The sequence below is a fragment of the Aulonocara stuartgranti genome (assembly GCF_965226115.1).
Source record: "Aulonocara stuartgranti genome assembly, chromosome: 22".
NCBI classification, from domain to species: domain Eukaryota; kingdom Metazoa; phylum Chordata; class Actinopteri; order Cichliformes; family Cichlidae; genus Aulonocara; species Aulonocara stuartgranti.
In genome coordinates, this window is record NC_138957.1 from 38293285 (window position 1) to 38433523 (window position 140239).

General features: G+C 46.1%; 9 protein-coding genes, 2 long non-coding RNA genes and 1 pseudogene across 29 annotated transcripts; 5 read left to right on the forward strand and 7 right to left on the reverse strand.

Moving 5' to 3' along the window:
- Positions 1–4524: 4524 nt before the first annotated feature.
- On the forward strand, positions 4525–4782 carry LOC309698319 (uncharacterized protein; the record flags this gene model as incomplete). Its single annotated transcript, XM_082520647.1, has 1 exon — positions 4525–4782. One exon carries the CDS (start codon positions 4525–4527, stop codon positions 4780–4782), a length of 258 nt encoding a protein of 85 aa, XP_082376773.1.
- A 25663-nt stretch (positions 4783–30445) lies between these two features.
- LOC309698197 (uncharacterized protein) lies at positions 30446–35054 on the forward strand. The gene is made up of 6 exons (XM_082520497.1): positions 30446–30677; positions 33563–33708; positions 33970–34034; positions 34519–34680; positions 34763–34867; positions 34954–35054. Exons 1-6 carry the CDS (start codon positions 30531–30533, stop codon positions 34992–34994), a joined length of 666 nt encoding a protein of 221 aa, XP_082376623.1. The 5' UTR covers positions 30446–30530; the 3' UTR covers positions 34995–35054.
- Positions 35055–39127: 4073 nt separating this feature from the next.
- On the forward strand, positions 39128–50116 carry mindy1 (MINDY lysine 48 deubiquitinase 1). 6 transcript variants are annotated; one of them, XM_082522749.1, is made up of 12 exons: positions 39128–39208; positions 40510–41114; positions 41192–41437; positions 41586–41758; positions 43369–43426; positions 43718–43782; positions 43882–44040; positions 46566–46668; positions 46746–46888; positions 46963–47157; positions 47240–47380; positions 48125–50116. In XM_082522749.1, the coding sequence occupies exons 2-12, from the start codon at positions 40799–40801 to the stop codon at positions 48188–48190; spliced, it is 1665 nt and encodes a 554-aa protein (XP_082378875.1). In that variant the 5' UTR covers positions 39128–39208; positions 40510–40798; the 3' UTR covers positions 48191–50116. The 6 variants fall into 6 exon arrangements, with proteins under 6 accessions (XP_082378875.1, XP_082378873.1, XP_082378874.1 ...); XM_082522747.1 differs by having other exon boundaries at positions 39169–39270; XM_082522748.1 differs by having other exon boundaries at positions 39202–39284.
- A 605-nt stretch (positions 50117–50721) lies between these two features.
- Positions 50722–72384, reverse strand: LOC309699635 (phosphatidylinositol 4-kinase beta-like). 2 transcript variants are annotated; one of them, XM_082522744.1, is made up of 14 exons: positions 71267–72382; positions 67036–67498; positions 66443–66897; positions 65942–66334; positions 64890–65117; positions 64560–64808; positions 64369–64475; positions 63475–63579; positions 63281–63404; positions 63055–63168; positions 62825–62976; positions 57185–57317; positions 56521–56641; positions 50722–55923 (listed from the first exon to the last, which is right to left on the reverse strand). In XM_082522744.1, exons 2-14 carry the CDS (start codon positions 67481–67483, stop codon positions 55742–55744), a joined length of 2811 nt encoding a protein of 936 aa, XP_082378870.1. In that variant the 5' UTR covers positions 67484–67498; positions 71267–72382; the 3' UTR covers positions 50722–55741. The 2 variants fall into 2 exon arrangements, with proteins under 2 accessions (XP_082378870.1, XP_082378871.1); XM_082522745.1 differs by lacking the exons at positions 62825–62976; positions 63055–63168; positions 63281–63404; positions 63475–63579 and having other exon boundaries at positions 71267–72384.
- On the reverse strand, positions 57324–62780 carry LOC309698172 (annotated as a pseudogene). The gene is made up of 4 exons: positions 62776–62780; positions 62120–62516; positions 58513–58810; positions 57324–58398 (listed from the first exon to the last, which is right to left on the reverse strand). The product of its transcript is annotated as an uncharacterized misc_RNA (transcript).
- Positions 72385–77444: 5060 nt separating the features above from the next.
- rfx5 (regulatory factor X, 5) lies at positions 77445–86940 on the reverse strand. 5 transcript variants are annotated; one of them, XM_082521879.1, is made up of 11 exons: positions 86359–86940; positions 84782–84936; positions 84616–84649; positions 84450–84532; positions 84215–84337; positions 83987–84103; positions 83814–83892; positions 83519–83717; positions 82322–82404; positions 82109–82240; positions 77445–81965 (listed from the first exon to the last, which is right to left on the reverse strand). In XM_082521879.1, exons 2-11 carry the CDS (start codon positions 84901–84903, stop codon positions 80904–80906), a joined length of 2034 nt encoding a protein of 677 aa, XP_082378005.1. In that variant the 5' UTR covers positions 84904–84936; positions 86359–86940; the 3' UTR covers positions 77445–80903. The 5 variants fall into 5 exon arrangements, with proteins under 5 accessions (XP_082378005.1, XP_082378007.1, XP_082378008.1 ...); XM_082521881.1 differs by lacking the exon at positions 86359–86940 and adding an exon at positions 86298–86316; XM_082521882.1 differs by lacking the exon at positions 86359–86940 and adding an exon at positions 85851–86291.
- A 5856-nt stretch (positions 86941–92796) lies between these two features.
- psmb4 (proteasome 20S subunit beta 4) lies at positions 92797–95967 on the reverse strand. Its single transcript, XM_082521908.1, has 8 exons — positions 95803–95967; positions 94360–94486; positions 94204–94283; positions 93965–94111; positions 93620–93701; positions 93320–93436; positions 93150–93238; positions 92797–92938 (listed from the first exon to the last, which is right to left on the reverse strand). The coding sequence occupies exons 1-8, from the start codon at positions 95925–95927 to the stop codon at positions 92926–92928; spliced, it is 780 nt and encodes a 259-aa protein (XP_082378034.1). The 5' UTR covers positions 95928–95967; the 3' UTR covers positions 92797–92925.
- A 1405-nt stretch (positions 95968–97372) lies between these two features.
- LOC309699052 (DNA-binding protein RFX5-like) lies at positions 97373–101631 on the reverse strand. Of its 4 annotated transcripts, none has more exons than XM_082521914.1 (7): positions 99499–99541; positions 98840–98994; positions 98674–98707; positions 98508–98590; positions 98273–98395; positions 98045–98161; positions 97373–97950 (listed from the first exon to the last, which is right to left on the reverse strand). In XM_082521914.1, the coding sequence occupies exons 2-7, from the start codon at positions 98959–98961 to the stop codon at positions 97866–97868; spliced, it is 564 nt and encodes a 187-aa protein (XP_082378040.1). In that variant the 5' UTR covers positions 98962–98994; positions 99499–99541; the 3' UTR covers positions 97373–97865. The 4 variants fall into 4 exon arrangements, with proteins under 4 accessions (XP_082378040.1, XP_082378039.1, XP_082378038.1 ...); XM_082521913.1 differs by lacking the exon at positions 99499–99541 and adding an exon at positions 99320–99428; XM_082521912.1 differs by lacking the exon at positions 99499–99541 and adding an exon at positions 101244–101631 and having other exon boundaries at positions 97374–97950.
- A 1606-nt stretch (positions 101632–103237) lies between these two features.
- On the reverse strand, positions 103238–103905 carry LOC309699056. Its single transcript, XR_014274236.1, has 3 exons — positions 103761–103905; positions 103591–103679; positions 103238–103379 (listed from the first exon to the last, which is right to left on the reverse strand). It is a non-coding gene; the product is annotated as an uncharacterized lncRNA (long non-coding RNA).
- A 5579-nt stretch (positions 103906–109484) lies between these two features.
- On the forward strand, positions 109485–118613 carry LOC309699057. 2 transcript variants are annotated; one of them, XR_014274237.1, is made up of 2 exons: positions 109485–111892; positions 113256–118613. It is a non-coding gene; the product is annotated as an uncharacterized lncRNA (long non-coding RNA). The 2 variants fall into 2 exon arrangements; XR_014274238.1 differs by lacking the exon at positions 109485–111892 and adding an exon at positions 112711–112813.
- A 2982-nt stretch (positions 118614–121595) lies between these two features.
- LOC309699041 (uncharacterized protein) lies at positions 121596–128503 on the reverse strand. Its single transcript, XM_082521891.1, has 7 exons — positions 126830–128503; positions 126158–126502; positions 125186–125524; positions 125005–125106; positions 124584–124910; positions 122668–122997; positions 121596–122587 (listed from the first exon to the last, which is right to left on the reverse strand). Exons 1-7 carry the CDS (start codon positions 126855–126857, stop codon positions 122508–122510), a joined length of 1551 nt encoding a protein of 516 aa, XP_082378017.1. The 5' UTR covers positions 126858–128503; the 3' UTR covers positions 121596–122507.
- A 176-nt stretch (positions 128504–128679) lies between these two features.
- On the forward strand, positions 128680–139808 carry LOC309699043 (BCL2/adenovirus E1B 19 kDa protein-interacting protein 2-like). 4 transcript variants are annotated; one of them, XM_082521897.1, is made up of 15 exons: positions 128684–128799; positions 129125–129178; positions 129845–129966; positions 130189–130248; positions 130325–130420; positions 130494–130529; positions 130613–130663; positions 134584–134667; positions 134753–134914; positions 134991–135230; positions 137099–137201; positions 137513–137644; positions 138687–138773; positions 138931–139029; positions 139171–139808. In XM_082521897.1, exons 2-15 carry the CDS (start codon positions 129138–129140, stop codon positions 139193–139195), a joined length of 1338 nt encoding a protein of 445 aa, XP_082378023.1. In that variant the 5' UTR covers positions 128684–128799; positions 129125–129137; the 3' UTR covers positions 139196–139808. The 4 variants fall into 4 exon arrangements, with proteins under 4 accessions (XP_082378026.1, XP_082378023.1, XP_082378025.1 ...); XM_082521899.1 differs by having other exon boundaries at positions 130497–130529; XM_082521898.1 differs by having other exon boundaries at positions 128689–128799; positions 129128–129178.
- Positions 139809–140239: the final 431 nt, after the last annotated feature.

Consider the following 140239-nt stretch of genomic DNA (forward strand, 5'->3'; position numbering starts at 1 on the left):
AGTAAGGACATCTCCTGGTTTCATCTTCATGTTTCCCTCTCACCACATATCCAAACCCACATCATGACCAGCAGCTTTACAGCTGTGGCTCCAGCAAACATCAGCTGATACTAGAAATTAATATTAAATAAATTCTAACAACAGTTGATCAAGCTTAAACGTGCTGCTGTTGTTTAGCGCGACATCCGCTGGTTTCCTCTTTCTGGCGCAAAGTGGGCGATAAAAAAACAAGAGAGCCGATCAGCTGATCATTGATCAGTTTCATGATTGAAGTAGCAACAGGAGAGAGAGAGAATGAGAGAAGAGGCAGCTGTGCAGCAAAGACACAGAGTAACTCCAGCTTTGTGTCTTTTTCATTGTAGCTGAAGTCCGGGACAAACTGTTCCTTTTCACCTCAACACGAAACGCGTAATATTTTCTCTGAATGCGAGACAATTCCGTTTTTTACGGGACGGTTGGCAACTCTACTAACGAACCTTATGAACAAAATAAAGTTCAACATCAGTAACATCATAGCACCACCCAGCTGTATAGAAACTCCGTCATGCTAGCTAGTAGCAGTACGGAAAAGTCAGCATAACGAAAATAAACTCCACCTAAACTTGGTTCATATCTGACCCAGAGAGACTGCAGGTCATAACTTCTTACCTGAAGTTCAGTTCACCTGACACTCTCGGACCGGGCGGCCGCCTCGGGGCTCTGCTCCTCCTGCCTCCCCTTCCCTCATCCACCTGCTGGCCTCTGTGGCAGCTCCACCACAGCCACCACCAAACAGCTGAGTTATTTTTACACATCAGCCAGCATCTGGCCAATCCACCACCTCTCATTGTTCGTGCCATTACAAAAATAAATAAATAAATAAGTCATCAGCCCACTGGGCAAATCACCGGTGGGCTGATGGCCAGTCCAGCTATGTTAACCTGTTAATCAAGGGTCCCCGATCCCAGTCCATGAGGGCCAGTGTCCCTGCAGGTTTTAGATCTCACCCTGGGTTAACGCACCTGAATCACATGATTAGTTCATTCCCAGGCCTCTGGAGAACTTCAAGTCGAGAAAGTAATTTATCCATTTAAATCAGCTGTGATGGATCAAGGACACATCTAAAACCTGCCGGGACACCGGCCCTCGTGGACTGGGACCCCTGGTGTTAATCTTTCGCCGACAAATAGTTTTCTGCGGTGCCTCTTTCGTGCTTGGCTCTCCTTCCTTTGCTAACATGATGCTCATAGTGCAGAAGCCGATGCTGCATTCACTTACACTCGGATATCTGAGCTTCACTGTGAAAACATAATCATACATTTGATATTTCATTGAATGTTATTGTTTTAGCTTCGGGGTGGCACCTGGGGTGGCCAGTCTGGTTGGGGGGGTGGCCTGTGCCCCCCCCCCCCCAGGCCACCCCGCTGGACACGCCACTGCTGTGAACACATCACTGCAGACACTGTTGGGTTTTCAGATTCCCTTCAGACTAATAACAAGAAACAGCTTTCCATCAATCAAGTTCATCAGTTGATCAGCAAAGGAGGAGCTGCAGCTGATAGGACATGACACTGGCTTCGTTTCAGCCATCCAGGGTGTTTGCACCAGTGAAAAACAACTAAATATATGTCAAAATAAAGGAAACAGGGTCATAAACAGTTTAGCTACCTGTTGAATTACTGTGCTGTCATTTCCTGCTCTCCTCTGAATCACCGTCTGGTTTCAGAGCGTCCACAAACAGCTCATCCTTAGAAGGCTCCTCTCTCTTTCTCCCACTCAGATCAGCATCCTCCTCTCTCGCCCACTCCCACTCCTCCACTCTCTCCACGCCAACACATTGCTTCACTCGAGCGGCTGCAAACATGTTACGCAACAGACGACACAGCAGAGAGGTTTGATCTGCAGGAAGTAACCCGACCTCAGCGTTCACAGCTGGACCGCCGTGTGTGTGTGCGTGTGTGTGCGTGTGTGTGTCACACACTCTTTAAAATCAAAGTGTTCGGGCTGCTCAACAAAAATTAAACTCTGTGATTCAAACGTTTGCTGTTTCTGACGACGTTTTCTGATCAATAATACGTCCAATTCGATCGGATGTTGGCTCCGGGTTCATGTTCAGACTGTATGAGCCACATTTACTGCGTGTACAGAAAAACACAGACTGAAACGAAACACTGTTTCTCACCAGTGTCTATAATAATCAATAATCAGTATAACAAATACCTAAAATAAGGATAAAAAGAGCAAACTCAGGTGTAAGCAGTCACACTCATTCAGCTACAGCAGTCCTCACACAGAGGCTGAGTGTGTGAGGAGTGTGTTGTTTCTCTGTGGTATATGGGGGGGGGGGGGGGGGGGGGGTCACAGTCTGTTTGTGGGTCTTACAGTGTGGCTGCATGGATTGGGGGGGGGGGGGGGTATCACAGTCCTGTATCAGCCTCACAGCTTGTGTGAAGAACCCCTCCAGCATCCTGATGCTCCTGCAGCTGCTCTACTTGTCACCAGATGGCAGGAGGGAGAACAGGCCATGGTGGTGGTGGTGGTGGGGGGGGGGGGGGGTCTCTGATGATGGAGACTGCTTCCAGGGATGGGAGAGGGACTCCAGCTATCCTACTGGCAGTCCTAACAAGCCTGTTGTTCCAGCTGCCAAACCAGCTGTGAAGCTTAGCGTCAGGATGTTTTCTGTGGGGCGAGGTGTCGGGGGTCCTGAGTCTCCTGAGGGGCTGGAGATGCTTTGTGCCTTTTTGATGCTGGTGTGCTGGTGGAGAAGGATGGGCCGTCAGCTAGGTGCCCACCCAGGAACACTGCTGACCCTCTCCACAGCAGCACCATCTACGGTGAGGTCAGTGTCATGATGTTCGCCTGGCCTCCTGAAATCGGTCACCATCTCTGTCAAGCTGCATCAGCACGACTGCCTGATGTGCTTCAAAAGCAGCCGCTCAAAGCATTAGCTCACAACTGGTGTGAGGGCCATGGGCCGAACTGGGTTTGCTTTCTTTGACACTGGAGTTTTGATGGTGCTCTTGAGTCGTGGCACGGCTGCCTGATGTGCTGAAGTGTCTTTAAAGCTCAGGAATCTTATCTGGTCCTGCCGCCGTGTCTGGGTTGATGCTGGCCTTTCTCCTCTCAGGTGTCCCGGTGGCAGTGGAAGCGTGTGTGCCCGGGTGGTGTTGTTAATCTCAAATCACGCATAGAAGTTCTTCAGTTTATCTGGTAGAGAGCGGCAGGGGAGGGGCTTGTAGTCAGTGAGGCGTTGAAAGCCCTGCCAGAGCCCTGACCCCGTGACAGCTTCTTCCTCGCTTGGACTATGAGCTGCAGCATCTCCCAAGCTTTGTTCTGAGCTCTCAGCAGAGAATAAGCGTCTCTGGTTAGTCTGTGGTTAACGGGACCGTATCTGATGTATACTTATTGATCCCTGCAGGGAAATCAGTCCTCTGCGTTTAACCCATTCACTCTGTGAAGCAGTGGGCAGCCACCAATCCCAGGGAGCAGTGTGTTGGGACAGTACCTGCCTCGGGGTAGCCGTTCAGTGGATTCAAACCCCGACCATCCGATCCCCCGACTCAGCTGTGGAGTGGCACTGTGACACATGAACTTCATGTGTAGGAAACACGCGGGCTGCTCGCCGTTACGTTATGAACCAGCACAGTGAGCTCTGACCTCCACCCAGTTCAAACTTGTCCAGAACTTTCCGACATTCCTTTGATCTTTACGGTGACGGCTGTTCAAAGGCTTCACGCTGATGGTGCTCTGAGTGAGAGTGGCACTCAGGTCAGCATGATTTGCTCCATCAAATCTAATTACTTATTTTAGGTTTTCACGCATTTTCAGAGCCACAGCTGCAGCCTGCAGGGACTCTGAGACTCCTGCATTATAAAGCAGAGCATGCTGCTGTGTGTGCTTTCACCTCCACAGTGATGAATCAGCTCAACGTGGCCTCTAATAAAACTGTAAATAGCATCCACATGATGGAAATCAGCTTTAAAGGACTGATTCCATGTTCTCAAAAAGTCCACACCTCGCTTTCTTTTCCTGCAGAAGTTCAGAAAGTGAAGCTGAACTGAATGAGAATGAAGGAGGAGACGGGCAGCGGTGAAATATTAAAGAGGGAAGGAGGAGAAAGTTTAGCTGTGCACCATCAGCAAACCCTCCACTGTCCATCGCAGGTTACAAAGCATCACAACGCACATGCTCCCAGAAAGCACCAATGAATGTTACTGACCCTTTCTGTGTACGCGGCGAGCTGCAGGGTTCATTCTTGCTCCTGTTTTAGGATTTCAGGTCATTTCTGCAGCTATGCAGATGATGCTGTGTTTCAGTGCACAGCCCGGTGTCGTCGACGTCGTTGGTTATTGTCGTTGTAACTTAACCTTCTCTCTGAAGCTGCAGGGTAGAATAATAAGAGGTTAGTGTTCTTCACATTCCTGTTTCTGCTGTTTGTCTCTGCAGGCATTTCAGACGCTGACCTCGTGACTCAAAGATGATCATCTCCTCTGGACCGAGAAGGAGAATCAGCTTCTGAAGCCACCAAACATTTCTCACCCCAACATGGCAGACGACCTCTACAGCAGCACCTTCTCTGCTTCGGAATCAGACTTCTCCTCATCGTCTTCGTCCTCAGCTTCAGCCGCCTTCCTCACACTCGAGCAAAGGGCGGCCTTCATTTTCGTCCTCATCCTCTTCATCTTCTTGGGCCTCCTGATCGTCCGTTGTTTCCGTATCCTCCTGGACCCGTATCGGAGCATGCCCTCCTCCACCTGGACCGACTACATGGAGAAGGACACCTTTGATTATCGGATTTCCTGACAGGCAGCCTGAGAGGCAGCAACCCTGACAAACGACAGTTAAACTGAGGCGACAATCACGCTAAGAAGGTGAAGCACAAACACAGGTGCACATTTTCCCACAAGGCGGAGAGAAACCAGACGACAGGCCACAGGGTTAAATATGCCTCTGTGACACTTTGTTGGTGTATAAAGTTTATTTATTCTACAGAAAGTTGGTGAAAAGTTCGAGCAGAAAAGGCGAGCTCCAAGTTTAATAAAAACACGACTTTCCAAATCGCTGAATAACTTTGATGATGTGAGCAGCTGTGGTTTGCTTCCACAGCCACTTTAGTCTGATGTTAGGCCTCTTACCTGGTACTGCTGAGGCGTTGTTGTTATATATGAAGTGTGGCAGGTGGGAAAAGGAAACGTGCGCTCTGTGTTTCTATAGCTTCCGGTCTGATTGTCGCCTCAGTCTGCCCGGCAGGCAGCACATCTGGGTAAAAATCTGCATTTGTCTCAAATCAATCAGTGTAATTGGAAATGTGTGAAAGTATTGAAGAAATGCAAAGTCCTCAGATATGAACAAACAGCTCATGCAGATCAATTTGCACGTTTGGAGTTCTGATTGGTTTGAGATGTGCAGGTGCCATTTTTGCTCAGAAGCCACCAACGTTTAGAAATCCCTGCGCTCCGAGTGTTACAGGTGACGGATTTCTACAAGCAGCGAGCTGCCTGCCGGGCAGCGTGTCAGGGCTGCCGTCTCTCATGGAGAAGACAGTCTTTTTGGTTTTTCTTTTACTTTTTGTTCTCTTTCTGAACTTTTATTGACTCAAAGAACTTACTCTGACAGCTGCTGAAGCTCACTGAGGACGCGCAGCCTTATTTGGAGGAGGAGGCTCTGCTGATGAGTCTGCAGAGCCGAGATGTTTCCAACATCTCTCCATCGTCCTCCTGCCGGGCTGTTGCTTAGTAACCAGTGATGTCTGCAGCCAAAACACAGAAAACAAACGACCCTCAGCTGCTGTTTCACCAGTCTGGCCCGAAGCCGACTGTCCGCCACAGCCGGCGCTGAGATCACATCCACAGGTGGGTCTGACCTCAATCTCTGCATCCAATCACAGGAAAGAAGAACCGGAATGATGAAGACTGCTCTCACACCATCAGCCATCCCAGAGGAGCGCAGAAAATGTGCTTCATTGCGACGTTTCTGGAAGTGCTGACACGGACTCATTTTTATGGACTTTAACAGGTTCAGTTAGCGATCACACTGAACGATGACCGTGCTCCCCTCTGCCAGAGCACACCACAGCTTAACCTGTGAACATCTGAACAGTCAGCAGGTCATCGTGACCCATCCAGGGCCGTGACGGCAGTTTGGGTTCAGCCAGTCTCATAAAAAGTTTGTATATTTGAGACACTTTACTGCCAGAACACCTGGGTCAAATGTTCCCGTGTGGAAGGTGTGGTGATTACATTCAGTTCCAAATATGATGAATGGGTTTAATCCAACATGTTAGATCACCTGGTCACATGAATATTTCAGTAAATATAGCAGGTTTAGGTTCTTGTGCTGGAAGCATGAATGTTCTGTCTGCCTTCCAATCGCAGCAGATCATGGTTCACTGTTAAATCTCAGTTCAGACACTCTGCCAAACACTTTACCACACTGCCAAGTGGGATGAAGAAAAGTCTCCCATCTAAAACACAGGATGAGAAATAACTGCTGTAAATTCTTCTATATGATCAGTTTAGTGTGCTAATGAACCTGAATCCATCAAACTCTGCGTCTGTTTGGAGATGCAGACTTTCCATAAAGTGGCTGAAACCATCGAGGCAAGAAGGAAGTCATGTTAGGGGAAGCCCACTGTCCTCGAAGGTTAACCCTTTAAAGACTTTGAGTTTTTGTCTGTTGTGCTTTTTGTTTTTGTTTCTGGAAGCACGACCGTGTCTCCATTTCCTCTCCATAAACGTGTTCCAGCCTGTTTTCAGGCAGAGAATCAAAGTTCTGCTACACGACAGTCTGCTAATCTCAAAACTGGAGGACTTAATGGATTTAATGGTTTCTTATCAGAAGCAGACCTGGTGACACACTTATGGACGACCTTGTCGTGCGTCGCAGCGCTGCTCTCCTGACCTGCTGCTTTGGAGCAGCTTTAGTACCTGAGCGACTTCGAGGCTCATCCTGCTGTAATGAGAGAAAATAAGCGTTTCTTTAATTTCCGTTGCTGCACTAAATGTTCGGTGCAGCTTTTCCTGAAGTTTGATGGGAGCAGAGAGAACAGCTGTGGAGGAGACCTCTTCCCACAGCAGCAGCTCTGCACTGATGTGTTTTTGCTTTTTCCTCGGGCCGCCTGCAGAAGCTCTGCTGTAAAGGGCTTCCTCGTGGTTGGAGGTCTCCTGTCAAACCTGTGAGCTGAAAAATCCCCTCGAGCAGACAAACAGTTTGAAGCCGGTGAAAATGAAAGGCCTCCCCTCTCCGGGTTTTCATCATGCAGGTCAGCTGAGGTGTGGATGGCAACGCGAAACAGACGGCATCGACTGCCAACTCCAACACAGTGAGCAGTCCGGCGTCCCTGAAGATGTTTGTGATCCTCAGACTGGGACTTACGGGGTTTCCCGACCCGTTTCCTGTGCCTCCGTGGATCTGCCTCCCAGTTTTCCTCCCTCTTTCTTTCTGTGAAACTCTAAAAGTCTCTGAGGCACTTTGGGGGGGCGCTGCTGCCGGGGATACCCTGAAGGAGAAGCCATCGGCAGAAAGCGAAACGGGTGATTGTTGTCCCTGTGCAGCAGAGGGAGGCCTCTTCTCATCAAAGCACAGCGGGGTCGTGGATCTGAGATCTTTGGATTTTCTTTTTCGTTCATTTTTAAAGTTTTGGGGCTCGCTCCAGTCCCAGCAAAGCCCTCCGTCACATCACAGACAGCAGTTTTGATTTCTTCAGCACATGAGTGAGCATCACTGAAGAGTTCGTTCGCTCTGCTGCTCCAGTCACGCTGACTGTCATGGACACGTCCGTGTCCAACAGCTCCAAACGGGCTTCAGACTCCATTTAAAATAAATAAAAATTCAATATGGGCTTCAGCACTCTGGTCCTGAAATGTTCGATTTTTATAGTTAAAAATAAAAGAATGACTTCAGTCCTACATTTCAGCAGATTTTCATAATTTGATCAACTTAAAATTCCCAGATTGTTTTTAAATTTAGCATAAACATGTATTATCTGAAGAAAATCTGATCTGATAGGTTAAACTTGGGCTTTTTTACTATGTAACATTAATATTATTGTTATAATTCAAATATGAATTATGACTCAGGTCATGTATTCATCTGTATCGCGACTCAAACAGCGAAACACCAACGTGACGACAAACAAACCCGTTTCCTGTTTGAGGCTTCAAACGTTTTCCTCACAGGGACGCTGGAGACTTTCCTGCTGTCGTTTGTTTAACAGGAAGTCCTTCTTTTACCGTGACCTCCATGAGTCCTTTTCTTTCACACTACTTTCAATAATAATAATCATACTCTCTGTGTCTCCGTAGAGTTTACAGGTCACTGTATGTCACACTCAACACATGTAAGAACACACACTCAGCAGTAAACGAGTGCATTACTGAGTATATTACTCCAAATAGTTCACAAACACTTTTCTAATCTCTGCTTTTCTTCGCACAGTCTCACAAAATGTCCCGGCTGCCTGTCACGAGGCACACCTGTGACAATATATCATATACAGTCTGTGCACGTGCACTTCCTGTAACACACACAGCGACTCACTGCCAAACTAAGCTCCACCCCTCCGGTCTGTCCCCCTCCTGCCTCCATCTGTCAGTTTGCAGGTGAAGCACATGTTGCTAAAGCTTATAAAGAAGAAAAACTGCGATAACGGAGTAAAAGAAGTGTGAGTAAGTGGCTCTGTCTCAGACTCTCATGACGCTACTGTCAGCTGCTGCACACCTGTGCAGATGTGCTTTAAAGCTGTGGACAGGTGTGCACGCACGCAGTCTCATACACCTGCACTGTGGGGACAAAGACGTGGACACACTTTGTTTTTGTTCTGTCCGTGGGGATTTGTGTGCTCTCTGAGTGGCTCCACATTATTATGCAGTGATGTGTGGAGTACCAGAGGCTCCAAACACGAGTGATATGCAGTCTGAGGGGGGGCTGTCCTACTCAGGCTCGTTTCCTCACAAATGTGGAGCCATTTGCACAGCCGAGGTAATCCTGTGCAGTTTATGTCTTATTTGCTAAATGGGAGTGAAGCCAGCTCGTTTTCCCTGCAGCTCTCCGTCCGCAGGTGGAGCTCAAACAGCAGCTAAACTCCCAGGATTACACTGATGGCTTCAGTTATTACCCTTATTCCCTCCTTTCGTTTTAATGTAGACACGACAAAGACCCTGTGGCTGAGTCCAGGGAGAGCAGCGAGAGTCAGAGACGAGGGAGGCAGTGAGACGTTCATTAAGCCTCCGTGGATAAACACAGCAGGCAGGAAGTGTCGTCATTCGTGCAGCCGAACCTGAGAGCCAAATACAGGAAGAGTGATGAGCTGACGGTGGGCCAAAGTATCCAGTTCACTATGGTCGTGTCCAAATTCATGGGCTGCATCCCCCTGAGTCTACGTGGGCCGGGTCCTCAGAAGGTCGGGTAGGCCGGAAGTAAACGGCTGTGGAATGTGACGGTCTCGCCTTCAGATTAGCGTCGCCGCTGTCTCGGTGGAGTTCAATAAACTCAGCCGTCTGCTCCTTGCTATCTAAAATATAACAGGACACTGGAGTAAACTCTCGACCGTCTCACACTTCTGTTTAATCAGTTTTCTGTTTGACGTTTAGTCAGCTGTGTGAAAATCCCAGAGGAACCCACCCGGGGGATTAATAAAGTTTTATCTAATCTAATCTAAGAACTTTAATCTCAGCCAAACCGATTTACTCACGAACAAACAAAACACTGAAAAAAGCCCAACAATAACATTTTTAGGTTGTCTAAGTGAGTTATATATTACGTTTAACCCGAGCAGCGAAAGTCCGCGGTGATCTGAAAATGATGTGCCGGGAGTTGTGCCGTTCTCGGCCGCATCAGTGACCCTCGAGCTCCCGGCTAGCTGTCGAGCTGGTGGGTAGCAGACGTCTCCGAAAACGTCGAAGCACTTTTGCAAATATGCGATATCTTGATAAACCGAGCAGATATTTGAAGTTTACACAGCTACTTTCTCGCCTGAAAATATGTTAAAAGTTTATTTTGTGACCCAGAAAGATTAATAAGAGTGATTTTAAAACTTAGTAGCGGCCGCCATTATTGGAAACTAGAGTTTGGCTGGGCCACGCTATGAATTCTGGGATATGGTAGGTCACGAAGGATACACCCGACCCATCCTTCAAATTCGGGGAAAAGGAGGACGCATTTGTCGGCTGCATTCGGAGGAGTCTACGAATTTGGACAGCCTTCGGCACGTCGCTGTGACGGCCTACAAATGCGGCCTCAGGAGGATGCAGCCCATGAATTTGGACACGACCTATTTATCCACAATCTGATAAACCTTCAAAATAAATGACTGAAACGTGACATCCTGTTACAGGAAGGAAGCTTTTATTTTTGTAACCCTGACAAACAAAATGATCCAGATGTAGTTTGTTCTTCCTTTTTATGAAAACCTTCAAAGTAAAATCTCAGTGTGCGTGGCTTCGCTCTGAAACTGATCAAACTTACAGCTGATGAACAGCTAATCTGTTTTGTGCCGTTGTCTTTACAGTGTGTCGTTGTGTTAATAAATGTTCCAGCATAACATTAAAGCACGTTTCCTCAAAACTGTATTTTTATATCAGAAAGTCTCATATTTCTTAATCATAGACGAAACTTTGCTTTATAAATAAGATTTATGTTTCATATAGAATCACAGCTTCAGTCATAAACTGAGTGAGCCAGTTTTTTCTTTTTTAATGTTTTAATAAAAAATTCAACAGCTTTCAAATGAAACATGCATTTTGCATTTTTGTAACGTAAAGTCACAAAAACCTTGAATTATTGATCTAAACATTGTGTGTTGATTTTACACAATAAAAACATGTTAAACTTTGTGATGATCCACTTCTAGGAAATAATTATTCAAAGCAGGATTTTCCTGTGTAACAAAGGAAAATAAATTCCAGTTTAAAAACACTGATGATGGACTGCAAATGGCGCCCCTGAGCCTCCGTACTTTAGCAGAGCCGTTGGTTTTCTTTATTTGGTCGAAACGAACTCGTCTGACTGTCTGAGCCCTTTAATCGTTTTCAACCATCTGCTCTTCCTCCTCCTCTCCCTCGTCTCTCTCTAACTGTATCCTCCTCTTCCTCCTTGCCTTACACCAAGTCTGTTTACATAGGATTAGAAACTCCAGCAGCTCTGTCGCTGCTGTTTTTTACCCTTTAAGGGAGTCGGGACGTCTGTTCTACTGTCGTGTCTTTCTTTCTGTGTTTCAGACTTTGGGAAAGCAGCAACGTCTGAGCTCATCTTTGCCCTCGAGCTGCTGCTTCACCCAAACTCTTAGTTTGTTCATGCTGTATTTAAAGGGAAAATCCACCCAGAGTCCTGGGTGGGTGCACTGAGCACTGGGAGGGGGGCAAAAAGAAGTCCACTGACTGTGGGAGTGACGTGAAATGACCAGAAACAGACAAAAAAGCTGCAAAGAGACAGAAAACCACTCAGATATTGTGAAAATACACATTTCTAGTCGTACATTTGCAAAGCGTGTCGGTTCAGCTTTGCAGCATCAGAACGATGATCAACCTGAATTTCAGATTCTTAGTTCTGCTGGATTAAGTCGAGTAATATTCACAGTATTACTGCGCGTCCGATCAGAACATGTATGCTGCAGTCATACGAATGTCTTACAGGTTATATGTAGGATGCACCAATCCAGCGATGAAGCGATGACACAAGAACTCGCTCGACTCCTTAACCTGAGTGAGAGAAGTGAAAGCATCGTTGCTCACTCACATTAGAGCCGTGTAGCGACAGAAAAACGTCTGCAAATGCACAAATAGAACCTGCTCGTGTTACTTAGTTGGGTTAGCTTTGTTAGGTTCCTCCAGGAGGACAGCCCATGAACAGCCGCCCAGCACCTGGCTCGCCTTTCCCGCCCACTGGACGCTTAATTACAACAATCAGAGATGTTTGTTGTTGCGGCCACCTGGCGGACTCTCGGTAGCAGACCGCCATTATGTTCAAACCATCCCCAAAACTCGGTGTGTGGATCGTGGTGCTCCTGTGAGCAGCTCCTTGCTGCGTTTCAGAGGAAACTGTTGAGGACTTCAACCTCATACTGGTGGAAGCTGACGGGGCTGCTGAACTATATAAGTGATGCATACATATAGTTCATTTTAACCAGTTAGAGCCGGTGAATTTCTGCAGCACCTTCTCGTAACGTGAAGAACGTGACGAGGTCCAGAGGTGGTGAATGGTTGTCACTGTGAGAGTTTGAGTGAAACAACCACAGAGAGGAAAAAACACGACTTGTGCCAAAGAGGCAGGAGCGTTAAACAGAAACACAAACCACTGAACCACCACAGTGGGACGGACCCACTGTAGAGTGGCCTAAGGACCCACACGGAAGCACTGGTGGATTTTCCCTTTATGCAGCTCCTGTGGAAATGCCCTGAAACTGTGAAGTCTCTCCTTTTAAATGCAGTTTTTAAATCTTTCACAAAAAATGATGTTTTCTATGCTCTGTGTCGTGGCTTTGACAACGTGTCACAGAAACAGCTGAGCGATCGCTGGCGTGTAGATGTACGAATCACGTGTCCTTCTCTCTGCAGTGTTCCTTCACCTGGTGACAGCGTGAACCTTTTAAAGTCCAACAAACAGGTGATTGTTTCTCAGTCTGGACATGAATGTTGTGTTTTATTAATGCAAAGTTCTTAGTTTTGATAAAAACTTGGCGCTTCATGGACACGTGAGCTGCTTTTGTTCTCTCTGCACTCGGAAACAAACGAGTCTGAAAATCATTTCTGCTGTTTTTACATGTTGGGACATGAAAACTGGGAAAAGGAACAATTTACCAGAGTTAAAAACACACACACACACGTGCAGACACCGTTCGCTCGCCTGAGGTTCGCTGATTTCAAACAAAGCTCCATCACATTTTGGCAGCTGTGAACATGAGCTCGGTGTTTCGTTGGATCTGTGGGTGCTTCCCTCCATCCACACAGCAACAAAACATCAGAGATTTGGGGGAAAGGTTTACTTTGTCACTGTGACGTGACACTGGGTGACCGGACCATCGGTTTGACAGGCGTGTGGAGGACTGTGGTACGGAGGGAGCGTTTCTTTGGTGACGGCTGCTTCTGGATACGGGTCCAAAACTAAATCACGTATCAGTGACTGTTGGTGGTTATGGTGAGGGGAAGTGGTTCCTGACAATGGGGGAAAAAGACCTCTACTCATAATGGTCAGCAACCCTAACCATCTCCACAACACAACACCATAAACACATGAGAAGCAGCGAGGGCGGGTAAGAGGGTGAGAGGTGAGCGGTAGTAGCCGCGGATAAGCGTTCGAAGGCGTTTGAATCCAGGATGGGGGGTACGTAGGATGGGAAGGAACAGCCTGAACACGTCTGTTATCAGGGTGAGAATTTGTTATGTTCAGCTCCAGCCTTGAGACCACAGCTGGCGCCGATATGGTAGCCGCATGAAATGATGGTGGTTTCCTTTAGTGTGAACAACTGCGTGTCAATTTCACAGTTGATCTAAATGTCCGCCACTGGCCTCTCAATCTCCCGTTGGAGAGCCGTGAGCTTCTCCAAGATGTTATCCAATTTTCGCTCAGAGAGCGTAGTCTGATGGGGTTATAGCAGTCAGGCGACGAGGCCTCTGAAGACCCGCCTTCTTAAAGTCTTCCTGCCTGAGTTAAATGACTCCGTCTGAGGTTGGCAGTCAGTTTCTGGGGTGAGGCTCCTGAAACGCTCTTTGGTGACGGCGGTCGTGTTGATGTTGATGGTCTTTAGGGTGCAAGGGGTTGTGAGTACGATGCAGATGGGTGGGGGTTGTGTCACCGTACGGTGGGAGGAGCTGAAACACAACCGACACAAATTTCTGATCAAAACTGTTTGCATTTTCGTGAAGATAACTCTTTATTGTCTTTGCACAGTCATACCTACTACAAACACGAAGTTAGAAACTGTCACTGCTCACAGTAACTTAATAAATAAAAAGAATGAGCGCATGTTTCTTTAACCGTTCTTTTGTTCATTTTGTGAGAAAAATGAATATTTTGGGTCATTTTGACCTCAGCGTTACTGAATCTGGTGATGTCAATGAAAACAGCAGAAATCTGATTACTTAATGCAGGGCGGTGTGATTGAATGCTTCGCTATGTAGTTTTCATTTAATGGTACATGATTTTCAAAATAAAACATTTCCCGTTTCAGTGTAAGGAAAACACAAATGACACAAAGACGTTTCTGCGTCTTTGACCGCGCAGCACAGTGAAGCTTAAACTTTTGTCTCTCAGCTGTGTTTTTATCTGCTCTTATTTTTTTACGGTGCAGGTGACGTGCCGATGGTGTGTTTCAGTGCGTGAACAGAGCTCCTCTATATTTTCTACGTGGCTGAAAGTTGTTGTGACTAAAGTGAAGTGTAGACTAATCTTTCTGCCTTCTGTCTGAGCTCTTCACGAGTCTGCGCTCTCGTTTTGTAAAGAAATAAAACTATTGGACCTAAACTGATTTCCTTCTCTTTCTTTGGCTTGATTTTGCTTAAATGTTGCAGCTGGGATCCAGATGCAGGAGCCCTCGCTCTCAGGGTGTAAGTACTTCCCTCTCATCCAACAGGCTTCTCTGGGTCTAAGGGCTGATGGCGGACTCTTTGTCGAGTCATTGGCCCGGTCTGTTGTCATGTGAGTCGTTAAGGTCAAGGTACGAGCGGCAGCTGAATCACCTGCCCAGGGACCTCAAAAATGATAGGTGACTTATATTTGGTGTCACCGGTTCTGTTGAGTGATGGTGGTTTACTGTGGACGTAGGTCCCCATGAGCTTTTAAGACTGAAGGAGCCTCTTGGAGTTAAAAAGCATAAACATCGTGCTACCTTCAAATGAAGCACGTCACAAAGTCAGAGGGAGAACCGTCCTCCTACAGACGAGCTCCCTTCATCATCAGCAGCAGTGAAACTATTCAACATGTTCCCTAAAAGCAACCACACGTTCCCATTATACCCACAACGTCTGCAGATATAAATGAGATGAAAGGTGTTCCTGATTAAAATGAAGGGTGGACTTTGACATGTGGCCATAAATAAATAAAAACCCAATCGAGGACAGCAGATTAATATTAAACTAACACTGCACCGGATCGGTTGTTGGTGTTGCTGTTAGCAGCTGGCGGCGCTTTAATGATGAGCTCCTGTTCAGTTCTTCAGCTTTCACTCGCTGTGTCGACACGGTCGATCGTTTCCTTCTTTATAACTGTCAAAGTAAAGAGCGCCACACAGACTCATTCGATAATCAATGGAGACGGCTTCGTGTGTTTTCAGAACACAAACGTGACGCGTTGTTCAGATGTTTTGTGTTTGTGATGCCTCCTCACCGACTGCTTGGGTTTCACTGACACGTCTCAGTTTAAAACCTGCAGGACAAACAGAGCGACTGGAGGAAGAAGATGCTGCTTCATCATCGCCCTGTGGACGCTCATATGGAGAGCTAATATTAGCCTGTATTTCCATAATCTGCATGTGTGTGTGTGAGTCATCATGCATGGAGGCTGACAGATGGTCGACGGGTGGATGACAGAGTACAGCACGCTACAGCGTGCCCAACAAACCAGTGAACTACACCCAGTATCCACTGATAAAGAAACAAACGCGCTGAATTCCTCCTTCTCTCTGACACGACCTCTGTGATGTCATCGTCTGCCCGCCGCACCGCCATCGTGTTGAAGCAGTGAGATGACATCAGGCCCATAATGTAGGAGTGTGTGTTTGCCGTCCACACGCACGCACACATGCAAAATCACCACAACCTGGTGACTTTTATATCAATCCTGTTCCCATGACAACCAGTCCTGAAAATAGTCGAGAGGATGCCAGCGGTTTCTGACCACAAATTCACACACAGTGAACAGTGACATTCAGTGTGTGTCTGTGTATAGGCGCTAGTTAAAACCACAGGTTTCCAGCTGCACCACTCATCTTCCTCCCAGCATCTCGTCATCAGCGGTTGACACTGTGTGATCTCCACAGAGAGCTACTGAGACATCTTTGTGTTGGGATTTTGTGACAAGATTATCCTTTTCCTTTTATCATCCATCCATGCATCTTCTTCTGATCCGGGGCCGCCTCGTGGGGGCAGCAGCCCAAGCAGAGAAGCCCAGACCTCCCTCTCCCCAGCCATCTCCTCCAGCTTATCCGGGGGAACACCAAGGCGTTCCCAGGCCCAGATATAATCTCTCCAGCGTGTCCTGGGTCTGCCCCGGGGCCTCCTCCCGGTAGGACATGCCCGGAACACCTCACCCAGGATGCATCCTTATGAGATGCCTGAACCACCTCAACTTCGTCTCTGGCTCTTGACGAGGGCGGTCGCACTTTCTCCCTCTCCCTTCCCTTATCTTTCCTGCTTGGCTTTCTCATGTCTTTGGCTCCATCCACACCAGCCCGGATAGATTTGAAAGCTGTGTTTTCATCTGAAAACGCTCTGTGTCCACGCTAGTGTTTTCAGTTGTTCTCACGGAGTTGTGCATCCACATTGAAACAGCTGAAAACGCTTACGTTCCAGTCCTGCACAAAAGGAGCATGGAGCATGTACAAACTGATGTTAATCTTTTTCAGGGCTCTCAAAATTGAGCAAACAAAACAGCTGCTGTATAACGCCCTCCGCTGTCTTTGTTTAATTGGTCACATGACTGCATCACATGACTAAAATGCGTCATCATTTTAGAAAGTCTGCGTTTTCGAGTGTCCACACTGTGACGGGGCAGCTCCGTTTTGAAATGTATGCGTTTTCGAGAGCGTTTTCAAATCACTGCATTTTCCTTGGGAAAAACACCGTCTCAGTGTGGACGGGAGGCCAAAACGGAGAGAAAACGATGCGCGTTCAAACGAAAACGCATCAGTGTGGACGTAGCCTCTGTCTAGTCTTGTCTACTTCTCTCCCTCTACCCTGGAAGAATCTCACAGTCTGTTCTCTAAAACCTAAAAGAGGAATTATGGATTTGATCAACTGGTTCCTGACTGCCATTGACATCCAGGTGAAGCTTAGGCTTTTCTGGCGGCGGACTGGAAAGCGATGTCGAGCGTGCTTTGTTATATTTGCTCAGAACAGCTCCGTGGAGGGGAATTTGTTTTCCACGTCCCTGCTTGGATACGCAGGGCCCGGCTCTCTGAGACCGTGCTGCCTCAGGACGGTTCATCCAGACTCTCCTGCTGACTGGTTTTTCATCCCCTCGGTGAGTGGAATCTACGAGCGTGAAGGCTCAAACCCCGAGTATTTACGTCCTTTGACTCGAGCCTCTGCTAAAAATGATGCTTCCACCCCGCTGAACATGGCGCTTTTTAATGCCCGCTCATTGACTAATAAATCATTCGTGCTTAACGATTTTATATCTTCTAAAAAACTGGACTTCTTATTTCTGCCTGAGACCTGGCAGCGGGACTTGGACTAGTCGTCCCTCATTGAACTGTCCCCGAACAGCTATTCCTTCATCAGCTAGCCTCGGGGATCTGGTTGTGGAGGAGGTCTCGCTGTGGCATTTCAGGGCCGTTTCTCCTGCCGCTCAGTGAAAGAACAAAATGAACAAAAATAAAGTTCAACATCAGTAACATCATAGCACCCACCCAGCAGTATAGAAACTCCGTCATGCTAGCTAGTACACAGTATGAAAAAAGTCAGCACAACGAAAATAAACTCCACCTAAACTTGGTTCATATCTGACCCAGATGGACTGCAGGTCATAACTTCTTACCTGAAGTTCAGTTCACCTGATACTTGGACCGGCGGCCGCCTCGGGTCTCTGCTCCTCCTGCCTCCCCTTCCTTCATCCACCTGCTGGCCTCCACCACTTGCTAATGTTACTGAATCTGTGGAAGCTCTGCGATGCCACCACACGAAGTAACGAGTAAGGAGCCTATCTAAATCCCAGTAATGAGTAACGAGCCTATCTAAATCCCAGTAACGAGTAACGCGTTATAATAACTAGTTACCGTGCTCGTTACCACAATAATAACGTAGTTACTGTAACGCGTTACTTAATAACGCGCTGGTCCCTACTCTGTTCTTGCGACTGCACTGAGCTCTCAATGCATCTACATGTCCCAGACATCCTGGTGATCCTAGACTAGACAGAGCTGATGTGTCGAACAACATCCTCACCACTCCTCCAAAGTGAGATGCTGTAGTACACAGGTGTATGTGGAGGATACCTGTCATGGTCCTGTCACATCAACACTAGGGATGGGTATCGTTTAGGTTTTATCCGATACCGGTGCCAAATCGGTACTTTTGAAACGGTGCCGGTGCTTAAACGGTGCTCAAACCGGTGCTTAAAGAATGGAGAACACAAACTTTGTCCAAAAACCTCTCATGTTCAGCTGGTTTTTTGTAAAAAGATAACAACGTTAGCCTTTTCTGCAGCTATGGGGCATATATGGCATCACTCTTGGCTGGAAGCAGTGCTTAAACAATGGAAAAAACACAAACTTTGTCCAAAAACCTCTCATGTTTAGCTGTTTTCCACTTTTTCTTTGGTCATTTTAGCCTTTTTGTCCAGGGTGAAGGGAGCATCTGCCATCAAACAAGAAGACAGCCGCATGTAGCTATGATGATGTTTGCTAGTTCACCTTACATGCATTAATGTAATAACGTGGTTAGCCTACTCAACGTAAATTACACACGAACAACATTAAGCTACTCACGCAGAGAAGAACGGCTGCTGCTGCATCATCATCCTCATCATTTCTGCTACACTGGCAGGGCTAGGGGCCAGGACTCTCCTCTTCAGGTTTTTGGGGGATGTTGCTCCGGGTCCGATAACTGGCAACCCACCCGACGTGCACAGTGTGAGGTCTCGCAGCAAGCTATCAAATACGGCGCATTTCTGGGCTTTAAAAAAAACCGCTATGCGTCGCCAGCTGTTTCATCGGATTCGAGGTGTTACCTCCTTTGACAGTATCACAGTATCAGCTTAAAGCACTTGTTGCTGCTGAGTTTGCATCTTTTGCTGTGAAGTACAGCCAGACTTTGACCGCTTCGCCTTGGGCATTTTAAACCTGTAGCTCTGCTCTAAAAGAACGTACATACCTGGACCCGCCTACTATCCTCGGAAACGTAAAATGATTGGCTAGAAGTGTATCACAGCTCAGGAAAAAAAAGCACCGAAATAAAGCACCGAAATGTGCGCTGCTTTTCGGTCTGGTTACTACCGTTTATGTCAGAACCGGTGCCATTATGGCACCGGACACCGGTACCCATCCCTAATCAACACCGTGGTGAAAAAGGCCCGTCAGCGTCTCTACCACCTCAGACGCTTGAGAGACTTCCAACTGCCCTCCAAGGTGCTCAGGAACTTTTACTCGTGCACCATAGAGAGCATCCTGACGGGAAACATCTTAACCTGGTTCGGGAACAGCACCATGCAGGACAGACGAGCTCTACAGAGGGTTGTGCGGTCAGCTGAGCGCACCATCCGCTCCGAGCTCCCTGACCTGCACTCAATCTACAGCAGGCGGTGCTGGACCAAGGCCAGGAAGATGGTGAAGGACCTCAGCCATCCCAACAACAGACTGTTCTCTCTGCTGAGGTCAGGAAAGCGATTCCGCTCCCTGAAGACCAACACAGAGAGACTGAGGAGGAGCTTCTTCCCGCAGGCGATACGGTCTCTCAATCACACCACCACACAGTACTGACCCACACATATGGTTCTTACACACACACTGGACTTTCTGGACTTTGGTTTTGCACAACACTGGTCACTATATTCTTCATTTCCAGTTAATACTTGTACAGCTGCTGTTATTGTGTATATATTTATTTATATTTCTTCATACATTCTTATATAGTTCTATATTGTGTATTTTGTTGTACAGTTATTTTATTTTCAACTTTAATTTATATATTTTATCTTATTCTTTCCCAGTTAAATTTACCCTTCATTCTAATTTGTGTTGTACAGTTATTTCATTTTTAACCTTAATTTATATTTTATTCCTTCCTAGTTAAATTTACCCTTTTTAATTTTTCATATTTATTTCCTATCTTATTCATAGCCTTTTCCTTTTTTGTTCTCTTTAGGTCACGAGCAGTTGTCCAAGCATTTCACTACATATCGTACTGTGTATGACTGTGTACGTGACAAATAAAATTTGAATTTGAATTTGAATTTGATACTACGTCTACTACCATGTATGTCTACACACATCCAGTGACACTGCAGCACTAGCTGTAAGTACCAACAAAGCCCCAAGCCTACTGCTGATAAATGTGCGGTTCTCAAGACCCGCACCATTTCATAAACACACCACTCAATCCAAAACCTAACTTATATGTACCTGGTATAGAATCAGGTGTCAAACTCACGTTCCTTCCTCAACCTTGTTGGACAGGTCTTCTGCAGCTGATGCAGGCATGTGGGGATGGTTCAGGGACCGAGCAGCATCATGATCATGTGAGACTCTGCTCTTCTTGCTCTTTGGGAGCGACTGGTCCACTCAACTCACTCTGGGGCTTTACATTGTCAGGTCAAGACACTACAATAATCCAGCGTGTGTGTCTCACAGAAGGCTTCAGCAGCATCTCGGGGTCGACTGGTCCACAGTCCAGGACCATACGTGGGTGTGAGGAACTCTGTGAGGCCGCCGGGTTAACATCCGAACATCACAACAAGCAGTCAGAGGAAGCAATCTGTTCTTATCATCTTCATCACTTTCATGCACATCAATTACATCCATCACAAACACCTACTATGTCACTATGGTAACCGCTGTGACCATGACCCCCACCTTTTGGACTGTGGGAAGAAGCTCGCCCAGGCATGAGGGCAACATGCAGCTCCAGCTCAGCAGGAAGGTCGAAGCTTCCTGCGGTGAGCTCATGGCAGAGGACATTACCCCTTGGTCGGGAGGGGGGGTTTGAGGGTATGATTACGCTTTAATTATTCCATTAAATGCACTTTAATTTGCCATCAGCACAGCGGGGGAGCCACAGTCACACATTCAGCCTTTCCTCGCTGATAATAATGATGGAATTGCTCCTTCCTGTCACACTGTGCACGCTCTCACTGATTATTTACTGGAGGATTTAAAGCTTTAATTAGGATTAATTCAGGCTGAATAAGAAATTTAAATGGAGGGGAGGGGGTGTTGCTTTATTCTGAGTCAGAATAACTAATAATGAAAGTCCAGTTTCCTGAACACGTCTGTCCAAGCTGCTGGTACGTGACCCTTCAGCCTGCATGTCAACCACTAAACTGCTACAGTCACCCTGCTGCTCGTCTCAATGGCACCGGGGGGGTTCTTGGATAGATGTTAAAGATCTGCACACTTGAAGCTGTTATCACATACTTGTATATTTATACAAGAGTACAAACATCTTCTGTCCTCTCAGTGTTTGCACTCAGCAAACAAACAGCACGTTACTCTGAACCAGAGAAGCCGCTCGCCCTGCAGGGCGCTTTTATTACGGAGCTTTAAACAGCTTCCATCAGGAATGAATGAATTGTATGTAATTATTCAATCAACATGTTTGTACCAAGTTAGTCTAATTAAATTCATTTAAATTCAGGTTATATTGTTTAAACACTTTGGCCAGGGGTGCTCAATACGTCGATCGCGATCGACCAGTCGATCGCAAAGGTAGTATTGGTAGATCGCATGGCATTAAAAAAATAGATGCCAGCCTATCATCCATCCCGTCACTTGATTGATACAGGGAAGCCAGTCAGATGACAGCAGATTTTTTCTGACGCTTAGGTCGCTGCGCATGCGCAAACAGCGGCGCGAAGTGTAGTAAAACTGACAAGCTAGTCAGCGAGTTAACTCCAATTTTTAGCTCTCGGTTTTTTCTCTTAAACCTGGCCGTCAGCAGCTACTGTCCGGACTATGCATCCCTGGCTGATTCAATTCAGTGCAAGTCATCAGAGTAAACTCAGGTAATGACAAAAAATTTACATAGTTAATTGTGTTGTGAAATATTGGATATTGCGGTTATGCATGTATATACATTGTAGATATAAAGAATCCTCAATATATTTATAAATAAGTATATGTTTTGGATTTTTGTAGTGGGTAGATCATTTTGACTTGGTCATTTTATAAGTAGCTCACATGCGGAAAAAGTGTGAGCACCCCTGACTTTGGCACATCAAACGTCAGTCTTGTTACATGAACTAGTAAAATATTTGTTTGTCCAATGATAATCTTGTTGAATGAACAAATGTAACTTATGTGTGTAGTACATGTTGTGTTCATATTACATAACGTCCAACAAAAACAGATTTACAACAACTTCCAATACATCCAGTCCTGGGGGGCATAACCCAGAAGAGACAGGTACACTCAAAAAAAAGGAAATAGGGTGGTTGTTACATTACAAAAGTCTAACTTGAGCAAAATAGTTTCATGTTTCTATGGTGAATCCAATTAAATCATGATGGATGAGATTCAACCACTTAGTTTGTTCTTCTTCAGATGACCTGATACAGTCTAGGAAGAGCAGTTAGTTGCCTGCACTCACGAAATTCACAAGATCACACGAGATTTCAAACCACAGGACAATCACTGGGGTTATAAGAGGCAGAAAACCACACACACACCACATGTATGCTGTGGCTGTCGATTGTGGTTTAACCTGGAAAGAAACATGAAGAAAATTCTGCATCAAGCATAGCGTTCCTGCTTTTGTTAAGTTTGGCAGCTCAGTGGCTGAGTGGAACCTGAGGGAACAGTGCGAACCACCACCACGCCACCAAAATTAAAATAAAGGGTAAATTTAACGAGGAAAGAATAAAATAAAATATCAAAATTAAAGTTAAAAATAAAATAACTGTAGAACAAAATACACAATATAGAAATATATGAAGAATATATGAAGAAATACAGAACAAGAGCAGCTGTACGAGTAATACACGTTTAAATGTAGTTTAGTGGATTTCTCCCTGTGCAGTAGCGCTGCTGCTTTAGATAAATGCACCACAGCTAATGAACAGACTTTGTCCCTGTTAGACTTTTAAGAGACAACCTGCCCACACAATATGCCAGGACACTGTGACTAACACGCAGGGACACACGGATACTTGACCTGCGATCGCCGACGCTGATGTTCTTCTTTCTGGCAGGTGTGGTGGAAGGAAAACTGAAAAGCTGCGATGACATCCAAGGATGGTGCGTGAGTTACAGATCAGGTATTCTGAAGGCAGCATGCCATTCATTTATCAGCTTACTTTCAAAATCAGGATGTGATGACACAAACGGATCCGTGTGTCCGACTGAAACCTACATTTACAGAAATACTTTTCCTTAACTTTAAAAATCTTTGGTAGCCATTAGCAGAGGTGTGGACTCGAGTCACATGACTTGGACTCGAGTCAGACTCGAGTCATTAATTTTATGACTTTAGACTTGACTTGAAAAAATGTTCTAAGACTTGTGACTTGACTTGGACTTTTACACCAATGACCTGGGACTTGAATTGGACTTGAACCGGTTTACTTGAAAAGACTTGATATTTCACCCCAAATATAAAATTTAACATGCATATTATATAGAAAGTGTGCATCATTAATTCAAACCACACTCCGTACGTATGTGTGCGTGAGCTGTAGCACAGCCAATCAAATTAACCCGATTTTTTTTTTGTGTCCAGTTTGGATCTTTAGCATCAGAATTGTTGTCTTAAGGCCAAGAAAGATGCCAGATTTATTTTACCAAGTGGATCATCATGGCCTTGCCATATTGGTCCATTTGATTGACCTTTATTATAATTATGAATTTATTTTATTTTCAGTTGCTACAAACGGGACAGACATGACTGGGGGATAGGACAGGGAGAAAGAATGAAAGAAAGAGAGGGAGAGAAAGAAAACCAAAGGGGAGAAGAGACGGTGAGAAGGAGGGGAAGAAAGAAAAACAAACAAAACACCTGGATCACCTGTATGGAGAAAAAAAACAGGAGAAAGCAAACAACAAAGAGCAACATAATAAAAAAAAACAGCACCATCACAATAAACTAGCTAGCAGTAGATATCAGTAGATACTGAATAATAAACGATATTGTGCAGCACGCAAGATAGACAGCGCACAATGTGCTTTGAGGCAGCAGCCAAGAAAGCTGTAGTCCGCGTCTGTGAATACACCTGTGTGCATACCTGTGTGGATCAGCATGCTTGCATTCCAAAGGTTTCTCCATGTAACGATCTGCTAGAGGGAGTGGGGGGGCCACAGCCCCGTCCTCCAGGGTATGAAGCAGGTATGGAGGAGATCCAGGCCCCAGACATCCAGAGGCCCCAGAGTACAAGGACCCGAGGAGGACCACCAAAGGGGGGGAACCGTGCCTGGTTATTTCTAACATTTTGAGTTATTTTCCAGTGTTAGAAAACCAGCACTGCTCGGTGTTAGCCATTGTTTATCTTCAAAACTGACTAGGTTACTTTTAAACATATAACACTGTCAAAAGTGTTAATTTAACACTCAGAGGTGTGGACCCATATAGACACTCTCCAGTGTTAATTTAACACTGGAGATTTTGCTGTGCACTAGCTTCCTCTCAGAGAGCAGCGCGACTCTTCCCGAAAACCCTCAGTGTCTAAATGCATTTAAAATTGAGGGCAGGGCACCAGCGCCAGAGGTGGGTTGGAATACACCGACCATCCACTGGATGCTGTAAAACATGCCCACCCCCAAGGCCCTATATGTATGTGTTAGGTGAGAGTGTGAGTAATGTGGATGTCTAGGTTGCAGAATAAAATTGAGGCACAGGCGGCCAGAAGGGGACAGAGGGGGAGTGCCTCCCCTGCACCCTGGTGACATACCTGCGCCCCAAGCCCTGCGTGTGTGGGTGTGTGTGGTAGAGCGGGAATAGGGAGGCAGCTGAAGATGGGGAGGGAAGAAAGGGAGGGGCAAGTGGCCGACGCCACCGACGCCGATTCTTTTTTTAAAAAGAAAAGAAAAAAACCCTCAAAAATGCTACAAGGAGTTATTTTTGGTATTTACATACATGCAATACACACAGCAGCAGACGTATCACTGCTGTTACAGCAGTGATACGTCTGCTGCTGTCAGGCCTGCAGGTATCAGGCTGTTGTTCTCCTTCATCTCATAGTGGACAGAAATTATTTTTTGGAGCGGCACAAATAATTTGTGTGGCATCAGATTTGATGCAGAACAGCTGATCGTTCTGTAAATAGTTTGAAATGTTTATTTAAAAACACCTTGGCTGCATTTTTAGATAAACAGCTGCAAAAAACTTTGTTTGCAAAACTCAGTAACTTTTTTGAAGAAGTAACTATATAATTAATTGCCCAGCATTGGTCATTATTTACTGTATTTGCAGACAGAGTTACAGACTCTCTCCCAGACCACAGACTCATAATACAGTCAGAGCTTTATGAAAAATAAAGAAAGTTGTGTTTTCAAAATTGGAGTTGAAGTTATTTTTCCTTCCAGTAGTGTTAACATGCTGCAGGTCATGAACAAGACTTTTTTACATTTTCATTGTCAGTGGGCTGAAGCAGTTAATTAAAAGTCGTCTAACAGAAATGTAAATGCTGTGATTTGATTATTTTAATAAACCATGTAACTTGGATGGATTCGATGCTGGCGTGACCACAGTGCACACGTCTGCTGTTGCTCACAGCGGTCCGAGGGATGCTCAGGGAGTTTGTGTGTTCGCTCACACACATGAAACATTAGAGGGAACATTGGTCACAGGTCACTGACTGATGATTTGGTGCTATAGATTAACTAGAATTTATTATCATGACAATTGTTAGGCTGCTGATGTAAATTGATTCATTAGTGTATATTTGACAAAGAATCTTAAGTGACATGTCTCACTTTTTATATGTGTTATTTTATCAGGTGGCAGTATGTCCTAGTGCAGTCAGAGGGGAGGAGCCAGGGCCAAAGGTGAGGCACATCAAGCTCAGAATAATAATTGTAATCTGAGGATAAAACACAGGTACTGAGGATGAAAGAAGCTTCAGTGCTCTCAGAAGAGTAAAAACAGGGCTAAGGTCCACCAGGAGAGACTGGACAGTATAGATGGAAAACCAATATGCCAGCAGTTTATCTCAGTTAACGAGAGGAGCAGGCATGTGTTTGGCTCCTAAACATAGTGGACGTTGAGTTGTTGTGTGGGACACCAGTAGCTGTAACAGTAGTTCATGTTTAGAATAAAAGATCCCAGCTTAAATGGCTTAAAAGCATGTAGAATAGCATATGTAGGGTAGTATATTTCTCCTTTTTTTTAAAGAAGCAAAGACAAAAGAGGGGAAAACAGAAACAGGGCAGGTTCGGTGGTTGAATCATCCGTCCCCACCAACGCCAAAACCAAATCTACGCCCTTGCGCTCACTACATGCTTTATACAGTTTCCTCAGATATGCATGAACATTTTCACACTTTTCTCTTTTGTTTAAACTCTCGTAAAGTTCAACCCATCGTAGAAACATAAGTCCAGTATTATAAAACGAAACCGTGCAGAACGTTTCGTGGGCAGATTTATATAAATTCGACAAGCTAAACTCATTCTGTGCTGTACAGCAGCAGTCCGTAACCTTTTTTGCACCACGGACCAGTTTAATGTCAGACAATATTTTCACAGACCGGCCTTTAAGGTGTCGCAGATAAATACGACAAAATAAAATTATACAAACAAAGACAAAAACGGTGGTATTTTGTAAATATAATAATAAACGCGAATTCACTGTGTAATTGTGTAACTTTATGAGCAGCGTCCTCCTGAAATGTGCCAACAACGTCCTCCTATGTGCTGCTCTCTGGTCGCTATGGTAACGCGTGAATAGTTCTTTCAAAATAAGACACACGACCACGACACGGGAAAAGACACAGGGAAACCGACTCAGCGGACCGGCACTGGTCCATGGCCCTGTTGGGGGCCGCTGCTGTACAGGAGACACTGTACTAGGTTGATGGACAATGGTCTACAACAATCACAATGCACAACACAATGTACTGAAAAAAATTATTTGTATTGGGACAGCCTTCGTCACATTGCTGTGACGTAATCGACCCTGAATTGGGACACAGCCATTAAATACAAAAGGTGGACGGAGCTAAGAGGAAACAGCTGGGAGACACGGCTGACGAGCCAGGGAGAGCACAAAGCTGAACGCACAGACATAAGGCACAGACCTACAAAGTAAAACATGAAGTACACGACAGACAGAGAGATCCAGACGAGACACAGAACTTAACAGACGCAGACTCATGAGCAGACAAAATAACATCATGGACAGACAGAGGGAACACAGAGAAGAGGGAGCACAGAATAAACACCAGGAGACCAAATAACAAAACCTAAAAACTAGAACTCAGGAAGTACTGCCAAACCAGGAAGCTGAAATACTAGGACAGAACCAAAACAGACAGTCATACTTTGTATTAAAATCAAAAGAAAAAGTACAAAACCAAAAACACTGGCTCACCGACGCAGGACCCTGAGGTCCCACAGGACGATAATCACACGACATAAATCGATAAAACCTGTAAGCCAATCAAACGCGCATGTAACGTTTGCAGTTTGACACAAAGTGATATGTTTCTCCTGTTTGTCACATTTTCACTGCACTCTCGCTTCGTTGGGATGAATTAAGCTTAATTTAGAAAACCAGATTAAACATTTTTCTCAAAATGAGTTCAAAAACATGTTTGTGTAACTCACTGTGGGCTCTTCTGGTTTTCAAATGTACGCTGTTTAAAAAGAAATGTGTGAGTGTGTCAGCAGACATGGTGGTCCACGGTGATGATGATGGGGAGGAGGAGGATAACCTCTGAGCCTGTGTCATTAGAGGAAGCAGCTCTGAGCTCAAGGGTTCACCTCGTGTCTGGAGCTGGAGCTCTGGCGCCCTCTAGTGCTCACCAGCTGTTACAAGAACCTTCGTCTGTGGGCAGCAGGCTGTGAGGGTGGAGAAAACAAACACGCCTACGGATGCTAGTAAAATGTTAGATATTATAAACGCTTCATAACATGCTTAACAGCATAATAAATAATACTGAAAAACTGTTCTGATTAAACTGGATGCAAAGCATACAGAAATACTCGTGTATCTCTGGGGCAGTGACCCCTGACCTCTGTCTTTTTTTTACTGAAGCCATGCAGAGTGTTACTTTCATGTTGTGCAGGGAATGGGAGGAAATTCTGTGCTTTTTAATTGCTTTTCCAGAACTTTAATCCCTCAAACCTGTAAACGTAACGCACTTTTCTCTGTTTCTCATATATATGACCCTTGGTTATGTTGGAGTACATATTTTTAAAAGTTTATTCTTCAGCCACCACCCTGCCATGAACCTCGGGATAGGCTAGACCTCAAAGTATACAGCTAACCTGCAGAGCTGCCAAGTAACAAAGTACAAATACTTCTGGACTGTACTAAAGTACAATTTTCAGGTATCTGTGATTCAGTGCTTTTTTTCTGACCACTTTTTACTTTTACTCCCTACATGTTTACACAAACACATTTCTATGAGCTGAACAAACATCAGCAAACACACAAACTGTGTGTGTGCAGTTTGTCTCACAGTGTGCTGCAGCTAAAGTCCGGCTGCTGATCTGACAGGGAGAGAAAAGACAGAGATGGAGACAGATGATAAAGAAGGAGAGAGCTTAGTGTTAAAGGACGGACTGAAACGAACTGAGACAGACTGACTGTGTTATCTAAAGACTGCATGAGAATCCTCTGCAGGTCAGCGCAGGATATACAGGTGAGTTTGCTGCACTCTGATTGGTTTACAGTAAAGACCAGTGTGTGACTGGTGCACAGTGGCTGTGGATTCATGGTCACAGTTAGCTGATATAAAGACAGCATCAACAGTGTCAGTGTAGAGGATGGAATCAGCCAGGACAGCTCAGGGGACATCTGCTCACATCTGGATGAATCCAGGTGTGTACATGCACAGAGAGCAGCAGGTCAGCTGATCACAGCCTGCACACCAAGAACATCTACTGGTCTAGCTGTACCTGAATTGGGACACACCCTTTGTTGGCTGGATTTACGTACTGCAGGGACACAAACATGTCCTTAAAATGTCTTTTTGAGCTCAGACTCCACTTTATAATATTCTGTGTGCAGCTGGAAAACACCACTTGCACTGTGCCCCACAATCTTTATTTGTCACTGGCATTTAGCTAATGAGTAATCCCAAGATTGCCTTTCACCTAACTGCTGACACGGGTTGCAACATAGCTGGCATCAGTGCTGCCAGACTTAAGCATTCCCAACCCCCGCCCGCTTCCTCTGACACATGTAGGGTCTTGGGTGGGGTGCCACACAGGCCACAGTTGGAAGGCCTTTGGCTTTGCTCGCTGTGCTGTGCAGCCACCCGTCCCTCCTTTTTAATTATAAAGTAGTATTTACAGACCACCACATACAGGACCCTGGGGGACAGGTGCGTTACCCAGAGGTTGGTGGCTGGGGCTCAATTTTACATGCACCTTATACATTGGGGGGGGCAGACTGTTGACAAGCTGTCAAGTGCTTATGTTGCAACTGTCCCCTAATTTGTAATAGCACTCTAGGTTTCATGCAATCATACTCATTATTCACACCTCATACGCTCACGTCCACCAACGCATGCACCCTGTAGGGCATGTTTAACACAGACAAGCAGGGCGGGGAGCAGGCAGGTCTTTCTACACCCGTTTCCTGCACCCTACCTGAGCCCGGGCTGTGTGTGTCTGTATGGTCAGCACTTCCTGTTCCTGTTCCAACACACAGTGGTGGTTTTATGAACCTAATCGGTGTAGTCAGTTTAATTAAAAAAACAACAACATCAACAACATCTTATTTCATAGCGTGATCTTGACGTGCATCATTCAAAGCACATTTTCTGTTGATTAACTCACTGATTCTATTCACTTTATTCACTCACTGTCTTTACTGTTTTGCTAGCTTAGCTTAGCTTGTAGCCGACTCGCTAGCAGCATGGCTACTTCACCTGTCCCTCCTGCACTTTCCTGCTCATTGTGTCAAATGTTTAGCTACTCCTCGGCCTCCTTTAGCAGTAATGATACCTGTAATAATAGATTAATAGATTAGATCATAGAATAATAATAATATAGAATAATAACAGATTAGATCATAGAATTGAATCATATCTGTTATTAACCTCTGTCTCTCTTCCACAGCATGTCTGCAGTTTAACTCATTGCTGTGTGTTATCTGGCTTCATGGACAGAGCATTTAATGGGATCTAAAGCTGTTCATTGCACCTTCAACCAAGTGTTATGCATTAGGTAAAACCCGGACCATAAGTCATCTGGAGCAGTTTTACAAAATTCGGTAAATGTGATGCAGTCCTTCCTCATCATCATCATCATCACTGTCTCTGCTGTAGTCGCTGTGACTGACGATGGCAGCAGTGGTGGCAGAGTTCAGGCTGTGTTTAGTGTTATCCCGAGTACCAGTCTGAATGTCCTTGATGGCTGCTTAAACAAACCCGAGCGAGATCGATACACAAACACAGAGGTTGTGAAATCACAGAAAGCCCAGAAACATCTGAACTGTGCGCAGGAAAACCTTTGTGTCCAAACAGTGTAAACCTGCAGGTTTGTCTCTCCTGCAGCTCGTATAAAAACTGAGTGGCTCAGACTTGGTGACATGTCTGCCACCATCAGCACTATGAATCTGTGGCTCAACTGTCGCTTCCATTTCCTGTTTGCAGCGCTGGTTCTCAGCAGCTCGGCTTTGACACCTGAGGAATGCAAACCGCTGGTGACGCCGCTGTCTATGGAAGACCCCTCTGTGGTAAGACTCCTCTGATTGCTGCCTAGGTCTGTGGGGTGGGCTGTGGAGTTAACAGGTGAACGTGGTGCTGAAGTCATTGTTTGCTGTGGAGGTTCAGACTGATTTACAGCTTCATCATTAAATAACTGCATCTTAGTTTCCACTGCAGGATGGATAAAATACTTTGGTTATTAAACTGCCTACAAATGTAGACTACACACTTTTATTTGCACTTTGAAGTGGCTGAGTGAAGCTGTTGGAGAATATTTGGTTTTCACTAACAATGTTTTTTCACCTGTCCCATTTGGTTCTTTTGCCATCAGAATTATTGTCTAAAGGCAAAGAAAGATGCCCAACGGATTTACTTTACCAAATGGACCGTGCTGTATTGGTCTGTTTGATTCACCTTTGCTTTTACTGTTTATTTTATTTTCACTTGCTACACACGGGACAGACTTGACTGGAGAAAGAAAAACAGCGGGGAAGAGGGACGGGGATAAAAAAACTAAAGCCAACAAAATAAGCAGACAAAAAATACAAATATCAATCACCTGGGTCACCTGTTGACAAAGAAAAAAGGGGAAACAAGCAAAGAAAAAGAGCAACATAATAAACAACATCATCGTGATTATCTATGTGAATATAACAGTAAATATGTCTGTGAAGGTTCTCAGTCATCCAGGTCATCGTAGTCTAAGGAGCTTCAAAGAAAAGCGTCTGGACTTCTTTAAGTTGCTTGAAGACGTTTCACCTCTCATCCGAGAAGCTTCTTCAGTTCTAAGGTCAAATGGTGGAGAGTCCCAGATATAAACCCAGTGGGAGTTTCCCCCCACAGAGGGACAAAAGGACCCCTGATGATCCTCTAATCACCTGATTAGTGGCTCAGGTGATTATCTGGGACTCTCCGCCATTTGACCTTAGAACTGAAGATTATTATTATTATTATTATTATTATTATTATTGTGCAGCACGTAGGATTGACAGCGCACAGTGTGCTTTGAGGTAGGAGCCAAAAAGGGTGTAGTTTGTGTGTGTGAGCACCCGTGTGTACACCTGTGAGCATGGACGCGCTTGTTTTTAAAAGGTTCCTTCATGTAATGATCTGCTAGAGGGTGTGGGGGGGCCACAGCCCCGTCCTCCAGGGCATGAAGCAGGTATGGAGGAGATCAAGACTCCAGACATCCAGAGGCCCCCAGAACACAAGAGACCAAGGAAGACCAACAGAGGGGCAGCCGCGCCACTGTCCCAGAAAGAGCTGAGGAGAGTCCCAGATGAGGGCTCACTCAGCAGCCGCGGAGCAGAAGCCAGGGGGGGTTGCAGTGACGCGCCCGTGAGCTGCGCCAGAGTGACCGAGCCCCAGGCCGAGAGGCCGAGGGCACCCCACCCCCGAAGTGGCCCGAGCGAGCCCCAGGCTCCAGGCGCTGATAAGCAGCCACCAGGAGTGAGCCGGTGTGTACCTGGACGCCCACCCCCAGACACAGAACCACCAACGCACCGATGTCTGAGGGCGTCTGTCACTGGCAGGGGAAGTGGTGGTGGGTGGAGATAGGCCTCCAAACCTTGGAGGGCCTAAGATGTCCCCAGAGAGGTGGCGCCTGACACCCAACCTGACATATAGACACAGACATACAGGCACACACAGATACAAACATCCATTCCCACCCTCATGCTCTCATATGCACTTACTCCACACTCAACCAACGTGGAGACAGACATAAAGAGACGCTGTACACACGATCACACTCCCCAAGCGTACTCTACAAACCGGGTCTAGGTACCCTTGCCCCTGGAGGGGGGAACTGCACCCAGACCCAGGTGGTGTTACCCTCTTCCCTGGGGTGGGGAGAAGCAGACTGCCCCGACTCCGCAGCAGCAGGGAGGCCCCACACTCCAGACCGCAGTCGGACGGCCAACTCCTCCTCCTAGCCCCCCCGCCCAAACAGGCAGCAGAGAACGGGGGTGAGAGAAGACTCCAAACCTCCCTCCACCCACTCATTTGTAGTGTTGATGCATGTGTGTTCTAAGGTGCATTTAAAACCCAGGAGGGCATGGAGCTACCTGCCAGAGAGCAGCAGGTAAGCGCATAGCCCCTCCTGCTAGCCCTCAGTGTCTACCTGTATTTAAAATTGAGAGGTGGGCACCGACGCCAGAGGTGAGGTGTACACCCTGATGGTCTTCTGGATGCCGTGTAGCGTGCCCACCCCCAAGATCGTACATGTATGTGTTATGAGAGTGTGAGTAATGTGAATGTCTAAGTTGTGGGATAAAATTGAGGCTCCACAAAAATGGAGCTCAGCATTGTTAATTTCATGTTTCCTGAGTGACTGAAGCACATTTGAAACAACAGAAGTCGAGCCTTAAAACCCCAAAAATGTGACTAGTATCAAAAGGCTAAAAGTAAAATTACATAAAATCCACCCATCCATTCTCTTCCACTTCCATTATAAGTCAGGGTCGCAGGGAGACTGACATCTATCTCCATTATCACAGGAAGCAGGCACACCTGGACAGGTGTCCAGCCTGTGGCAGGGCTAACACAGAGAAGTGTGTGGACGGAGAAAACATGAAAACAGGAAGAACCCAGCCAGATGGGAGATTCCAGATCTCCTTGCTGTGAGGACACAGTGCTAACCACTGTGTGCAGACAGCGCCCTCTCCTGTCTTATTTAGTTATTGTCAGTAATAGTGATTGTCGATTGATTATTATTATTATTGTTGATTATGATTAGTGACTTATTGACTGGTCAGTGAGATTCAAACAGGGATCTGTTTTCTTCAGGTGTGACAGCTTCCTGTTGGGTCAGGAAGAACAGGATACGAAGCGCTGTCATGTTTTTGGTTTATTTAATAAAACTCATGTAGCAGGCAGCGTGTCAGCTGACTAGGCCACTTCCTTGTCTGTGCAGATGTATGGCAGGGTGAACTTCCTGCTGGGCTACACCAGTCACGACGTCTACAAAGCTCTCCTGAACCTGACCGACAGCTCCTGGGTGAAGATCAGCGCCTCACCAGTGCGCTCTGGGGAGGTCGTCATGTTGCAGGAAAACAGGATGTGAGCTCATCACACGCATCAACATCTGTTACCATTAAGCCCATCCATCCTGCACCAGAGGGTAGCAGGGGACAGCAGAGGGCAGCAGACAGTAACAACACAACAGGGGGCAGCAGGGGGTAATAAGAGGCAACAGAGGGAAGCAAATGGTAACGGGGCATAACAGAGGTCAGCAGGGGGCAGCAGGCAACAGACAGTAACTGAGGGCAAGAGAGTTTCTGAAGTGGGCGTGAGTTTATTCTTTCTCTCTGATGTTCTCAGGAATGGAACCTGCATGACTTCAACGACGAACGTAACCTTTGAAGGAAACACTGCCACGGTGGAAAGTACGCAACCCACTCGACCTGACACACTACAGAGAAGTTCCAACATAAAAGCTGCAAAGTTTTCATGATTCTTTTTCCTGTTCTGTCTCATTTTAGATTAACTTTTTCATTTGTTTCCAGTAATATTGTTTCTTCCATCACTCATATTTTCTCTGAAATCGGTTAATTCAAACAGCTTGATATTTTTCAGTTCTTTTTTCTTCTATCTAAGGTCATTCTAGGGGATTTTTAGCTGCTTTTTTGTTTAGATGATTGTACATTCATCCCCAGGTTTTTGTGTCATTTTCCTGCATATCATCTAAGTTATTTTCAGTTAAACTCTTTGTGTCTGATTTAATTGTCTTTTAATATTAGATTGTGTATTTGTCTCTTGTAAATTGATCTCTGGCGTTTTCCTACGTGAGGTTTTCAGTCCTCGAGGTGCAGTTGGACTTCCTGTTTCAGAAGATCATGTTGTTATTACATGAAATTTTTCTGTTCCCAGTGGCCAACTCCACGTCTTCGTTCTACTTGCTGCCGAGCTGTGACGGCTGCCTCGTCTTCGTGATAAACAGCACGGCTAGAAACACCAAACGTCAGCTTAAATTACTGAAGATCGATATAGATGCCAGCGATGAGTTCGTTGCTCATTCCCTTTATCTTCTGGGTAGGACGAAAATTAGACACAGAAGTTAAAATTCTCATTTAAAATCCAAAATGTTCATCCGTTTGAGTGTTTTTGTTTGCAGGCAAAGAGTCAACCCTGAAGGAGCCGGAGCTGGAACACTTCAAGCAGCAGGCAACATGCTTGGGCTTCTCCGGAGACCCGGACTTCATCTACAACCCAGAGAAAAGTGCTTCACTTTAACTGTTTGCACTAGAATCTGAGAAATCAGTCTGAGGTGAATCAGGTGATGCGACTGTCTGTTTCTCTCTGCAGGTTTCTGTGCTGAAGGTGAAGGTATCAAGATTCCCAATTAGAGAAACCACCTACCATCAGAAACCAAGACTTCACCTGAGAAAGTAAAGAGATCAAAAACATAAAAAGTGTGTCTGCATCTTTTATTCTGGGCTTTTTAATGTAACATGGTTTAAAACCAAAGGTCTGCAGACTGCGATTACAAACACTGGTTTCTGCAGATGAGCAAACAGAAGCGATCACTGAGGAGCTGTAATCATGGCCTCAGTCTTGGCACAGAGGCTATTTTTGGTGAAGCAGCCTCTCCAGGGCTGAGTGACACGTGCTTGGGATTACAGCAATGACTCTAATATCGCTAAACAGCGCAGAATCGCTGCTTTCACAAACTGTTCAAAAGTTATAGTAATTTTAAAAAGTGTTGTAAAAACCTTTGGCCAGCAGCGTGTTAGGGGTTACAGTGTTAAGTAAGGGAATTGCCTTAGCATGGTTAAACACAGGACAGAGGAAGGTACGAACTCTAGCGAGGGTTTCATTTTAACATTATACCAACTAAGTCATTAAGTGTAACTGGATAATGAGGAAATGACTCAAGGACCGTCTTCATAAGGGAGGGACCTAAGGAGGATATCAACCCATCGCCTTGCAGTGTTGGGAAGGTTACTTTTAAAATGTATTCCACTACAGATTACAGATTACATGCCCCAAAATATATTTTGCAACGTATTCCGTTACGTTACTCAATGAGAGTAACGTATCCTGATTACTTTGGATTACTTAATATATTATCATGCTTTTTACAGCTACATGAATGTGATTTATTACTATTACTGAAGGTTACTCTCCACACCAACACCAGCTAGATGTTTAAATCATAATATAAATGAGTAACAGTAGGTGGACATTAGGTAAGGCTGCACTTTTTGCAGCGATCTCGTATAGAAAACTATTCAGCGCGTATATAAAACAGGTCAGCGGCTCCGAGCCGTAGTAAAGGGACCTCTGGCTAATACGTCGGGTTCGTGTCGGCTCGTAGCTGAAAACTAGCTTTACTTTGTTGTCTGGGTCACTTTGCTAGCAGAGACAGAGAGAGGCGTTGAAAGGCTGCTCCAACGGAGCTTATTGTTTCAGAGGAAACAGGAACACGGTGTACAGTCGAGTCTTAACAGCTTACTCACAGCTGGGCTCGTCAGGCACTCTTCTTGGCTGCAGTGGTTATTATTATATTTACATGCTTCCAGCTCCCGTTTCTGCTCAGTGACAGCTCCTACTTTTCCTTTTTCTCCCTCACTCACAGACACATCACGGGTCCATCCTCCCTGCAGCACAGACTACACTGCCCATCAGGCTTTAGGGCGATGCCTGTAACACTTCCTGTTGCCTTCATATTAAATCATTTAAAAAAATATTTCTTCACGTCATTATGAGACGCGAGATTGAAACACGGGCATTTGAGCCTCTTAATGCGTATTTTGTTTGGGTTTCCAACGGCGTGGAATTACCAAACATAGAGAGGGCATAGCCGAACATATGAAACAGGAAGTACCGCCGTGTAATCCATTTATTTCAACAAAGTAACTGTATTCTGAATACCACCTTTTTAAACGGTAACTGTAACGGATACAGTTACTCATATTTTGTATTTTAAATACGTAACGGCGGTACATGTACTCCGTTACTCCCCAACACTGTCGCCTTGTTAACAAAATGCTTAACATGACATTAACATGACTTTACAGTCAGAGGCCGTCAGTGTACGCGGAGGTCGAACTGGCGACCTTCCGGTTACAAAATGAGCTTCACAACCCCCTGAATTATGGATAATTGAAACATTGGTGTTCATCTGAACAACAAACTGGACTGGACTCATAACTCAGACGCCCTCTACAGGAAAGGGCAGAGCAGGCTGCACCTGCTGCAGAGACTCAGGTCGTTTGGAGTGGAGGGCCCACTCCTGAAGACCTTCTATGACTCTGTGGTGGCCTCAGCCATCTTCTATGGCAAGCCTATTCAAATGGCGGCCCGCGGGCCAAATGCGGCCCAGAAGCAACCTGCGAGTGGCCCTGCCTGTGGTCCTGGCAGAAACATAGAGAAAACGCAAAAAAATTAATTCATTCATTAATTTTTTTAAAAATTAAAAATTCCTACAGCGTAGTGTAGACTGTGAATGCAACACTTCTAGTAGCCTAGCAATATTTAACCCACAATGCACCGTGATGTAAACATATTAAACAATCATTGTAATATATGATGCGACAACAGCATGTCTTTCTCACTCCTAAAGCGCAAAATGAAACTGACAATGAAAACTGTCGGTTTAACCCTGCCTGGACTGACAAATACTTATTAATTTTACCGAGTTTAATAATCTTACAACATGGTAAGATTATTACCATGTTGTAATTATTACCATTATTATTACATTATGGTAAGATGTACTACCAATGTACATGGTAGTACAACAGGAGTTGTACTACCATGGTGAGGGTCCTGTACAGCCCAAGAGAGAGCTGCAGCATCTTCCCTTTCTGCTTCTTGGCGAAGAAGAAAAGGCCTTTCACAGATTCTGAAACGGTGAAATACTGCATGCTGGCCGTGGTGGATGCGGTGAAAAGTGATGAATAAATTAAAGTAAGTGTGACATCTGCTATTAAAAACGTACCCCTGTAGGACAGTTCAAATATTCGTAGAGTTGAAGTTCTGGCGTCAGACGAGTTTGAAATGCTGTTAAATGACCTGAAGAAAACTGATGTAATGTCTATAGCAGGAGATCACAGACAGAACTGATAATGCACAGTTGTGCGTATATGTCCGTTTTTTGGATGGGAAATTGCTCGGTTTACTACCGTTAGAGGGACACACAGCTGGCGAAATAATGTTTGAGAAGATTTCAGCTCTTTTTGAGGAAAATGGTCTGGATATGAAGCGTGTCTGTATACTTGTGACCGATGGGGCTCCATCCATGGCAGGAAAAGTGAGTGGTCAGCGAAATATTTATTTTAATTTGAAAGGGAATTATCAAAATGTTTTTTTGTTATTATTATTATTATTATTTCAAATGTGCAAAAAAATTTTTAGTTATGGCCCCCCTTTTTTAAATGGACCTTTTGGTGTGCATTTGTGAGGTCATCAGATTTACAGGGGAAAAGGAATAAAAAAAAATACTTTTTCAGTACAGTTGTGTGGGTTTGAAATTGATCATGAGCTGTTGCTTACTGGCTTCAAAAAAAATATCTGGCCCAGATAAATTCCTTGGTTTGAAAATCTGGCCCAACTAACTTCGTAGTTGAATAGCCATGTTCTATGGTGTGGCCTCTGGACCCAGTGGAGGTGGTGAGTGACAGGAGAATGGTGGCTAAGCTGTCATCCCTGTTGGACAACATCTCCCACCCCATGCAGGAGACTGTGACAGCACTGAGCAGCTCCTTCAGTGGGAGACTGCGGCACCCACGGTGTGGGACGGAGAGATTTCACAGGTCTTTCCTCCCCACTGCTGTCAGACTCCACAATAAAGACTTTTGCAGCTGATCAAACACACTAACCCACACATGTGCAATAAGACTGCTATATGTGCAATTCTTATGCAATTCTTCTTCTGACGAAGTTGTATTTTTGTATTTTCCTACTCAGTTGTATATAGTATTTGTATTTCTATTTTATTCTATTGTATATATTATTCTATTCTATTTTATTCTATTGTATATATTATTTTATTTTATTCTATTGTATTTTATTGCATTCCAGTGTTTTCTAATTTCTGCTACATAACTTTGCACTTTTGCTGTAACAAAACAAATTTCCCACCTGTGGGACTAATAAAGGTCATCTTATCTTATTTTATAATATATTTACCCTTTGTTGTTTGTTTCTGTTTATCTAAAAGGCAGCATTTCACTCAACTTTGCAACTTAGACATGTGTACACATCTATGTCACTGTCAACATTCATTATCTCTGTTTTATGTATGTTTTGTAACAAAAAATTATTTCCCCCAGGTATTCTGATTCTGATTTATGTGGTTATATTGTTACTGTAATCACTCCTTCTGGCAATTCGTTGTATCCATTGAATTTATGCAGCTCTAGTTGCCATTTTTCTATATGTACTTGAAATAATAAACAAATTCTAATAAAACAAAACAGAACACTTTCACGTCTGGTTGGTTGGATTGGAGGCGGAGTCAACTGGATAGACTCTCCCTGCACAGTTTTCGGTCCACCTCGGCTCGATTCGTGAAGCCTGGGTAATGGAGGCGGGGTTTGTACGAAAACAGTCAAAGGTGAGCGCACCGCCCGCCCATGTTACCGTGGTCCACAGATGTAACGCACTCTGTGGAATAAGGTGAGGGAGCGAAGGTGAGACCGGACGTGACGTATACCGAGTAGAAGTTGCTCTGTCAGGAGGGTACGACGCGAGTTGAAGCTGTGAAAACGTCACATTTTGTTTGTAACGTTTTATTTTCTTCATGTTTCTGATTGGCCGAACCCGACAGCGCGTGCCCGCGGTCTGAGAGGTGAGTGCGCCGCTGTGGCTGTGAATGCTGCCCCGCTCAGAGACCAAAAAGGACATAAAGTTAAAAAAGTCTTATCGCGTTTGGCTGTCAGTGCCAGCTAGCTCATGCTAAGCTAACGCGGTGTGTAACATCTGTACGGTTCGTGTTGAAGCGGCTTCCCGCTCCGCTCGGAGTTCCGCTTGTTTGGTTTCTCTGCGTTTCTTCCCAGGCCCTCACGAGCTGCTGCGCGTGAACATTAATGACAATTTTACGACAGAAAAAGTTCACAGCTAGCCAGTTGGCTAACAGGCAGCGTAGGCTGCTGAAGCTTAGCGGATGTGGACGGACGGTGGGCGGGACCTATGAACCTGGCGGAGAGGAATGTAAACAGGTAGCACGCGCGTTCATCTGCCAGCGTCAGCGTTCTCCGCGAATCCGCGCCGGACCCGGTAAGCTGACCGGTTTTCGGGAGGAGGGCACGGGCCCGGATGTCGGGGTTAACCGGAAGAGCAGGGTTAACCGGCCGCTCCGCAAGACCGGGGTCAGCTGAGGCTGCCACCCGTGTGTGTGCGAGCGTAAGTCACCGCTGAACCCTTCTCACCTAATTGAGGAGCGTCATGGGAAACAACTTTCCTTCACGTCGATCTTGGGAGTGAAGCAGCCGCCCCCCCAGTACAGGTCACCTGTAAGGCTCGGAGCTCAGGTGTACAGCAGCGGTCCAGGTGTCGGTCTGCGTTCTCAGCCACACCCCTGCTTCTCTCACGGTCACAGCTGTACCCCACAGCTTGGGGGGAGCTGCTTCCGTTCAAACAGCTGAGGGTGGATGTGCAGTGTTGACCGTCAAGTGGAGAGTGTGCAGATGTTTATCAGAGTTTACACCTGTGAGGCACACACAATGTTTCTGTGATGTCACAGATCTGAGAAATTAGTGGATGGAGGTGACGCTGCACCGTCACTCGGAATCCATCTTTAAATCAGCCTCATGGCTGCACACAGCTCTGAGCTAACTCCACAACTCAGACACACAGACAGAGACACACACACACACACACGTGTGTTTGCTGACTTCTTCTTCTGTGTTTCCTCAGGTGTGACTGATGTCAGAGGGCCGTGCTGCGTCTCTTCTCTGCTCAGATTTTCTGCAGCCATGGTTGCTCTCAGGTAGACCGGTGTGTCTGTTTTCCAACACCCTTGGCAGGCGGCGGGCAGGTGATCGTTCTCTCGTGACGATCTCCTGGCGGCCATGTTGGAGCGCCTCCTGCTGTCTTAAAGCCACCCGATGCTGAGGTCTAGTTTCTCTCGTGACCACGTCCGTCTAAGTCATCTCTCTCCACGTGTTGTCATACGGAGTCGTGCCTGTGAAGCCGTCAGCTGATCATGGAGGAGTCCAGGGAGCAGCCTTCCGCCATCGCTGACCTGGAGATGAAATGCGATTCAGAGGAGCCCACTGTCAGCTCACAGACTTTCTCCAAAGAATGCACCTTAAGCGTGACACCAGCGCACCTCAGAACTGACATCCCCAACACAAGTGGCGGCGCCGCTGACAGCCCTGCGCTCGCCAAGGTCCCGATGGAGGAGGAGGAAGAGGCCACACCCACGCCGCCAGAATCATCGCCAAGTCCATCATCTGAAAACATGACTCTAACAATCGCCACCACCACAGAGGAACCCACAGAGGCTGGGGCAGGACCAGGTAGAGGAGGAGACATGGGTGAAGGGCGGGGCCTAAGATGCCCAGAGGATCCCTCATGGTGCTTCTATTGTCCGCAGGTCTGGACGTGGAGGAAAGCTCCTCGGTGGTGACAGCGGGTGGCTCAGACGACCAGCTGGAGTCCACGGACTCGGCATCATTCTCCATCCCCAGCTTGGAGCTATCGGATGGGGTCGTGACAACAGGAAACTCCCTGGACGTGGATGACGGCCTGTCGTCGTCGTACTCGGCGCTGGGTGCGGAGGGCTGCTCGCCATCCACCGAAGTCCCGAGTCTGCAGGACGAGGCGGCGCTGGAAGCTGCCGGTGAGGCGTCCATGTTACTGAAACTGTGCTCAGCCTGGTGCCTGACTGCACTTCTTCTCTGGGTTTATTTTGCGATGACACCTTAGTACTCCAAATAAATGTAACTTTGTTTAGCTGAGTGTGACTGCATTTCTCCCCCTCCCCACAGGGGGTGCTGCTGCTCCTCCTACTGCGGCACCGGAGCCTGGGCCCTCCATGCCAGCGTATTACCTGGTGAAGTGGATCACCTGGAAGGAGAAGAAGACACCCATCATCACCCAGAGTGAGAACGGACCCTGCCCCCTGCTGGCCATCATGAACACGCTGTTCCTGCGCTGGAAGGTGAGAATCACCATCATTTAAAGGGCGGAGCGGCAGGTGGATGTTCATCTCCACCCAGCTGCAGCACACAAATCTAAAGACAACAAGTTGCACTACGCAGGTACGCAAACATCTGCCTGAGAACCTTCAGGAAGTCAGGGCAGGTGTTTCCTGTCTGCGTCGTCATGGTAACATAAGAACCTGGAGGTGCATGTTACGTGTTCCAGCTGTTTGGAAGGGCAGGGCTCAGAGCTCCCAGGTTCCAGTCGGTCTGAGCTCGTTGTTGTCATGCTCAGACTTGCGCCGAAGACCGGGAAAGGTTCAAGTCAGATTTCTAGCAGCTGAAAGGTGGCTTTGGTTCCCAGGGAAGCTGGCCTCGTTAGAAGGCATGGGAGAACCCTTTCCTAGTAGTTCAGGTCCTTGAAATTGTTTTTACTGCACAAAAGGACACGAACGCGATGCTAAAGTTCAAGCACAAGTTCAGCTCTGTGCCCACATCTGCACAGAGAGCATGCTAACGTTAAGCTAGTCAGACAATATGCTAACGCTAAGCCAGCCAAGAACAAGAGTGATGCTAAAGCTCAGTGTATGCAGACCAGAGCCTAGCAGCTAGCGCCTGAACTTCAACAGGTAACAAGCTGTCACATCATCCTGGTGCAACATCTGCGAGGAGCTCGTCCTGGTACTGTGACAGCAGGCGTGGGACGTAATAAGAATTTAGCAATTCTGATTCCATTATCAATAGAATCTATACTTATTGATCAGATTCGTTATCGAGTCTCAACAAACAAACATGTGGCCCACAGCATGAAATTAGTCTGCATGAAGGTCTTAGATGTGCTGCTTAGTGATGACGGTCACCCTCAAAGCGGAGAATCGATAACGAATCTGATCAGTAAGTATAGATTCTACCGATAATGGATAGTTCCCATGCGCGCTGTCACAGTACCAGGATGAGCTCCTCGAAGATGTTGGACTGGGCTGTTGTGACAGGTCGCCCCGAAGACGGCGGTGGCAGCATTAAATCACAAAGCCTTTGACTTTTCGTTGAAGGGTGTGTCTGCGGCACTGCAGTGCATGAAGCTCTTATAAGTGTTCTCCCAGACTTCCCGTGCTTGGTGGGATCTACACCTGGACGCATCTAGAATAGTCAATAACACTCACAGCGACCCCTAGTGGCAACAGGAAGTTAACTGTTAGAACCATGTGGTGTACGTGAATCCGGTGCTGTGGGTTCACCTGTGCTTCGCCTGTGGGGGCCGCTGGCCTCAGGTGGTTGAGCAGCTAATGAGACACTTTGGATGAACCGTTATGTAGACCGTGGTTTCAGATGTTCCTCTGAGAACCAATCAGAGCACTCTAAAATGATGTAACTGTGCAGACGTCTGTGTCGTCGTAAACAGCTTTGATCTTTTTTAGTGAGGGACAGAAGAGGAGACACCGGCGCTCACGCTTGATAAAGTTTATAAATGAACTGACGTGTGTGTGTGTGTGTGTGTGTGTGTGTGTGTGTGTGTGTGTGTGTGTGTGTGTGTGTGTGTGTGTGTGTGTGTGTGTGTGTGTGTGTGTGTGTGTGTGTGTGTGTGTGTGTGTGTGTGTGTGTGTGTGTGTGTGTGTGTGTCGCGCCGCAGGCCAAGCTTCCTGCTCAGACTGAGGTGGTCACCACAGAGGACCTGATGGCTCACCTGGGTAAGAGCGACTGTGGGTAATGTATCAAACGTATCGATGATGAAATTAAACGTGCCGGGTAGCACGAGCAGGAGGCTGGGCGCTCGCTCGTAAACGTGGAGGGTCCACGTTAAGTAGACGATGAGTTCGCTCCTGGCACAGCTGTCGAGAATGATACTGTCCGCGGAGGTCACATGGTACACGGTCTGCAACACGTCGGGTTAAACCAGGATTCTCACCTGTGAGTGTTTGAGCTGGTCAGGTCGTGGCGGGCTGTCCTACTGACGATGTTCCTGTGTGTGCGTTGTTCAGGAGAGTGTGTGCTGTCCGTCACTCCTAGACAGAAGGCCGACGGCATGGAGCTCAACTTCCAGCAGGTACCAAGGAAGCACACGGACATGCTGGTTCCCATACACGCTTTCAATTAGCACGCCGTTTTGGGGAGGACACCATAACGTGGGCGTGTGTGTTTGCAGAACATGAGCGACGCCATGGCGGTCCTCCCGAAGCTGTCTACGGGGCTGGACGTCAATGTGCGTTTCACTGGCGTCACGGACTTTGAATACACGCCCGAGTGCATCGTGTTCGACCTGCTGGACATCCCGCTGTACCACGGCTGGCTGGTCGACCCTCAGGTGAGTGTGTGTGAGCGTAAACGCAGGACTGTCCAGGTCCTTAACAAGGTTTTAACAATGCAAGGTCAGCGGTTTGACCCCCAACTCTTCCAGTCTGCTTGTTGAAGTACTCTTGAGCAAGGGATCAAACCCCGGAGTTTCTCCCGAACCTGTGTGAGCTCTGGATAAAATGCTCTGAATGATGAAGCAGGTGATTGGCTCGTTCAGCCAATCCCCATGGGTACCGTCAGCTGATTGGCTGATAGAGCTGCAGATGAAGCAAGAAAATTAATAAAATGTTCTGACATTAAATTATCAACACAATAGACAGAAAGATATCAGGATGTTTAGAAAACAGAATATTTATAGAATGAAAGAAAATATGAACAAATGAAGGAAAGTATTAATAAACATGAATATTAATAAACTGTCTGGAAAAAGTGTTACGGCCTCAGCTGGGCCTCCTGGAGTTGCCTGTGTGGGCGTGTCCTAGCATCTTCATGCCTTCGGTGACAGCTGACTGCTTCTATTAGTAACTGAACTAAAAGAGACGGACGAGCCGCTATCAACATTTAAAGAAGCAGAACAAAACTCAAGCGTTGGTCAGTAAACTGAAAAGTCAAAAAAGGATTGGTGACCAAACACAGTCCTCTCCACCAAGCAGGAGCAAACAATCACAAAACACAGCTCACTACCTGCAACCACTAACATGGCTCTCTGGCACCAGAGCTCACCTGAAATACTTTTAATTGCTGAAAGGAGTGAGCTGTTCAAAAGGTGGCAGCTGAGGCAGGAGAGACGGTAGGACACGCCCACACAGGCAACGCTTGGGCCGTAACAAAAGTCAAGTGTTGGTCGGTGCCAGACTTACTAGTTGTTTAACCTAGTTGTTAAAATGTTAATTGATTCCTGATGCTGGTAAAATATCATCTTAAATGTTATGCAGCTATCTGCCACCGGACGGCGCATCGTTGATGACACACCTGTTAATCTCATCTCTTTGTTAGAATAAGATCGTAGTTACAAACAGCGGTTCTCCGTCAGGAGGACGGGCTCTGTCTTAGGAGAGAGTTCAGTCGTTATGAGGGGTTCAGAGCAGAGCCACTAGTCCTCCACATCACAAGGAGGCAGCTAAGGCTGTCGCCTCCTGGGCACGGTGTTCCTGCCAGGCATGTCGTACCGGGAAGAGGCCCGGGCTTGGAGATTACATCTCGGCTGGCCTGGGAACGTCTCACGTGTCCCCGGATAAGCTGGGGGTGGCGTGGAGAGGGAGGGCCCTGCTTCCCTGCTGCTGCCCCCACGACCCAACTTAAGATGAGCGGGAAAAAAACGGATGTGTAATTTATTGTTTTCTTATTTTTAGATTTGAACTAGGGCTGGGCAATATGGCCTAAAATTCATATCGCGATATAATTTGAAGCACGTGCGGTAACGATATATATCACGATATATTCTTTTCTTCTGTATAACGTATTTTACACACTATAAGGACTTAAAATCCTTTCATTTTCTCAAAAATCGAGAGTGTGCCTTATGTATGAATTCTGGTTGTGCTTACTGACCTCAAACCGATTAAATCTGTTAAAATGTTTTAGTACAACTTTGGTAAGCCGCACTGCTTGATGGCTTGTCAGAGCATTACGGCAGTGGCGTTTGCAGGGTTACTGAAGTTGGGCTAGCTGGTATATAATGTTGTGCTACGTGATTGCTAGCGACACAGCTATGTTAGCATAACATTAGCACAGTGAAGCTGCAGGATGAACGCTAACTTTTTTTCCACTTGACAAAAGTTAACGTGAGAGATTCTGGTGGTCAGGGACAAATGCAATCGCATAGCAGGATGCTGTACACGGGCCAAACTTCAGTCAGGAGAACAACTGAGATCATTCATCCACAATACCAGGTTAGTTATTAATATACTGCAACAACATGGGAACAGAGCAGCTGTGAGAGAATTCAACATTTATGAATCAATGTTACGGAAGTGCAGTTTTTGGCTTTCCCCACATTTCAACAGTGCTTAATCTCTTTGCTGTGACTGTCGCCCGCCATAATTTGCAGATGATAATGGTTGTAGCCGCTGCGATGCTTTCGACCAAAACGGGCGCAGCTTGATGACATCATCAACATGCGCTATCGCGGTAGAACGGTATAGTCAAAATCTCTATCGTAGGCCAAATTTATATCGTTTATATCACCCACCCCTAGTTTGAACTGAAGTGGCTGTCAAGCGTGCGTCATTCATATTGCACGACACACTTTTAGTTTAGCGGACGTTAATCTGTCATATTTGAGTAACACATGAACATCTTTTGTAGTAACATGTTTTCATATCATAGTTAACATCGGTTTAAGTGTTTCTCTCCTTCATTGTCTGTCTGGAGTGTGACGTGTAATGTTGATGATGCTGCACAGTGAAGTGGCATGATTGCAGGTTTTTAATGTCCATGTGGGATTTTTATTTTTTGTGACATGGCGCGATCAGTCAGACTCTCTGTGGCCGCCCACAGGACAGAATGATGTAAAATTCCTGATTGTGTGTTCAGAGTCCAGAGATGGTGGCTGCTGTGGGCAAACTGAGCTACAACCAACTGGTGGAGAAAATCATTGACTACAAACACTCTGCAGAAAGCAGCCGAGTCAGTGAAGGTAACGTGTTTGTGCACAGTACCCAATATGTACACGATGGCCCGAACATAATAATTGTGCACGTCTGTGCCGGGCAGGCCTGGTGGCGGAGCAGTTTCTGGAGTCAACGGCGACTCAGCTGTCGTATCACGGCCTGTGTGAGCTCAACGCGACGGCCAGAGAGGGCGAGATCTCAGTGTTCTTCAGGAACAACCACTTCAGTACCATGATCAAACACAAGGTGGGGCTGTACACACTGCAGTACCATGACCAGACACAAGGTGGGGCTGGTAATGCACTTGTCTCCTCTCTCAGGGGCACCTGTACCTGCTAGTGACAGATCAAGGCTTCCTGCAGGAGGAGTCTGTGGTCTGGGAGTCGCTTCATAATGTCGAGGGTGATGGAAACTTCTGCGACTCCGATTTCCGGCTGTGTCATCCTCCTCAGAGAGCTCCACCCACCCCCCACCTGCCACCCAGCGCCCAGGAGCAGCAGCGGCAAATTGACCAGGTGAGCTCACCAGGTAATATCATTGCCACCGAGCACTTTGGCCCGTTAGCACGTCTCTGATGGGTGTTGTTGTGGGTGTCAGGACTACCTTGTGGCAGTGTCCCTGCAGCAGCAGCAGGGCGGGGCCCCGGGGCCCCTCAGTGACCTGGAGTTGGCCCGGCAGCTCCAGCAGGAGGAATATCAGCAACAGCAGCAACTCCAGCAACAGGGTTCAGTGCAGCAGGTAAGCTCACCTGGAGACAAGCCGGCAGACTGTGGGCAGCACTTGTAGGCCACTGCTATCACACCTTAATCCAAAATCAGGTCTCAAACAGGACACACTGAATCATTGGTGTGGAACCGGAACCTTAAAGGGGGCATGAAACTCTGCACGTGAAGGCTTGTTTACATCACAGAGCCCAGCTCGTCGCTCTGGTAACCACCTGTCACCTGACTCAGGCTCTCCTCCACAGTCCTCATTTATAAAGTGTTGTACAAACACAGCTAACAGCCACTTCCTGCTGCAGACACAGACAGTAAAGTGACCGTAGATCCTGGTTTAACATGAACTGACTGCTGCAGCGCTACAGTGATCCCCTCACACTGATGGTCAGCTTCACTGTCCTTTCCTCTGAGGTATCGATCCTGTCACTTGTTAGCTCAGTCTGTTAGCCAACCACGTGATGTCACGCTGCGTACTGACAGGAGAGGGCGCTGTTTTTAAAACTTTCAGCACTTATTTGTTAAACCCGGCTGAGTTACATCAGTGTCTGAGAGCAGGTGTCAGTGAGCCTTCATGCACATAGTTTCATGTCCACTTTAAAACACCTGAGTTAGCGTTCAGAAGACGAGTGTGAATTATTAGAATAAGTAGTTCTGACTGCCACGTAAATGTCACCATGAAAAGATTTTTTTTTATTGATCTCAATGTGACAATAATAACCGTGACATGAGGTGATTACACTGTGTTATTGTTACGGTGTTCCAGGTCAGAGGTCAGGGGGCACAGCAATCCAGGAGAAGAGACAAGGACTCAGACTGCGTCCTTCTGTAGACTCTTCAGCAGCGCCGCCATCATTGTCGTCTGTCACGCCGTCGGACTCCTGTGTGTCTGCGGCGGGCGGGTGAGGGGTCACGTTCGATGCCAAACCTCCCAGCTTCCCCTTTGTTTCACAGGTCAAAGGTCTTTAGGACGCGCTCTTTGCCAATGTCTTTATTAACCATTAATAAATATCGGACAGCGATGAAGTGATCAGACGGAGCTGTGGCTGAAACAATGACCTATGACTCTGCAGCTGTGTTATTTCGCAGCTCCTACTCCTCTGTGGGCTTCCTGAAGTTGACCAATCAGTAAAGTCTTAAAGGGGAGGAGCTAAAACGGTCAGAAACAAAATGTTTTAGCTCCTCCCCCTTTAACCCAGTGCTTGCTAACCCCGCCTCCTCCTGTGGCTGCGGTTAAAATTCCTGAAACGAATGGAAACATGATTCCTGCCTCTTTCAAACTCGGACAAATTTAACTTCGTACAAACCAAACGACTGAAAGCTGCTGGCTCTGTGTAAGGATATGCCCTCTGTGACATCACAAAGATCCCAGACTAGGACAAAACAAAATGTTAAGAATGGATGTTTCCTCCAAATTATTGAAAGTAAGTGTAATTAAAGATAAACACCTGAGCGCTGTTGTGCTGTGTGTATTACTGTACGCTGTAGCTGACGAGCACCTTCAGGCAACTGTTGTTGTAATTTGGCGCCGTGAAAGTTAAACCATGACATCGTGTTCCCACGACGAGGACGGAAAAATTAGGGTTTGTCTGTTTGGCCTGACTGAAGGAGCCGATGGTGATGTGACACGGCAGGCCATTATTAACCTCGAATGTGACGGCTCCGTAGCGCTGCTTTAGCTAAAAACGGGTCTTTCACTGGTGTTTCCTGGGACCAGTTTGACCAGAACCTCCCAAATATTCAGTCTGAAGTTGTGAAAGAAAAATAAGATCCTGTGATTCTCCGACTGGTTCTTTGTTTCCCTGCAGATTAAAACGAGGTCGTCACGGTTGTGACATTTGACCAAATTATGACATCAAAGTTTGGATTAAACACGTAAAAAAAGACATTTTAATATCACTGAGTTTTTGTTTTTCTGTAAACATTAACCACGACTGATTTCATCACCAATAAATTTGGCTTAAAGGAACAAATGTAAACGCGCGTTGAGTTTCATGTCCCACAGATTCATGATTGAGTCACTGGTTTATTTTGTCCTCTTCACTTGCAGTGACTCAGTTTTTAAACTTGAACTAAAGTCTTGATATAAAACTTTTACCTGTAAATGATTTTGTGGCCGTCATTCACAGTGAGTGGACAGACCAGCCGTGACGTCGTGGCTGTTTTCTATATTTTCTCTTAAATCTGCTGTGGAAACAAACCTAAAACTCAGGACGTTTGAGGTGAAAACCTGCGAACTGTTCGTCTCTGAGTTCAGACTTGGTGCAGTTTCTTCTTCAGATCAAACAAAGAATTAAGAACCTGTTTAACGCCACAACAGCGTTCCCGTCATGCCTGTCAGGGTTTTAGGCACGGACGGCAAAAAGATGGACGTACCTACTCTGACGCCACCTGCTGGTTAGTGAGATCGTCACTGCAGAACAGCAGTTCACGTAACCTCTTTGAAACCAGGCGGGTCCACATTTCGCAGATTTGTTCGTGTGTCATTAATCACCCATGCAGAGCTTACTCACCTCTATAGGGCCTGAAGTCTTTGCAGCTACAGCTATCGCCATCTGGTGGCCTTCAGATAGAACGCAGGCACTTTCTCTCTGGCTTATTTTTTTTCATACCTGGACGTCACCTCCATGTTTTTATCGTCTGTGGTATTTTATTTATTAGTTTAGTTTTCTTTGGTGTGACTGTTGGCCCGCCGCTCTGTTCAGGCTTTGTTTAATCTGCCGTCCTGTCAGATCGTCAATAAAAACTCTGAATTTGACTTCAGTTTCATGGATTTGTTCACAAACATTAACATGCGGATTTTGTTCTTGTTATTCTGGATCACCACAGACAATTTCAAACATTTGAACACCATCGCCTTTACAACTAATTAGTTGGCAAACTTTTTTAAATTTAGTTTATAGGAAACAAAGAATGCAGACCAACATTGTTATGTACGCCTGTGATCATAGAAAAATCCGAATTGTGACTTTTTTTTATTTTTGTTATTTTCTTACTTTAAAGAGAAGAGTCTTTCAGATCAGAGGCGTCCAACTCCAGGCCTCGAGGGCCGGTGTCCTGCAGGGTTTAGAGCTCACCCTGGGTCAGCACACCTGAATCACATGATTAATTCATTGCCAGGCTTCTGGAGAACTGCAGGACATTTTAAATCATCCGTGTTGGATCAAGGACACATCTAAGACCTGCAGGACACCGGCCCTCGAGGCCTGGAGTTTGACACCTCTGGTGTAGATGTTCGTAAACATAAAATATGAGATGCGAAATTTCAGATTTGACTCTCTTTAAAGTTAATTATGCACCAGTTAGAAAAGTGATTTAAAACCAGTAAGTATCTTACACACTGAGAAAGCACACAGGTGCAGGTCAGAAGCAGGTTTCAGGTTTATTGAATAAGTTGCCATGCAGTTAGTCAGGACGTGACAGATGGACTCTACATGATGAGAAACGGGGACACACCTCCAGTCGTCAGCTGGATCTTAACGATTCAACACATTAATGCACGTCGCTGCAGAGATGCAGACTTGGGCTACGTTCACACTGCAGGCGAAAGCGCATGAAATCCGACTTCTTTGACCCTGTGCGACGTGTATCCGATCGTAGTGTGGCAGTGTGAACGGCACAAATCCGATCTGGGTCACTTTCGTATGTGGTCCTGAATCTGATACGTATCTGATGTTTCAGAAAGCGACTGCTGTTTAATGGTCATGTCGCATTAAATACGTCTTTTACGTCACTGACACAAGACGGACGCCAATTATCAGCGCCAGAGAAGACATCGTGAACGCTTCCTGGCCATCCAGTGAAACTGTTGGGAACAATGTTGGAGAAACGTGAACATTTTCTTTGTACTGTATAATCTGCAGATTCTGACAGAAATCTGCAGCTATCCTTTGAAGCAGCGCTCCTCTGAAACAGCAATAAGGATCATTATTAGGCCAAATGTAGATAACACAATAACTTTATAACTTAAAGCAAAATTGGGAAACGTAAAGTCTGAAACAGTCAAACATACTGTTGCTCTGGGTCTAAACAGAGCGCGTTGTGTGTGACGTCTTCCTTTGCGCATGCGGCTGCTTTCAGGGTTCACACTAGAGCGCGTTTGCTGTCACATTTTATTTGTAGTGTGAACAAGCAGACAAAGAAATCGGATTTGATCCAAAAATCAGAATTGAGCTGTAAGACCTGCAGAGTGAACGTAGCCTAACAACAGCTGCAGGAGAGGGCCAATAGTGTTTGAGTGCCCAATCACCAGGAGTACATAAAGTCAACCTCATGATTCAGTGGCTTCATGGACCCCACCGCTCTCGTTTATTTACACTAATCTTCATATAAAAGTGCTTTTCCACATAATCCGACTTCATAAGCACGCGGTATGATTTGGGGTAAATGACTTGTTGATCTCACGCGTCCTCCTCCCGTCTCCTGAGATGATGCTGTTTGTGAATTACCTCAGAAATCACTCAAAGTGTTTTCATATAATGTTTCTTCACACAGTGAAAAGTATCGTTGACCGTGACGTTAGCGTCGTTAGCATTTCCCATAGAAATTCCTCAAAAACCAAACACTAACATGGCTGCTGTATGACTCCGTGTTTTAGTAAAATATTAACAACAAAGAATCCTCACAAACGACAGAAACGTTTCATAAATGCACTTTTTCACACTGACTGTGTTCAGAGCTGATGACAGAAAGGCAATGAGGATGTTCAGCGGCAGGGATGAGTTTCAACCATCCGTTCTCCCCACTAGCCTCCAAACTGCAACTAACCCATCATTTGGCTCGACTTTACGGGCGTCTCCAGCTTGTCAAACAGCAGTATCACTCCCCAATGATTTTACATTTTAAAGAGCCCCTCTGTAGGAGACGGGACTTGAAATGTAAATAAATGCAGATGAGCGAGGGGTACTGGAGTGTTGAAACTTGTCCCTGGAGCCGTCAAACCGAGGATATAAAAAGCACTTCTGAGGTCCCACCGTCCCTCCTGTTGCATTGATAAGTTTGTACCTTCTGTACGTCTCAAGGCATCGATTTTTCTCACGGGAAACAAACTCGGTTCGTGTACAGATTCACAAATAACGAACGACAAAGAATGCAAAGAGCGTTTGCTAATCTGGTAAACTTTAGACACAGCTGCACGTAAAATAGTGAGCTAGTTAGCAGACGGTAACGTGGCGCTGCGTTCACGACAACAGAACTGTGGTTGTCCTTTTACAGTGGTCAGAAAACTACTACAAACACTGGCTTTATTCCAGAAAGACCCAGTTCACTGTCCGCCGGCTCAGCGTCCCCCTTTTCACAGTTAAACATTCACTAATAAACAAGAATAAAAACAAAACAGAAAATAAAACTGTCATAATGTCCGAGCGTCAGGTGACCAGATTTTAGCCCCGACCTGATGTTAGCGGATTACCATTCGTGTGGAATAACTAACCAAATTGGAAAGATTTTGTGTCTTGCTACCTGCTAATAATCAAGTGCATCTGAGAGTAAAATTATATTTTAATCGTTTTAGAGGAAACTGCCACTATAACACTTCTTTCACTGAAATTAGCTCCAGCTATGTAATCAGTTAACTGCTCATCTCTACAAATGTAACGCTGCATTAGCTTACCGTTTAGCTAGCTGTAAAAATGCTTTATGTTTGATTTCAGTCATAACTGGAACTGCAGCTCAAAGCCAGCCTCCAGTGAACTGCTGCTGCCCTTAAACAGCGGGGAAAGTTGCTATTTACAGAAATGACAACTGTTAGCTAGCAAACGCTATCCGAAACGTTCTCATTTAGTGCGTCAGGTAGAGGTGCTGTGTAGAAATACACAGGAAGCCGTTTCTATGTGTAAGACGCTGAAATAAAGCCAGTGTTCCAGCATTAGAGCGACATCAGCAGCAGCTGCTAAAACCGCTAGCTTTCGCTCAACAGCGAGAACACGTCTAAAACATTCACGTGTTCAGGAAACTGATCGTCAGTCTCAAAGAACCCAAGCTCGGCGTGCACAGAACCGCCTCTTCTGACTGGCCAGCATTAACCAAGGGAATTGGGGCCAATCAGAGAGGAACACTGCTGAGCTCTTAGTACGTAAATACAGACTCACATAACAATAACGCGTTTAGTCCAAAGTGATAATAATAAGTATACTTCTCCTGATAAGAACCCTTTGGCTCAGAACGGCCACTTACTGTACACTGACACTGTCACTGTATAATTTCTAGCATGTGCACCGAGTTGACAGAAACACATGAACAACAAAACTTCAGTAACTTTTTTTCAGAAATTGAAATTGGACCTAAAAAGATGTTGTAACAAACATTAAAATAAAATAAAAAAAATTTCACCAGACACTCGTCACATTGATAAAGGTTTAGTATTTTCTTACACTAACAAGACAAAACTGTTTTATAAAAGCTCTCAAAGGCAACTTACTGTGTTTTTTGTGCTGATGCTAGTTGGTCAAAGGTTTAAACGGAAAGTGCAGTTCAGAAGAAAGTGCTGCCCCTCTACAGACTACTGCAAGTCAGCCAATCAGACGAAAGTAGGCTTATAGAGAGACAGCAACTAAAATGGCGTGTTTGTTATCTTGTTACAAAACGTACTTATTTTAGAGAGGAATAAATAAAAAAAAGTAACTTGGCGAAAAGTTTTAGCCAAGACACTGTCAGGTTAATTGCCAACAAACTGCAATGAGGGAAGAATCAACTTAAGTGTATAATAAACGTATACTCTCTGCTGCTAGTAGTTTAGTGGTTATTAGCTAGTGAGAGAGCATAAGCTGTATACTACAGCAGTGAAAGAGTAATGTTATTAGGAAATGAGGACAGGACTCATTTATTTCTTTGATTAGCCTTAGCTAGGTGACCGTAGCTCAGGGGATTGGGAATCGCACCTGTAACCGGAAGGTCGCCGGTTCGATCCCTGGGCTCTCTGTCCTGGTCGTTGTGTCCTTGGGCAAGACACTTTACCCTACTTGCCTACTGGTGTTGGCCAGAGGGGCCGATGGCGCGATATGGCAGCCTGGCTTCTGTCAGTCTGCCCCAGGGCAGCTGTGGCTACACCTGTAGCTGCCTCCACCAGTGTGTGAATGTGAGAGTGAATGAATAGTGGCATTGTAAAGCGCTTTGGGTGCCTTGAAAAGCGCTATATAAATCCAATCCATTATTAGGTATTAATTTTGTTAGCTAGTACAGGAACATTAGCTTAAAAAGACATCTCCCCTAGTAATTAAAAAATAATAATGTAGTTTATTATAGTAATGGCCATATTTCTAATAAATATTCTGGACTTTGCTCCTCCACAGTCTGTGAGTAATTCTCCATTAGCATAGCTAGCATGACAGTGACTCTGTTAAAAACCAAACAGCTAAATAGATATTTGGGAAAGAAAAATGAGCTAAAGTGGTAAAATAACAGTTTAGGAAAAAGTGAAATACAATGAAATAAAACAGAGGAAAATGAGCAGCAGTGGTCACTGGCTCAGGCTAATGGACGTTCAGGACAAAAGAATTTGAGCTTGCCCAAACCTCGACGCGCTTACAGTTGCTAAAAATGTCGGGACAAGGCTGACGATGAGCTGTGAGAAATGTCTGGTGAAAACAGGAATGCTGCTGGAAGATAAAGCGATAATCTGTAAAGGAGGGTGGATACGTCAGCCTTTCTGTGAGCGTGCCGAGAACGCTGAGTTCACGTTGTGCTTTTTCCTCGTAGCCATTCTGATTCGGAGAGCAAACTCCTTCGACCTCTGCTGGTGTTCGCGTCCACTCGGACTTCATTTAAACGTCAAGAGAAGGTTCGTGCCGACCCAGTCAGACGCGTCCTCGGGCTCACCCTCGAGTTACTGCAGATTTCTCCTCTGAGTCCACTTTAAACTACGACAAGTTGGGAGGAAAAAGAGGGCGCCTTCTGGAATCTCGGGCTTACGATTACGAGACTTTTATCTTTGGAAAAGGAGCTTCTGTAATTACAGGATGTTTGCTGGAAAGAACAAAACGCCTTTCTCAGACGTTTTCCTGTCAACAGACGTGGAATCGGAAACATTGAGCTGTTTTTAGCTGAGGGATGGGTGAAGTAGTGGTGGTTGTGTCTGTAAACGCTCTGCTGCTGGGCAGTTTAGTAGTGATTATGAGCTGGTTAATAAAGTCGACAGCAGTGACGAGTTCACGCGTTTCCGTGTGACGAGCAGCAGGAAGTCGAATCTGCCGTGCTGTCGCTTCGATTAGCTGCAGATGTAAATCCATAAACGATGTGATGAAGTGGTTTCCGTCTCTATCGAGTCTTCCAGCAGCCGCTTCGACCCCGATGACGGTGACGAGGCGGCTCCGTCGAATCCAATCAGGCGGCGGCGCAGCGAAACGTCTGCCGGCTCCGGCCACCGCCGTCGCTCAGTCCAGACGGGTCACATGATGCCGTTGGTGACATACTGGAAGGAGTCGTAGAGTTTGGTGGTGATGGAGCGCACGGACCCGTCCACGAGCTGCTCCACCAGCAGCTGCAGCTGCTCCTCTGTCAGAGACATGTGGAAACGGTCCTTCAGGCTACGGATGGTGCTCGAGCCGTGGAAGCACGGCAGGTGGGAACCTGTGGGGTTAAAATAAGAGTGCACAACAACTTTGTTAACAGCTGACTGGCAAACACGTCCTTAAACCCACACCGGTCAATTCGTGCACTCTGGACCTCCACCCGAGTCGCCGACAGCGCTACGATGTGACGCAGGAATGAGTTTGTTGTTGCAGCTTCACTGCGAGGGTTATAGGGGCCAATAAGAGAACTCCTTAACCTTTGTCTTGCCGGGCTGCTGTGACGCAGTGTTGGCAGTTTCCGTAATGACTCTAATATCACTGAATAGTGAAATTTGCAAAAACCGGCTGTAGGCTGCAGCTGCTAGCTGTCTGCTAGCTTGGCCTCTGCTGCCTGGAGTTAGGTGGAGTGTGACTCGCTGCATCATCTGCACAAACTCAAACATGAACTTTTGTTCTGGATAATAAAAAGTTTGGAGTTTTCAGCAGGGACGAACTTTGTGGCCGGACTTGTTCCCTGATGATGTGGAACACAAAGTATCCCCGTCCTACAGACTAAGACTGTCTGCGACTCGTACTTACAGCTGTAAATACGGGGTTAGGCTTAGGCCGCGCGTGTGTGCCGTTTTCAGCTGTAAGAAAGGCGCAATGGTGTTACCTTGCTGCATGATCTCCACGATCTGCAGCACCTTCTCCATGTGCTTCCTGGCTGCGATGAGACCCTGAAGCATCAGCATCTTGTAGTAGTTGAACATATCTCCGTTCAGCCCACCCATCACCTGAAACACAGCAAACACCGGGCATCAGGACAGCCACCATGCTAAACTCCACAGGAAGCTTTTCTTCCACCAAAATAAAAGCTTCTGTCATCAGGAGCCATGAAACCCCGATTTCTAGAGTCCTTCAGCGATCCACGCGTGAATCAAACAGAAATTCATCCAAATCAAAACTAAACCTCTGCAGCGCCCGGCTGAGAAACCACGACCGAGCCGGCTGTGACCGGCGGTGCTGAGGGCTCAATGCTGAACAGAACATGTGGGATCTCCTGATCCTGCTGCTGACAGCTGTCGGACACCAGAAAGGATCCTTAGCAACTTTGAAGTTCCAAAAACAAAATGAACGATTCATCTACGAGTCAGCAGAGAGTCGGCTTTGAGTGGCTAAAAATCCCATCCAGACGTGCAGGGCAGCCCTCCATCTGCGTGCTGGTCTGTTCTCAGTGACAGGTAAATATCAGGAGACTACACCTGAGCCCAAAATTGTGATCAACCTCTGCCCGGGATCATCTCCCTCCAACACATCCTCAGGCTGTTTCTACTCACGTCCACGAACTCCGAGGTCAGCTTAAAGGCAGATGTCTCGAAGCCGAGGTTGCGAGGAGAGCTGGAGAGGATGAAGCCAAAGTCGATGTGGATGATGTGGCCCTCGGAGTCCAGCAGGATGTTCCCGTTGTGCCTGTGGGGATCAGACGAGGTGTTACCGAACGATTGGCATGTAGGATTCTCTACATGCTGCAGAGCTAAGCAAGGAAATTCTTACCTTCACTACACACAAATAAATCAAATATATACAAAAGTCACACTTTTTAAAAAAAGCATAGAAAAATAGAGCAAGCACTGTATAGGAAAGAGCTGAGAGTGGTCAGAAAGTAGAGTCTGCAGGATTTCAATGTAGATGTACAGGTGACTGCAGTGTGTGCTGTGGGGGGAGGGGGTGCCTCTTTAGGACCCCGTTGTTATAAGGCGTCCCCTCCAGTGATGGGAAAGCAATCCCACACATGGACCGTGATGCTGTAATGACAGCCTGTAGAGCCTGCTGTCCCGCCCTGGTGGTGCAGTTCCCATAACACATGATGGATAGATGGATGTGTAGCTGTATAGGTGTATAGATGGATGTACAGGTGTATAGGTGGATGTATAACTGTATAGATGGATGTATAGGTGTATAGGTTTATAGGTGGATGTACAGGTGTATAGATGGATGTATAGGTGTATAGGTTTATAGGTGGATGTACAGGTGTATAGGTGGATGTATAACTGTATAGATGGATGTATAGCTGTACAGGTGTATAGATGGATGTACAGGTGTATAGATGGATGTATAACTGTATAGGTGGATGTATAACTGTATAGGTGGATGTATAACTGTACAGGTGTATAGGTGGATGTATAACTGTATAGGTGGATGTATAACTGTATAGGTGTTTAGATGGATGCATAGGTGGATGTACAGGTGTATAGGTGGATGTATAACTGTATAGATGGATGTATAGGTGTATAGGTGTATAGATGGATGTACAGGTGTACAGGTGGATGTATAACTGTATAGATGGATGTATAACTGTATAGGTGTATAGATGGATGTACAGGTGTACAGGTGGATGTATAACTGTATAGGTGTTTAGATGGATGCATAGGTGGATGTACAGGTGTACAGGTGGATGTACAGGTGTATAGGTGGATGTATAACTGTATAGATGGATGTATAGGTGTATAGGTGTATAGATGGATGTACAGGTGTACAGGTGGATGTATAACTGTATAGATGGATGTATAACTGTATAGGTGTATAGATGGATGTACAGGTGTACAGGTGGATGTATAACTGTATAGATGGATGTATAACTGTATAGGTGTATAGATGGATGTACAGGTGTATAGGTGGATGTATAACTGTATAGGTGGATGTATAACTGTATAGGTGTTTAGATGGATGCATAGGTGGATGTACAGGTGGATGTACAGGTGTATAGGTGGATGTATAACTGTATAGATGGATGTATAGGTGTATAGGTGTATAGATGGATGTACAGGTGTACAGGTGGATGTATAACTGTATAGGTGTATAGATGGATGCATAGGTGGATGTACAGGTGTACAGGTGGATGTACAGGTGTATAAGATAAGATAAGATAAGATAAGATAACCTTTATTAGTCCCACACGTGGGAAATTTGTTTTGTCACAGCAGGAAGTGGACAGTGCAAAAGTTATGACGCAAAAATTAGAATACAATAAGAATAAATACAGTACACAGCTGTACAGAATAGAATAAAATAATATACTATATACAGTAGAATAAAATAAAATAAATATACAATAAGATAAAAATAGAATACGAATGCTATATACAACTGAGTAAAAATACAACAATGCCAGAAAAGATTATTGCACTTAGTGTTATTGCACATGTGTGGATGTGTGTGTTTGTTCAGTTAAAGTCTTTGTTGTGGAGTCTGACAGCAGTGGGGAGGAAAGACCTGCGAAATCTCTCCGCCCCACACCGTGGGTGCCGCAGTCTCCCACTGAAGGAGCTGCTCAGTGCTGTCACAGTCTGCTGCATGGGGTGGGAGACGTTGTCCAACAGGGATGACAGCTTAGCCGCCATTCTCCTGTCACTCACCACCTCCACTGGGTCCAGAGGGCATCCTAGAACAGAGCTGGCCCTTCGGATCACCCTGTTCAGTCTCTTCCTGTCCCCAGCAGAGATGCTGCCGCCCCAGCAGACCACACCATAAAAGATAGCAGAAGCCACCACAGAGTCATAGAAGGTCTTCAGGAGTGGGCCCTCCACTCCAAACGACCTGAGTCTCCGCAGCAGGTACAGCCTGCTCTGCCCTTTCCTGTAGAGGGCGTCTGAGTTATGAGTCCAGTCCAGTCTGTTGTTCAGATGAACACCAAGGTACCTGTAGCTGTCCACAGCCTCAATGTCCATACCCTGGATGTTCAGTGGTTGCAGTGGAGAATGCTTGTGCCTGCGGAAGTCTACCACCAGTTCCTTGGTTTTACTGGCGTTGATCTGGAGGTAGTTCAGCTGGCACCAGTCCACAAAGTCTTGAGTCAGTCCTCTGTACTCCTTGTCGTCCCCATCAGTGATGAGGCCGACTATTGCAGAGTCATCAGAGAACTTCTGCAGGAAGCACTGGGTGGAGCTGTGGGAGAAGTCTGCAGTGTAGATGGTGAAGAGGAACGGAGCCAGAACCGTTCCCTGTGGGGCCCCCGTACTGCAGACGACCCTGTCCGACACACAGCCCTGAGTCCTCACATACTGTGGTCGGTCGGTGAGGTAGTCCAGGATCCAGGTAGTGAGGTGATGGTCCACTCCAGAGTTCTCCAGCTTGTCCTTTAGAACCGAGGGAAGAATGGTGTTGAAGGCACTGGAGAAATCAAAGAACATGATTCTCACAGTGCTTCCAGTGGTCTCCAGGTGAGCGAGGGAACGATGTAGGAGGTGAATGACGGCATCATCCGCTCCAATGCCAGGCTGGTAGGCAAACTGAAGTGGGTCCAGTGATGAGCTTATTAGGCGCCGAAGCTGAGCCAGGACCAACCGCTCCAGGGTCTTCATCAGGTGGGATGTCAGAGCCACCGGCCTGTAGCTGTTGAGGTCCTTGGGGCGTGAAGTCTTTGGCACTGGTACAACACAGGAGGTTTTCCAGAGCTGTGGGATTCTTCCCAACCTCAGGCTCAGGTTGAAGAGGTGCTCCATCACCCCACACAGTTGGTCCGCGCAGGACCTGACGACCCTCGAGCTGATGCCATCTGGACCCGCTGCCTTCTTGCCATTAATCCTCCTCAGTTCCCTCCTAACCTGGGTGGTTGAGAGAGACAGGCTGGAGCCTTGTGTTGAGTGTGTATTGGATGCTGTTGTTGGGGGTGGGGGGGAGTGAGCAGGGTGAATAGAGGAGGTGTGAAGTGTCTGAGGTGGAACAGCAGCAGTGGGGGTGGGTGAGTCTGCAGCCGATGTTGCAGACTGCCTCATGGCTGAGTCAAATCTGTTGAAGAAATGATTCAGTTCATTTGCCCATCTCACATCCCTCCCAGGCAGAGAGTTCTGCTGTTTGTGGCCCGAGATGGTTCTGAGGCCTCTCCAGACTTCACCAACGTTGTTTTGTTGAAGCTGGTTCTCCATCTTCTGCCTGTAGCTGTCCTTCCCATTCCTTATCAGTCCCCTCAGCTCTCTCTGCACCCTTTTCAACTCCTCTTTGGATTTGAAGGCCCTCCTCTTCTGCTTGAGGACGGTTTTAATTTCTGGGGTAATCCAAGGTTTGTTGTTGGAGAAACACCGTACAGTCCTGGTAGGTACGGTGTTATCCACACAGAAATTAATATAGTCAGTAATGCATGTAGTAAGGCTGTCGATGTCCTCACCGTGGTCATCACAGATCACCTCCCACACAGTCGACTCAAAACAATCCTTAAGAGCCTCCTCGCTCTCCTCTGACCATCTCTGCACTGTGCGGGTGGCTGGTGGCTCCCTGCGCACTAAGGGCTCATACACAGGGACAAGGTGCACCAGGTTGTGATCAGATCTGCCCAGTGGAGGGAGAGGTGATGAACTGTATGCCTCTTCAGCATTGGCATACAGTAAGTCCAGTGTTTTATTGACTCTGGTTGGGCAGGTCACATACTGGGTGAAGGTGGGCAGTGTGGAGTCCAGTGAGGCATGATTGAAGTCCCCTGATATTATGAGAAGGGCTCTCGGTGATTGTGTTTGCAGTCTGCTGACCACTGAGTGGAGAGAGTCACAGGCTGCATCCGCGTTGGCCGAGGGGGGGACATACGCTGTTATCGCGATAACATGCGAGAACTCCCGGGGCAGATAGTACGGACGCATGCTAACGGCTAACAGCTCAATGTCTCTGCTGCAGAGTTGTTCTTTCACAGTGATGTGCCCAGGGTTACACCATCTGTCGTTCACAAAAACTGCCAGTCCCCCTCCTTTCCTCTTACCGCTGTCTCTGGTCCTGTCCGCTCGCAGCAACTGGAATCCCGGTAGTGTCACGCTTGTGTCCGGAGTTAGCGGTGTTAGCCACGACTCCGTTAGCATCATGATGCTACATTGCTGGTACTCCCTCTGTGACCAGGTTAGCGACGTGAGCTCATCCATCTTATTGGGCAAAGATCTTACGTTTCCAATAATTACAGAAGGAAGAGATGGTCGATAATGTCTCCTTCTCGGGCGACGGCGCTCCTTCCCAGCACGACACCCCCGTCTTTTCCTCCTCAGCTCGCTGGGAATGTCGGGTCTGTCCGCCGGCAGTACCGCTGCGGGACTCAGCGCTAACAGCTGATCCTTACTGTAAACAAAGGATCTCTGCTCTGGGTCCCCAGACACGCGTGAAAAAAGTAGAAATAAACTAAGAAAAACGACCAGAACTAGCACAAAACGGTAGAACATGGTTGCAGAGTCTAATTACTAATACGTTAGTTATAAAAAATTACGAGAAGAAAAGATAAGAAAGAAAGAAACTCAGAATGAGCAGAGCTGCTGTAACAGGCTGCCGCACACGGGGGGCGCCGGAAGTATAGGTGGATGTATAACTGTATAGGTGTATAGGTGGATGTATAGGTGGATGTACAGGTGTATAGGTGGATGTACAGGTGGATGTACAGGTGTACAGGTGGATGTATAACTGTATAGGTGTATAGGTGGATGTATAGGTGGATGTACAGGTGTATAGGTGGATGTACAGGTGGATGTACAGGTGTACAGGTGGATGTATAACTGTATAGGTGTATAGGTGGATGTACAGGTGGATGTACAGGTGTACAGGTGGATGTATAGAGGGCTGCATTGACAGTCTTCAGTAGAACGGTTCTGATGATATGCAAACTGCAGGGATGTAAAGGACCTGGAAGGTTTCTTTATGTTTCTTTATTAGATGTTCAGGGCTTTCGGGGCTTAGTCCTCGTCAGGACCTTGCGGTAGAATTGCTCAATGTTGGTTGGTGTTAAGGGTGTTAAAGCAAGCGTGGAGCTCTTTCAGCTCATCTGGTAGTGCACTGTCGCTGGCTTTTTTGCAGCATTTAATGGGGCAATATTCTCAATGCATGTGCTGAGGTTGCTAGTAATCACTGATGTAAAGTCCTCCGAATCCACAGACCCGTCCTCACTCAAGGCAGCAGTCTTAACCTCATCAGCAGGGATAACGGTCACTGTTTAACTTTTATGAATGTCTCACCTGTCTTTGACCTGCAGCAGGTAGCAGATGAGGCTGTAGCCGGCGCAGCTCTGCACGAAGTTCCTCTGAGCGGTGAGGAAGGCCTCTGTGGTGAAGCTGCCGTGTTCCTGCAGGAAGTAGTCAAGCAGCGACAGCTGACTCTGCTTCCTCACCTGGAGGACACACACACGAAAACTGCGTTTCAGTCTCATAGACAAAGACAACTAACTTTCCCAGAATCCCCTGTGTACCTGGTGCAGGGAGACGGCGTTGAGGACGGGCTCGATCATCCCGCTGTCTGAAGACATGACGAGGATTTTGTAGGGTTTGATCCACAGAGGAACGCGCTCCTGCTGCCAGATGGACTGACCAAGGAAACAGACTCGGCTTCAACATGGAAGCAGTTTAACCACACGGAGACTGCGTCTGTATCTGCATCTGTACCGTTGTGTGCATGTGTCTGTACTGCGTCTGTACCTGCAGCTGTCTGAGGACCTGATAGGCCAGCAGCTCCTGCCTCAGATCGTCCCCACACTTCACGATGACCGACAGCAGCCTCCAGGTGTGCAGGTGGCCGTACGGAGACGCCTCTCGGATCCGCCTGAACACAAACGGCGTTAGCGCGAGGAAGACGTTGTGGAGCGTTCCCCTGCTCGGCTTCACAAACCCACCTGACTTTCTCCTCCCAGGGCTCTTTGAGGGCAACAGCCGACGGGTCCTCGGGGTCCCTCCTGAATGCGGTGGGAGTGTGAGCAAGGTTCTCCGATAGCCGCCGTCTGAAAAACAAACCAGGTCGGAGCGTCACGGCAGAACGCACAGCTGAAGATCGAAGCTTCACGGGACTGCTCAGGCCATTTCATCCTCAGAAAGAAGAGTTCCTGAACGTGCTGCTCTTCAGAGATCTACACTCCTGGACAGTGACAACAACTCATCATAATTACATCTGCACACCAGGTGATGTTGGTGTCCTATCAATATGGCAACTACAAAGAAAGCTTCTATGGGGAAACTAATAACTAACAAAAAGGTCCAGTCTATGTAGGTGCAGTTCCTTTATTGTTTTAATTACTTTAAAAACAACTTCAGATCACATTTTGTTGCTGGTAGTTATTTTTGAACGCAGCTCAATATTCCTGTGGAGCTCCTTTATAGCTTGAATTTACTGAAACTACAAACACATAATTGTAGTGTGGAGGGGTGTGGTCTGTGGCTCAGCTTCTAGGGAGGGGTGGTGTTCAGTGGGCGAGGCTGCTCAGAGGCTCCTGTTTGAGCAGCACGCCAAGGCCTAAAGGGGGGAGGAGCTGAGAGCAGAAAGCTGCAAGTGAGCGGGCATCAGCAACAGTGAGACCGCGGCCGCCAACAGCCTGGAAACGCTAAATTGTAAACATGAAGCGCCGACATGCACGTTGGCGTCGTGCTGGGCAGAACCAACACTAGCTTGTGTTACACGTAGCTTACCACGGGTAACACGGCGTAATATTTCGTTTGAACTGCCCTGAAACAGCACTGGTGTTCCCACGTTTCTGCTTCTAACCTCCGCCTGTGGAGGGTAACCCGCTGTTTACCTGATGTCTCCGGCGGCGATGAACACCGGCTCTTTGCTCTCCAGACTCGTGATGCTGTCGACTGAAAACTGACTGATGTTGTCGCTGCTGCTGGTCTGAGCCTCCATCTGCAAACACATGCTTGTTACTGTGCTTCGGGAGGACAGAGTACACAGGGTTACTGCAGGCAGTATGCCGACGCTTTCACATACCTCCACCTGCAGCTGCCCGATATCATCGGTGGCCCACGCCTCGTCGTCGTTGTCGTAGTTTGGGACGGTGGAGAAACTTCCCGTTCTGTGTTCCGATGTCATACCACTGTTGCCATTAGCTGCGGTGCTGCAGTCCAGGTTCTCCGCGGAGCGGGCCGAGCGTATCCGCGTCTCTGGGATGCGAACGGGAACGGGAGACGTCTCGAAGCTGTCGCAGTCCAACACCTCCACGTAGATGATGTATGGAGCCTAAAGGAGGAGAAGGAGCAGCAGTCAGAGGACATTGGACAGATGTTCTCTGGCACATGTGGCGGGTACACCGGAGGTCACCTTGTCCTTGGAGTTTAGGACCACGGCCTGCGTGTGGGGGACCCTGCAGACGTGGTGCTGGTGCTCGGCGGTGGGCAGCCACACTCGGGCCGGCAGCTTGTGGTTGAGCAGCGACAGCTCGGAGATCAGACGCTGGGTCTTCTGCTCCTTGGTGGGCAGCGTGGCGAGACGCTTCCCGATGCACAGCAGAGACTTGATGAACTCCCTCTGAGGACGGAGACGCTCGGGCTGCAGACGCACGAAATACCCACAGAGAGTCATAGTTTCTAACCACACACACACGTTCCCTGATGCTCCGCCCACAGAGGCATGTGAGTGACTCATCGATAGCTCGAATGGGCCGTTTAACCCTTTAAAGCCAGTAGGAGCGGGCACGCGCCGTTTTGCGCAACTATTTTTAAATCCCTGTAGAATCTGAACCGTGTAAGCTAGCGCAATAATTTGTTTTGCATATGAAACCGGAGGAGTTGTTCTTACATCTGATGCCATCAGCTTGTCCTCGGTCACGGTTGCCTTCCACATATAGCTTTGCAAAAATTGCATAAAAAGCTCTTGCAGGAACAAAAACGTAATATTCCAGAAACACGCTTTGCCGATCCGATCAGCTGTTCGTAACACTTCCCACATTGAAACAGTCGTCAGCGCGAACGATCGCATGTCCGCCATTACCTGCACGAAACCGGAAGTGACGTCATTTTTGCGGAAAATGTAGTTTTTAACTTGTAGGCCTTGAAAGCCTATACTGGTGTTTTTAAAAGTCATGTTTGATTTTATGCTTTTCTGAATAGCCTTTGACTCTAGAGCAGCAGTGTCCAACTCCAGGGCTCGGGGGCCGGTGTCCTGCAGGTTTTAGATGTGTCCTTGATCCAACACCGCTGTCGACCTCCTCAACAGGAGGTTCTCCAGAGGCCTGGTAATAAACTAATCATGTGATTCAGGTGTGTTGACCCAGGGTGAGATCTAAAACCTGCACGACACCAGCCCCTGGAGGCCTGGAGCTGCCCACCCCTGCTCTAGAGGAACGGCACCACCCGAGAGAATCTCTGGCTCACCTCTTCGTGGACCGCCTCCACTTTTGGGTTACTGCCAGTCCGTCGGAGACCAGCACCAGGTCCATTGCTCGCCATGGTGGCATCCGACTTGGATCTCTGGTGGGTCCTCCTGGACGGGGAAACAAACACCTCGGCTTGTCCCTGTCCAGGGCCAAACATGGAAGAGGCCTCGGCGTTGCTGCCATCGTGTCTGTGATGGCGATGGCGACGGTGAGACGGCGAGGATGCGGGGCTGTCAGATGGGGCGGGGTTGAGCTCGTCGGACAAGATGAGCTTTCGGAGTTTGGTTCCTCTGGAGTGGCGCTGGGTGGAGATATGCATGTCGGAGGAGTAGGCACCGAGCAGCCAGGCAGAGAGCAGCGAGAATGTGATGCTGGCGCTGCAGCGGTGGATCTGCCGGACACAAACACCTGCGTGAGAACCCCCCGACTGTGACGCAGCGGGTCACCGACCCGTTCTCTAGCTAACGTTAGCTGAGCTAGCTTAAACTTAGGGACTCACCAGGTACGGTCGGATGGCGTCGCCCACCTCTGTGTCCATGTGCACGTACATGTTGAGCAGCTGCGGCAGGTAGAAATCGACCTCGCTGTCCGGGAAGCTGAAGAGGCGGTTCCCGATGTACGCCTGCACACCCGGCTCCTTTGACTTGTACAGGTAGGAAATCGCCATGGAGACGTCAAACAGCTTGGACTCGAACAGGCGCAGCAGCCACGACTGCTTTGATGACGACGGTGGCGAGAAAGGTTCTGGCCGAGCCGAAGGACGCGGGTCGGGCTGGGACGGCGTGTCGGTGTCTTCCTCATCTTCCTCTTTGATGGAGCCGGCATCTGGGCTGATGAGCTGGGTCACGGCGCCGCGCTCTGCCACATCTGCCGGGTGCTGCCGCTGATCATCCTGCAGTTTGACTTTAAGGAGCACTTCCTGGCACGCCTTCAGCGCCACCTCCGGGTCGATGACTGGAACAGCAGAACAGAGAAATCGATCAAAACTGGCGGAGGATGTAGAGGTGTAGCAACTGTGGCCCCACCCACACCTCGCTCCAGATTCATCCTAAGCAGTGAATATTTTGGAAAACAGTTTCCTCTCCTTGTTACCTTGCTCGACACCTAGGTCCATCTCCATGGCGTCCTCTGAGATGACGTCCAGCGGAGGACTTGGTCCTCGCTGGTCGCCGCCACCGCTCGACGTGCCTCCGCTGCCGATGCCCTCGCTGGCGCTGCTGCTACCGAGGCTGCAGGTGCTGCCGATGCTCCCACTAGGGGAGGAGCTGCGGGGGCTGGCGCTGGGAGAGGAGGCCTGATCCCCGTGGGTGGGCGGAGGCAGCTGCAGCTGAGGGCGAGCGTGACGGTGATGATGATGGTGATGGTGAGTGAGGAAGTCTGAGGAACTCTCAGAGCAGGAGGATGAGGAAGAGGAGGCGCTGGAGGGGGAGGAGGGGCAGGAGAACGTGGTAGGAGAGGAGGACGAGGCGGGGGGAGGGGGTTGCGCGGAGTGGGAAAGGCGGAGCGAGCGCACAGCCGGGGACCCTTCGGCGTCGGCCATTTTGGAAGAGGAGTCCTACAGAGAGACAGAGAGAGCACGAGTCACATGACACAGCTGAGAGGATTCGAGGTCGCCCCTCCCCCTACGTGTTTACCCCCCAACACACACAGCGAGGATGAGGTCACATGACTCCTCCTGGCTTCAGCTTGTCATACTTCCTGTTTTACAGGAATTCAATTTTATTTATATGGCGTCAGATCACAACAACATTCGCCTCAAGGCGAAAAGTTTGTATAATTATTTATCCTTGTTGTGCAAACAAGCAAAACTCAATAAATGTAGTTTGAAAAGTAACAAACCTGAAAAGAAACACTGGGAACGACACACACGAGGACACAGATACAGAGATGCTCCAGGTAAACAACCAACAGGTGTGTCTCACCTGCTCCTCCCTCTCCGTTCCCCTCTCTCTCTCTCTCTCCCTCTCCCCCTCCGTTCCCCTCTCTCTCTCTCTCTCCCTCTCCCTCTCCGTTCCCCTCTCTCCCTCTCTCTCTCTCTCCGTTCCCCTCTCTCTCTCTCTCTCTCTCTCTCTCTCCCTCTCCGTTCCCCTCTCTCTCTCCCTCTCCCCCTCCGTTCCCCTCTCTCTCTCTCCCTCTCCCTCTCCGTTCCCCTCTCTCTCTCTCTCCCTCTCTCCGTTCCCCTCTCTCTCTCTCTCTCTCTCCATTCCCCTCTCTCTCTCTCTCTCTCTCTCTCTCCGTTCCCCTCTCTCTCTCTCTCTCTCTCTCCGTTCCCCTCTCTCTCTCTCTCTCTCTCTCTCTCCGTTCCCCTCTCTCTCTCTCTCTCTCTCTCTCCGTTCCCCTCTCTCCCTCTCTCTCTCCCTCCCCCCCTCTCTCTCTCTCTCTCTCTCCGTTCCCCTCTCTCTCTCTCTCCCTCTCCCTCTCCGTTCCCCTCTCTCTCTCTCTCTCTCTCTCTCCGTTCCCCTCTCTCCCTCCCTCTCTCCCTCCCCCCTCTCTCTCTCTCTCTCTCTCCGTTCCCCTCTCTCTCTCTCTCTCTCTCTCTCTCCGTTCCCCTCGCTCTCTCTCTCTCTCCCTCCCCCCTCTCTCTCTCTCTCCTCTCCGTTCCCCTCTCTCTCTCTCTCTCCCTCTCCGTTCCCCTCTCTCTCTCTCTCTCTCTCCCTCCCCCCTCTCTCTCTCTCCCTCTCCGTTCCCCTCTCTCTCTCTCTCTCCCTCTCCCTCTCCGTTCCCCTCTCTCTCTCTCTCTCTCCCTCCCCCCTCTCTGTTCCCCTCTCTCTCTCCCTCTCCCTCTCCGTTCCCCTCTCTCTCTCTCTCTCCTCCCCCCTCTCTCTCTCTCTCCCTCTCCGTTCCCCTCTCTCTCTCCCTCTCCCTCTCCCCCTCTCCCTCTCCGTTCCCCTCTCTCCCTCTCTCTCTTCCTCTCCGTTCCCCTCTCTCTCTCTCTCTCTCTCTCTCTCTCTCCCTCTCCGTTCCCCTCTCTCTCTCTCTCTCTCTCTCTCTCTCTCTCCCCTCCCTCTCCGTTCCCCTCTCTCTCTCTCTCTCTCTCCCTCTCCGTTCCCCTCTCTCTCTCTCTCTCTCTCTCTCTCTCCCTCCCCCCTCTCTCTCTCTCTTCCTCTCTGTGCTGACAATCAAGCCAAACACCAACATCATCAAATATACAGTGGAAACCAGATATTTACTCTTCAGATAAAAACACTTTTTTAATTGTAACATCAAATCAGACTAAATGTTTATTTTTTAGATAAATATAAAAACATATTTGTTAACTTTAAGAGTAAAGAGAGAAACTGTCTGTGTTTCTTAATTGTAAATGGCACCAAATTGTATTCAAACTGAGCCACACTTATGGAGCTCCATGATTCTCTTCCTGGTGTTTTGTTGACATCTCTTGATGTTCCCATGTCACAGAAACAGGCTCTGTGTTTTGCCTTATATGCATCCACAGCTGTGCCACCAGTTTACTCACATGGACTCTACGAACCAATCAGAAGCTTCTTCAGCTCAGAATGGAATCGTCTGGAGTTTCTTATTAATTAACAATAAACTTAGTGTATATGTGCTCCTACATTTGATGAAAGTGATAAAAATAGAAGCTCTGTCTCTCTTTATTCTGACATTTAACTCATTCAAAAGATATTTCAATATTTATTTATCCAAAACAAAACAAGTTTAAATTGGTGTTTAACAGTAAAAACAGTGTTTGTACTATCTGGTTTCAACTATGAATATACTGTGTATTAAAAATGCTCTTGTTTTTCATAGAAATATAAGAACACACAAAGCATAATGTATAAGAAAGAAGCCTCTAATGTCCATCTACATCAGTACATAACTGAAACCGATGTTGTGCTTTATTTAGCCGTGTAGGGTAACAACTGAATATAAGATATAATATAAGACACATGTGAGCTGAGACTCTCTAAAGAAGCAGCATTGTTGTTGTTCGGCTTTTCATTTCGCCATTTGTTGATTCACTCAAAGAACAAGTAACGTAATATGGGTCAAGTGATCAGTTTGACATCAATCTTTCGTGATTCGCCGTCATATTTACATTATTTGTACAGTACGAATGATTTGCTTTGGTAGCTGCTCAAACTTAAGCTCTCCTCTGTCTGCAGCAAACTGGCAGGCAGCAGCTTCTCTCCCCTCGCTCACAGGCGTCAGTGCTGTGCTCAGTTGCTTAGTACCCGAGCTCGGATCATACCAAAATTAGGGGGCATTTATGCTCAGTCCTAAATTCCCACAGTGTGCGCTATGTGCTTCGAATATTGTGTGTAGTTTTTGTTTTATACAGTTGTCAGTCAGGCATCCAACTATGAAAAAAATTACACTCCTAAAGACCCCGGGCTTCTGAAAAAACAACCCGGGCTTAGGCCCAGTAAGCCGCCACTACCCCCGCTCCACTAATGGGCAGACCAACCCTTTAAATATCCTGTAACACTGTTCAATATTGGAGGGTAGCCAGTGCCCCCCTTGGGGACGCACCTGTACAGGGTACAGCAGGTAGACCAAAGATGCTTTAAATCATTAGTTATTATTACAGACTGGGTCTGTTCACCCTGTCGTGTCACATGCCCCGCCCCTTTCTTTGTATTAATGCAGGGCTTTTCCTTAGTGTGTGAAGCACCTCGAGACAAACTGCTGTGATTTAAACTGAATTGAAAACAGATGTGATTCTGGGCCGGAGCAGAGCGAGGAGTGACCGAACGCGTGGCCCACTGTGTGGGTTGTTGGCTGTGCGGAGCAGCGTGGGACTAAACGGAGCACGTGAAGAGTGAAAGGAGAGCAGAGCTGAAGAGGCGAAGCTGCAGGAATCGTGTCAGACGTGTTTGTCAGCCAGCTGTCAGGTTCATTTTCACATGTAGGCGATCAGCTGTTCAGTCTGTCCTACACTCACGCACATTACTTTGTTCTTCTGTTAGATGTGTTGCTGTTCTTATGTGCATTTTTTAATTTCCCTGCATTGATGTGATCTCAGTCACTGATGAACGCCCTGAGGGGTACTGCTACTCGGTACTGTGGCCTGTACTCACAGTACTGCATGTCACGGGTACTTAAATAACACCCTGTTACTGCTGACACGTCACGCACGCTCTCGGCGCACATTAAAGACTCTGTTTGGTTCGGATCGATTAATCGGGCCTCTGATGCAGAACTCAAACTGTGAAGAAGAGGAGGAGGAGAGCCGCTCCCTGCTGATGAAAACAAACCGGAGGAGGCAGCTTAAGCCCGGAGTCTAACCCGGGCCTGCCGAACCTGCTAACAGCTAGCTAACCCGAACAATAACAGAGAGGCCGAGGCGGAAAAACGAACCGAGGTCAGCAGCACCTACCCGGGTACCGAGGCGCTTTCAGCCCCCTTCAAAGCTCCGACAATCGAACTTCAGTCCGCTCCGCCCCGGGCTGTCCCGGTACGGTCCGGTTCTTTGATCCGGGTCCCGGTGCCGCGCTTAGTCCAGGATTTTAGGGTCGGTCCATCTGCTCTGGGTTTGTGGCCTGGCTCGGCTCGGCTTGCTTTAAAACTGCGGTGACGCAACATCCGTAAAGACAGAGGCTGTACATAACTGTCGGAGCTTCCGGTGGTCTTTACACAATAAAAGCACGTAGAGGAAAAAATAAAAACCAGCTGAAGACATCCGGGCCACTGACAGTAGGGGGACGGTGTGTTGGGGGGTGGCGCGCGGGGAGGGGCGCATGGATGGTTTGTTTTGGTCAAGGAAACTCGTCGCTTTGCCAACATTAGATGAATTAAGTTATACTTTTATACTTTTCCACTGGATTTAGCAACACGAAACTCAAAATCACTACATTATCATAAGCATCTTTGAGGGGACGACTCGAATGAGTCTTTGTGTACGAACGGAGCACATGCAGTCGGTCACACCTTCGAGCTGTGGGCCGTCACCAACCAGTCCTCACGGTGTGGAGTTAACGGGACACTTTTCTCACTTTAATGTTGGATTTTATTCCCTCCGGTAAAACATGTAGAAACAACGGTTATTACCTGTGTGTCTGTGTTAGAAATACCCCGTGACAGAGTAACATGAAACACATGTTCTTGTTTCAGTCCAGGGGTCGATGTGGACGTTGTGGAGGACTATAAATACCTCAGAGTGCACACTGATAACAAACTGGACTGGGTTAAAAACACCACTGCTCTCTGCAGGAAGGGCTCTGAGCTCCTTCATGAGTCTGTTGTGGTCAGTGCTATTCTCTATGCTGTTGCATGCTGGGACAGCAGGCTGAGGCTCGCAGATGCCAGCAGACTCAATAAACTGATCTGTAAGGTCAGTAATGCTGTGGGGTTGGAGCTGGACTCCCTTAGGGTGCTGTCGGAAAGGTGGATGTTGTCCAAGATAAGGACGATGCTGGATCCCATACACTCCATGGCCAATGAGATTACCCATAGTGCACCACTGAACGCAGTAGCGGTTTTTGATACGGGCGGTTGCCCGGGGCGGCATCGTGGTGGGAGTAAGCGCGCCCTCCGTTTGCGAGGTGCGCATGCAGCACAGGGAGGAGAGGGCGGGGCCGCGGGGGAGTCTCTGGCTGGCTGGAGTAGCATCTAATCACCAACTCACAAAATAAAACAAAATAAAAACAAAACAACAAACATGAAAACACCAGACATCATGATACAGACTTATAATTTGCACCGATGTTTTTTCGAAATTCTATAAAGTGAGCGCGCGAGCCCTTGGTGCACGTGCTCGCTGCTGAAGTCAAAGTAAACTTTATTGTCATCTCCGCTACATACAGTGCCAGTGGGAGTGTTCGCCCGGGGCGCCAAACAGGCTAGGACCGCCACTGACTGAACGACACAGGAACTCATCCCTGCCTGTGGATATTTGTGTACGACTCCTCCATCTAATGCAGAGCACACAGAGCAGCAGTTACAGCCTGTAGTTTGTCCTTTACAGAGAAAATAACAAAGTTTTACAGCTTAGAGTATTTATCTGTAATATTCTGGACATTTATAGGTGAGCTATTTGTATATATGGGAGTTACTTCTAATATTTTGTAACTTTGTAATATTGTCTTATTTAATTTTTATCATTTATGCAGTAAAGGATTTCAAAAATAAAATGAATAATTTTGAAGACAGATCAGTGACTACAAATGGGGTCAGAATTCATCATATAAAGGTCATGTAAACAAAATGAACATTTTTATATGATAAATTCTGACCCCATTTGTAGTCACTGATCTGTCTTCAAAATTATTCATTTTATTTTTGAAATTTGCATTTTGTTAACTTTTTGCCTGTTTTTATTTTATACCTGGTTATCTGTGTGTGTGTGAGAGCTTTTGTCTAGAAAGGTGCTATATAAATCAAATGTTACTTATTTTAAAGTGGTTATTAAATGTGCGAGCTTGCATTTAGCTGCGTTTCTGACTCATTTCTTTCAACATTCGTTTGTCCTCGAGCTTATTTTTCTCTCTCACGTCAAACAGTCTTGAAACAAGTTTCACTTCTGATTTCATAAAAGCTAAAATTCAGCTATCGTCCTGTCACCACTTTCCTCTGTACTCATGTTTATTTACCACATTTTATGCTCTGTGATAAATAGTAATAAATCACGTTTTTGACTCTGAGATTATTCTGAGCCTTCATAGCGGTGATACTTATCAGGATCTGTAAAGACAGCAGCTATACGTGACAATAAGCAGCTCCTGCCCCTTAGGTGGGGTCAGGCTCATGAAGCTTTTATTTTGAAGTTAGACCTGCGTCATTTCTGCAAGTAGGTGTTCTGTTTTGGTTCTGTTTCCGGTTGGTCCAAAACTATTTCCTTCCTGTCCTCCCACACAAAAGCCCTTTCATAGTAAAAGCCTCAGGTACTTAGATTGTAAACACACGCACTGAATGCGCGCTCAGAGCGCCCCCAGCAGGCTGGCAGCGGAACAGCACGGAGCAGAAAGTGGGTCTGCGGGTGAACTTGATGGAACATCTGCAGACCCTAAACATCTGTCGCAGCTGCTTGATTATGAGAGTCCATCAGTGAATTATAATCATTATAATATTAATATTATAGCATTAACTATGTATTAATATGAGACCACATTGATCGGTTTATCCACCTCCGTGAGATGAATTAACGGATGTCACTGTGGTTCAGCGAGCTGCACTCAAACGGGAAAGTTCAGCTGTTAGCGGTAACGGAGCAGGTGGTCACCGGACCGACACGAACTGATTTACCGAGCGCGCAATCAGCGGATGCGCTTTTTAATGACGCGCTCCCAAAGACATCCAGACAGTTCACAGCCCAGCACAGACACGACCATCAGCACGTCTGCAGGGAAAACAGCCTTCTCACATCACCTGACTGACTACATTACTTCATTTAGCAGTGAGGAAAAGTGAAGCCCCCGTGTAAGTGAAGGACGTGGAGACTTGTTTCCTGTGGACGTGATGTCAGCTTTCCAATCGTTCACTGCGTGGCTCGGGACCCCGGTGACTGTCCGTATTTAAACCGCTAAAAGAATCTGTTGGCCTGTAATATGTGAGATATATGTCAGGTGTGTCCCTCGTGAACGATGTCACTTCACCTTGAGCCACAAACAACATTCCTGTCACAACAAGTGTTTTTTGCACTGCATAAAAAATTCCGTTTTCTGTTTTTTTAACGGACGCTGACAGAAAAAGGAACATTGTGTCGAGTTTCAGTCCACTCTGTACTATTTACGGACATTTCCTTCAGTTATGACACGGAAAGTTCCGTTTATTCACTGTTTATTTTTCCGTTAAGAGAAAAACTGAAAGTTCTGTTTATGTGACCATTTACAGCCACTTCTTTTCACTGTAACTGTGTACTTCTTTATAATCTTACATTTCTATACGATTACAACCATTTTCTCAAAATTTGGTAGGAGAAAACTTTGTAAATGAAGCTTTGCTTAGTGCACAGCATCCGTACATTTAATGTTAAATGTTCTTTTATCCTCCTCGACTCAGAAACTATATTGAAATATAACAACAGCATCCATCTTGTCATAAAATGACTAAACAGCCAATAAACGAACAATCTTTCAAGTCTGACGATTTCTCCTTCCTTGTGTTCATGTGCACACATGCAGTCCAGTGTTTCCTTCAAACAGGACACCTGACAAACAAAAAATGTAACATTTAACAATCTTTGCACATTTGATAATATCCAGAGTACCTTTACGTTAGAATCAGTGCCTTGTGGTTACTTCACCTCAGTGTGGTTTACATCCATGTCTGTCCAATCATGACACAGTATACACATGTAGTCAGTTATCGCCGCTCACCTTTGATTAATAAATTGTATTTCACTAGCAGGGACCACTTCCTTGGTAAGGATGGATGAGGAAGTGTGATAGTGCTGCGGTTTGGGGAAGGCCTTGAAGGGGACTGGCGACGGCTCTCAGGCCGGGCAGAACCCCGTGTACTAGCGAGAAATAAAGGAGCTCTGGGTGGGGTTAATCTGGGCTCTAAACTGAGCTGCTGTTAATTTGTGATTTCTGAGGCTGGTAACTCAGATGAACGTATCCTCAGCAGCAGAGGGACTCTTGGTCTTCCTTTCCTGGGGCGTCCTCATGTGAGACAGTTTCTTCGTAGTGCTTGATGTTTTGTGCAACTGCACTTTTGGGACACATTCAAAGGGGCGATCGTGGCTCAAGAGTTGGGAGGTCGCCTTGTAATCGGAAGGTTGCCGGCCTCGCGTCTGTCAGTGCGCCCCAGGGTGGCTGTGGCTACAATGTAGCTGCCATCACCAGTGTGTGAATGGATGGATGACTGGATGTGTAAAGCGCTTTGGGGTCCTTAGGGACTAGTAAAGCGCTGTACAAATACAAGCCATTTTTAGCATTTTTACAGACTGACCTTCAGTTCTTAAAGTAATGATGGACTGTTGTTTCTCTTAGTTGATTGGTTCTTGCCATAACATGAAGTCTAACTGTTGTCAAATAGGGCTGTCAGCTGTGCACCAACCGGACTGCTGCAAGAAACTCCACATACAAACCCTGACAGGCACACCTGTGAAGTGAAACCATCTCAGGTGACTACATCATGAAGCTCACTGAGACAAGGCCGAGGGTTTACAGTGTGTCATCAAGGCAAAGGGTGGATACTTACAGGAGTCTAAAATACAACATATCTGGAGTTATCATCTTTTTCTTTGTTACATAATTCCACGTATCCTTGTGTCATATGTATTTAACTTCTTCAGTTTGAATCTACAGTGCAGAAAGTAATAAAAACAGGAAAAACAAGATGTGTCCAAACTTTTGACCGGCAGTGTCCCACATCTACCCTCACAGAACAATCTTTTCAATAACCTCTTTCCCCTGACAGTCAGACTGATGGCAAACCACTGAGCAATGTGCAATAATAACCTCTCACTGCCTCAGAAATATTATCATTCTTGTGTAAATTTATATTACTTTTGTATTTTGTACTGTCATGTTTATCCTGTAGTGTTTCATGTCCACTTTAACAGGTCAGCTTCTTGATTGGCTCTCATTGAAACTGAAGTCTGTATGTTTCAACAGTTGTGTGCGGTGACTGTCACAGAAAGGCGAGGACAGACGACGTCCCCTGCTCCATACACCCACAAACACCCACTATTTAGAAAGATAAATTAGATCAGATGAAAACACTGTTTGTGCTGCCGATCCGCACTCCTCGTTGACAGAAGAATGACTGTCTTACCATCCATCCATGCATCTTCTTCCGATTATCCGGGGCCGGGTCGTGGGGGCAGCAGCCCAAGCAGAGAAGCCCAGACCTCCCTCTCCCCAGCCACCTCCTCCAGCTTGTCCAGGGGAACACCAAGGCGTTCCCAGGCCAGCTGAGAGATATAATCTCTCCAGCGTGTCCTGGGTCTGCCCCGGGGCCTCCTCCCGGTGGGACATGCCTGGAACACCTCACCCAGGAGGCATCCTTGTCAGATGCCTGAACCGCCTAAACTGGCTCCTTTCGATGTGGAGGAGCAGCAGTTCAACTCTGAGCCCCTCCCGACTGTTTTACTATTTATATTCTATTCCTGCACAGTTGGTGTGGACCACCCACAATTTCACTGTGAACAACGGCAATTAAAGCTTTTTATTCTTATGTCTGCGATTGTCACACAGGCAGAAAATAAGCTCTTCTTTTGTGTTTTCACTGATTGTTTTCGATCTCCATCAGCAGCTTTACAAAGAACATGAAATAAGTGAGAAGAGAAAGAAGACATTTAAAGAAACCATCTTTTAAACCCATTGCTCCATTTGAAATACTTCAGGTCTGTTTTAAACTAAATTATAACATTTTAACAAAAAAGAATCTGATTTCAGACTCAAACTAGAAACAAATCAAACTCAGAGGATCATTCAGCGTATCAAGGTTTGTCCCAGAGGATTCAGTTTTTGTGACCCCCAAGTCCTCTTGTGACCCTCAGATCCCGTGAGCAGTGAGGGACCCTCGGGAATGCTGACGGCATTTTCCAAAGATCCGATTAGTCATCAGGAAGTGATTTAACACCCGCTGAAATGAAAGGCGGAGACCAGAGAGTAAGTTAACGTCACGTCTTTATTGCGTCACGTAGGAAAATAGATTCACATTAAAGTTCTGGCTTCTGTCCTCATCACGCTTCACTTTCTCTTCACAACAAACAAACACAAGCGAAGCTGCGTCACACTGCTGAACGGGAGGTTCATCCTCCACCGCTCCCGAAGTAAAGTGCAAAACAAAAAAGCAACAGAAAGGAGAGAGGGCGGAGTTACGGAGAAACAAACATCCAAAAGAGAGACCAGCAGCCACGGGAACACATGCAGAAAACCGATGGCGTTTCTCACGGCAACACCAGGAAGAAGAAAATCTGCACATCAACAAGCTCAACAACCGACAAAGCACGAGGCAGAAGGAAAACAACAGGAAACGTCAACGCCGCTGGTCACAGCTACAGACAAAAACCCGGCCCCCACGGGACCGCCAGGGCTCGCTCCCAACAGTGCCTCGTCATCTCGTCACGTTTCGTCAGTGAAGGTCTCTGACCCGGTGAGGGTCAGTAACAATCAGCTGTTCACATCTCAGAGGGCTCGCAGGGGAGCCGCTCTACACATGTACAGCACATATAAACAAGACAGGAAGTGACATCAGAAGGCGCCGTGTCGTCAGTCTGGCCCCTTGGAGTTGACGCCCTGCTACCCGGATCCCGATCGTTTAATCTTTGATTATCTGACCCGTTTCTGGTTTAGTTTGTTCGAGCACTGCGGCTCCACAGTGAACACCTCCCATAGACAGCTGCAAACCCAGGCTCCCAGTGCAGGGCCAGACTGGGCCAGAGCTGCTTTTAACTGGGTTATCCTGGAGTCCTTCTGCCCTTCAGGGATCATCAAAGCAGGTTCACTTATTCAGATGAACCACAGTTTCTGGGGTTTGTGTCTCGGGCTTCGTCATGCTGCTTCACACCTGCTCGCTTGGTAGAGCAGGTGTGAAGCAGCTCAGGTCCACCTCTTTACCCCTCGACTTTCTCTCCCCCTGATTGGCTCTCTCACAATCACGACCGTTTATCTGAACGCCTTTGGAAACCGACTCTTAGACTCGCGTTCTGAACCACATGTCAGCTCTGCTCAGTTACTTGCGCTGTTAGTCCCAACTTCAGCTCTTTTTGCATCTTTGTCAGGTTTCCCAGTTTGCCCAGTAGCTCCTGCACAGGGAACAATCTCTTTGGGTTTCAGTCAGAACTTTTTGATTTCCAAAAGCAACATTTGACTTTAACATCAGGTCTGCAATAAAGTGATGAGGACAGAGTCAACGGTGCCTGGCAGCAGAGCGACTCGTCGGTCAACTCAGCAGCAACTTTGCCCACCGAGGGTTTTTTGTTTTTCTTTCTGGAAGCATCTAGGCCTCAGTCCACCTCAAAGGAAGCCTTAAAGCAACAGGGACCAGTTCAGGACCAGCAAGCCTTCTCAGTCCTGGATAAAATTCCCATTGAGGTCCCAGATCAGCACAAACAGGTCCCAAGAGGTCCGACGTTTCGTCAGAAAACCCTCCAGAGTCAGACGCTCCCGGAGTAACTCAGCATCAGTCCTACAGCTCTCTGACAAACGTGATGCGATTGGAAGCGGGTGGACTGCTGTAACCACAGTCCAGGTCAGGTGACTCGCCTGCGGCTGCCGTCAGACGCAGTTTATCGTACAAACTTTGTCTGAAGTAAACTGAGGCCTTTAGAGAGACGTCTTTACTTCTACAAACCGTGAAATGTAACTACTCTGTGCGATTACTTCAGCTCTCATAAAACACTCGTGTTTTCCTCTTTATTCATACTGTTCAACACTTAAAACTGAAACGGCCATAGTGCGGCCGGCCTCTCGTCAGGTGCAACCACAAAGCAAAACATAACTCATAAATACCTGTGACGTAGTCTCTCAATGCATATAACAACAAACTGGTAACACACACGGACTCTTTACACAGTGCAACGCTGGAGTCAGTCAGGGCCGAGGCGCGGCAGTTAACAGGACGCCGAGACGTGCCAGTCGGCTGAGTTTACACCATGCAGTCATATTTACATGCTGGCGCTTAGTGCAGTGCTGCCGTGTGCACCTTCCCATCATGCAACACGTGTGAATTAACAGTCATGATTTTCGACGTCCCGTTAACTGACCCGCAGCTCTCATTGTCAGAGGACAGAGGGAAGTGAGGACACACACTTGAACACGCCACATTCACACCTCCAGACGCGAGTACTGACAAACAAAGTCTGAGATCACAGGATGAAGATGGCGAGGACGGCGGCAGTGCCGCGCCTTGCAGTTTGTAGCACCAATGATGAAGACGACGCCCGCGGGGAGCGAGAAGCTGTCTGACAGAAGTGAAGAACAATCGCTCAGCAATGTGACACTTCCAGAGTCCTCCCGAAGGAACCACAGAAGAAGAGCAGGAACCACTTCCTGTTACAAGTTTAGGGCACTTCCTGTGGCCGAAACCTTTGTTTTGGGTTATTTATTATTTTATTTTTATTAACATCAGCATCTCGACGTGGTCGTGTCACACTGCTGATCGGGACAGAGCTGTGGTGGCGCTCGCAGGGAGCTGGTTAGTGCAAAGGGTGCATGGCGTCTAACGGGCTCTGAGTGGGTAAATTCTTCGTACTGCATGCGAGCGTTGGTGGAGGGCGACTTGTGCTTTGCTCCTTGTGCCTGAGCTCAAGCTTCAAACCAGCCGTTTGATCCGTAAGGGCCAGATATCGTGTCGCTGCTGTGCTCTCTAGCGGGGGGGTCTACATCCACGTCATTAACATGAAAACAACAACGTGGCTGCCGGAGGAGGGGCAATTTTTCACCATAAATAACCTGCTGAAGTAAAAAATCACTTTCAGTAAATCGTCGCCGGGTGGTGAAGGTTTCCAGCACAGTTCACACAAAGTACTTTCTAGTTAAACAAATGTGGTGCTACTTGACAAAGAACACATGGAAGCAGATCTGCTGTGAGGTCATCTGGCCCTGACGGAAACAGACACGAGCACTTTAGAGTCTGTGACTGACTATTAATCATTTAAATGCAATCAAAGAAGCTGAACTAATAAAGAAAGTCGCGTTCAAACGTTTAGATCAAACGGCTTCTTTTTGGGGGGCACATTTAAAAAAACCAACACGATAAAAACACAAGGCTGTTCAGAACAGGGGGCGGAGCCTCTGCTCCCCAAACGGCACCTCCTGGAGGCGACGGCCTACAGGGGAGCAGAGGCTGAGCTCATTACAGAGGTGGTTTCTCAGGTTTAACACACAGAACCTTTACAAGGCTCTGACCCGTAAGTACCAAACCCGCCTCCTCCTCTGCACGTTTTAAGGTGAAGCGAAGCAGCAGACCAACAAATGTTCGGAGGAAGTGTGGCCGCGAGATGTGAGTGTTCTGGTTTCATGTATGCCCCTGACTGGCTGTCTGACGCAGCCAATCTGGGATCTCCACCAATGAGGAAGAAGACGTCAGACGGGCGAGGCTTTGTAGCGAGTGAGGTAACAGGGTTAGTGCCCCTCCCTCTGTGAGGATGTGCTGCTCTCTGCTTCCTCTTTCACATTCTTCATCACTGTGGCGGGAGAGGCGGAGCCAGCAGAGGAGGTGGAAGGAGGAGGTGGTGGCGGCAGGCTGACGTGCGGCTGCACCGGCGTCAGCGTGATCTCCACCTCGCCTTGCTCCTCGTGCAGCGTGGGCAGTGGGAGGGGAGGCGCTGGCAGGTGTGCGGTGGGCGGCGTGGTGGCGCTGTTGTTGTTGCTCGGTCTTGGAGCTTTCTGGATGACTTCCACCATCTGGGTGCGCCCTGACGCCGCCAGCTCCCAGCTCTGGTTTCCCGGGCTCTGGAGCAACAGCAGCGGCTTACTGTGGCGGTCCACCTCTGGAGGGCACTGCACCACCACGCCACGGTGCTCCACTGCACCCAGAACCATGCCGGGCGGTTCCTGGATCACCAGCTCCAGCACGGGCTGTGAGGAGGCCGACGACGAGGAGGCTTTCTGGATGACGCCACCCGTCACAGAGCTGATGATGGAAGGAGGAGGGGGTGGCGCAGGTGGTAGGGGTGGAGGAGGAAGAGTAGTGGGCGGGGCTGGCAGGGAGTCCTCGGGGCGAGGTTTTCTCGGTCGTCCTCGTTTCCGTTTCACGGGCGTCGTGTTGGTGGGGGTGCTACTACCGATGGCGCTGCCACTGGACACCACCACCTCCAGGGGACGCTTGGCTGCTCCACCTCGAACCTTCTGGACCACAGAGGTGGGGGCTGAGGGGGCATGCTGCTGCTGAGGGGGAGGAGGCGGGGCAACCTTCTCCCTTTCGTAGGACAGACAGCTCTGAGGCAGAATCATCACAGGAAAGGGGCCGCCCTGCTGCTGCGGCAGCGTCGCCATCGCGATCACCTTCACCCCGCCACCACTCGTGGCGGTGGTGGCAGTGGGGCCTCCATGTCCAGACACCTCCCCTACACCAGAGGCGTCTTTGGGAGCTAGTGAGGGTGGAGAGGAGCGGACGGTGAGTGTCTTATCTGGGATGGAGCTGCGAGGGAGGATTCTGGGTAACTGCATTATGATTGATTCAACCTGCGGACAATGAGAGATGGACGGAGGTCACCGATTGGTCTGACTGAAACAAACAAACATAAACACGCCATCCTGACTGTACCTGTGATTTCTGTGTTTTGCTGAGTCTATGAACACCAGCAGCTTTCGTTCACCTCACTTACCGCAGGACGTAGAGATGAGGAAGAGCTGGAGGGAGGCGAAGCATCTAGGGAGGAAGGTTTTCCAGACGAAGCCGATTTGTCTCCTGATTGCGATTTCAGCGAGGAAGAGGAGAAAGAGTCTCCGAGATCCTTCTGTGGAAGGAGAGACAGACAGGAAGAAATTAGCAGTGTGATACATGGATCGGTGACATCACTACCTGCTGTGAAATTAACCTTCTGATCAGGAGCGCCATCACCATCAGCTCTGGACGCCAAAGGAGTCTTCTTGATGACTTTGTGGGTTTTAGCTGGACCGCCTGCACAGAAAACAGCGCAGTCAGTGACGTGCTGACAAACACCATCATCATCGCGTTCATCGCCATCATCACCATGTGAAGGTTTCTCTGTATGTCAGAGAGTGTTGGTGGGGGAGTGGACAGGTAAGCTGAGGGACTCTGGCAGTAAGGGGGGGGTAACACAGACACACACACACACAGAAACACACAGACACACACAGAAACACACACAGACACACACACAGACACACACAGAAACACACAGACACACACACAGACACACACACACACACACACAGAAACACACAGACACACACACACAGAAACACACAGACACACACACACACACACACACAGAAACACACAGACACACACACACACACAGAAACACACACAGACACACACACAGACACACAGAAACACACACAGAAACACACACAAAGAAACACACAGACACACACAGAAACACACACAGACACACACAGACACACACACACAGAAACACACAGACACACACACACAGAAACACACAGACACACACAGAAACACACACAGACACACAGAAACACACACAGAAACACAGAAACACACACAGAAACACACACAAAGAAACACACAGACAGACACACACACACAGAAACACACAGACACACGCACACAGAAACACACACGCACACAGAAACACACACACACAGACACACACACACACAGACACACACACAGAAACACACACACAGAAACACACACAGAAACACACACACAGAAACACACACAGATACACAGACACACACACAGAAACACACACAGAAACACACACAGATACACACACAGACACACACACAGACACACACACACACACAGACACACACACAGAAACACACACACACACAGACACACAGACACACAGACACACACACAGAAACACACACACAGAAACACACACAGACACACACACAGAAACACACAGACACACACACAGAAACACACACAGACACACACACAGAAACACACAGACACACGCACACAGAAACACACACACACACAGACACACACACAGAAACACACACACAGAAACACACACAGAAACACACACAGAAACACACACACACAGACACACACACAGAAACACACAGACCTGCGAGCGCGGCGGAGGACACGAGCTCGGCCTGACTACAGCGAGGGTTGACGATGTGCTCCTGGATCAGGTAGCGAGCGATCTCCACCACCGTGTCGAACGAGCGCTTCAGGATCTTTTGCGCCCAGTCACAAATCAGCTCGCACGCTGCCTCTGTCACTTCCTGTTTGTAGGTCTGGACCAGCTCGGTGAGCTCCGCCTGGAGACGAAGAGGAACAAACAGTATTCATCACCAACAAATTGCAAATAAATATGACTGGTACTGCAGGACACAGGAGTACTGCACTGTGAGTACCGGGTCATTCTTCAGGTCGAGGTTGGGCAGCAGAGGCATGTTGAGGACCGTCTTCCTCCTGATGCCGCTGTAACAGTACGTTTCAGCGGGTTAAGGAAGGCTAAAGGTTACTCCTGGCATTCCTGACCTTAGACTGGGTTCGGGTTTTCTGCACTTTTAATCTGAAAGGATATTTGGACTGTCCTCGGCCTCCGAGCCGTCTCGCTTTGATGTTGGGAAAAATGTCTCTGATGATCTTCCCAAAGTTGGCGGCGCTCAGAGGACGCTGCTGCAGGTTCTCACAGTACCTCCTGCAGGACAGACAGACGCACAGTCAGGAAAGCATCGGAGCGCCATGGCAACCAGATCTATGTCAAACCACCCTTGTTACAGGGTCACTGTGCGTGTGTGTGATTTCTGACTTGTAGGTCTCGTAGACGTCCTGTTTGGGCAGGCAGGTGTCTGAATGCTCCTCCAGGTGACTGCGGATCCAGTTACAGGTGTGAAGCTGGTCGGCCGTGTTAAATGAACTCGAATCGCTGCCGCTGAGAACACAAATTCAAGATTTACAGAGGTTCACCGTTTCTGACAGAAAAACGACAAATCACAAACTATCAGGATAAAAAACAAAGGAGCAAAATGGAGAAGCAACGTCACCTTTTGTCTCCAGAACTCGGTCCAGAGGGCAGCTGCAGGTACAGGTACAACTTGTCATTGTCAGAGAAACGCTGAACATCTTGCTGTTGAAAAAAACCCCACAGTGAATGAACCAGACCTGAGGTGAGCACCAAACCAGACTTTAACCTCACATCAAGTTTCTTACCAGGATCTGCTCTACTTTGGTCTGAACGTGTTTCCTGTAAGAGGACAGAGGACATGCTGATCAGATCCATCACGAACACCACACAGGGACGTCAGAGCTTCAGAAATTCTAATCCCCATTTTCACACACAAACACTTCCTGCTTCATTGCCCTCACTCAGACTTACGAGATGTTGCTCTTCAGTTTCTGCAGCAGCATGCTGGGCTCAGTGTCACCCTCCCCTGTCTCCAGACCGCCCTGGCCCCTCCGGGAGGCCTCGGCCCGTTGGTGACACTGGTCCTCGGACATCAGGACCAACTAACCAATGCTGTGAAACACCATCTGAGAGAGACACACAGGAAAACGCACACTGTAAGGACAAAAGCAGCAACTGAAGCCAGCTTTGTGGATGCTGTCCAGTCTGGGGCCTGCCGTCTGCCTGCAGCGAGCTCTTTATTCATTTTTTTTTTAAATCTTTGCAGGGTTTGTCTGCAGTTCTCTTCTCAACAAACTCTGCTGTGCGTATTGCAGCCCACTTGTCAACCGATCAAATTGTGTCATCCACGCTCAACAATGTGCAGTCAGGATCTTGGAAGACTGCACGCGGACCCCCCCCCCACCAATAATGTACATGGACAGACACATTTAAAACCAGCCTGCCCACCTGCAGTTCCTCTGAAGTTCAGCAGAGGGGCCAGCATAGGGTCAGTCCCCACAGACTCCCATAGCTTTCCAGCAGAACTAACCATGTTTAATAAAATATGATGAGACACTAACTGTGTTCAGGAAACAGTTTAAGAACTAATTTGATCAGCTTTGGCCTAAAAATCAACAATTAGTTACTAGGACATCAGGCAGGTGTGGCTCTCAATGCAGTTCACAGTCCTGCTGCAGTCCAGTGTTGGGATCCAGCGGGCCCTGAGGTATCACTGCTGCCCAGCTTTACTATACAGGCCTGCGGGGTCCAGAAACCTCAGAAACCGCCAAACACTTCCCTACTCGGACCCCACTGGGGATTCAGGTTTCACGTCTCGTCCATGCAGGCCCTCGATGCTGATCCAGTTAGAACGGTTTAATTTTACCGTCCAGGTTAAAAAATCTGGATGTAAACAGATGCAATCAACCCACGTTCCGGGTCACAGCTCTGCGGCGGCTGCGCGGCTGGCAGCCCGACCGCGGGCGGTAACGGAGAGACCAACGCCGGCTGTGTTACGGCAATCCCCGGAGCGGGGGAGGAGCAGCACGGAGCCCGCTACCGTTATCGGGAGTCGTCTGTGTGGCCGCAGTGTTTACAGCGCCGGTGGTCATGTGCTGCCATTTACAGCGCGCGCGCGCACATACACACACACGAGCCCAGCTGAACATATTACTCCGAAGCTAGCGGGCTAATCCCGTCCTCCGCGTAGCTACCGGAGGCGGCCCAGACTCGGTGGCTGAGTTGTTCTGAACAGATGTTAGAACCGTTTCACGACTGTCACGCGTGCGTGAATCGGCTCCCGGTTAGGATGCCGGTGATGTTCCGGATAACAGACATATACGGGCTACCTGCATGCTAATCATCATAGGGTGGCTCACAAGCTAAGCTAGTAGCTAACTGATAAGCATTAGCTAGTAAGCGCTGAAACAGCCCGTTAAATCGTTTCAGCGCGATCTTTTTCATTTCCAAATAATTCTTGATAATGATACATAAATTCTGTTATTACTGTATGATCCAACAAGCGAAGCCCGCTTCACTATTTATTTTAAAAAAGAAAAAGAAAGTACCTGAGCCAAGATACAGCAAAATTCCCCTTTTCAGATTTTTTTGTGATTGGACGAGTTTGTTATGTCTGCCTGACTACAAACCCAGCGTCTATTCCCATTGGTCAGTTCTCAAAAATCTACCCAGACACCAAAAGCGGGTTTAATCCTATTCGTCGAGTAGAAATGTTTTTAGAACAGGAATTAATTTGATTGGACGCCTTTTCCTGGTCTGCCCAGTTACAAAATAGACGAATTCTTCTGTCGAATTCTGCATAGCAACAGCGAAAGCGAAACCAGCTAATACAAAACGTAAAATTGACATGCATGTAGAAATGTTAGGAAGAAGCAGGGAGCTCAGGTTCTCAAGTCTGAAATGATCATTTAATATTAATAAACTGAATTCTCATTAACCACATAAAGGATATGGTTAAATATTATCTCTAATTGCTTAGGGTATAAAATCTACACTACTCTGCCTGGTTTACACCCAATGTCATTTACCCATTATATTGTATATTGTATAGCTTTCTTGTTATATGTAAAATTGTATTGTATTTATTTAAATTTTTACTTTTTAATTATTTTACCTGCATTTTTTAATCACTCTTATATTTAAATGTTCATTTGCTATTTTATCTAGGGATCGAGAGTAACGTAGTTTCTATTCTCTGTATGTCCTGTACATGTGGCAGAATTGACAATAAAGTTGACTTTGACTTTGACTTGATCTGTTTTTTTGCCTACAAACCCCAAGAATTTTATTGTGGATAAAAGATTAATAAAAAAAAAAACACATTAGAATAAAGTCAACCATTCAAATGCCATGCTATGGTAAAACTATGTTGAACAGCTGATGCAAATCAGTGATTCTACTTTTACTGAGGACATATTTAGCTATTTAATCTTCAAGGAAAACAGCTCTTTATTTTGTCACATGAATTTTCCATCATACAAAAGAGAAAGTACACAGAGTAAACAGGAACAGACAGGAAGAGAAAGGTTTGTTAGTGATGCTGAAACCCCTGCCTCTCGTCTTCATTCAAACGCGCTGCAGAGAAACATGAACACAAACATTAGTCACATTTACAGATTGCAAATAAAGCTTTGTTCACGCTGCTTACATATGACTGCTCACCCAACCATCCAGGCTGTCATGTTGTAAAGTTTGCAGACGACACAGCTGTGGTTGGTTGCTTCAGAAACGATGAGACCGGCTACAGGAAGGAGGTGGAACACTTGGAGGACTGGTGCAGGAAAAATCTCTGCTTAAATGACAAGAAGACGAAGGAGAAGATTGTGGACTTGAGGAGGGGAAGACACACACACACACACACCCCTGCACGTTGGAGGATCTGCACTCTAAGTAGTACCCAGCTACAAGTACCTGGGTGCGTACCTAGATAGCAACCTTACCTGGAAAAACACTTCCAGCCTGATCAGGAAGGCTCACCAGAGGCTCTACTTCCTGAGGCAGATGAGATGCGTGGGAATGGAGAGCTCAGTCCTCAACTCCTTTTACAGATGTGCGGTGGAGAGTGTTCTGTGCTCTGGCATCAACGTGTGGCACAGAAACTGCACTGAGGCAGAGAGGAAAGCTCTACACAGGGTGGTGAAGGAGGCAGTGTCCCAACCATCACAGACATATACACCTCCGGATGCAAGACGAGGGCCACCTGTATAGTGAAGGACCCCACTCACCCAGCACACTCACTTCTTGTCCCGCTCCCCTCAAGCAGGAGGCTGAGGAGCATTAAATGCAAAACCACCAGACTGAGAAACAGCTTCATTCCAGAAGCTGTGAGACTTTCTCGATACATAAATGGACAAGAACTGATATTGTAGTACCTTAACCACTACTGACACCGTCACTTTATCAGTGCTGGACATCATGGTCGTTTGCTGCTGTATCTATACTCCATACTGGTACTCAGGTTTTTGCACTATTTATTTGTTATTCTGTTTCTTTCGCTCCGGGACCGTGTGCACATCATTTCATTCCACCTCATGTAAACATGTGATGCGAATGACAATAAAGAATCCTTGAATTCTGTTCATCTGGACGTAGCGTTTTCAGTGGGAGAAACGTTTCGTCATCATCCTGGTGACTTCTTCGGTCTCAGCTGACTGCAGGTTTCCCCAACCTTATAAACAGTACATTTTCATAATATTGGGGAAACCTGCAGTCAGCTCAGACTAGCTAGCAAGCGCTGAAACAGCCCGCTCTTTCTCATTTCCAAATAATTCTTGATAATGATACATAAACCCAGCGTCTATTCCCATTGGTCAGTTCTCAAAAATCTACCCAGTCACCAAAAGCAGGTTTAATCCTATTCGTTGAGTAGAAAGGAGGCTGAGGTCTTTTAACATCTGCAGGAAGCTCCTGAGGATGTTTTACCAGTCGGTGGTTGCTGGAGTAGTTTTCTATGCTGTGGTGTGCTGGGGGAGCAGCACAGCAAAGAAGGACTCATCCAGGCTGGAGAAACTGATCAGGAAGGCTGGCTCTGTGGTCGGCATGAAGCTGGACACTCTGGTGACAGTGGCAGAGAAAAGGACATTAAAGAAACTGATGGACATTATGGACAATGCTGGGCATCCTCTGCACACGGCCATAAACAATCAGAAGAGTCTGTTCAGTGACAGGTTGCTTCTCCCCAAGACAAGAACTAACAGACTTAAAAACTCCTTTGTCCCACACGCCATCAAACTGTTTAACTCCTCTCTGGAGGGGAGAGGGAGGGGAAACAGGAGGACAAAGGAGGGGGGAACAACTAAGCTGTAGTGCTTCTTCACCTCACTGTACAATACCTTTTGTGCAATACTTTTTGTAAATAGTCAACAGTGCAATAGACTCAATACTTGAAATGTGCAATTCACTTGTATTTTTATTTTTTATTCCTATTTATTCTATTTATCCCCTTTGTATATTTTATTTATATTTGTCTCTGTATTTATATATGTGTGTGTGTGTGTGTGTGTGTGTGTGTGTGTGTGTGTGTGTGTGTGTGTGTATATATATAAAAAAAAAAAACACCCAGCACGCCCCTGCGGGCGGTTTATCCTTCAAGCTCGGGTCCTCTACCAGAGGCCTGGGAGCTTGAGGGTCCTGCGCAGTATCTTAGCTGTTCCCAGGACTGCGCTCTTCTGGACAGAGATCTCCGATGTTGTTCCTGGGATCTGCTGGAGCCACTCGCCTAGCTTGGGAGTCACCGCACCTAGTGCTCCGATTACCACGGGGACCACCGTTACCTTCACCCTCCACATCCTCTCGAGCTCTTCTCTGAGCCCTTGGTATTTCTCCAGCTTCTCGTGTTCCTTCTTCCTGATATTGCTGTCATTCGGAACCGCTACATCGATCACTACGGCCGTCTTCTTCTGTTTGTCTACCACCACTATGTCCGGTTGGTTAGCCACCACCATTTTGTCCGTCTGTATCTGGAAGTCCCACAGGATCTTAGCTCGGTCATTCTCCACCACCCTTGGGGGCATCTCCCATTTTGACCTCGGGACTTCTAGGTTATACTCGGCACAGATGTTCCTGTACACTATGCCGGCCACTTGGTTATGGCGTTCCATGTATGCCTTGCCTGCTAGCATCTTGCACCCTGCTGTTATGTGCTGGATAGTCTCTGGGGCATCTTTACACAGCCTGCACCTGGGGTCTTGCCTGGTGTGATAGACCCCAGCCTCTATGGATCTTGTACTCAGAGCTTGTTCTTGTGCTGCCATGATTAGTGCCTCTGTGCTGTCTTTCAGTCCAGCTTTGTCCAGCCACTGGTAGGATTTCTGGATATCAGCCACCTCCTCTATCTGCCGGTGGTACATACCGTGCAGGGGCCTGTCCTTCCATGATGGTTCCTCGTCTCCCTCCTCTTTCTTGGGTTTCTGCTGCCTGAGGTATTCACTGAGCACTCGGTCAGTTGGGGCCATCTATATATATATATATATATATATATATATATATATATATATATATATATATAACAGTTCTGTAACTGTAACTTCGGTCGTTGCTGTGCTTTTTGGAAGTCGAATTTCCCAGAGGAACCCACCCGAGGGATTAATAAAGTTCTATCTTATCTCTTATCTTAAATGTTTTTAGAACAGAAATTAATTTGATTGGAAGCCTTTTCCTGGTTTGCCCAGTTACAAAATAGACAAATTTTTCTGTCAAATTCTGCGTAGCAGCAGCAAAAGCGAAACCAACTCAAACAAAACAAGAGTTGACATGCATGTAGAAGTGTTAGGAAGAAGCAGGGAGCTCAGGTTCTCCAGTCTGAGCATTTTATAATAATTGAATTCCCATTAACCACAAAGGATGTGGTTAAAATATTTACACGATCTCAAATTTCTTAGAGTAAATAATGCTTTTTCCCTACAAACCCCAAGAATTTTAATGTGGATAAAAGACTAATTCCAAAAAGTAAAAAAAAACAAAACCCCCATTAACCTCCTTTTTTTTTTTTTTTTTGGCCTGTCCCGTTTGGCTCTTTTGCCATCAGAATTGTTGTCTAAAGGCAAAGAAAGATGCCCAACGGATTTACTTTACCAAACTGACCATCCCAGCCTTGCCGTAATGGTCCATTTGATTCACCTTTTATTGTTTATTTTATTTTCACTTGCTGAATACGGGACAGACTTGACTGGGGGAAAGAAGGGGAGAAAGAAAGAGGGAAAGAGAAACAGCTGAGAAGAGGGACGGGGGAGAAGGGCAAAAGACAAAATCTCCTGGGTTTTAAATGCACCTTAGAACACACATGCATCAACATTACAATGAGCGGGTGGAGGGAGGTTTGGAGTCTTCTCTCACCCCCATTCTCTGCGACCTGCTGGAGCAGGGGGGCTAGGACTAGGAGGAGGAGTTGGCCGTCCGACTGCGGTCTGGAGTGTGGAGCCTTCCTGCTGCTGCGGAGTCGGGGCGGTCTGCCTCCCCCCACCGCAGGGAAAAGGGAAACACCACCTGGGTCTGGGTGCAGTTCCCCCCTCCAGGGGCGGGGGCACCTAGACCCGGTTTGTAGAGTACGCTTGGGGAGTGTGATCGTGTGTACAACGTCTCTTTATGTCTGTCTCCACGTTGGTTGAGTGTGGAGTAAGTGCATATGAGAGCATGAGGGTGGGAATGGATGTTTGTATCTGTGTGTGCCTGTATGTCTGTGTCTATATGTCGGGTGTCAGGCGCCACCTCTCTGGGGACATCTCAGGCCCTCCAAGGTTTGGAGGCCTATCTCCCCCTACCACCACTTCCCCTGCCAGTGGCGGACTCCCTCAGACATCGGTGCGTTGGTGGTTCTTTGTGTCCGGGGATGGGCGTCCAGGTACACACCGGCTCACTCCTTGGCGGCTGCTTATCGGGGCCTGGAGCCTGGGGCTCGCTCGGGCCACTTCGGAGGTGGGGTGCCCCCGGCCTCTCGGCCTGGGGCTCGGTCACTCAGGCGCAGCTGGCTGCCGGCGGAGCTCACGGGTGCGTCACTGCAACCCCCCCTGGCTTCTGCTCCGCGGCTGCTGAGTGAGCCCTCATCTGGGACTCTCCTCAGCTCTTTCTGGAACAGTGGCGCAGCTGCCCCTCTGTTGGTCTTCCTTGGTCTCTTGTGCTCTGGGGGCCTCTGGATGTCTGGAGTTTTGATCTCCTCCACACCTGCTTCACGCCCTGGAGGACGGGGCCGTGGCCCCCCCACACCCTCTAGCAGATTATTACATGGAAGAACCTTTTAAAAAACAAAAAACAAGCGCGTCCATGCTCACAGGTGTACACACGGGTGATCACACCCACAAACTACACCCTTTTTGGCTCCTACCTCAAAGCACACTGTGTTCTGTTGATCTTATGTGCTGCACAATAATGTTTAACATTTAGTATTTACTGTCATATTCCCATATATCATTGTGATGTTGTTTATTCTATTACTCTTGTTCTCTTCTGCTTGCTTTCTTTTTTCTTTCTCAGCAGGTGATCCAGGTGATTGATATATGCATTTTTTTTTCTCTGCCCGTTCTGTTGGTTTTTGTCTTTTGCCCTTCCCCATTAACTTCCTAGGACCTGGCGTCCACATATGTGGACATCACATTTTGGGTTATTTAGACCAAAATACTCAATTTTCCTCTACATATCCACTTACAAGGACATTATACTGCTTGTGTTCTATCAACATTTTAAACAAATATCCTCATATGTGGCTCTCATTTTTCTTAGAAACAAAAATTAGGTTTTAAAAAATCTGGTAATTCTTTGTTTTTACATTCATCGGGTCCCAATCAGCCCAAATTTCAAAGAGAAATTAAAAATGCTGCTGTGGAAGAGTTCGGGTCTTAGGAGGTTAAAATAAATTAAACTCTTTAAACCAACGTGCAGTAGTAAAAATCTGTGGAACAGCTGATATAAATCAGTGAGTCTACTTTTACTGAGGACAAATTTAACCGTTTCATCTGAAGATAATCTTCAATAATCTGCAGATGACAAATAAACCAAGGAAAACAGCTCTCTTTATTTCTTACATTTATTTTCCATCATACAAAAGAGAAAGTACAGAGTAAACTGGAGCAAACAGGAGGAGAAGGGTTTGTTAGTGATGCTGAGACCGCTGCCACTTCTCTTCATTCAAACCCGCTGCAGAGAAACATGAAGAAAAATGTCAGTCACATCTACAGATTGTAAATAAAGCTTTGTTTGTATCTGATCAACATTTTCATTACAGTGAAGTCAGGTGTTCTGCTTGGTTATGCTATCGACATATTGGTGGTGGTTACTCTCAGAAACCGTTTTTAAACTTGGAGGAAAAATCCCTAACTCTTCCTCGTCTTCTGACCTTTGACCCTACCTGACCATGTGGGCTATGTCCCAGTTGGTTTCAGAAGACAGGGGTCCGAGGATCTCCACGCCCTCTTCGGTGACGATAGCGATCTCGTGCTGAAATGAAACAGAAATAAAATTGTTACTTTCTCCGGATGGCGTCCAGTACACCTGAGTGTGCGCGGCGGTGCGACTTACTCTGTTGTAGGAGCGAGCATCTCTGTAGTACAACACCTTGAGGCACCGCTCCACCAGCTCCCGCGCCTCCTGTTTGGTGATCTCCACCTTGTTCTCCACCACCTCCCTCATCAGAGGCTGCACACAGATTCAACACAGCTTTACTGGCACATGTCCAAACTCAGCACAAACACTCCATCACTGGTCTCCGCGGTAACGCTCTAATGCCTCAACTGTTAGTCAGCTGTATGACCACACCTTAAAAACCTTTAGACATGATTAACCTTCTAAAGCCAGCAGAGCGTTACAGCTGAAACTCACCTGAGCCAAGTATGCACCAAAGCCTGTAGCCACTGTGGGAGCCTCATAAGCCACGCCCAGTTTATCCACGTAACCTAGGAAACTGGAGAGAAGGAAGGCGGCAACCTGGTAAGAGAAGAGCTACTTCCCATTTCAGGTTCACCTCTAACAGGTAAACATGCTGAAATGCATCGTGGGAGTTATATACTTCTTTCTTTTTTTTTTAAAAACCGCCGTATCCATGAGCACCAAAAACATAAAACATTAAAGAAACAAAACTGACCTAGAACTAAAAAACAGGCGGTAACAAATACGAATGCAGCTTGACTGGTCTGACCCCAACCACCCCCCCACCCAGAGTCTCACCTCTCCCCGTTGTAGAAGCCACCGATGACTACGGTATTCCACAGTGGGTTCATGCGGCTGCGGCGGTTGTACATGACGCGGGTGAGCCACGAGTGCACGGCCTTTGGGCTGTAGCTGTGCCCGTCACCTAGCAACTCCTCATCGATACTGACGGAAAACGACACCAGTGAGATGGGAAGGGGGATGTACAAGTGTGTGTATGTGAGTGTGCACATACGTGTGTGTGTGCACGCGCTTACACCATCTGCTCGATGACCTGTTTCAGGTGTTGGTAGTCGGCGTAGTCGCCCGAGGCTCCCAGGATGGTGCTGTTGTTCACCTGTGGAGGAAACACCAATATTAAAGTTGCTGAAACAAGCAGTCGGTCAGCTGACCTCTGCTGGTGGTGGCATCACCTTCATGAGGCGGGAGATGTTCCTGAAGCGAGCCAGAGAGCCATACGAGCCCAGCATGTCTGCGGCGATCACCACCCCGCCAGTGAATTTCACACCAAGTACCGACGTTCCTGTAACCATCGGGTTCCTGTGGAAGGAGGACGGGGCACAGTTACTTTAAACAAGTCCAATGGTGGTGTAATTAGCCTGTGCGATGGAACATGTGAAAACCCAGAGGGCAGAGATCATGTCCTACTGAGAGGACATCTCAGCTGGCCCTGGCATGCCTCGATGTTCCCCCAGATAAGCTGGGGCCATTGCCCCGTGGCTCGACTTCAACTAAGCAGAAGAAAATACCTAGATGCTTTACTGTCTCGATATTTTAGATGTAGAACTTTTATTGAAGTGGTTGTCATGAATTTTTGAACAGTGTGCATCGTTACTAATGCACGGCACAACACACAAACAACACGCATGTTTCTTCGTTGTCTGGACTGTGTGTGTGTATAGATATATATATTCTAACACACATACATTGTGAACTTATATATTTCACAATGCACGATGAAAGGTGTCACACAGTTAAGCAGCATGATTCTGCCTTTGTCCAGTTAATGGTCGTCAATTTTAACTTGCTATCGAAGTGATTCTTACTTTTAGACTAGCCTAATCTTTCTCCTCTTTTACTCAGCTAAGAAACTAGTTGCCAGGAACACGCCTACATGTAACAGAAAATAACTATGCTACCCACAATCCTCTGCTTAAACGTCTGATTGGTGGAGGGCACAGTTACCTTGGAAGTGATAATACACACACACAGTATGATCTGAACAGAAAGGACTTGGCTAAAGGAGGTCAGAGGTCATTCTCATGGGAGCAGTAGTTCATTCGCCTGTAGCCACTCTGATTGGTTAGTTTCTAAAGCATCACTCTGTTGATAAACAGTAAATTGCGCCCTGTGGATAACGCGTCTGCTCTCAGTCACCCACCCGTTACCATGGTGACGTAAGCAGACGCACCCTCAGGATGCTGAAAGCTCTGCATGGACAAGCCTGGCTGTATTTCCCGTAAACCTCCACACTGCAGTGACAGATCACTGACGCCTGTCCTCGAGTATTGCTGCCTGGGTCACAATTTTAACCCTGTTAACTCTGAGTGCACGTCCCAAGATGGCGCTAGTGCCAGCAAACAGCAGTGAAGCTGCTCGAGGAACGGGTCCACCCAACTCAACCAAACCTGTTGTTGAAACACCGCACGAGAGTTCAGGCGGACTCAGGTGTGACCCGCGGGTCTCCCGTCGGCGCTGACGTTACTCAGCGGAAAGGACGGAGAATACCCAGCGTTTAAATCAGTGTAACCCGGCAGTTAGCTTAGCATTAGCTAGCCTCCTCCATGATGATGCAGCACTCAAACCGAAACCCCGGCACCGGGACCGGCCCCGGAGCAGGACCGCGGCTCACTCACAGTGTGTGTCGGACCGGTCCACAAGCTGTGCCTGCCCCGCTACTGCTGCTCCCGGGGAAGGAGTAAAAGTGTCCCGGCTTCGGACCGTCCTCCCACAGACTCAACTTCATTCTACCAGACTCCATGTTAGATACTGCCGGAAGTGACGACAACGGCCCTTCTTTTAGGCGATTAGCCGGTTTGATGTCACAGGATGGCGTTTTACCGCCGCCTACTAACGGGAGGAAACAATACAGCGCGTCAGTAGTGAACCTGAACTAAAGTCTTAAAATATTCTAAAACCATAAATTTTAACTGGAATAATTTCTTAAAATTATAATAAAAGAAAAAACAATTAAAAAACCAGCAGTTTACTGGTGTTTCCTGTGTTGCTGCCTCATTCTGATTGTGCTGTTGCTGATTTACCTTTAATTTGAAGATAATGAAAAATAATATCTTTAAATAGCTTATCTCTGCTCTGATTTAATAACACACAGTGGCAGAGATAAATACTTCAACATCTGTCTTTCCCAAGTCTGAAAAAATGTGAAGTAGATTCAGATTCTAAATGTGAAAAGGAAAATAATTGTGGACGCAGCCAACTTTTGAGATGAAATTCAGAATAATTTAGAAATACTAAACTGCAACAAATACAGACTCAAGAGAATGCTATTTCTGAAGCGCAAAACCTTACTGAGTATAGGAGACGGTGACGAGCCAAGGTTCCAGAGAGGGAGGTTTGCCAGGTTGGTAAGCTGAAGGAGGTGAGATATCTGACCTTTTTTTTTAAAACTGTAAACATACAAACACGAACATACACGCCGAAAAGGAAGGAACAAGAGGTCATGGGATGATTATTAACAAAATCAAGTACAATAGTTACTTTTGCAGTAAAAGTTAGAAGCAAAATTGTATGATCCAACTGTACAATCTCACCTAGTCTGCTTCAAGAGCCAAACGATAACACCATTTCTCCCACATTTTCTTCCTGGGTCCTTTGGAGCCTTATAGCACATGTCATTTGCTCTAATGCATGTAACTGTTTCATAACAAAAATAAATAAAATGCCTGTTAAGGGGCATTTCTGAAGCCAGCACTTTGTGATGGCTTTTTTGTTGGCTGCTGACATAACTTTCAGAAGGTATTTATCTGTACTGTTCAAGTGATCTGAAACAAGTTTTGCCATGTTGTGGAAAAAGAATGACCAGTAGGACAAGCGAGAAAATGCCCTGAGCGGTGCAGTAAAACAATGGGCTCAAACGCCTTTTCCTCTCCTTCAGGGTCAACCGCAAGCACCGACTCTGCATGGGCTCCACTGGTGGCTGAAGAGAAGAGTGGGCGGTGTGGGGACGGACAACAGAGGTGAACTAGGTGCCTTATGGGCCTTGTAGTTCTTTTCAGCTTCCCTTTGCCTCAGGCAGTTGTCAATCGTGAAAGTAAGGGAGGTTAATTCCTCAAAAGAAGCAGGTTCACTGGTCTTTCATCTGGTCATTTAGTGCCTGCAAAAATACAGCCCACTGTGATGGTACTCATAACCATTCAATGATCATTGATCAATGATCATGGCAGTTTGCATAGAATAATCCTTTAATTGTCCCACAAGGGGAAATTTGGTTGTAACAGTAGCAAAAACACACATATACAAAAAGAACAGGACACAGGTGAGAAACACAACTTTAACATATTTACATCATGGACAATAGTTACCAAAGCAGAGTCCTGTACAGTTATTAAAACTAAAGTACAGATAAGTGGCAAACAGAGCAGGATACTGAAAGATGTTTAAAGATTTAAGAATATTTAGAATAATTAGAAAAGTGCAGATTGTGTGATTGTACCTGTGCATTAAAAAGTAAACGTGTAACTTCCAAAAAGTTAGCTTATATAAGCTGAGAAAAGTAATATGCACCTATAACAGTAGCAGTTGTTCGGTTGATTAGTGCAGTTACAGCGCTGATGTAAACATCTATGCTTGTTGGGAGCAGTTCTGATTGTACAGTCTGACAGCTGCAGGGAGGAAGGAAACGCTCCTTCATGCATCGAGGATGCAGCAGTCGGTGACTGAAGCAGCTCTGCAGCAACACTTACATGGGGTCATTCTTCAGGTCGAGGTTGGGCAGCAGAGGCATGTTGAGGACCGTCTTCCTCCTGATGCCGCTGTAACAGTACGTTTCAGCGGGTTAAGGAAGGCTAAAGGTTACTCCTGGCATTCCTGACCTTAGACTGGGTTCGGGTTTTCTGCACTTTTAATCTGAAAGGATATTTGGACTGTCCTCGGCCTCCGAGCCATCTCGCTTTGATGTTGGGAAAAATGTCTCTGATGATCTTCCCAAAGTTGGCGGCGCTCAGAGGACGCTGCTGCAGGTTCTCACAGTACCTCCTGCAGGACAGACAGACGCACAGTCAGGAAAGCATCGGAGCACCATGGCAACCAGATCTATGTCAAACCACCCTTGTTACAAGGTCACTGTGCGTGTGTGTGATTTCTGACTTGTAGGTCTCGTAGACGTCCTGTTTGGGCAGGCAGGTGTCTGAATGCTCCTCCAGGTGACTGCGGATCCAGTTACAGGTGTGAAGCTGGTCGGCCGTGTTAAATGAACTCGAATTGCTGCCGCTGAGAACACAAATTCAAGATTTACAGAGGTTCACCGTTTCTGACAGAAAAACGACAAATCACAAACTATCAGGATAAAAAACAAAGGAGCAAAATGGAGAAGCAACGTCACCTTTTGTCTCCAGAACTCGGTCCAGAGGGCAGCTGCAGGTACAGGTACAACTTGTCATTGTCAGAGAAACGCTGAACATCTTGCTGTTGAAAAAAACCCCACAGTGAATGAACCAGACCTGAGGTGAGCACCAAACCAGACTTTAACCTCACATCAAGTTTCTTACCAGGATCTGCTCTACTTTGGTCTGAACGTGTTTCCTGTAAGAGGACAGAGGACATGCTGATCAGATCCATCACGAACACCACACAGGGACGTCAGAGCTTCAGAAATTCTAATCCCCATTTTCACACACAAACACTTCCTGCTTCATTGCCCTCACTCAGACTTACGAGATGTTGCTCTTCAGTTTCTGCAGCAGCATGCTGGGCTCAGTGTCACCCTCCCCTGTCTCCAGACCGCCCTGGCCCCTCCGGGAGGCCTCGGCCCGTTGGTGACACTGGTCCTCGGACATCAGGACCAACTAACCAATGCTGTGAAACACCATCTGAGAGAGACACACAGGAAAACGCACACTGTAAGGACAAAAGCAGCAACTGAAGCCAGCTTTGTGGATGCTGTCCAGTCTGGGGCCTGCCGTCTGCCTGCAGCGAGCTCTTTATTCATTTTTTTTTTTAAATCTTTGCAGGGTTTGTCTGCAGTTCTCTTCTCAACAAACTCTGCTGTGTGTATTCCGGCCCACTTGTCAACCGATCAAATTGTGTCATCCACGCTCAACAATGTGCAGTCAGGATCTTGGAAGACTGCACGCAGACCCCCCCCCCCCACCAATAATGTACATGGACAGACACATTTAAAACCAGCCTGCCCACCTGCAGTTCCTCTGAAGTTCAGCAGAGGGGCCAGCATAGGGTCAGTCCCCACAGACTCCCATAGCTTTCCAGCAGAACTAACCATGTTTAATAAAATATGATGAGACACTAACTGTGTTGAGGAAACAGTTTAAGAACTAATTTGATCAGCTTTGGCCTAAAAATCAACAATTAGTTACTAGGACATCAGGCAGGTGTGGCTCTCAATGCAGTTCACAGTCCTGCTGCAGTCCAGTGTTGGGGTCCAGCGGGCCCTGAGGTATCACTGCTGCCCAGGCACATACACACACGCACGAGCCCAGCTGAACATATTAGTGATGGGATTTCCGGCTCTTTTTAGAGATCCGGCTCTTTCGGTTCGGCTCACTAAAAAGAGCCGGCTCTTTCGGCTCCGAACCGGCTCTTCAGGTTGTTTTGTTGCTTTAATTTATTTATTATTAACAATAATATAAAATTATGCACAAAAAGAATTACTAACGTAAAACAAAGTGGTTTTATTTATATACCGGTATGTTTATATATAAATATATGCGGTGGCCCCTAGAGACAAAACACGTACAAACTCCGAAAAACATTTCTAGCATGAACTGAACTTCCAAAGCAGAGCTACTAGATCACTTAAATTACACAATTGAAAGCATGTGTGTATTGTTTGTGTATTTATACACAGGCACTCATATATATTCAAATAATTTAAAAAAAAGTTCATTTACCTGTTACTACCACACACCAAATCCGGTTGTTGGTACTTGCTGGCTTGTGTAGCCACAAGATACCAAAAGCTCCACACTGCGCCCAGCATCCTGGAGCACTTCTGTTGTCTTTTGTACGTGTTTTGAGTTTTTATGTGCTTCTGAGTTTTTACATGCTTCGGAGTTTGTACGTGTTTTGGAGTTTGCACATGCATCAGAGTTCGTACGTGATTTGAAGTTTGTATGTGCTTTGTCTGTAGGGGCCACCGTAAATATACTTTTATTTATTCACTCCACATAAAATGTAATAAATAAATCATATAATACAAAAATCAACTATTCACATTTCAACTTTTAACTATTTAAATTTTCAGCTTTTTCCTTTTACAAATTTAAAGTGAAAACAACACAAAACACTGCAAACCACAACACAATTAAATATAAATTAAAATATCAAAACAAAAAGAACATGCATATTCTCTGTCATATGGGCCTGGATGAATAAACTTTCTGAATCCTTTATCATCTGCAACCGAAAATAGTTGTGGATGATTACTATACCTTTCTAATGTCACGTTTTTGTCCCTGGCTCTCTTTCTCTCTCTCTCTCTCTCCCTCTGGCTCTGTTCCTGCTACTGAGTGTAACTACCGCCCCTCCCCCCTCTGCCCAGCGTAAAGCACAAGGCTCACGTGCAGGCGAGAGAGAGAGGGTGAGAGAAAGAAAAAGAAAAAAAAACCCCACGTGACGGCTCGCGATAAGGAGCCGGCTCGCGTCGTTCACGTCAAAGAGTCGGCTCTAAGAGCCATTTCGTTCGCGAACGACCCATCACTAGAACATATTACTCCGAAGCTAGTGGGCTAATGCCGTCCTCCGCGTTAGCTACCGGAGGCGGCCCAGACTCGGTGGCTGAGTTGTTCTGAACAGATGTTAGAACCGTTTCACGACTGTCACGCGTGCGTGAATCGGCTCCCGGTTAGGATGCCGGTGATGTTCCGGATAACAGACATATACGGGCTACCTGCATGCTAATCATCATAGGGTGGCTCACAAGCTAAGCTAGTAGCTAACTGATAAGCATTAGCTAGTAAGCGCTGAAACAGCCCGTTAAATTGTTTCAGCGCGATCTTTTTCATTTCCAAATAATTCTTGATAATGATACATAAATTCTGTTATTACTGGATGATCCGAAAAGCGAAGCCAGCTTCACTATTTATTTTAAAAAAGAAAGTACCTGAGCCAAGATACAGCAAAATTCCCCTTTTCAGATTTTTTTGTGATTGGACGAGTTTGTTATGTCTGCCTGACTACAAACCCAGCGTCTATTCCCATTGGTCAGTTCTCAAAAATCTACCCAGACACCAAAAGCGGGTTTAATCCTATTCGTCGAGTAGAAATGTTTTTAGAACAGGAATTAATTTGATTGGACGCCTTTTCCTGGTCTGCCCAGTTACAAAATAGACGAATTCTTCTGTCGAATTCTGCATAGCAACAGCGAAAGCGAAACCGGCTCAGACAAAACGTAAAATTGACATGCATGTAGAAATGTTAGGAAGAAGCAGGGAGCTCAGGTTCTCCAGTCTGAAATGATCATCTAATATTAATAAACGGAATTCTCATTAACCACATAAAGGATATGGTTAAATATTATCTCAAATTTCTTAGGGTAAAAAATCTGTTTTTTTGCCTACAAACCCAAGAATTTTATTGTGGATAAAAGATTAATTAAAAAAAAACACATTAGAATAAAGTCAACCATTCAAATGCCATGCTATGGTAAAACTATGTTGAACAGCTGATGCAAATCAGTGATTCTACTTTTACTGAGGACATATTTAGCTGTTTAATCTTCAAGGAAAACAGCTCTTTATTTTGTCACATGAATTTTCCATCATACAAAAGAGAAAGTACACAGAGTAAACAGGAACAGACAGGAAGAGAAAGGTTTGTTAGTGATGCTGAAACCCCTGCCTCTCGTCTTCATTCAAACGCGCTGCAGAGAAACATGAACACAAACATTAGTCACATCTACAGATTGCAAATAAAGCTTTGTTCACGCTGCTTACATATGACTGCTCACCCAACCATCCAGGCTGTCATGTTGTAAAGTTTGCAGACGACACAGCTGTGGTTGGTTGCTTCAGAAACGATGAGACCGGCTACAGGAAGGAGGTGGAACACTTGGAGGACTGGTGCAGGAAAAATCTCTGCTTAAATGACAAGAAGACGAAGGAGAAGATTGTGGACTTGAGGAGGAGAAGACACACACACACACACACCCCTGCACGTTGGAGGATCTGCACTCTAAGTAGTACCCAGCTACAAGTACCTGGGTATGTACCTAGATAGCAACCTTACCTGGAAAAACACTTCCAGCCTGATCAGGAAGGCTCACCAGAGGCTCTACTTCCTGAGGCAGATGAGATGTGTGGGAATCTCCTTTTACAGATGTGCGGTGGAGAGTGTTCTGTGCTCTGGCATCAACGTGTGGCACAGAAACTGCACTGAGGCAGAGAGGAAAGCTCTACACAGGGTGGTGAAGGAGGCAGTGTCCCAACCATCACAGACATATACACCTCCAGATGCAAGACGAGCTCAGGGAGCTCAGGTTCTCCAGTCTGAGCATTTTATAATAACTGAATTCTCATTAACCACATAAAGGATGTGGTTAAAATATTTACACGATCTCAAATTTCTTAGAGTAAATAATGCTTTTTCCCTACAAACCCCAAGACTTTTAATGTGGATAAAAGACTAATTCCAAAAAGTAAAAAAACAAAACCCCCATTAACCTCTTTAGAACCTGGCGTCCACATATGTGGACATCACATTTTGGGTTATTTAGACCAAAATACTCAATTTTCCTCTACATATCCACTTACAAGGACATTATACTGCTTGTGTTCTATCAACATTTTAAACAAATATCCTCATATGTGGCTCTCATTTTTCTTAGAAACAAAAATTAGGTTTTAAAAAATCTGGTAATTCTTTGTTTTTACATTCATCGGGTCCCAATCAGCCCAAATTTCAAAGAGATATTAAAAATGCTGCTGTGGAAGAGTTCGGGTCTTAGGAGGTTAAAATAAATTAAACTCTTTAAACCAACGTGCAGTAGTAAAAATCTGTGGAACAGCTGATATAAATCAGTGATTCTACTTTTACTGAGGACAAATTTAACTGTTTCATCTGAAGATAATCTTCAATAATCTGCAGATGACAAATAAACCAAGGAAAACAGCTCTCTTTATTTCTTACATTTATTTTCCATCATACAAAAGAGAAAGTACAGAGTAAACTGGAGCAAACAGGAGGAGAAGGGTTTGTTAGTGATGCTGAGACCGCTGCCACTTCTCTTCATTCAAACCCGCTGCAGAGAAACATGAAGAAAAATGTCAGTCACATCTACAGATTGTAAATAAAGCTTTGTTTGTATCTGATCAACATTTTCATTACAGTGAAGTCAGGTGTTCTGCTTGGTTATGCTATCGACATATTGGTGGTGGTTACTCTCAGAAACAGTTTTTAAACTTGGAGGAAAAATCCCTAACTCTTCCTCGTCTTCTGACCTTTGACCCTACCTGACCATGTGGGCTATGTCCCAGTTGGTTTCAGAAGACAGGGGTCCGAGGATCTCCACGCCCTCTTCGGTGACGATAGCGATCTCGTGCTGAAATGAAACAGAAATAAAATTGTTACTTTCTCCGGATGGCGTCCAGTACACCTGAGTGTGCGCGGCGGTGCGACTTACTCTGTTGTAGGAGCGAGCATCTCTGTAGTACAACACCTTGAGGCACCGCTCCACCAGCTCCCGCGCCTCCTGTTTGGTGATCTCCACCTTGTTCTCCACCACCTCCCTCATCAGAGGCTGCACACAGATTCAACACAGCTTTACTGGCACATGTCCAAACTCAGCACAAACACTCCATCACTGGTCTCCGCGGTAACGCTCTAATGCAAATGTCAATCATTTCTTGGAAGAACTGCTCTCAGATACTGGATAACCAAAAGTCTTTTTCAGGTCATTGAAGAAAGCATCATATCGGGAGGAAGCAATAGGATGAAAAGTGAAAAATGCTTTGGCCCACAAAAGCGCTCTTCCCCTCAGTAATCTCCCACCTTAAGAAAGCTTAGTGGCGTTATCAGGGAAAGAGTGTGACAAGCAGCTTAAGGCTGGGGAACATTGTGATAAGAATCCCCCACAACATCCCAACTCGTGGTTTAAGCAAAACACTGTTGCTAAGCATGCCCACTGTTAGGTATTTTAGTACCATGGTAGCATTTACTGGATATTGTTTTATAGTGACATTATGCAGGAAAACTCTGTCATTCAATAAGGCCCCTTTGTTTTAGTTATTTTTCTCTCTGACCCAAGAATTGATGTGTAAGACTCACAGGCTGGTACCCCAAGGTCGAAAATACCACCGAGATGAGACCACTTCCTTACTCCCATCCTCCCTTTTTCTTTATCTCCTGGAAAAGGCTCGTTAAAGGCTAGGTGGTTTGTTTCAGAATTCACTAATGAAAGAACTCTGTATTCTATGTCTAGGAGTGTATTTTGCTGGGATGATCATAAATTGTAGCTGAGCTGATAAACTACACACAGGATACTTCTTTGCTCACAAGGCAGGAAGACGTTTCCTTATTTGGTCTGTACCGGTTTGAACTGGGAAAGCTGACACACGAACCTTTTTTCATCTATATAAACTGCTGTGTATCAAATAAACCTTTGAGTCGATTGGGAAGGCAACCTAAAGCAGTCTCTGTTTTCTTGTTCTCCCAAGCTGCTCCCGAGCTCGTACTAACACGCTGAATGGCATACCTGAGTGTTACTTTAAATAATTAGGAATCTTAGAAGGAAAGGACAAAACTCTGCTTATCGCTCACGCCACGGAGGAAACCCGGGACGGCAATTTCCTTCAATTTTGGTGTCAGAAGTGGGATAACTGACAGAAGGTAAATATGCGTCTTTCATATTTATATAAAGACCTATTATACCTCTCTCAGTGATCGATCCATAAAAAAACGGGATATGCTGACGAAGTTTCACTTAGTGATCCAGAGAGATACACTGACGACTTCCTCAGTCCCCGAATAAAGTAAATTAACCCTTGTGTGGTGTTGGTGGACACAGGAAGTTGCCTGTTGTCTTGAATATTTTAATTTTGTTTAAGTTGCTCACTCAGAAAGAGTGACACAGGAAGTTGCCTGTTGTCTTAAATACTTCTCGTTAAGTGAGAAGTTGCTCACCAAAGAGTGACACAGGAAGTTGCCTGTTGTCTTAAATACTTCTCGTTAAGTGAGAAGTTGCTCACCAAAGAGCGACACAGGGAGAAGTTGAACGGGTCTCACAGACCCGATTACCATACAAGGGTTAAAAGCAGTAAATTAAAAGCAGAAAGACACAGGAAGTTGCCTGTTGTTTTACGAGAAGTTGCTCGTTAAGCGAGAAGTTGCTCGCTAAGTGAGAGTTGCTCACACAAACAAAAATTGCTAGCAATAAATTTAAAGTGACCTCAGCTGTGCCGCAGCGAAAATACTAACCTAAATCCTCCTAGCGTGTAAACCCCTCTGGAAATCACTGAACATGGGTCAGAATAATTCAAAGACCACAGACAGGTCCGATAAAAAATCTAAAGTACCTGTAAAACCAAAAATTAATAAAATACAAAATAAAGTCTCAAATAACGGCTCAGTATAACTCCCATTTCCGGTTACGTGTAACCTACGTCCGCGAATCGGTGAAGACGTCCATGATCACGTATCCAGAACATGCGGGAGTGCTTATGTGACTGACTTTGTTTACAACTTAAGAAGTTCAATGCATTCTAATTTCTTTTCGGAGCCTTATCCCGAACGATTATCGCCAGAAAACAGGTCAGTAGAAATGTTGAATATCATTTGTGATAAGAAAAGTAGTCTGCTTAAAAAGTCCTGTAGAAAATATATGATAGAATGCCGCGACGTGATGCATCAAATGTTACCGCTATGGACAAAAGGAGGGTAAATAATGACAAAGTCGCCGATTTCTTTAAGAATCTAAAGAAATTCCTGCTAACAATGTCCAGAGACAAAAGTGACTTAAATGCAGTAACTATGTGTAAACAGAAGCCTGATGAATCTATCCTAGTATTCATAAAACGCTTTATGCACTGTTGGACAAGCTAGAGGTGCAAATTTAGCTCAGTTTTCCAGCAGCCGCAGACACCCAGAGCAAAAATGAATTTGTGTATTTCATTTAACATAAAGGGTGAAATGTTTGCTGACACTGATAACAGCTTATGTTTTCTCTGCCCTATGTACTGACATGATGGAGAAGGAACATCCTCTGTGTCAGCTGGACCCTCAGCAGAGAATGAACTCAACATCCTTTTTGTCCGGTACTCTATGTCACACACTGTGCCAAAAAAAAACGTGTACAGACGCCACTAACAGGTAATCCCATGACTGGGAGCCACACTTTTGTTTCTCTAAGGTCAAACAGTGATTTTGTTACATAACTCAGACATAGGTTACGAAATATGTCGTCACATAGATCTAACCTACCCTATCCACTGTACTATTTCTGCACTTACGTTGCCAGCTGAATACCAGAATATGACATTGTGGTCTAAAAGTGAGAATGATATAGGATTTATTGACTGTACACTTTATCACGTACACCTATTAAAACACAATAAGCCAGTGTATGTCAAGCAACATCCCATTTCTGCCGAAAAAGCCGCAGCTCTAGATGTCATGATAGGAGATTTATTGACTACAGGAGTAATAAAGCCCACACTCCTGTCAATCCTGTGCCAAAGCCTAACAAACCTGGCGTATGGCGTTTCATACAAGACTTAAGGCAAATTAATGCAGTCAACATTCCTCTGCCACCTCCCGTTTCAGATGTTCACAGCATATTGACATGCATTGCATACACATTTTACCGTGGTGGATTTATGCTCCGCTCCTTTTTCTCATGAAGACACACAGCCGTTATTTGCATTCACACATAGAAATAAGCAGTACACTTGGACTCGTTTGCCCCAAGGCATGATAGACAGCTCTGCTGCTTTCTCAATGGTGCTTCACTCCTCCAGGGCTGCACCCTGATCCACATGTGGATGACCTCCTCCTCTGTGCTGAAAGTGAAAAACTGTGTCAAACTGCTACACACATGCTTCTCCAGCAACTCCAAAAGACTGGCCACAAAGCATCAGCAAAGAAAATGCAGTACTGTCAGACTTCTGTTCAATATTTGGGATTCACACTGTCTCACGGAAAACGTTCCATGACTGCAGACAGGGTCAAAGCTGTGACCTCCGTCCCTCGTCCCACTACACAGAAGGAAATGTCGTCCTTCTTAGGCATGGTGAACTATTGCAGACAGTGGATACCAGACTGTTCTTTTCATGACCACATTCTGCGTGACTGTTGTAAAAAAGACAAGCCTCCTCGAATACTGTGGTCCACAGAAATGACTGCCTCTTTCAATGCATTAAAGGGAGTGCTGACCTCCGCCACTCAAAGGTGCTGCCTGAATTGTTCAGGAATGCCGGCCTGCCTGAGGGCAGTAGCAGCTTGCTCTATCATGATAAGGGACTGCGAGAAGCTCACACTCTCACATGACACTATTCTACACACCAATCGCCAGGTCACGACCATTCTAGCAAACATAACTACACAACATATGCAAATCTCACCATAAAAGCGAGCAGCACACCTGATTCGCCAGCACATTTATTGATCCTATGCTGTGTTCTTCTGACCGACAGGATGGCTCAGACAGGCTTGACGTTCATGACTGCATGACACGTATACAGGAATCCACAGCACCACGTCCAGATTTAGAGCAAACACCTATCCCAGACTCAGCCACGGTTTATGTGGACGGGTCCTGTTCAAGGCCGAGTGACAACTCATTTCTTTGTGGCTATTCAGTGGTAACAGTGCCTGACATCATACTAGAGGCTCACTCATTACCATTTCACTCAGCACAAAAAGCAGAGCTCATGGCTTTAATACGCGCCTGTGAGCTACATTTGGATAAGCATGTGACAATTTACGTAGACAGCCGCTATGCATTTGGCGTTGTGCATGACTTTGGCACATTGTGGAGACAGAGAGGATTTAGATCTGCTGATGGAAAATAAATTGCTAAATTCTGATTTTGTTCAAAGACTTTTTCAGGCTATACAGCTGCCATCGGCCGTTGCAGTTGTAAAAACGAAAGGACACAGTACAGCTGACACAGACGAAGCAACAGGTAATGCCTTAGCAGACGTGACAGCCAAGGCTGCAGCTGCATCACAGCTCCCACCTCCGCAGGAAGTATTATCTGTGCCCCTAAAGCTGCCACTTGTTACACTCCCAGACTATTTAGAAACAAATGTTGATTTAAAATTTATACAAGAGCAAGCCTCTGCATGTGATTACACCTATTGGGAGAATAATGACTGTACCTTAGATGACAGAGATGGCTTCTACAAAATCTTAAGGGTTTGATTGCCCTCCCATATTCCCTGATGCCAGTCCTTGCCCGACATTTTCACTGTGTGAGTCATGTCGGACAAAGAGGGGTAATAGGGGCAATAAAATCAAGATTTGTAATTGAGAAAACATCACATGCAGTAAAAGCATATTAGCAACCTGTCTAACATGTGCACGAACTAATGTAGGAAAATCAAAAGCAAAACATCAGCATTTACCACAACCAGATTTTCCATTTCATACATTACAAATTGATTTTACACATATGCCAGCGCAAGGAAGCATCAAGTACTTACTGGTAATAGTGGATCAATTTAGTAAATGAGTAGAAGCTTATCCAACCTCAAAAGAAACTGCAGAAGTAGTCTATCAAAAGTTGAGCAATGAAATAATACCCAGATTCGGAATACCTCACCAGATTAACAGTGATAGAGGATCTTCATTCACATTAGAAGTAATTCAAAAGTGTGCTAAAACTTTAATGACCTGGGTCAAATTACTTACTCAAGTCCTGTGTGAGATTAGAATGACTCAATCTACAGTAACCAAATTATTTCCATTTGAAATAAGACTATTTCCAACACCATGGTCAGCTTCCAGAGGGGCACCGCTAGTAGAAGGTGATGTATATTGCATTGTCCACTGATGTTCACAACCTGGTAGAAAAACTGAATAATAACTATCAGAAAGTTTGTCTCTCTCAGCCTTTCCCCTCCACAGTTCCACCAGTGGAGACAAGGAGACGCATGTTGGAGAAGCCACTAAAACCAAGGACTCTCTGGGAGGCCGCGCGTGTTCCAGCCCCAGACTGTACTGGCAGTGACGAAGAACCAGCATCCTCACAGACGGACAACCTCAGTGGATTCATGCCAGCAGGGTTAAGACCAGCCCAATCGGACCATCTCAGGCGTCGGATCAAGCAGACGACATCTCCGGCGAGCCAGCGCCCGGAACTAGAGCAAATAAACACACACGGGTAGATGACATCTCAGGCGAGCCAGCGCCCGGATCCAAAAGTTACATACACACACGCAATCACTGATTAACACACAACGTCTGAAAGAACAACGACAAGGTACTCAAACATCCAGCAGGAACAGAAAGCCAAAAGTACCACATGATGTCTAACCTGATAAAGCCAGACTCATTTCATCCTGATAATGGAGAAAATGAAATGCCCATTGTCATCATACGACGTTTATTCTGTGTCTCTCGAACCTGGGACCAGGCCAGGAGACGACTGAAGAACTGTTTTTCTTATATATTGTCTTATATATTTAGGTTATTTATCATATCTATCGCATTAACCTTAGGATTTCTCTTTGCTATTTTGTATTGTAAACTGCAACCATGTTCACATTTCTGCAGGTCATATTTTGCTGACTATACCTCATGCTCCATTTTGCAAGACACCTACTTAATGCACTCCTCACGTTCCCTAGAATCAGTAAATAGCAACATAGACGCCACTAATAAACCATTTTATGCACCCTCTAGAACAGGAGCTAACGCCTGGTATGAAAATGCCAGAACAGCCGCTCGTGATTTAGGAAACAGTAACTGTTATGTCTGTTCAAAGGCTAATCCAGAACAGGTAATAGTAGGATACCCCATATCCGGTTTCCCCCTCACTGAGGGACTAGAGAAAATCGGTGGAGATAATGCTCTCTTTAAAGACGCTTTACAGTTGACTCTGAGCCCTCTCGACTGCCTACTTAGACACACACACACACCAACTAACCCTGAGACTCCATTAGGCGAATTATTGAAGTTATCTGATGACACCGCAGGGACCTGCGCCCCAATGAAACGCCCTAAGAATAGGTTAAAACCCTCACTGCCCTTAGGACAGATCCCTCTCCATTTTAATACTAGTATGATATGTCTGCGCAGACTAAAGTTAACTGGCCCAGACACACACATAGATTATACAAAGGATAACTACACATTCTTCTCTGACTCCCCAGGTGCACGCTGTAATGGGACATGGCTAGCTGTCTCTATGGCTGAAGTTGTATCATATCTGGAGGAACACACACACAGTTCAAGTTCGAGCAGAGACTCGATCATTGTTCCCCCAGACGGTGTCTTAAATGATACTGACTGGGGGGAGTTAGTTAAATCACACATGGTCACGCGCCTGACCAGACCAATCCCACATGCTTATTGGTTGTGCAATAATACCCTTAGATTAGCTTTACCTGTTAATTGGACCGGTACCTGTGGTCTAGTAACCGTTGATGTATGCTGTACTTTCATTCCCAATAACACCGCCCCTAACGGTTCATTCACACAAGCTATGAATAAACTTGAAGCATTGCAGATAGAACTAATTGCCAATACAGGTCACGGTCAGTGGCTACATAAGTGGCTACAGGACACGTTTGGAAGATGGAAGGAACTAATTGTAGCCTTTGTAACCGTTGCAGCATGTTTTTGATGATTATTGTCTGTTGTGTGGTACCCTGTGTACGTTCAATGATAACCCGTATAGCTACTAGTACAGCTACTTCAATGTATTTGCAATTGGCACAAATTGACCCAGATTATGTGTCAGATGTTACCAATGATGTTCCTGATGTGTATATTGAACATTAGGTTGTGAACTATTACATTTTATGATTTGCTTTTTATATTATGTTATTACATTTGTGATTTTTCCTTTCTATTTGAGTTATTATTTTTAAAAAATAATAAAAGAGGGGAACTGTTAGGTATTTTAGTACCATGGTAGCATTTACTGGATATTGTTTTATAGTGACATTATGCAGGAAAACTCTGTCATTCAATAAGGCCCCTTTGTTTTAGTTATTTTTCTCTCTGACCCAAGAATTGATGTGTAAGACTCACAGGCTGGTACCCCAAGGTCGAAAATACCACCGAGATGAGACCACTTCCTTACTCCCATCCTCCCTTTTTCTTTATCTCCTGGAAAAGGCTCGTTAAAGGCTAGGTGGTTTGTTTCAGAATTCACTAATGAAAGAACTCTGTATTCTATGTCTAGGAGTGTATTTTGCTGGGATGATCATAAATTGTAGCTGAGCTGATAAACTACACACAGGATACTTCTTTGCTCACAAGGCAGGAAGACGTTTCCTTATTTGGTCTGTACCGGTTTGAACTGGGAAAGCTGACACACGAACCTTTTTTCATCTATATAAACTGCTGTGTATCAAATAAACCTTTGAGTCGATTGGGAAGGCAACCTAAAGCAGTCTCTGTTTTCTTGTTCTCCCAAGCTGCTCCCGAGCTCGTACTAACACGCTGAATGGCATACCTGAGTGTTACTTTAAATAATTAGGAATCTTAGAAGGAAAGGACAAAACTCTGCTTATCGCTCACGCCACGGAGGAAACCCGGGACGGCAATTTCCTTCAATTTTGGTGTCAGAAGTGGGATAACTGACAGAAGGTAAATATGCGTCTTTCATATTTATATAAAGACCTATTATACCTCTCTCAGTGATCGATCCATAAAAAAACGGGATATGCTGACGAAGTTTCACTTAGTGATCCAGAGAGATACACTGACGACTTCCTCAGTCCCCGAATAAAGTAAATTAACCCTTGTGTGGTGTTGGTGGACACAGGAAGTTGCCTGTTGTCTTGAATATTTTAATTTTGTTTAAGTTGCTCACTCAGAAAGAGTGACACAGGAAGTTGCCTGTTGTCTTAAATACTTCTCGTTAAGTGAGAAGTTGCTCACCAAAGAGTGACACAGGAAGTTGCCTGTTGTCTTAAATACTTCTCGTTAAGTGAGAAGTTGCTCACCAAAGAGCGACACAGGGAGAAGTTGAACGGGTCTCACAGACCCGATTACCATACAAGGGTTAAAAGCAGTAAATTAAAAGCAGAAAGACACAGGAAGTTGCCTGTTGTTTTACGAGAAGTTGCTCGTTAAGCGAGAAGTTGCTCGCTAAGTGAGAGTTGCTCACACAAACAAAAATTGCTAGCAATAAATTTAAAGTGACCTCAGCTGTGCCGCAGCGAAAATACTAACCTAAATCCTCCTAGCGTGTAAACCCCTCTGGAAATCACTGAACATGGGTCAGAATAATTCAAAGACCACAGACAGGTCCGATAAAAAATCTAAAGTACCTGTAAAACCAAAAATTAATAAAATACAAAATAAAGTCTCAAATAACGGCTCAGTATAACTCCCATTTCCGGTTACGTGTAACCTACGTCCGCGAATCGGTGAAGACGTCCATGATCACGTATCCAGAACATGCGGGAGTGCTTATGTGACTGACTTTGTTTACAACTTAAGAAGTTCAATGCATTCTAATTTCTTTTCGGAGCCTTATCCCGAACGATTATCGCCAGAAAACAGGTCAGTAGAAATGTTGAATATCATTTGTGATAAGAAAAGTAGTCTGCTTAAAAAGTCCTGTAGAAAATATATGATAGAATGCCGCGACGTGATGCATCAAATGTTACCGCTATGGACAAAAGGAGGGTAAATAATGACAAAGTCGCCGATTTCTTTAAGAATCTAAAGAAATTCCTGCTAACAATGTCCAGAGACAAAAGTGACTTAAATGCAGTAACTATGTGTAAACAGAAGCCTGATGAATCTATCCTAGTATTCATAAAACGCTTTATGCACTGTTGGACAAGCTAGAGGTGCAAATTTAGCTCAGTTTTCCAGCAGCCGCAGACACCCAGAGCAAAAATGAATTTGTGTATTTCATTTAACATAAAGGGTGAAATGTTTGCTGACACTGATAACAGCTTATGTTTTCTCTGCCCTATGTACTGACATGATGGAGAAGGAACATCCTCTGTGTCAGCTGGACCCTCAGCAGAGAATGAACTCAACATCCTTTTTGTCCGGTACTCTATGTCACACACTGTGCCAAAAAAAAACGTGTACAGACGCCACTAACAGGTAATCCCATGACTGGGAGCCACACTTTTGTTTCTCTAAGGTCAAACAGTGATTTTGTTACATAACTCAGACATAGGTTACGAAATATGTCGTCACATAGATCTAACCTACCCTATCCACTGTACTATTTCTGCACTTACGTTGCCAGCTGAATACCAGAATATGACATTGTGGTCTAAAAGTGAGAATGATATAGGATTTATTGACTGTACACTTTATCACGTACACCTATTAAAACACAATAAGCCAGTGTATGTCAAGCAACATCCCATTTCTGCCGAAAAAGCCGCAGCTCTAGATGTCATGATAGGAGATTTATTGACTACAGGAGTAATAAAGCCCACACTCCTGTCAATCCTGTGCCAAAGCCTAACAAACCTGGCGTATGGCGTTTCATACAAGACTTAAGGCAAATTAATGCAGTCAACATTCCTCTGCCACCTCCCGTTTCAGATGTTCACAGCATATTGACATGCATTGCATACACATTTTACCGTGGTGGATTTATGCTCCGCTCCTTTTTCTCATGAAGACACACAGCCGTTATTTGCATTCACACATAGAAATAAGCAGTACACTTGGACTCGTTTGCCCCAAGGCATGATAGACAGCTCTGCTGCTTTCTCAATGGTGCTTCACTCCTCCAGGGCTGCACCCTGATCCACATGTGGATGACCTCCTCCTCTGTGCTGAAAGTGAAAAACTGTGTCAAACTGCTACACACATGCTTCTCCAGCAACTCCAAAAGACTGGCCACAAAGCATCAGCAAAGAAAATGCAGTACTGTCAGACTTCTGTTCAATATTTGGGATTCACACTGTCTCACGGAAAACGTTCCATGACTGCAGACAGGGTCAAAGCTGTGACCTCCGTCCCTCGTCCCACTACACAGAAGGAAATGTCGTCCTTCTTAGGCATGGTGAACTATTGCAGACAGTGGATACCAGACTGTTCTTTTCATGACCACATTCTGCGTGACTGTTGTAAAAAAGACAAGCCTCCTCGAATACTGTGGTCCACAGAAATGACTGCCTCTTTCAATGCATTAAAGGGAGTGCTGACCTCCGCCACTCAAAGGTGCTGCCTGAATTGTTCAGGAATGCCGGCCTGCCTGAGGGCAGTAGCAGCTTGCTCTATCATGATAAGGGACTGCGAGAAGCTCACACTCTCACATGACACTATTCTACACACCAATCGCCAGGTCACGACCATTCTAGCAAACATAACTACACAACATATGCAAATCTCACCATAAAAGCGAGCAGCACACCTGATTCGCCAGCACATTTATTGATCCTATGCTGTGTTCTTCTGACCGACAGGATGGCTCAGACAGGCTTGACGTTCATGACTGCATGACACGTATACAGGAATCCACAGCACCACGTCCAGATTTAGAGCAAACACCTATCCCAGACTCAGCCACGGTTTATGTGGACGGGTCCTGTTCAAGGCCGAGTGACAACTCATTTCTTTGTGGCTATTCAGTGGTAACAGTGCCTGACATCATACTAGAGGCTCACTCATTACCATTTCACTCAGCACAAAAAGCAGAGCTCATGGCTTTAATACGCGCCTGTGAGCTACATTTGGATAAGCATGTGACAATTTACGTAGACAGCCGCTATGCATTTGGCGTTGTGCATGACTTTGGCACATTGTGGAGACAGAGAGGATTTAGATCTGCTGATGGAAAATAAATTGCTAAATTCTGATTTTGTTCAAAGACTTTTTCAGGCTATACAGCTGCCATCGGCCGTTGCAGTTGTAAAAACGAAAGGACACAGTACAGCTGACACAGACGAAGCAACAGGTAATGCCTTAGCAGACGTGACAGCCAAGGCTGCAGCTGCATCACAGCTCCCACCTCCGCAGGAAGTATTATCTGTGCCCCTAAAGCTGCCACTTGTTACACTCCCAGACTATTTAGAAACAAATGTTGATTTAAAATTTATACAAGAGCAAGCCTCTGCATGTGATTACACCTATTGGGAGAATAATGACTGTACCTTAGATGACAGAGATGGCTTCTACAAAATCTTAAGGGTTTGATTGCCCTCCCATATTCCCTGATGCCAGTCCTTGCCCGACATTTTCACTGTGTGAGTCATGTCGGACAAAGAGGGGTAATAGGGGCAATAAAATCAAGATTTGTAATTGAGAAAACATCACATGCAGTAAAAGCATATTAGCAACCTGTCTAACATGTGCACGAACTAATGTAGGAAAATCAAAAGCAAAACATCAGCATTTACCACAACCAGATTTTCCATTTCATACATTACAAATTGATTTTACACATATGCCAGCGCAAGGAAGCATCAAGTACTTACTGGTAATAGTGGATCAATTTAGTAAATGAGTAGAAGCTTATCCAACCTCAAAAGAAACTGCAGAAGTAGTCTATCAAAAGTTGAGCAATGAAATAATACCCAGATTCGGAATACCTCACCAGATTAACAGTGATAGAGGATCTTCATTCACATTAGAAGTAATTCAAAAGTGTGCTAAAACTTTAATGACCTGGGTCAAATTACTTACTCAAGTCCTGTGTGAGATTAGAATGACTCAATCTACAGTAACCAAATTATTTCCATTTGAAATAAGACTATTTCCAACACCATGGTCAGCTTCCAGAGGGGCACCGCTAGTAGAAGGTGATGTATATTGCATTGTCCACTGATGTTCACAACCTGGTAGAAAAACTGAATAATAACTATCAGAAAGTTTGTCTCTCTCAGCCTTTCCCCTCCACAGTTCCACCAGTGGAGACAAGGAGACGCATGTTGGAGAAGCCACTAAAACCAAGGACTCTCTGGGAGGCCGCGCGTGTTCCAGCCCCAGACTGTACTGGCAGTGACGAAGAACCAGCATCCTCACAGACGGACAACCTCAGTGGATTCATGCCAGCAGGGTTAAGACCAGCCCAATCGGACCATCTCAGGCGTCGGATCAAGCAGACGACATCTCCGGCGAGCCAGCGCCCGGAACTAGAGCAAATAAACACACACGGGTAGATGACATCTCAGGCGAGCCAGCGCCCGGATCCAAAAGTTACATACACACACGCAATCACTGATTAACACACAACGTCTGAAAGAACAACGACAAGGTACTCAAACATCCAGCAGGAACAGAAAGCCAAAAGTACCACATGATGTCTAACCTGATAAAGCCAGACTCATTTCATCCTGATAATGGAGAAAATGAAATGCCCATTGTCATCATACGACGTTTATTCTGTGTCTCTCGAACCTGGGACCAGGCCAGGAGACGACTGAAGAACTGTTTTTCTTATATATTGTCTTATATATTTAGGTTATTTATCATATCTATCGCATTAACCTTAGGATTTCTCTTTGCTATTTTGTATTGTAAACTGCAACCATGTTCACATTTCTGCAGGTCATATTTTGCTGACTATACCTCATGCTCCATTTTGCAAGACACCTACTTAATGCACTCCTCACGTTCCCTAGAATCAGTAAATAGCAACATAGACGCCACTAATAAACCATTTTATGCACCCTCTAGAACAGGAGCTAACGCCTGGTATGAAAATGCCAGAACAGCCGCTCGTGATTTAGGAAACAGTAACTGTTATGTCTGTTCAAAGGCTAATCCAGAACAGGTAATAGTAGGATACCCCATATCCGGTTTCCCCCTCACTGAGGGACTAGAGAAAATCGGTGGAGATAATGCTCTCTTTAAAGACGCTTTACAGTTGACTCTGAGCCCTCTCGACTGCCTACTTAGACACACACACACACCAACTAACCCTGAGACTCCATTAGGCGAATTATTGAAGTTATCTGATGACACCGCAGGGACCTGCGCCCCAATGAAACGCCCTAAGAATAGGTTAAAACCCTCACTGCCCTTAGGACAGATCCCTCTCCATTTTAATACTAGTATGATATGTCTGCGCAGACTAAAGTTAACTGGCCCAGACACACACATAGATTATACAAAGGATAACTACACATTCTTCTCTGACTCCCCAGGTGCACGCTGTAATGGGACATGGCTAGCTGTCTCTATGGCTGAAGTTGTATCATATCTGGAGGAACACACACACAGTTCAAGTTCGAGCAGAGACTCGATCATTGTTCCCCCAGACGGTGTCTTAAATGATACTGACTGGGGGGAGTTAGTTAAATCACACATGGTCACGCGCCTGACCAGACCAATCCCACATGCTTATTGGTTGTGCAATAATACCCTTAGATTAGCTTTACCTGTTAATTGGACCGGTACCTGTGGTCTAGTAACCGTTGATGTATGCTGTACTTTCATTCCCAATAACACCGCCCCTAACGGTTCATTCACACAAGCTATGAATAAACTTGAAGCATTGCAGATAGAACTAATTGCCAATACAGGTCACGGTCAGTGGCTACATAAGTGGCTACAGGACACGTTTGGAAGATGGAAGGAACTAATTGTAGCCTTTGTAACCGTTGCAGCATGTTTTTGATGATTATTGTCTGTTGTGTGGTACCCTGTGTACGTTCAATGATAACCCGTATAGCTACTAGTACAGCTACTTCAATGTATTTGCAATTGGCACAAATTGACCCAGATTATGTGTCAGATGTTACCAATGATGTTCCTGATGTGTATATTGAACATTAGGTTGTGAACTATTACATTTTATGATTTGCTTTTTATATTATGTTATTACATTTGTGATTTTTCCTTTCTATTTGAGTTATTATTTTTAAAAAATAATAAAAGAGGGGAACTGTTAGGTATTTTAGTACCATGGTAGCATTTACTGGATATTGTTTTATAGTGACATTATGCAGGAAAACTCTGTCATTCAATAAGGCCCCTTTGTTTTAGTTATTTTTCTCTCTGACCCAAGAATTGATGTGTAAGACTCACAGGCTGGTACCCCAAGGTCGAAAATACCACCGAGATGAGACCACTTCCTTACTCCCATCCTCCCTTTTTCTTTATCTCCTGGAAAAGGCTCGTTAAAGGCTAGGTGGTTTGTTTCAGAATTCACTAATGAAAGAACTCTGTATTCTATGTCTAGGAGTGTATTTTGCTGGGATGATCATAAATTGTAGCTGAGCTGATAAACTACACACAGGATACTTCTTTGCTCACAAGGCAGGAAGACGTTTCCTTATTTGGTCTGTACCGGTTTGAACTGGGAAAGCTGACACACGAACCTTTTTTCATCTATATAAACTGCTGTGTATCAAATAAACCTTTGAGTCGATTGGGAAGGCAACCTAAAGCAGTCTCTGTTTTCTTGTTCTCCCAAGCTGCTCCCGAGCTCGTACTAACACGCTGAATGGCATACCTGAGTGTTACTTTAAATAATTAGGAATCTTAGAAGGAAAGGACAAAACTCTGCTTATCGCTCACGCCACGGAGGAAACCCGGGACGGCAATTTCCTTCACCCACGACATCGACGTCGATGGATGGACCGTTGGACAGAAGGACATTTAGAAGGATGGATGATGGATGGGTGAACAGTCGAATGGATGGATGGAAGGATGGACAGATGGATGATCGGTGGGTGGATGGATGAATGTTGCATGGATAAATGCTTTTATTCCAATTTATAGACCACACTGAAACACCTCGAACCTTCACAGGACTTTTTCCCTTGACATTTCTTCCCCACGGATGTTCTGATATCCATGATCTCACTTTGAAATCCATCAAAGGACCAAAGTGGATACCATAGTGAGCCGGCTCTGGATCTCAGCCTACGTGATGCTGCTGATTTATCTGCTTTTGTTTGTGTAATGAAACTGTCGTTTAAAGAAATCAAAGAGAGAGTTCAGGCACACACTGACAGGATGCTTTTATTCATTTCCATTTTTTCTCAGTACACAGAACTCCTGCACAGAATCTCTCACTTTGTGCCCACTTGGTTTCACAGGTGCGGCCAGAGTGACACAGGCTGCTCATTCTGACTGCTTTTATGTCTTAAAGCTGATGAAACCTGATCACATGATAAAAAGTTGATGTAGGATTGTTGAGGTTTTTGTGCTCATGTTTAGTCCTGTGATGACTTCAAGGAATCATGAACATCTCAAACACGAGTCCGACTGAGAATAAGTCAATGAGCTCAACAAAAATCCTTTGTTCTCTGTGTCGTTTGTGGATCCTCCACTGGAGCTCCTGCTGAGACCTCCTTCCACATGGAGCTCTGAGGCTGATTCTGGTCACAGGATGGAGGACACACCTCAGAAGTGCTGATGGCTTTATATGGCCTAATGCTTTAACCTGCAGCAGAGCTGTGAATAAGGTTGCAGGTGTCTCTTTATATTAATAAAATTATGTGTGTGTATGTGTTAGTCACCGTAGGGAAATTACTCCTCTGCATTTTCCCATTCACCCAGTGAAGCAGTGTGCAGGGACGGTACTTTGCTCAGGAGTTCCTCAGGGTAGTCGTTCAGTGGAGTCGAACCCCCGACCTTCCAACCATGGGGCAACCACTCTACCTACTGAACTAGCCTTGCCCTAAGAGAGAGAGCGCTGCAGTGGAGTAAATAAGCCTGGCCACTAACCATAATGCAGTGCACCTGATAAGAGCTGTGTGAGACTGTACAAAGGTGTAACGATGTGCTATGTCTATACATTTGCATTTACAGTAAAGGCAAACTCACAAAGCTACACTAGTTTCAACTCGTCTTAATCCAAGTGTGCAACATATTATCATTTGTTTGTCTTCAGTTCTAGTCTAGTATATGTTCTTCTTCGTCTCCTTAGTTATGAGTCTTTTCCTGTCCTGTGGTCTGTCTTGTCCTCAGTGTTTTACTTTCAGTTGTACGTGTGTTTGTGTCTAATTGTGTGTGTTCTAATGATCTAGTTTGACCTGCTGTTTCCTGTTTTATTTTGAAGAGTCTGGTGTTTCCATGGCTGTATCCCAATTCAGGCTCTGCAGCCTTAAAGTACGCATTTCAAGGCCGATTACGTCACAGCGGCGCGCTGAAGGCTGTCCCGATTCAAAGGCTGCTCGAAATGCGGCCCTCAAATGCGTCCTTCATTTCCCTGAATTTTAAGGCTGTGGTGGTGTAGACTTCGTGGCCCAACATATCCCAGAATGCATAGCGCGGCGATGGGTGTGGATAAATTTGCAGAAAAAAACGGCGGATGAGGGGCGGCCGAAGAGTAAACTTTAAGTACTGAATATTATGTCACTTATTTATGTGCAAATGTTTAATAATGAAGAACATTAAACATTGCTGTTGGCCACATGTCGGCAAAGTTATGTGACATCAGTGACGTTTGTACTAACTTGGTTTTAAAGCCTTTACTTTAAAATATACGCCGTTCAATAGCTGAGCTTCATCTCACAGAGAATGATCAAAGCTCATGTAGAAACAAACAAATGAACAAAAGATTTTCTCCTTCATCTCTGTCAAACACAGCTGTATGACACGTTTCCAGCTGTTAGTATCATGGTTGCTTGGCAACCTGGGCAGCACAACGGAGGCTTTTTTTTTAAAACTTTATTGACAAACAACAGTATCAGCGCAACGGAGGCTAGACCGTCCCATTACACAAGCCTCGCACTTCCGGCCTTAGCGGTCTTTGAGTACGCGGCCCTTGAGGATCGTTGAGGCTGCAGAGCCTGAATTGGGATACAGCCCATGTTTAACGGGTTAAGTTTTACTTCCCCTGTGGTGTCATTATGTTTATTCCTGTCAGCTGTTTCCCCTTCACCTGATCACTTCCTGTGTGTATTTAGCCTGTGCGTTTTCATTCAGTCTGTCAGTCTTCCTCCCTCCACGTTACCTCAGGTTTAAAGTCTTTCATGATTCTGTTCAGGGCGTGTTCATGTTTCCTCGCGTGCACCTGTTCAGAATCATGTTCGTGTCACTTTGTCGTAGTCGTCACAGTTTAGCTTTTAGTTGTAGTTCTCTCCCCCTGCTTTGTTTTTGTCTTCATGTCTTCAGCCTCATAAACGCTTCGCCTTTTGTGTAAACTCAGCTCCGTCTCCTGGCGTGTCTGCACCTGGGTGCTCCTTCTCACTCCCACATTCAGAAGTTAGGGAGATTGTCACAGTCTGTGGAAGTGGACGATCTCCCTAACTGGGTCCGATGTCCTACAGTTGTTTGTGGCGGTAAGCACAGACCCAACCACATATTTGCACTTGACACACGGTTGCTGATACAACACCCCTGGGCTGCAGCTTTTAGCAACACGTGCAGAACAACAACAACTCAGGACCCTTTTCATTCTTCGTATACATGATTGATAGGTTTGTAGCTTGAACCTATTCGCTGGAACGTTGAAGGCAATATAATTACACAGCAAGCAAGACACGAAGTAGGCAAAGTTCTCTGGTTTACTCATGCATGAGGGAGATCCGGCTGGAGCCAAGTGTCGTCCCACCACTTGACCCCCATCAGACTCTCAGCCAGGCTCCCCATAGCACTCCTTTTATTGTGGTTACATGAATATGCATAGGGTCATTAACATGTAACATCTTACATAGGTATACATGTGAACAAAGAATACTGTGTGTGTGTGTGTGTGTGTGTGTGTGTGTGTGTGTGTGTGTGTGTGTGTGTGTGTGTGTCCAAGATAGCTGGTGCCAGGAGTCTAGGGCTCCATCTGAACAAAAGGCTCTTATACTTAAAGAGATATACGTGTGTACATATATCAGAAAGAGAAAATACAACCTCTCCTAGGAGGAGGTGTGTGATCTATGCCAGAACACTCTGTAGAGGAGTGAACGCACTCCCCCCCTCTTCATGCTTACACAGAGTTGTTACAGACCTAGGATGAGACATTCTTTCAATCTACAAATGATTATATACTTCTAAGCTTAAATGGTTAAATATTTCTAAGCATAAATGACAATCAACAATACAAAACCTAACAATGATGGAGCTGCGGTGTGTCGGTCTCCCCCGCAGACGTGCCACAAACCAACGCCTGCCACAGTGTTAATGTCAGCTAAACGCTTTTTATCATGTGGATCCTGAGAAACAAACAGTACATGTTCTGTCGTCTGAAATACTTTAAAAATGGATGATGTTTAAAAACCTTTGAATCCCGCCGTCTTATTTCTTCCTTTCCTTTGTTTGGACTTTTAAAATCTTTCTTTACTGCTTGATACTGAGCGCAGTTCACCGAGAGGACCTGAGGGGGAGCCAGAGATCAGACAGACTGGGGCCCACGATATCTGATCAAAGGAGTCTTTTCTCCATTTTCTTCATCATCAGAGATGTGATTGAAATCTGCAGAAGGAGCAGACAGATGGTCAGACAGCAGGAAGAGACGAAAACAACAGAAACAGGAAACAAGCTCCTCCTCTGACCTCTGACGTGGAGCCTCAGACACTTTGCCCTCACGACTCGTTCTTCCTCTTTGATGGTGCACGTATACTCGCCACTGTCGAGCACCGTGGGCTCGCGCAGGACCAGACTGAGGTTTCTGTTCTTACGAGGATCTTCGTCCTCCATCTTTGTGCGGCCACGGTACAACCAGGTCTGCTTCTCCAGACAGTTCGAGCCGCTTTGATAGACATGGACAATCATGGGCCACGGCTCATGACGGCTCCACTCCACAGTGGCTTTTTCTGGTGGAGGAATCCAGGTTTTCCAGGGCAGCACAACATCGACCCCCTCTGACACCTTCACCTGAGGGACTGAAAGGACAGCCGATCAAAGCATCAGACCAGACATTTGATCACAGACTGTATATAAAAAAATATACATATCCACCGTGATGTCACCCAGTTGTTTGTTGACTCCATGTTTTGTAATTTTGGAGCCAAAAATGAGCAGAAGTTTCATAAGTAAATACAAAGTGTTGATAACAGAACCCCGAGGAGCTCCGTGACTGCGAGTACAGCCTCTGGGACGTCCTCCACTTTCTCTTTTTCTGTTTCCTCTTAAAGCTGCAGGCTACCTGCACTATCTTTATATGACGCTGACATCATGTCAAATATTCAAGTGTACACACAGATGTACAGGAGGTCCAAAGGGGAAAACTATCTAAATTGTTTCTGTATCAGGCTGTAAACATGTTTCCACATGGGAGTCTAAGGCAGACCTTCCCAAAGTGTGGGGCCCGCCCCCTAGGAGGGGCGCAGAGCCATGGCAGGGGGGGCGCGGGATGAAAGGGGGAGAAACAAACAAAACGCTTGGACACTGCTAGCACGGCGCCTACAGAAACACAAAGCAGGAGATGAAGCATCGCTGAATGTTTCCAAACCAACTTCATTCTAAGCCAAAGACTACAAAACATGGTGAAGCAAATCTGCCCTTTGGCTTCACCTGCACAGGTGCGGAGGTAGGTCTCCCTGCAGGGTTGGTTTTCCCTGCGTCTGGAGCAGCGCTGGGCTGTTTAAATCACAGACAAACAGGATCCCACATTCTTGATCTTTAGTTCACAAACACTTGTTGTAATGACTAACTGCTCCTGACATGTTGGAGATGTTTGCTCTTTATACAGTAAAGTTACAGCAGGATACAAATAACATCAGGCTGATCCTGACACGATTTGTTCCCTCGGTTCAAATCACGGACAAACAGAATCCCACAGCTGTTTATGTTTTTAAACCCATTTTGCACAGAGAGGCAATTTTTGAAAAATGTATTGATGCAATGTCGAACATTATTACACAGGAAAAAAACAACTACATGTAAAATAATGACACCGTGACGCCTCTGCCTTTGTAATGGAGGGACAGTAACTGTGTGTAAAACCTGCAGACAGTCAGATTAACAGCATTTTGTCTCTATCATTCTGCAGTTCATCTCATGTAAACAATAACGTGGCCACAGCGTGACGTGAATAAAGGCACATACCTTTGACGCTGCGTGACCAACTCTGTATTCCTCGTCCACACGTAAACGCAAAAAAAGGAGTTTTAAAAAAGTCTCAGTTTTCGGTGATTCCAAACGCCGTTTACGTGGACGAAACAGCTGTGTTTTCAGAAATACCCGTGTAGGTGTGGAGGTAGCCTAAAAGAGTTAGTAGTTTACTTTATTACTACCTGTAATTTATTGCAGTTTACTTGTATTTGCTTAATTGTTTACTAAATGTTTGAGGTGTGAAATATGGAACAAAATATGGGCGTGTGTGGTTGGAGGATGAGTGTGCGCGTGCACGCGGGGGGCGCGAACATCTTTCTTGTAAAACAAAGGGGGGCCCAGCAAAAAAAGCTTGGGAACCACTGGTCTAAGGGGACTGCAGGTACGAGCTTCAGCCCTGGAGCGAGGTTCTTACCTCTGACTTCCAGCCTCAGTCGTTTCTCATCCAGCACGACTTTGCCCCTGCAGAGGGTGCAGAGGTAGATCCCGCTGTCTCGTCTTCGCGGTCGCCTCAGGGTCAGACTGAGATCTCCTGATGTCAGCGGGTCCTCGACCATCTCTGTACGGTCCGTGTATTTCGCACCTGGTTTGCTTTCGCCGTTTGAGTACTCATGAACTGTGATCAGTTTGAAGCGAAGCCTGGAGCGCCTCCACACCACCGTAGCACCGACTGGCAGGTTAGGTGTGGTTTTAAATTGCAGGTGAACAGACTCCCCCCCTTCATCCACCTCCGTGGTGGAGACTGAGAAGAACCAAAACCAAAACATTAAATATGGAAGCTGAACCTAAACCACAAGATACACAGAACCAAAACGTAAAACAAATGGAAAGCATACCCATCTTAAAATAATACCAGAAATATGCTACAAAACCTCCACCAGCAACCAGACTGATGGCCATGACGCTCAGGAAAGCCGTGGCCCAGGTGGGAAACGGTTCTGTTGGTCAGAGAAAGAGGCCCAAATGTGAGCGTGTGAACCGCATCCCTCCCTCTCACCCGTGTCCCCTTCCACTCACTTTTGACGTGCTGCAGGGCTACTTTCTGCCTCAGCGTGTCCGTGCCCGTGTTGATGGTGCAGACGTAGTGACCGTTGTCTCGCTCTGAGGGGTACTTCAGGGTCAGACTCAGGTCTCCCGTTTTCAGCGAGTCCTCACGCATGCGCGTGCGTCCGCAGAAGAATTCGTCCTGTTTCTTCGGCAGCTCTGCGCTGCTGTTTGGGAACACGTGGACAATCATGGGGATGGGCTCGGAGCGGCTCCACTCCACGGTGGTGTCGGCAGGCAGCGGAGATGTCGTTTGGCAGGGCAGTTGGATGAACTCGGACCCTTCTGTCACCTCCACCTCCAACATGCCGACTGAGAGGGTAAAAGAAAAGGTGTGCATGACGGTCAGGGTCAGGTTAGTGTGAGGGGATGTCGGCCTTTTTCAAACGACTTCATCACAAACTATCATTATGTCCATGAGTTTGTTCAACATTTAGTTTTGTTTTGTCAGTTCAGCACAGATTTAACCAGCTGCTCCATGTTGTTATTCTTGGACCCTAGAGCAGCTTTGCTTGAGAGCCAGTTCAAGATCATCTTTCTCTATCGGATCCCAGGACTCGGAGCAGCTGAGAAAAACATAGCATGTGGTTCCTGATCTGAAGTCATGCTACTCTTACTTGTTCTCGAGGACCGAATAATTAAAAATTTGTGTCATCCTCAAAAACTGAAAGCTGGTGGGCGGGGCTTCTGTGTGCTACAGTGACCATATGTTAAATGGACAGGTTGTCATTCACAGACATCTTTTCTGTGTTGAAGTGCTTTCTGTCTAACGTTCACACTGTGATGGATGCATGGGTTGATGCAACCAGGGAATTGAACCATCAACTTTTTAATTAGTCCTGTTGACCTGCTGCACTGAGTGAGGTAAAGCAGAGTGGTCTAAACTGTTAAATCTTACGTGCCTGAGCTACTTTGACTTCAAAGAGAGCAGAGTCCGGTGCTGACCTTTGACCTGGAGCTCTACGTCGGTCAGCTTTAGCACGTCTTTCTGCTTGCTGATGATGCAGTCGTAACTTCCGGTGTCAGACAGCTCGGGTTTGCTCAGAGTGAGGCTCAGGTCTCTGGGGTCCGCCTCGTTCGCCCTCATTGCCGTGCGCCCACGGTAACGCATGTTCTGACCATCCGGCTCGTCTCGGTCTTCGTGCCGCCTGTGGATGGCGCTGGGATCGAGGTCAGGGCGGGTCCATGTCACTGTGGTGTCCTCTAGTAAAAAACCTACCCGGCAGGGCAGAAGCACAGACTCCGCCCCCTCGTACACTTCCACTTTTGCAGCCAAGGCATGCTGGGAAACTGGGACACACGCACAACAGTGTTTTTTAACTTTGCTGTCACTGTTTGGGAGAGAGACAGAATCTACCAAAATAAAACAGGAAGTGCACTTAAGACTTAAAACTCAGGAATGAAGTGAGAATAACCCCATTAGGGGGTAAATAAGCGAGAGAAAAAACTGAAAGTAGACTGAACAAAAATAGAGCTGAACAGTGCAGGTTAGGAGCTTTAGGACCACAAACCGTGCGTTGATTCCTGATAAAAGTCTGTCTGAGACCGCTGTGATCCAAAGCTGCTGCTGAGACAGCAAGAGTCAGAGATAACCCACAGCTGCCCACACTATCTTACCAAACACGAGGATCAAAAAGCTCCTCATCTTCCTTGAGTAAGTGTCGTTTTAAGGGCTGGCTTTGTCCAGAGTGGATCTATAATGGTGACAGGTGGCTCGTCGCTTCCCCAGCAAACAGAAAGAAAAACAAGCTCCAGAGAAGAGGCACCGGGAATGTGAAGATTCCAGTCGAGCAGCTTTCTGCAGCAGCAAAGAGGAGAAATCGGAGCGCCCCGTCCACAAAGTGCTTTTGTTGTTTGTGATGGATCAGTGAAGGACGCATAAATTACTGCAATGAAATATTGTTGTAAAGAGACAGGGAGCTGAGACGGAGGAATGAAGAGGCTGAACTGGGTGGTGTTGCAGCTGCACAGGATGAGACGAGCCTGGATGATGAGCTCAAAGGGAGGAAGAAAAATCTTCACTTGTTTATTCATATTTTACATTTATAAGATTCATTTTCAGTTATCAGATGCAATACATTCATTTCAGTTCAGCTCTGAGTTTTAATGACTGTTTGCATTTATAACCAATCAGCTTGTTCCATGATTCTTATGGAAAAATCTGCAAAGAAATCTTCCTGAGGGAGACAGTGCAGTGAAAATGTTCGAGTGGCACTAAATAAAGAAAGAAATGATCAAAGTACTGGAAATACTGAAGTACATCAAGTTGTTATTTAGAAATGTTCCACTTGTATATTATTGAAACTATCGTCTGATGCACAAAATGCACTACAGGATAGAGACAACATAACTATTACTGTGTTGTTGCTAGGCTTTCATCTCAGCACACCACCATACAAACATTCACTCGTGCATTCATCACTAGGTCCATTCAGCGGGCTCAGCGCTCCGATGGCCTCGCCGTCCTGCCTTTCAGACACCTGCACCTGATCCCAGAGGGCACGAGGTCACGCAGGGGCAACGAGACACCAAGCGCTGACCACGTCCTCCAGAGACAGCCGAAGATCTTTTGTGCTGTGTTAATGACCCTCTGCAGGTTTTTAGTGTCTGACACTGAGCAACTGGCATATCAGGCCACGATGCAGAAGGTGAGCACGTTCTCTAAGATCCCCCAGGAGTCTCAAGGAGGACGCTCGCCGAACACAGTTAGGGGAATGTGTTTCCCTATGACGTCAGTTACAGTCTCCTCCGTTTTGATGGTGTTGAGCAGAAGGTTGTAGTCAGCACGACATCTCGACAGTGTTTAACCTCTTCCCCGTACGCAATCTCGTCAACGGCCGTTCTGTCGTCACCAAGTTTACTGATGGTGTTAGAGGGGAAGGGAGGTGTGCGATCATGAGTGTGCAGGGCGTAGACACGAAGACTTAGCCTCGGGTCAGGGTGGAGGAGCAGGCGGTGCCAATGTTAACCACCTGGACAGGAAGTCCCTGATCCTGGAGGGCAGGGTTACAGTGTATATAACTACAGCATTTATATGTTCTGCTCATTTATAAAGCAACTCCAAAATTCTCAGAATTATTCATTAATGATAAGCCACCAAAGTATCCTATAAATATTTGAAGCTTTTCATTCTGAGCCCCTGCCAGCAGTCCTAACCAAAGCACTGGTGCAACAGACTCACACATGCTCCTCCTTCCCTGGGATCTTTTAATGTTCTCATGAAACAGTAATACCTGAACCACAGTGACACACATGCAGCAGGTAGCGACCTGCATGCTGCAGTTTCCACACCTGCATGTCTACTTGTACAGTCATAGTTGCTGTGGTAACGGGGAGGGCCTCTTGTTGCACCAACAAATCAAACCCGCCACACCTCTGTTGTCCTGTTGGCTAAAAGTACAGCGAGAGACGGGTGAGGGAGGGGCTCAGGTATCAGAGTTCACTCATAAACTCACTAAAGGCAGGTGTGATGTCATCAGGTGAGCCTTCAGACACACACACTGACTCTCAGGTGATCTCGGCTATTTACCTTGAACCCGTCTCACCTGTCTGACTTCACCTGGCCGTCGTCTTTCTGAGGACTCGCTGTAAGTCTTTTCTGACTCTCAAACTTTTCTTTATCACAGGAAGTCTTTTTCTGCTTAGACTTTTATTTTGTAATGTGTTCTTTGTCTTTCCTTTGCACTGTTTTTGTTAGATAACAGTTGTGTCAATAAAGATTATTGACCTGAGCCCAGAGTGTTTTCTCAGATCTTAATGCAGCAACGTTTCAGCTGATTCACAGTCTGCTGACGGTTATAATGTTACAGAATAATGTTTTCATGAATTCCATGCTAAACACCAGAAATGTTAGCTCGTTTAGTCTTGATCTGGCAGCAGGCTCTGGACTAACGCGGTCTCACTGATCCTCAGCAGCAGTAACAACATGGAGTCACGAGAGGAGGAGCCTGATGAGGAAACACAGAGGTCAGAGTTCATTTCAGCCTTTTGATTTCCTTCAGTTTGAAATGTAATCAAACAAAATCATTTAACAAACAGATACGTCCAGCTGTAGCGTCGTTATGGCCAGGGCTCCTGCTCCTCTGCAGCCAATCAGAAGAACAAGGGCTTTTAGCGAGGGGAGGGGCCCTAAAGAGACGATAGAGCTAGCTTCAGTCACAGTCTGAGTCACCTTTAAAAACAACAGCTGGGACGTACATATAAAATAATCAAACACATAACAACAATTTAAGAAAATAAGAAAAGCCTAGTGAGAAATCAGACAATCGAAGCAGTCAGAGGTCATCCTGATGTAAAACGCAGAGAGTAACAGTGTGTTTCAGACAGGTTTGAAACATGTGTGATGTCAGGGAGGTGGAGATGTGAAGGGCACTTTGTTCCACAGTTTTGGAGCAGACTGAAGACTGCTATTGATCACAGACAGCACACTCTGGGCCTGAGCTGGTTGCTGTTGTTGTTGCTGTGTGCTGCTGTAAAGCTGCAGTGTTAGAGAAACAGGAAAGTGTGTCAGTGTGTAACTCTGTGGCCGGGTCATGCCACAGTGGGTAAGAGTGAAATTTAGGCAGCATTACTGGACGAGAGAAAAAAGAATAAACAGAAGTAAAGTATCGCTCAGTGTGCTTCTGTGTGCAGATCATTTCTGAAAGCCAAAGCTACCGAGAGCATCCAAGCAGCCAACAGCTTAACAGATGATACGACCTCTACTAGCACTGCGACAGCTGTGAGCGCAACGTCTGCTGCAGACGGTCGATCAGGTACTGACAGAGCCGTCAGGCATGTCAGACACTATTCATGTATTCAAATACACTCACGTTCATTCATGCTGACCCACTGAGATCCAATATGTAGAGTTCATTCAAACAAATGAACATCATCAGTGAAATTAATCATATCACCAAATCACACTGCTGTGTCTATTACTGAAGGAGCACTATCGCTTTAGGAAAACTCAAACCTGAATCTGCATTTCTCTGCAGACGACGAGGAAACGGGTGACAAACCGCTCATCTCCACGCCACGCACAGAGCGGTCAGAGGGTATGGAGAACAAACGGTACGTCCTGGTCTCAGGCCAGTCCCTGTCATGAACTCTGTGGTGTTTTTGGTTTTAAAGATGAGGAGGAGGAAGAATGTGGGGGGCAAATATCTGTTGGAAATGAGGAGGCTGAACAAGGCAATGCGTGTAAGGAGGATGAGGAAGACAAGGAGGGTAAGGAAGACTCATCCAGTTGTTTTTCCTTCAGATGACATTTTCTCTTCTCAACATATTCACAATTTTCCAGCAGATGAACTGCAGCAGGTGTCTGATGTCCAGCCAGGTAACTCTGACAGCTGCTCCTTTATTCCTTTATTTTCTTCTTCTTCGGAGGTTCCTCTCTGATTGTTTCCTGTGTTCTGTCAGGCGGTGGCGACTCGGAGGATAAATCACTGACAGCCACGAGACAGAGACCGGGTACGCAGACAGTTTGTTGTTTCTGAGACGATGAACTTTTCTCTGCTCTTTTGATGCCACAAGAAAGAAAAATATACGAAAGCAAATACGGTGATTCAAAATAAATACATGTGTATTACAAAGTCATAGCTTAAAGCTGCGCACAGGAGGAAAGCAATAATAAAATATTAATAATGAAAAAAACATCAAACTCATTAAGGAAGCCATCAAAAATATTGAAATCTAAAATAAACCATAAATAGCAGTATGTTACTGTAAATACATACAGGAAATGAAAAATAAAACAATATAATAAAATAAAAAATAACAAAGCCTTTAAAACAATAATATTTTGAAATGGCTTCATACATTTTCAGCTGTAATTAAATTAAAATAAACATTTTCATCTCAAACCTTTACAATAATTTTGTGATTCAAATACAAATCTGCAAATAATTCCACTTCCCAGCGACCGGAGGCGGCGTGCACCCACACACTGTGCCACCAACAACCGTTCACACCTATGGCCAGGTTAGCCGTCCACAGACTGAAATCTAGAGCAGAGACAAAATATCAAAACAACCAGAGACACCAACGACAGCTGTGCTGGACAGAGCTGCGCCCATCTACTCCACCACATGGGTGGAGGGAGTGGGCAACCAACAACAATCACACAGGATACGATATTGTTCATAAACCAAAGCAATGCCCCGACGTGCCCAGTAAAAAGATCAGAACCAGACCAGAGCTGGACTGGAATCTGCTCCCCTGTGCACCACCAAGTCATCACTGTTAGCAAGAGCGAGCTCCAAAGACGGTAACTTAGCCGCTGCAGGACCGCATAACTTCTTCTTTGTGTTTTTTGGTGGTGCATTATAGTGATGCGCGAATCATGAACGAATCGTTCAGTACTCGAGAATCACTTTACTGACTCATGAATCATGATTCACAAGCCCAACTGACTCAGTGAATCAAATGACTCAAAAAATGCGATTCACTTTGGTGAGTGACTCATTAAAATCGATTCAGTAAAAAGAATCAAATTTACCATCACTAGTGCATTACTGCCCCCAGCTGGCCTGGAGTGTGGAGAGGACGCCGCTGACTGGCGTAGCTGCCTGTCGCGCCTGTTCAACAGTTGGCAGGAATAAAATATCTTTTTTTTTTTTTTTTTTGGAATAGGAATAAAATATCTAACTACACAGAAAATGAGCAAATGCTTTGCAGTCGTTTCGTTTTTCTATACACTGAAGGCAAACCTCCATACAATGAATTCCACTGATTAACAGAAACCCAAGTTCAAAGTCTACAAACCATACAGCTCTAAGACTTACGGGCCAATCACTTCCTCCCAGTATAACAAGCGTTTTCACTGGTCTTTGAATGTTAAGCATGTACATGTTTTGGTAACAATGCTGGTTTAACACAGCTTTCAGCCTTTTTCTCTTAACCATGCACAGCTCCAAATAACTTTTCAGTTCCTGCCAGTTATTCTGTGTTTTATATCCGTGTCATTTAACTCGATAGCAGAGTGTGAAGAAAAGCTGCAGAACTCTGTGTCACGGGCTGCGATGGCAGACTGTGGAGTAGCAGTAAAAGTAGGAAAAACACAACTTGGCGATTCTCCCTGAATCCCACACAGTGCACAAGTCCATGCAAGGTGAGAAAAGGGGCAACCCCCAAAACTCCCGTTCCCACACCTAGACTCCAAAAACACCCCGATTCCTGGTAACACACAAACACACTCAGGTTAGCGGGATATCTACAGTCGTGACGGTTTTCTCATACAAAAGTCCACGGCTGGACTAATGAGTTTTGACTCAAGGATCCAGCGCCGACCAGAGCTCAGCCACACTCTTAAATACAGCTCCCTTGACGATCTGCTGCAGCTGCTGTGGCTGCCTCTAGCGCACAAACACTTCCGGGGATGCGATCCCTCAGGCGACCCAAATCATCCGGGAGCACACACGGAGAGACGAAGGGAAAAAGCAGAGAAAACAAAACACCACACACAGAAAAATATACATGTATACAAAGATACATGAGCCCTGGGCGCCTAGACCCAGGCCCCGACACTTTGGCCTTGTTGCTGCCTGGTACCTGGTTCCTCTGTTTGGAGCTCCTATTCTCTCCCTCCTTAAACACCATCCTCTAACCACAGAACAAAGAAAGGCTGCCCATATCACCCATCAAGCTGTCACCGGGACTCATCCTCCCTTAGGTAGTCCTACTAAGCATGACAGGAAAGAGCAATAAGTAGATAAGGGATGCAAGGAAGAGAGCAAGGAACAAAAATAGGAGAAGGAAGCAAACATGAGGCTCAAGGCAGTGAAACGTAGCCAGCTACAGCTCATGGTTTGACTTTGAGCTATGCTGAGCTGTGCAAACAGTCATGGCCAAGCAGCTTTTGTGGCAGACATTTACAGTAGCTTATCACCCCGCGGGGTGAAAAAACTACTGTGGCTGAGTACGAGCAACAGTTACTACCGAAGGACGGGTCCTGTTCCTGCTCAATCGCTGCCTCGAAAAAAAGAAAGGCAAATTAAGATCAATTTATATTTGTAAAGTAATCCTTTAAAAAGACGAATGAAAATTTAAAATACATATTAAATTATATACAAAATAATAATAATTAATAATAAAGACATTATTTTGTTATCTATGTATATATTCACAGATGCGTGTGAACCTGAGTGAAACTCGCAGTCCATGGGCTGTAATACAACGTCGGCCCCCTTTGCAGCTGTAACAGCTTCAGAGTGTTTCTGGAAGTTTCAGGCTACGTTCACTCTGCAGGTCTTAATGCTCAACTCCAATTTTTGATCACATCCGATTTTTTTGTCTGCGTGTTCACACTACAAACAAAATGCGACAGCAAACGCACTCTTTTGTGAACCCTCAAAGCGGCCGCATGCGCAAAAGAAGACGTCACACACAACGCGCTCCGTTTAGACCCAGAGCAAACTTATTGCTGTTTTAGAGGAGCGGTGCTTCAAAGGATAGCTGCAGTACAAATAAAATGTTCACGTTTCTCCAACGTTGTTCCCAACAGTTTCACTGGATGGACAGGAAGCGTTCGTGATGTCTTCTCCGGCGCTGATAATTGGCGTCTTCTTGTGTCAGACTTAAGAGACGTATTTAATGCGACCTGACCATCAAACAGCAGTCGCTTTCTGAAACATCGGATATGTATCGGATTCAGGACCACATATGAAAGTGACCCAGATCGGATTTGCGCCGTTCACACTGTCACACCATGATCGGATAGATGGGTCGCACATGGTCAGAAAAGTCGGATTTGATGAGCTTTCGCCTGCAGTGTGAACGTAGCCTTTGACCACATCTTTCAGAAGCGGATTTGTGAGCTCAGACAGTGATGCTGTCTGATTCCCCCCGCCCCCACCAAACTTTACACTTGGCACAGTGCAGTCAGATTCATGCATCACAGTCCCAGATGGAGAAACGTGATTGGTCACTCCAGAGAGCACGCCTCCACTCCTTTACAGTCCAGTGGCAGCATCCTTTACACCCCTGCATCCGAGGCTTTAGATGGTGCTTGCTGATGTAAGACTCGGATGCAGCTGTTCATCCTTGGAAACCCTTTTTGATGAAGCTCTCTACGTGCTGTTCTTGAGCTAATCCGAAGGCCACGTGAACTTTGGAGGTCTGTTGGGCTTGACTCTGCAAAAAGTTGGGAATCACTGCACACTATGTACCTCAGCATGTGCTGCTCTGTGATCTCATGTGGCTGAGTCGAGGCAGGCAGAATCTGCAGCTTTTAGGCTTTTTTTCCTTCAAAAACTAATGTTTGCGCTTACTTGCTTTAAAAAAATGAAAATAAAAATCCAAACAGGCCCTCATTGTCGGGTGGCTGTCATTGGTAAACAGAAACATTCAGCAGGTATGTCACTGTTGACATACCGTGTTCTCTCTTTCTGCAGCTCCTCCCAGCACTCTAGCTTTGACCAGCCCGCCGCAAGCAAAGAAAAAAGTCCTGGTGGCTCCGACTCTCAGCCTGTCATTAGGTAACGAAACAATAGCTGGGAATTCTCTTTAAAACTCCACAGTTTTCGTTTCATTTCGTTTCAGCTCTTTGGTGTTGGGTTGCAGGTCGCAGCGGGTCCATGGTCTCTGATGACCTGCCTTCTGTCTTCCTTTCCCCCTCCCCTGAAGATGAAGACGACCAAGCACTTGACTTTGATCTAGATGCTATAGAGACACCCTCAGACAGCGAATCGCTGCCCTTCCCAATGTACGACCTGGACCTGGAAGGTGAGCGGTCATAGAGAGGTCATATAGGCCAAGGTTTGCGAACAGCTGTTTATCTTCTTACCTGATTGTTTCTCAGATGACCTGCGGCGTCTTGGTGTTGCCTCCAGCCACCACAGAGGTCACAGCTCCAGGTCTGACCCACAAACTGGTTGCCTGATGGAAACAGACCAGAGCGGACTGGGTTTTCTGGAAAGGGAGGATGTGGTGGACAGCCATGGCACCAGGTGGCGTTGTTTCACTACAGGTGACCCTCCGCAGGAGAGCCGGGTCAATATGAGCGTCCTGGAGCCGTTCCTCAGGGTGCTGTCTCATGGAGGTACTGCTAGCTACCTGTGCACTGATTTACCTGTTTTATCTGTCTTTGAATAGCTTCCGAGAATGCATGTGTGAGGTCAAGAAATGGCTTTTGGCAAATACTCTTATCCTTAATGATAAGAAAACCGAAATTATGATTTTTGGTAGTAATGCCCTTCGTGCCAAACTTCGGGATGCCTTTGGTTTTCTCACTAGTTCTTTCTCTGACACTGTTAGGAATCTGGGTGTCTTATTTGACAGCTCATTTAAACTTGATAAACAAGTGTCTGCTGTTGTCAGATCTAGTTTTTACCAGCTTCGCCTTATTTAAGATAAGATAAGATAAGATAGAACTTTATTAATCCCTCGGGTGGGTCCTCTGGGAAATTCGATTTCCAAAAAAGCACAGCACCGACAGAAGTTACAGAGTTACAGAATATTATATATATACACACACACACACACACACACACACACACACACACACACACACACACACACACACACACATATATAAATACAGAGACAATATAAATAAAATATACGAAGGGGATAAATAGGAATAAAAATAAAAATACAAGTGAATTGCACATTTCAAGTATTGAGTCTATTGCACTGTTGACTATTTACAAAAAGTATTGCACAAGGTATTGTACAGTGAGGTGAAGAGGCACTACAGCTTAGTTGTTCCCCCCTCCTTTGTCCTCCTGTTTCCCCTCCCTCTCCCCTCCAGAGAGGAGTTAAACAGTCTGATGGCGTGTGGGACAAAGGAGTTTTTAAGTCTGTTAGTTCTTGTCTTGGGGAGAAGCAACCTGTCACTGAACAGACTCTTCTGGTTGTTAATGGCCGTGTGCAGAGGATGCCCAGCATTGTCCATAATGTCCATCAGTTTCTTTAATGTCCTTTTCTCTGCCACTGTCACCAGAGTGTCCAGCTTCATGCCGACCACAGAGCTAGCCCTCCTGATCAGTTTCTCCAGCCTGGATGAGTCCTTCTTTGCTGTGCTGCTCCCCCAGCACACCACAGCACACCACAGGCAGGCCAGGCACTATATCCCGTATAAAGACCTAGAAAAGCTCATCCACGCCTTTGTAACGTCAAGGCTAGATTACTGTAATTCACTTTATTGTGGTCTCCACTCTTCCCTTTTACATAGATTACAGACAGTTCAGAATGCTGCAGCACGCATTCTAACTAAAACCAAGAAGTTTGCCCACATTACTCCTGTCCTTGCTGATCTGCACTGGTTGCCTGTCAAATATCGTATTCAATTTAAAATTTTGTTGTTTACTTTTAAAATTACCAATAACACTGCACCAAGCTATCTTAAGGAACTTTTAAACCCATATGCTCCTGCTAGGGCTTTAAGGTCATCCTCACAGTTACTGCTGGTTCAGCCCAGATCTCGACTGAAATCTAGAGGTGATCGATCGTTTGCTCTAGTTGCACCAGAGCTGTGGAACAATCTCCCGATTGGCATCCGGGCGTCTGATTCTATTCATTCTTTTAGATCACGGCTAAAAACATATCTTTTTAAACTTGCCTTTTCTACCAGTTAAATGCTGGCTTGCTTGCAGTGACCTATTGACCTATTGTATTAAATTCTCTGCTATCTTTCCATTACTGGTGTCTTTTACCATGGTGGTACAGTCTTACCTTGCTATAACCTATGTGCTGCAGTTTACTCTTATTGGTGGCTTTTATCTGTGAACATAATTCGTTACCTTTATGTATTTGATGTTAATGTGTGAACTGTTTTATTTTTTATTGTTTTATGTAAAGCACTTTGGTATGCCCAAGGCTTTTAAATGTGCTCTATAAATAAAGATTGTTGTTGTTGTTGTTGTATCTTATGCCCCCTCACACTTTTAACACCTGTTGGCAATCCAGGTTACTATGGAGATGGTATGAATGACATCATCGTGTTTTCCTCCTGTTACCTGCCAGAAAACTGTCTGGAGAACTACCAGTATGTGATGGATAATCTGTTCAGGTAATGAACACACATTGGCCTCTGACCCCTGACCTTCACCTCTGAGTCACTGCTCTTACCTACCCCACAGTGAGAATCAGACTCAAAGTCGTGGCGAAGAAAAAGACGGATCAAAAGGCTGAATTTGTCTTAGTGCACAGACCCACTACGGGTTCCAGTGTAAAACCAGTAAGAGTCTTTGTGGATGTGATGGTGCTGAAGGGGAACTGGCTCTGGTTCAGCTGTCAGATAATTGACCAGTGGCAATGCGGCAGATCAGTTCAGAGCTTTTGCGATCGACCGCCTCACCACTGCCTCTCTGTATGTATCAGGTTCGTAGTGGGCACTCTGGAGCTGATGGTGGCGGAAAACTATGTGATCGTGTATCTCTGTGCTGGAGGTCAGAAGGACAAACTGCCAGGAATCAGTTGGCTCAGAGAATGCTACACCACCATCGACCGCAGGTAAGAAAAAGCAGGTCCGAACATCCATCCGTCCATCTGTTATCGTCTGCTTATCCAAAGCCGGGTCGTGGTGGTGGCAGGGCGAGCTGCTATTCATCCTTTACACTTCCCAGTTTCTGTTGCGTGTTTTGTCTCACTCCCATTTCTTCTTGTTGCATGTTGAAGCTCTACTTGGAACCTTGTTAAGATCCAACGATGCAAAATAGGAGTTTTTGCCATTTTTCACGTGGTCTTAAACTTTTGATCAGGACTTTATCAATGGGCACATATTCAAGCTTTATTTCACTGATGTGTCCAAAGCTCAGGGATCTTTTTCATTGCTAAGAATGCTTACTCAGCCTAATAAATAATAAAAACACAGTTTTAGATCCAGTTTTTTCACTCGTGGCTGAAGGAGAGGGGTTTATTATTATTATGAATATCTGGAGGACATCGTCTTCATGTCATGAACTGATTTTCAGGTGATTTTCAGGTGTGCCAGGCATAATTTTTAATCTATTTCCTCCTTCATTCACCTGTTTTCAGTCTTGTAACTTTTTTTTTGTCTTTTACTTCACAAATTGTATTTCATTGTTTGACCCTTAACCCTGACATAGGCCCTAACATCCATGACCCAGAAATGGATAAATGGGAGACCATGGCTGGATGGATGATTGGATGTTGGTTGGATGGTTGGTTTATTCCAGCGGTCCCCAACCCCCGGGCCTCGGACCGGTACCGGACCTCGAGAGTTGAGGCTCAGGTGTGAAATGTGTGGTTTTCAGGGGTTTTATCGGTTTTCAGCGTTATTTTGTTATCGTTTTGATCGTTAACTCGGTTTTCCTGGGTCTTTTCACGTGTGTTATGAATAAATCTTCGTTTTTTTCAGTACCGGTACTAGTTTTATTTTGTTGTATTTATCCGCGACATCTTAAAGGCCGGTCCGTGAAAATATTGTCGGGCATAAACCGGTCCGTGGCGCAAAAAAGGTTGGAGACCGCTGGTTTATTCCAAGTCCCTAATTCGGTGTTTCTTTATGATTTTGGTGATTTTCTGCCTGCAGGTTGAGGAAGAACTTGAAGGGTTTCTATGTGGTTCATCCCACCTGGTACATTAAAGCTCTCATCACCATCATCAAGCCCTTCATCAGGTGCACAATCTTTTCTTCATCACCACCCGTCTGATACAGACACAGATCATTGTTTTGCTAGTAAAAGCTTATAAACCCCATCATGCTGTTTTCTTGGACAGGAAGTGGTCATATCTGAATGACTAAAACTCAAACTGTCTTTTTATTTCATCCTCAGCACCAAGTTCAGCAGGAAACTTCAGTTCATCAGCAGCTTAAAGGAACTTTCTAACGTCATCCCCACTGAGCATGTTCAGATCCCAGACTGTGTCAAGCAGTGAGTGACATCATTACTTATTTGTTCAAAGCTGACAGATTAGACGTATGTTTTAAAACACATTTCCTTATAAATGAATTAAAAACAGGAACAACCTCAGCTGAACACAAGAAATATTGAGACATATTGATTTCCCCGCAGGTATGATGACAGCCTGTCCAGGTGAGACTCCAGGTGGCGCTGCAGAGTCACGTACGTGTTTCTCTGACATCCAGCAGGATCTTATGCACTGTGTCAGCATCTGGGCTTCCTGAGTGAATCGCCGGCACTTCAAGACTTCTAACTTTATTGACAGTTTGTGTGGTGAACAGTGTTAATGGGTCCAACATCTTTATGCTTTAAGTTTAAACTGAGGGCTGTTGCAGTATGAGCCAGGAAAGAACAAGTGTCCCCTCAGATACATGACTTCATTTGTGATTTTAACTGAAACATTTCCCACAGTTACAACCTGGTTTGTAGAACTTAAAATTAAGAGTATTAGGACAAAAGCACAATGATGTAAAATGAACAGCAGGTTCTGTGCGTCCTCAGAACGACACGCAAACATTCAAGTTTGATACAAAAAAGTGTTTGTGAGCCAGAACTGTCAGAGATTTCAACGGTGGATATTTTGAATCAAAGGGTTTTATTTTAGAAATGCGTTTTTAAGGTTTGTAACACATTTCCTCCAACTTTCAGTGTTTTCTGTCAGAGTTGAACCTTCAACCCTGTCTGCAGTCAGGGTTCGCCTTACAGTGAAATGTTCTGTGCTGCTAAATAAACTCCCAATAGTTCCACAATCTGGGCTTTGTGTTTGAACCTCCCGCTTCCTACTTTGCAAGATTCACACTTCAAAATGATGCTATTATAAATAATGTTATTATAGACATGGTGCTGATTCTCAGCTGCTGGGCTGTGATCCTGAAAACAGCGAATAGTGTGCACAGTCACTGAGAACGAGTCTGACTCACTGCTGGTGATGCAAACGGCTCGATATCCCAGAATCCTCTTCTGCTTTGTAACATCTGTCACATCCTCTTTATCGAGGATAAGTGGAACACCGATATAATTATAATGATAAACAACTGGATATAACTGGCTCACTTTCTGTGTGTTCATCACATGTTAGTTACCTGAATGTGTATGACACGAGGGATAATCTACAACTGCAACCCATCTGTTAGCAGAGCCTGATGTAAGGTATGTTTGCTGCTGAAGTAAATGTCTTTTG

Coding starts and splice junctions, on each gene's coding strand:
- psmb4 (XM_082521908.1), bottom strand. CDS start 95,927: ATGGAGTCTGGTAGAATGAAGTTGAGTCTGTGGGAGGACGGTCCGAAG. Junction 94,112..94,203: donor CAGGTCATCGAGCAGATGGT/GTAAGCGCGTGC, acceptor GTTTTCCGTCAG/TATCGATGAGGAGTTGCTAG. Junction 93,702..93,964: donor GGCTTCTACAACGGGGAGAG/GTGAGACTCTGG, acceptor CCTTCTCTCCAG/TTTCCTAGGTTACGTGGATA.
- LOC309698197 (XM_082520497.1), top strand. CDS start 30,531: ATGTCTGCCACCATCAGCACTATGAATCTGTGGCTCAACTGTCGCTTC. Junction 34,035..34,518: donor AAACACTGCCACGGTGGAAA/GTACGCAACCCA, acceptor TTCTGTTCCCAG/TGGCCAACTCCACGTCTTCG. Junction 34,681..34,762: donor TCATTCCCTTTATCTTCTGG/GTAGGACGAAAA, acceptor TTTTGTTTGCAG/GCAAAGAGTCAACCCTGAAG.
- LOC309699635 (XM_082522744.1), bottom strand. CDS start 67,483: ATGGCCGACGCCGAAGGGTCCCCGGCTGTGCGCTCGCTCCGCCTTTCC. Junction 66,898..67,035: donor GGACCTAGGTGTCGAGCAAG/GTAACAAGGAGA, acceptor CTGCTGTTCCAG/TCATCGACCCGGAGGTGGCG. Junction 55,924..56,520: donor CGTGGAGATCATGCAGCAAG/GTAACACCATTG, acceptor TTAACCCCACAG/GTTCCCACCTGCCGTGCTTC.
- LOC309699043 (XM_082521897.1), top strand. CDS start 129,138: ATGGAGTCACGAGAGGAGGAGCCTGATGAGGAAACACAGAG. Junction 134,668..134,752: donor GACTCTCAGCCTGTCATTAG/GTAACGAAACAA, acceptor GTTGGGTTGCAG/GTCGCAGCGGGTCCATGGTC. Junction 137,202..137,512: donor GTGATGGATAATCTGTTCAG/GTAATGAACACA, acceptor TGTATGTATCAG/GTTCGTAGTGGGCACTCTGG.
- mindy1 (XM_082522749.1), top strand. CDS start 40,799: ATGGAGGAGTCCAGGGAGCAGCCTTCCGCCATCGCTGACCTGGAGATG. Junction 41,759..43,368: donor CGCTGTTCCTGCGCTGGAAG/GTGAGAATCACC, acceptor GTCGCGCCGCAG/GCCAAGCTTCCTGCTCAGAC. Junction 46,889..46,962: donor GTACCATGATCAAACACAAG/GTGGGGCTGTAC, acceptor CTCCTCTCTCAG/GGGCACCTGTACCTGCTAGT.
- LOC309699052 (XM_082521914.1), bottom strand. CDS start 98,961: ATGTCCGAGGACCAGTGTCACCAACGGGCCGAGGCCTCCCGGAGGGGC. Junction 98,708..98,839: donor AAACTGAAGAGCAACATCTC/GTAAGTCTGAGT, acceptor GTCCTCTTACAG/GAAACACGTTCAGACCAAAG. Junction 98,591..98,673: donor CCAAAGTAGAGCAGATCCTG/GTAAGAAACTTG, acceptor TTTTTTCAACAG/CAAGATGTTCAGCGTTTCTC.
- LOC309699041 (XM_082521891.1), bottom strand. CDS start 126,857: ATGAGGAGCTTTTTGATCCTCGTGTTTG. Junction 125,107..125,185: donor AGCCCTGCAGCACGTCAAAA/GTGAGTGGAAGG, acceptor TCTGACCAACAG/AACCGTTTCCCACCTGGGCC. Junction 124,911..125,004: donor CTGGTATTATTTTAAGATGG/GTATGCTTTCCA, acceptor GGTTCTTCTCAG/TCTCCACCACGGAGGTGGAT.
- rfx5 (XM_082521879.1), bottom strand. CDS start 84,903: ATGTCCGAGGACCAGTGTCACCAACGGGCCGAGGCCTCCCGGAGGGGC. Junction 84,104..84,214: donor GACGTCTACGAGACCTACAA/GTCAGAAATCAC, acceptor TCTGTCCTGCAG/GAGGTACTGTGAGAACCTGC. Junction 83,718..83,813: donor TCGACCTGAAGAATGACCCG/GTACTCACAGTG, acceptor CTTCGTCTCCAG/GCGGAGCTCACCGAGCTGGT.